Here is a 125,010-nt window from a genome sequence, read left to right as displayed (position 1 = left end):
TTAAAAGCTATCCAAGTTGGTGGCCATCACTGCCTCTTGTGGGAGCGAATTCCATAGTTGCGCTCTGTGAAGAAGTACTTTCTTTTGTTCTGAATGGTCCAACATTCCGTTTCAATGGATGTCCTTGAGTTCCAGTGTTATGAGGGAGGAGGAGCATTTCTCTATTCACATTTTCCACACTGTACATATAAACTGCTCCGCAATCAGACAGAGAATACCTGAGTAATGTAAAGACACAGAATATAAAATGTAATACAGATCATAAAACTGTATTGAACCAAGAATGAAAAGCTGCAGAAATAAAATATATTTAAATCTAATAATAATAATAATAATAATAATAATAATAATAATAATAATAATATTTTTTATTTATACCCCACCCTCCCCAGCCAAGACCGGACTCAGGGAGGCTAACACCAAATATAAGAACAATTTAATTGAAATACAGCTTAAAAAACAAGATTAAAATACATTAAAACATTAAAATGCAACCTCATTTCAGTGGAACTCAATCAAAAAAAATTTTGGGGATATAAACATCAAGTCTTCACCAAGGCTAACTATCCAGACTGGTCCTACATGGGCCAGAAAAAAGCCAGGGAAGTCCCCAAATAGGAGTTCCAACATAGAAGGAGAAAGGAAAAAAGAAAGAAAGAAAGAGGGGGAGGGAATCAAATTGATTCTAAGCCAAAGGCCAGGTCTGTCTTACAGGTTCTGCAGAAAGAAATCAGATCCTGCAGAGCCCTGGTCTCATGAGGCAGAGTGTTCTACCAGGATGGAGACAGTGTTGAAAAGGCCATGGCTCTGGTTGAGGCTAATCTGACATCCTTAGGGCTGGGACCTTTAGGGTGTTGCTGTTTATGGACCTTAATGTCCTCCGTGGAGAGGCGGTCCCGTAGGTATGAGGGTCCTAAGCCATGAAGGGCTTTAAAGGTCAAAACCAGCACCTTAAATCTGACCTTGTACTCCACCGGGAGCCAGTGCAGCTGGAAAAGCACTAGGTGAATATGCTCCCATGGCAGAGACCCCGTGAGGAGACTTGCTGCAGCATTCTGCACCCGCTGGAGTTTCTGGGACAGCTTCAAGGGCAGTCCCGGGTAGAGCGAATTACAATAGTCAAGCCTGGAGGTGACCGTCGCATGGATCACTGTGGCCAGGTTGGGGCGGGAAACGTAAGGGACCAACTGCTTGATGCAGCGAAGGTGGAAAAATGTCACCTTGGCTGTTGCTGTAACCTGCGCCTCCATGGAAAGGGAGGCATCAAGGATTACACCCAAACTCTTAACAGAAGGCACTGGCACTAATTGGGCCCCCGCAAGAGAAGGGAGTTAGTCCCTCATCCCCATGCCATCCCGACCCAGCCAGAGGACCTCTGTCTTCGAATGATTTAGTTTCAATCGGTTCCCACGAAACCATCCAGTCACAGCTTCCAAGCATCTGGTCAGTGTGTTCGGGGCCGAGTCAGTGTGGCCATCCATCAGCAGATAGAGCTGAGTGTCATCAGCATATTGATGACAACCCAGCCCAAAGCTCTGGACAATCTGGGCAAGGAGGCGCATAAAGATGTTAAAAAGCATCGGGGAGAGGATTGCGCCCTGCGGCACACCACACACCAAGGAGTGGAACGACGACATCTCTCTCTGTCCCCGACCGGAGATAAAGGAGCACAGCCATTTTCGGGCTATGCCTTGTATCCCCACGTCGGCGAGGCGGTGGTCCAGAAGATCATGATCAACCATGTCAAAGGCTGCTGACAAATCTAAGAGAATCAGCAGTCCCAACCCGCCTCGATCCAGTTGTCTACAGAGATCATCTGTTAGGGCGACCAGAGCTGCCTTGGTCCCAAAACCAGGACAGAACCCGGACTGAAATGGATCTAAAGCCAATGTTTCCTCCAGAAACCTACCAAACTGTTCAGCAACCGCTCTCTCAATTACCTTACCCAGATCTGGAAGATTTGAAACTGGGAGGTAATTGGATAGATCTAAAGGATCTAGTGAAGTTTTCTTTAAGAGCGGACACACCACTGCTTCCTTCAGCTCCCATAGGAATAAACAAGGAATATTCGGTGTTATGTTGGAGGGGATGCCAGGAAACAGGGAATTATATTCACATGTGGTGGGGGTGTAAATATGTTCAATTTTTCTGGCAAAGGGTGTTTAAGGAGATAACAGAAATCACTGAGTTAAAGCTGACCGAAAGTTCAGAGGTAGCATTATTATCAATTTACGATGTGGTGGAAGGTTCACAAACTATGAAGGACTTGTTCACAAATTTATTGACAGCTGCACAAATTATGATAGCTAGGAAGTGGAAGGGGCAAGCAGAATATAAAATGGAAGAATGGTATAAAGAGGTGTGGGATATAGCTATTAGTGATAAATTAACACGTGCCATTAAGGTAAGACAGGGAATACGCAGAAGAAATGATTTTGAGGAGATATGGAAGGTGTTTAAAGAATATGTACTGTTAAAATGGAAAGGAGTCAAACCAACTCAAGAGGGGGTGAAATTTTGGGAGGCTGGATAGTTACAATGGAATGGTCTCGGTGGTGGGGTGCACATTTTTATTCTTACTTATTTATTATTATTACTTTGTCAAAATAAAAAATAAAAGGGGGGGGGAGACTTGCAAGAAAAGCTATCAACTGATGTCGAAAACATAACAGCTCTGGGGTTTCCTTCACCAGAATTCCAGAGAACTGTTGCCACAGCATCTTGGGTCTGAACTGCTTGCTTCATATTCAGTTTGATCCCAGTACGTCCACTTCTCCTCCTTGTTGCTGATGTCCCTATTTGCTCTCATGATTACCTTTCTCCCTCTAAGCAATGGTGAGGATTGGGCTCAGAGGGAGGGGAACAGTGGCTTCTTGCAGAGGCCACCAATGGGCACAAGGAGAAGATAAGCCCACTGAGAAAGTCTTGCTCAGGGAGACCCTTTCAGAACATGTTACCACCTTGACAGCATCCAGAGCCTATGGCCTTGTCCACACCCATAGCACTTCACAAATATTGGTAGGACCCTCTCTGCCAACATAGTTTGGAGGGTCCGAGGTTTTCAGAGGGCCATAAACTGTGACACACCCCAATGATGTCATGGGAAACACAACGGAGCCTAGAGGATGTGGATTCAGAATATGTCCTCTTTATATAAGAACAACAACAATATTTATTTAAGCAGAAACATTTCTCTAGAACCAGGCCTTTTAACATTCTATGGCCTTTTAAAAGCTGCTTGCAGGAGGGGGTCTATTGGTTTGTTTTATTATGTATTTTGTGTTCTCATTTTGTATGTTTACATTGTGAACTGCCAGGAGATCTTTCGATGAAGGGTGAGATCCAAATTTAATTATAATTTTATTCATTAGGCTCAATGTTTTTAGAGGGAATATGAAAGTAGGGTGGAGCTTTTCAGTTCCTTTCACAGCATGAAGCGAATAAATTTGTTAGACCACCAGACAGCCTTACGGAGAGCCCAAAGCATACTTCATATTGTTTCAGAGAGCCAAGGAAGGGCATGCCTGATGAATATCTATTAGGGTGTGCCTGTACTTCTTTGGTTCTCATTCAAAGAGCAGCAGTTTCATTTGCCACCATGAGAAGTGAATTGTAGGCAAGTGTATTTGCATGCCACCACGCCTATACAATGACTAGGGAACCTGTTTGTCAGTACTGTTTGGCCAAAAGGCACTGCGTTGTGCAAGAAAGAAAATAATATCGTTGGGATGTTTACTGAGACTCATGTTATTTGTGGGAGATGCTGTCTTCAGATCAGGATTGCGTGTGACGAATCCCCCAGGTTCATATGGACAAGGGGGCCTTTCTGGCTGACTCATTCACTTTGATCTTATTGTGTGGCTAAAAATAGCCACAGTCATTTGATCCTCACATTTGGGATCCTATTTTGCTGCAAAATGAAATAATTACGGCGGCAAGATTTAATCAAGATAATTAGTAGATCAACTAAAGCGTATAATCACAGATTGAGAATTTCCCCCAGTTAATTGACACAGCTGAGGTTGATGGGCACACAATGGTGAAGGCTCCACTGATATGTCACCGTATTCCCCTTTGTTGTGACAAATAGGGTAATGCAGAAATTGAAAGATGCTTTCTTTGCCTTCCATTCCTATCCAAAGCTAGCAGATGCTTCGTATTTCAAGATGAAGCCATAGCAGTTCATATCTGAAGCTGGCAATATTTTGTTGTTGTTGTTGTTTAGTCATTTAGTCGTGTCCGACTCTTCGTGACTCCATGGACCAGAGCACGCCAGGCACTCCTGTCTTCCACTGCCTCCCGCAGTTTGGTCAAACTCATGCTGGTAGCTTCAAGAACACTGTCCAACCATCTCATCCTCTTTCATCCCCTTCTCCTTGTGCCCTCCATCTTTCCCAACATCAGGGTCTTTTCCAGGGAGTCTTCTCTTCTCATGAGGTGGCCAAAGTATTGGAGCCTCAGCTTCACAATCTGTCCTTCCAGTGAGCACTCAGGGCTGATTTCCTTAAGAATGGATAGGTTTGATCTTCTTGCAGTCCATGGGACTCTCAAGAGTCTCCTCCAACACCATAATTCAATATTTACTGGTAGATGAAACCAATGTCCACAAGTCTTCCACAATACAGGGTCCTGTTCTCTTCCTGTCCTACTAGCACCTAGAGCAGTTTTCTATCTCCCAACCTGTACGGTTGCCATTTTCTACCTCAGCTCTGCACCTGGTCCAGGGCCCGATCAAGACATTTTGCTGCCTGAGACATTGTAAACTTAGGGCATTTTCGCTTACACAGCTTATACAGCAGTACCTTCGTTAATTGTCTTCTAACTTGTGGAAACCTAAATTGACCAGCATGCTCATTTGCTTTGCAAATGCCTCTTCCTCTTTTTGCATTAACAATGGTTGGGCTTGACAAATAGGAGGGAGAGAAGCTCAAGAACTATTTAAGCCTCACGTGGCTTAACATAAAATCACAAAACCTTCATTATTTGGCTGCAAGCAAGGACACATCAGTCTCCCTGCAATCCCCCCTCCTTGTGTGACCTCATGACGCCTCCCCAGTGATACAAAGCGTGAGAACAGGCGGCCTGAGAGCCCACTGTGCCATTTTCCCATCTCCCCCCCCCCACATGCAATCTAATCTTATCCATCTCACCTGGGTCATCATCTTTTAGGGCAATTACTCTTTACCCAGAAAATCATGAGCTCAAGGTTTTCAAAACATTGGAAAATTTCAGTTCTTCTCTCCCATGTGGACAATAACAGCATCCCTGATTTAAGGGAGGGAAGAGAAACAAGGCTCAGAGTTCAAAAGCTGCACCAATATAATACAGAGTTTTATCCTTCTTGTTATGATAAATACTAGTTCATCCTTCACCAGCCTGGTACCCACTAAATGTTTTGGATTACAACTTGCAATAGAATGGGAAATACAGGTGTTTATTGAACACTGGGGATTACGTGCATTGGAGTTGTACTGTTTCTATTGCTGGTCCTCCAGACTATCATGGAGAAGTGGATAGAGCTGTCAAAACATCTAGCTTACAGAAGCATATAATTGTAAAGGGACCCTGGGGGTCGTCTAGTCCAACACCCTGCAATGCAGAAATCTAAACTAAAGCATCTCTTTAAAGAACCTCTCATGGCATCTCTATTGTCCCAACTTGATTCCACCAGTAAATTGCTGTACGGTGGGAAGCATTCCTGACAGCAGCCCACCTGCCCACATTAAAGTCCACACAGACAACTCACTTGTTTGGGGGGCTTTTTTTTTGTTTGTGTTTTGGAGAAAGTAGACAGAGGGAACTTTTTCTCCCGCTCTTTTTTATAATTTTCTGATTTTGCAATTTACAAACAATTGTCAAACAACCAAAACAAAAAATGGTCAACTTGTTTGGGTAAAAGGATGATGATTGGTTGAGCAATTATTTACTGCAGTGTGATATCTGTATGCAATTTCCCCAGGTTTTTCCAGCTCCTGCCCTGCACAACCTGAAAGTATGGCCAGATCATTCATAAATTGCGAATGGAACAAAGCAGCTGCTCATCATATTCTGATACAGTGGAGCAAAGTGACCTTTGGATATTTATACACTCTTCCTTGTTAATGTGTCTCGTGGCGAAAGCTGCCGCAGCAAAGCACTACCTCCTGCAAACCAAGCAAATGAGGCATGCATGCCTCACAGATTCCTGTAGCCGAATTCCTGCAGTGACCCTCTATTGCACACTTACCCTTCGTTGGCTTTGCTAGTGAGCAGAGGAATAGACACACTTACCTGTTCACAGAGTCCCCTCTTCAACCCTCTGCCTTAGAACAGGGGTGGGAACCAGTGGCTCTTCAGATGTTGTTGTATTCCAACTCCTGTCAGCCCCAGCCAGTATGGCCAATGGTCAGGAATGATGGAAATTGCACTCTGGCACCATGTGGACGACCATAGGTTTCACAAGTTGTGACATCTCCTCATCCTTCAAACCCTGCATGAACTAAAAATGTCAGTTCGCCCTTTCCCTTCTGTATTCTCCATTGCTAATTACCCCGATAGCAAATGTAGGTAAATGTGTTTTGAGTGCCTGCTATTCTGTCATAAATACAAGCAGATCCACCTCAAGAGTAAACATTCTTAAGAAAGTGCATGCATTTAAAGAAAGTTCCTTTGGAAGCTGCTGAAGGTCAGGCTATATTGCAGATTAAATAAACACAGCATAAACCACGAGCAGAGAAGTGCCTTCAGCAACGTGTAACGCAGTGGGGGCTCAAGCAATAATCCTTGAAGTGAGAATGCCAACACACACAAGTGTTTCTATTTTCATCTTTGAAATCCTGAAGGGCAGATGTTAATACATCCATGCTGAGCATATAATAATGTACCAGAACCCTTTTTGCGGGGGGGGGGGGTGTGGAAAGAGAGGAACCATCAGCAAGCAGACCTTTGCACCTTGAGTGTTCCTCAACCTCAAGATGGGCAGTTCAAAATAAAGTCCATCTTTCACACAAATTATCACATTTCATCTCTCTTTTGTTCTGGCATTCTAAATGTGACACTCCTTTGGATCAGAGGGTGGGAGGGGGGGCTCCATGCGGAAGACCATTTGTCCTTTATGAAGGGTCTTCCCACCTACAAATGTAGTGACAGACAGTGAAGTCGGGTCACATTTTGGAAGTGGAGAAAATGTTTTCCTGGGACTGGTGGTGAAAAATACTGTTCCAGAATTAACATTCACCAAAATTCAGCACTACAGTAATTCATCTGTCGATCAAAGGGTTTCCCCCCTCTCCCCCTAGGAACTAATCCTGAAGGGGCATCCAGTAGATAGCTAACGGTTCTCACCATAGAACTGCTGAAAGGGGCTACACCACAAAGAGGGAGTACAGACGGATTTAATGCATTCTTATTGTTTTAACTTTGCATTTACAGTGGTACCTCGGGTTAAGAACTTAATTCGTTCTAGAGGTCCGTCCTTAACCTGAAACTGTTCTTAACCTGAGGTACCACTTTAGCTAATGCGGCCTCCCGCTGCTGCTGTGCCACCACCCCGCAATTTCTGTTCTCATCCTGAGGTAAAGTTCTTTACCCGAGGTACTACTTCCAGGTTAGCGGAGTCTGTAACCTGAAGCGTCTATAACCTGAAATGTTTGTAACCCGAGGTACCACTGTATTATTTCTCTTTTGGCATACCACCACAATATTTCTAAACGGTGGGCAGTTTATAAATCCCATAAGTAAATAATGGAGGAACACATTAGGGTGTTGCCAGTGCACAAGCCAAGGGGCAGAGAGGGAGGGAGGGAGGGAGGAAGGGATAGCATGAGACCCTCCTCTAGAGGCTCTGAGAATACACTGGCAGCCGCACACATACCTAATGAGCCAACAGGTGCATGAGATGTTCACTACAACTCTGTCTACCAGGGTGTGGGCCAAGGGAGCCAGAGCTGACAGGAATTGTTCTCCTGGCATGCTGGCTGTGAAAGGGACAGGCTGCACCTGCGGCTTCAGGTCACTGGTAGCCTCATTCTCCCAAGCCCCTTCTTCCTTTCATGGGCATGTCCTGGCCTGCCAGCCTCATTGTGCCACACATTTGCCTCGGCCGAGAAGCACGTCAGCCAGTTAACGGCTGGGTGCCATGGATGTTGTTTATATTTGTTTACCTCTCTGGCCTCCCAAAGGTGCGCGGAAGGAAGGAGGCGAAGTAATTAAGGAGCCGGGCTCCCTGGGGCAGGTCACTCTGCAGGACGTGCTTCTTGACTGCCGCCAAGCAGGCCAGCAGAGCGCAGTGACGTGGCAGAACCTCACCTGGCTGGCTGTCTCTCAGCCCACCTTGGTTTTACCCCTACGCTCAGCAGTTGATGCAGGGCGCATTTGAGTCACATTTGCCCTTCACTTGTTAAATCCACTTGTTAAATAGGTACCGCTCCGGTGGGAAGGTAAACGTTTCCGTGCGCTGCTCTGGTTTTGCCAGAAATAGCTTAGTCATGCTGGCCACATGACCCGGAAAAACTGTCTGCGGACAAAGGTTGGCTCCCTTGGCCAGTAAAGCGAGATGAGCACCACAACCACAGAGTCGTTTGCAACTGGATTTAACTGTCAGGGGTCCTTTACCTTTACGGCTGCTGGAGTTTTTTAACATGTTAAGATATATGCCAAATAATAGCTTGTTTTGTCACAATGCATCCCAGGCCTAAAACTGCAAGTCATCTATTAAACTGAAGATGGAGCGCACACATGCATGGGTAGGGTTACCAACTTTTAAATTGCCCTTCCCTTGCCTTTAACAGCAGCTTGCTGTATAGATATCAGCAGGGGGGGGTGCTTATCTCTGTATAATGTTGTGAAAAGTGCCACCTGCTGATTTCTGCAGTTAAAGCTGTTAAGCACCAGAGAACAGGCCAGTATGATCAGTTGGCAACCTTACAGATAGCTTCAAAATCTCTGGGCCCTCTTTCCAGCTGTAAATATGCATGCTGATCCAGGGCAGTGGAAAACAAAATCAAACGGTCCCACAGCTGCTTTGGAGAAAATACTTTGACCTGAAACACTGCTCTCTACAGGGACAAAAAAAAAAAAAAAGAAAAAAAAAAGCCTAGCACACAAGCATTGGCACAGTGTGTTCTCTGCAAATCCCCTGGGTTGGAAACTCCCTATCTGGAGACAGTGCTCTGAGCTAATGATGTTGAGATTGGGTTGAGCACACACGCTTGCCACAGCAGATGGTGTTCTTTTTTGTGCTAGGCTCTGTAAACTGCAGATCTGAAGCACACTTGAACCTAAGCTGCAGGTTAGCAGCTTTGATTTGAAGGGCCAAAGTAACATGAAATGTCACCAGCCTGGGGCACCTGTGCAGGCCACTGTAAGCATTCAGGCATACATTTATAATAATAATATAATAATAATAATTTATTATTTATACCCCGCCCATCTGGCTGGGCCTCCCCAGCCACTGTGGGCGGCTTCCATAAAAACCAAAAATACAGTAAAATATCACAGATTAAAAACTTCCCTGAACAGGGCTGCCTTAAGATGTCTTCTGAATGTCAGGTAGTTGTTTATCGCTTTGACATCTGCTGGAAGGGCGTTCCACAGGGCGGGCGCCACTACCGAGAAGGCCCTCTGCCTGGTTCCCTGTAGCTTTGCTTCTCGCAATGAGGGAACCGCCAGAAGGCCCTCGGCGCTGGACCTCAGCGTCCGGGCAGAATGATGGGGGTGGAGACGCTCCTTCAGGTATACTGGACCGAGGCCGTTTAGGGCTTTAAAGGTCAGCACCAACACTTTGAATTGTGCTCGGAAACGTACTGGGAGCCAATGTAGGTCTTTCAAGACCGGTGTTATATGGTCTCGGCGGCCGCCCCCAGTCACCAGTCTAGCTGCCGCATTCTGGATTAGTTGTAGTTTCCGAGTCACCTTCAAAGGTAGCCCCACGTAGAGTGCATTGCAGTAGTCCAAGCGGGAGATAACCAGAGCATGCACCACTCTGGCGAGACAGTCCGCGGGCAGGTAGGGTCTCAGCCTACGTACCAGATGGAGCTGGTAAACAGCTGCCCTGGACACAGATTTGACCTGTGCCTCCATGGACAGCTGTGAGTCCAAAATGACTCCCAGGCTGCACACCTGGGCCTTCAGGGGCACAGTTACCCCATTCAGGACCAGGGAATCCTCCACACCTGCCCGCCTCCTGTCCCCCAAAAACAGTACTTCTGTCTTGTCAGGATTCAACCTCAATCTGTTAGCCGCCATCCATCCTCCAACCGCCTCCAGGCACTCACACAGGACCTTCACCGCCTTCACTGGTTCTGATTTAAAAGAGAGGTAGATTATCACGCATACATACCTGAATTTTAAAGTAATCAGGTTGGGGTTTCTCATTTGGGCTGCTATTATGATTTCGGGACAAGTGACAGACTGTGTAAGGTCATGGGTTGTCCTTGAATTTGTATGAAGTGGGGATGGAATGCAATTGAAAGCAAACAGACAGGTAGGTGTGCATGTGGAAAATCAGGAACTTCCATTGTTCCCTTGAGAGCCTGCAACAGAACTAATATTATGTGGGAACTGGGAACTGGGAAAGTATCCCTCTTTTTAGGAGGATTTTGTTAATGTCATCCAACAGCGGAGGAATAGACATAAAGAGTGAAGAGGACAAGACTGATTTACTGTCACAGCCTGATCTAGGATTTAATGCATGACAGTGTTCTGGAAAAGAAGCCAGCTGTGAGCTGATAGCCTCTGGATGCAGGAAACCTCCATCTGGTTCCTAGCTCTGCCAACTCAGTCTCTATGCACCACCAGAGGAAAATACCTTAGCCCTTTTATTCCCAAATGGCATTCTAGGACCATCTAGGCTTTCTTTACTGAAGTTCTCTTGCGTAGCCAAGGGCAGTGCTAACTTTTGTGAGCAGCAAGACACCTCTAGAAGTTCAATCCATTCAAATACAAAGCACTAGACACTTGCAAACTGTCCACCCAGATTGATCCTGTGACAATGGCAAATAAAAACACACCCCGTTTAAGTGGGTGAAATTCATGGCATGTGATAGGCACAGTTACCTGCTAATGACTGCAAAGCAAACCTCTTTAAAAGCACAGAAGCTGACCCCCCAAGTGCTGGCAACTCAATATGGACGTACAGTGGTACCTCACAAGACGAATGCCTCGCAAGACGAAAAACTCGCAAGACGAAAGAGTTTTTGGTTTTTTTAGTTGCTTCACAAGACGAATTTCCCAATGGGCTTACTTCGCAAGACGAAAACGTCTTGCAAGTTTGTTTCCTTTTTCTTAAAACCGCTAATACCCAGGGTGCATTGCTTCGCAAGACGAAAAATTTGCAAGACGAAAAAACTCGCAGAACGAATTAATTTCGTCTTGCGAGGCACCACTGTATTGCCTTCAAGCCTGTGAGAGATCTCTCCTGTTTGTGGCACACCAAGCTAGATTATCATTGGCTGTATTCCGTATTCTGATACTCTAATAGTATTAGAATACTATTTAACAAGTGAAGGGCTATTTTTGCACTTTCATGTGCTTTTGAACTGCTAGGTTGGCAGGAGAAAGGACCGAGCAACGGGAGCTCACCCCATCGCGAGGATTCGAACCGCTGACCTTCCGATCTGCAAGCCCAAGGCTCAGTGGTTTAGACCTTAAGCAATGATAATAAAACAGAAAACCCAAGTAGATCCTTCCTAGATCCACTCTCCAGCTATGACAACAATATGAATGGCCTGGGGAACTCATGAGATCTTTTCCAGTGCTGGGTCTTTTTTAGAAGTGGTAGGATAATAAACATGATTCAGTGATAGATTATTTTCAAATCAGACACCAAAACATGTCACTGAGGCTGCAACACTGCACACACTTGCCTGGGAGCAAACCTACTGAACTCTTAGGACCTGTACTTCTGAGTAGACACACTTAGGATTGCACTGTCTGTCTCTTGCGCTAATTGTGTCACTCGCAAATGTTGTGAGATGATACAACACCGAAAATAAGTCAAATATATGCTGTATCCGAGGCAAGCCATATTGTTGCTTTACAGACCCAGTTTCATTTTGTAGATGCATGCTGTTCTATATCAAGTCAGATCATTGGTCCATCTAGCCCAGTAGATGAACTGGCAGCAGTTCTCCGGGGTTCCAGACAGATGTCTTCCTCAGTCCTATCTGGAGATGCCAGGGATTGAAGCTGGAACCCAGTGCATGCAAGGCATGGGCTCTACCACTGAGCTATGGGCTAGAGTCAACTAATGAGTCCCACTAGCAGAAGCCAATGCAAGGACTTCTCCTAGTGCAATGGGGCTTTCCCATCTCTTCTCCCACCCCTGCACCTCCCTATTGGTTCAGTGTATGGGTCAAGGAAACCCCCAGAACACAGCACGTGAGTAGACGGGAGATCATTCTGCTTGCAAGCTGAAATCCTTATGCTGGTGGAACAATTTCCTTAGCGCTAGGTTGAATTCCTTCCATAGCCACCTCCCCTAAGTTAAGATGTAAAACACAAGCTTGCAGTACATTATCTTGCAGGTGTACTAGTTGGGGAGTTCTGCCTGCAGCAATCTGTTGAGCACACATTTAGTGGCTTGAGTTCGCTTCTGCGTAATGTGTGAAATGGACTTCAGCTTCATATACGAGAGCAATTCTTCTTAACTAGTAAATCCTATGGCAGTTGCGGGCAGGCAGGCTGGGCTAGAATGCCCCACAAACCAAAATTGGTTGAGGAACAAAACTGAACAATGAAGCTATTAAGCTTCAACATTTCCCATTTGATCCTGGATTAGAACTGTAGCCCAAGACACTTGCTGCTTTTTTTAAGAGCCTAAAATTTAGACTATCCAACTGATGAGAACAAGCACGAGAACTCCCAAAAAGAACAAAGGGGAAGAAGAAGAAAAGAGCCCATTCCCACGAAATCTCTGGCTTCATTTTGCCAAGCAAAGGGGCATTTGAACAACATATCTGAATTTCTGGATTCTTCTCTGCACTGGAAGCTGGATTCCTCAACTTTGGACACTTCTTCATTATTATGCACCATGTGTGCAGCCCTTCTGCTCCCCTGCACCATTCCTTATTTTTTCCCACCCTAGTGAGTAATGTTAGAAGGGGACGAATTTTCAGGATGAGGAAAAAAAATGTAAAGGGGGGGGGTAGGGGTTGGGGAACCATCAGCTGTGACCTGCTCAGAAGGCAAGGCGTCAAATCCTCCTGAAGGAAACAAAAGCTGGGCAGATTAGCATTTCCAAACTGAGCAAAGACTGGGCCCCATTGCAGAGCTGTTTATTCTAGGCGTTGATTTTCAATATTTAGAATGATTAGCAAGTGAAAGCAGGTTGTTGCCAAGATGGCTCTGTGCCAACCCCTGTACTCAATGGAAGAGAAAGGGCAACAAATAAAAGGATGGCAAGAACCAGAGAGGGGGAAAAGAGGAGGGCTTATGTGTATATTTTTCCTCTGAAGGGGAGAGCAGTTTGAGGTGTTGGTGTTTGCCCAATGAGAAAGGAAGATAGTTTGCAGGACAGCTGGGGGAATATGGTAAACAAGCAACAGAAAAGTAATAATCATGCTGATCCAAATGACGGGCCATTGTATTATGTTGAACCTTTGCTCCTCAATAGTCCTCTGCACAGTCATTATTTTCCCAAGAAGGAGCCAACCTCTGAAATGCTGTAGATTTGTTGCTGGCTCCAGAAACAGCTACACAGCACTTGGATGGAACGAAATGAATCTTATAAAGGGAGCTATGAATTGGGGGGCCAGAGGGTTGTTCCTAATGCATGCAACTCATACATGTTCAGATTTAAACCTCTTGTCACAGCTGCAGCAAGCTTTTATTTACGGTCATATTCAGATTTCTTACATCATTAAGATCAATCAGTTTTGACTCTACAAATGCACTCTACCTCATGGATTGGGAACCTGTAGTCCTTCAGATGTTGTTGATGCCAGTTCCTACCATCCCTGACAACTGGTCAAGCTGAGAGTTGGAACCCAACAACCAAGGGCGTACCTAGGGGTTGGTCAGATTGGTACCTGCAAAGGGCGCAGGTCCAGGTGTATGTGTGCAAAAATCACTCTGGCTTGGAGTGCCTAGGAGCACACCAGCACACTCCCTGAACCGCTCCTCCACTGCACTGGACAGCCAGGTGAGGCATGCAGGCTCCTCTGGGCACCTTGGCAGAGGTGATGTGGGCCATTGCAGCAACCCTGCAGGGCCCCTCCCCAGTCATCCAAGTTCCCATTGGGGCTCCAAGGGCACATGGGTTGGCATGTGTGTGTGCCAGTACAGTTCCTTGCCAAGGGTGCAAGGAAGCCTTGGAACACCTCTGCCAACAACCTCTGGAGAGGCTCCCTCTCCATCCCTGATCTATCTTCTCCCCAGCTCACCATATAGACTGCATCCCAGTTCAGGTTTAGCTAATCCTCTGGCCCAGGCCCCTCCACAGATTTCCACTTACCAGCTAACTCAATTCTTTCAGCTATAATTAAGCCAGGTGGTTGTTTGAAAGTGAATCAACCACACCCCACTAAGCATATGCACATCCAGATGAGGACCAGGAATGGCCAAGTTTATCCTTGTGTGATTCCATAAGCCTCAGTAATGCCACAGAATCCTGGAACTACATCTGGAGGAGTCCTGAACTATACAGACCAACCTCTTCGGGTTTCAGCCATTGCTAGAGCCAGTGTGCTGTAGTGGTTAAGAGTGATAAGACTCGTAATCTGGGGAACCGGGTTCGCATCTCCGCTCCTCCACATGCAGCTGCTGGGTGACCTTGGGCCAGTCACACTTCTTTGAAGTCTCTCAGCCCCACTCACCTCACAGAGTGTTTGTTGGGGAGGAAGGGAAAGGAGATTGTTAGCCGCTTTGAGACTCCTTAGGGTAGTGATAAAGCGGGATATCAAATCCAAACTCTTCTTCTTCTAGTTGCTTAGGCAATGCCACCAGCCTGCTGAAAGCTGTGAATGGGCACCACTCCTGTGATGGTAGCAGTGAAACGACGGAGAGCACTCAGGTGCTACAGCAGTCTTCTGCAAGCTGGTGGTGCCCTCTAGATGTTTGGGACTACAGCCATTCTGGCTAGGGTTGACAGGAGTCATAGCCCAAAACATTTGGATGGCAGCACCAAGTTGGCAAAGCTGTGCTACAATACTAAGAATAAAGAGAGACACCCTTCCTGGCTAACAGAGGACAGGATCTCACTAGTGCATTAGTTGTCAACCGGGGCACCCTTGAGAGACTTGAGGAACATTCAGGGGAGCCCTCAGGGGGACATAGTTTCATTAACTTGCAACCCATATCTTCCTGCATTATCTTTCTCTCTGAGGAACTTTCAGGGGAGCCGGTGAGGGTACAACGGTGCAGGGCGAGGGAATCGCCACTTATGCGCTGGCCAGGAGTGATGGCGCCTTGGCCCACCAGGAGCAATATGGCTGCCAGCCATGTAGAGAGCTACAGAGAGGCGAGAGAGTCCTGCCCAGGTAAGGGGGCGAGCAGTACAGAAGGGTGGGGAAGACCTGATGCCAGCCGGGCCCAGGGAACTTCTCCACAATCATTGCCAGCGTTTGGCTTCCTGGGAGCTGGCTCACTTGGAGAACTCTGGTGTTGCAATTCCTGCATTGCCGGGGGTTGGCCTAGATGGCCCTTAGGGTCCCTTCCAACTTTACAGCTCTGTGATTCTTGTTTTTATGGAATCAAAGTGGCAGGTGCAGGCAGGGCCGTCTTAAGCATATCCGGCGCCGTGGTGCAAAATGGCCCACCCCCCATTTCCCAGAGTTGTTGACCTTTTTTAGTAAAGGTTCCCCAGAGTTGCTGTTACACATTATCTCTAACAAGCCCTTAGAACAAAATAAAATGAAAAGGCAGAAGAAAATTTAATAAAGTCCTCGATTCCAAAGCAATAGGACCTTAAAACCCGCCCCCGTCTTTATAGGACTTTTTGTTGGTGTTTGTTTTTAACCACTAACTGCATGGAGAGCATGCTCTCGAGTCCATCCTTACCTCCGAACTGAGTCTTAATGATAATGCGCCCCCCCCCAGCTTTCCCCTCCCACTGCCCCAAATCTGAATGAATCCCTCCTCCAGCTTTTTCCTCGACGGAAGTGTCGGAGGGTGATGTTCTTGGCCCCTCTCCCCATCCTCCCTGCCCCCTGTGCTGGGTAGCTTGAGGCTCACTTGCCACGCAGGGCGGGCAGGCGGGAGAAGGTCGCTGTGTAGCTTTGCGTGCCACTGCCACTGCCTCCTCTCCCAGGCAGGAAGTGAGAGAGTGTGGCTGGCTGTAGGAAGAGCCACTGCCACCGCCACCCAGCATGCCATCGCAGCTATTCCTGGTTGGTCTTGGACTCCTGCTGCTGGGCACCCCTGATGGGTGGGCGCCATGGCGCAGGGCGCCACTAATCCTAATGGGTACGACAACCCTGGACGCAGGGGTGTGAGAGGGGAATGTGTCCTTCACCCCATAGGGCAGCCCAGCCATTTTAAGTGTCTTGGCCAGGTGTTCTGGAGGTGGGAATTGATTGTGTGCACACCAGAACAAAACATTCTCATTTGCTGTTGGGGAAAAGGCAATTTCTGCTAGCCCAGGCCCGTGGGAAAGATGCTCAGGCCCTCTACCAACAAGAGGCCTGCCTAATCCGAAGAAGCCTGCAACTAACCCATTGTCTAGAAGGGTTGAGCTCGCCTCAACTGGGGGCTGGGGAGCAAATTGCTCTAACCCGAATCAGCTGCATGACTGTGGAAGAAAAAGAAGCAGCAAGCAGGGTCGATGGCCATTGCACAGTTTGCGTTGCACAATTCTTGTTTGATCTGCCAAACTGCAATGCATTTGCTGTGCTCGCACACACAGGGAAGAAAAAACCCTTCCTTTCTGCCCCGCTTTGGAGAATAGCCCTCAACGCTTTTTGTGAAACTGACTGGCTTAAACAAACAAATAAGATTCCACCACGTTCCCCCCTCCACACACAAAAACCCCTGGCAAGCTCCGCTCGCTCCTCCCCACCCTGGCCTCGCTTGTGGTTTTGCAGTTAGGGAGGGAAGCGCGCCACTTCCCCCGGGAACGGAGCGAGGCCTTGAGGTGCCTGGGTGGGGAAGAGTCCTGCCCACAAGCTTTGGTGTTGGAAAACTCCTGCTTTTACCAGGCAAGCCCGGGCAGGCCGAGCAGCGAAAGGGCCGTGACCTGCCTTTCTCGGTGTTTCTCCCCCCCCCCCTTCTTTTTTCTCTCCCTGAGTACACATAGTGCTTTGTAAGAGGCGCTGTAGTCTCCCCCTAAGCTCACGTTGGAGGGCAAAGTTGACAACCCAGGGGGAGAAAGTTTTATTGTCTCGCATTCTTTGCGCTCAATCTCCTCCTTGTTGGCTGCTGGAAAGCGTCAAGCTCTGAGGGAATCGAAGTTTAAAAATAATAAGGAAAAGAAGAAGGAAAAGGGGAAAAAAAACCCAAGACCCCCGCCTTCTGTACCCCCCTCCACCTCTCGCCCTGGTTACGCCACCGTTGTTCCCATCTACTCTCCCCGCTACCCCCGTTACAAACGCATCTTGTGGGCTGCTGTTGCAGCACACAAATGTTTGAAAGGGTGGACCCGACCCAACCCCTCACTGGTGGGGTGGAAAACCACTCAGAAATTTGTTTCGTTTTTAAAACTGGACAAAAGGTGGTGGTTTCTCTCTCTCCACCTCCCACCCCTTTCCTCCAAAGCCTCGTATGACGATGCGGCTTTTATTTCGCTCTCCCTCCTGGGGTCTGGCTGACACTTTGCCGCTGCAAGAATCGTAGGGGGGGTGGGTGGGTTTTTTTTTCCATCCGCTTCCACGTTTCCCTTTTATATTTTAAAGGGTTTCCATTTTGCAGGGGTGGGGGAGAAGCCGAAGAGAGTGGGCTGGAGGCGGGGGGGGGGTATCTTGCTTTTTTTTAAAAAAGGCGCTGCTTGGCACAGCTGTTTTTGACAACTGCCCGGGCTAAACAACAGGTAACTTGGGAGGCCTGCTGTCCCCCTGACAGACGGATTTGTACTTACTTAAAAGCCGTGGGGGTTGAGCTGGAGCAGCATTGCAGCTGTGGGGAGGTGGTTGACCCGCCGTCAGCCCCACTTTCCCTCCCCATTTAAACCTTCCGAAGCTCCTGGTGGCCCCATGGGAGCCAAAATCATACAGGTACCTGGATTTTCCCAACCCCAGCAACTTCAAGGTGATGGAGGGGGTTTTAAATAGTGAAAACAGAAGGTGGGGGGAGAAGGATGACCACACACAAACACAAGGCAATCACAGGTTTCTCTCTTGTAACTGGGTAGTTTGGGCTGCGTACAACAAGGAGAGTTGAAATGTCCTATTGTCGGGGAATTGATGTCCTTTCTACCTCAGTTGATGCCTTTTCTGCATCAGTAGATTTGCTATGGAGCCCCCTGCACAATGTCACACGTGGCCTCTTGGATGCTGGCAAGTAAGATACCCCAGCTGTGGTACATAATAGGAAATAAAACGAAAGGGATCTGAGCATCTCAGAATTCACTCAACGGTAGTGTGGTCCACCATTATTATTATTATTATTTTAATGATAGTTTGGAAGACTTTTGTTGCAATGCCTCATGGATACCAGTCTCATCTGGTGGGAGTGGGAATATTAAGAGTTGGAAGGGAGAGAAGTTGGGGGTACAGGCAGGTGGCAGGTAAATGGGTGAGGAGGGAGGAGATGCAGGGCCCTTTGCTCATGTACAACAGGAGTGGGGAACCCATTGGACTCCAGCTCCCATCATTCCCAGACAACATGGCTAATAGGATGGTGCAGAGATGGTGGGAACTGTAGTCCAGCAACGTCTGGAGGGCCACAAAAAGTTCGGCTAGATAGAGAGGTCAGATTGTTAGGAGTTGAGGCAGGCTGAATCCCTGTGCCCCCTTTTTAATTCTTGGATTATCTGAGCTAGCTTCCTGGTGAGGTGTTGGGACATTAAGCGGAACGAAGGAAGGGGCTCTGTGCGAGATGCCACACCTCCATGTAATAATGATTTTAAAGGTTTTGTGCTTCTCACTAGCTGCCAGTTTCCACTTTCCCTATGGCTGTACCAAAGGTGAAGGTTTCCTGAACCAATGCAACTTCTCTAACATATTCCCTAGAATATGAGACTGCTGAAACTTCCTTTTCAAAAAATACATGGATGCCTCCTATTTTGAAGCTGCCATACCCCAATGAAGCATGGCGACCCCTAAGCTCATAATTTTGACCTGGTCCCACCCTAAAACAACCCATTCACCGCATGGCTTGACCAGTGCGTGGCTGGCATTCTTTCCTGTACTGTTCCTCAAGTGCCTTTGTGCCACTCAAAGGTCATTAGTTCACCCTCCCTAACCTTTCATGTTTCCTTCCCCTCTCCTCTTTGCCTCCAACATCTTCACAGAAGCAATTGCTTCTGATCATAATTAGCCTCAAGTGGATTCATCTATTACTGTCTCCTTTGTGTGTGCTTCACTCCCGTGCTTTTCTCAGGGTACCTGGGCCATCTCTTCTCCACACCAGAGCTTTCTAGCTTGGAGTGAGCACAAGATAGTTTCCACTACAGAAATGGACTGAATTTTCTTCATTTCATCAAGTCCCACCCCCACGAGAAGGGGTGGGGATATTTTTCCAAATTAAAGGCCACATTTCCTTCTGTGCAGCCTTCCAGGAGCCACAGGCCAATGAGGTACCTGGCCAGAGGTAAAAGTGAGCAAAGGAACTAAATCTCGCCTCTGTACCATAAACTGCTTTCTACACACACACACACACACACACACACACACACACACACACACACACACTCTATCCTCATCCAGAGGGCATTAGCAGAGCTCAAGGACACATTCCAAAGCAGGGCAGTTGAGGGGGGTGGCTGAGAAGGGGGGTGCAGCTTGGGGAGAGGGGTGTGGAGGGCCACAGTCAGTCCCCAGGCCTGAGGTTCTCTACCCCTGCTCTAGAGTGTGAAGTGCTACCTCGGTCCCTTCTTTGTTCTGTCTGAAAAGAAAAGGATACTAATACACGATACTAATGTACCTTTTCAGCTATGCTAAATGTCTATATCTTGAACCAGTCCCATTTTGCAGGTAAACCTTTATTTGGAACCCCACGGTGCAAAAAGAAGGGGGGATGACTAAGAGCAGGAGCAAAGCACTTCTCTCTCTCTCTCTCTCTCTCTCTCTCTCTAACACACACATAAACACACACCCATGCTCTCCTATCCTCCTGAGTGTCTTTTCCTTGTCTTCACCCTGAGAGATCGCTCACTTGGTAGAGCATGAGACTGTTGGTCTCAGGGTTGTGAGTTCGAGCCCCACGTTGGGTAAAAGATTCTTGCATTGCAGGGAGTTGGACTAGATGGCCCTTGTGGTCCCTTCCAACTCTACACTTCTATGATTCCCAAAGCTGCTTTTTGTCCTGGGCTTGTTAAAGGGTCCGTCAGAGTATGTAACATGCTTCTGCCCGTGATATCTAATGTGATGCTAAAATATAGGGAGCAGCTCATCCTTACCAAAGCAGAGTTTCCAGGCAGCTGGTGGTGCCTGCAAATCCCACTTATAGTAGGGTCCTCTTGAGTTCAAGCTGGGCTGCCAAGGGAAAAAGAATCATTGGCTTTCCTGCTGTCAAAGTGACACCAGGTGATCAACAGGTGGTGGCTCCATCCGCCTGTTGAAGTGAACTTCAGGGGATGGGAAAATTCACCCTTGCCCTGAATCATTGAGGTCCAAAATGCTGCTCACTCCCTGTTTTTGGTCTTGCCTTCGGGTTGCCTAGTACGCCTGGGTCGCTCCTCTGCACTACTGTAGCTCTCTGTCCTTTTGCTGTCAGCTGCTTGTGGAATTACAGCTAAGGCTCCACAAAGGAAGTAGACATTGCAGAGGAGGTTGCCTTGCTGGGAGGATGTGCAGGGAAAGATAAGAAATGAGGTGCTGAGCATCATGTCTCCCTAGTAGAATTCTCACTGGTTATATAACATGGTTCAGGAAAGCCCTTTCCATAATCCCAGGTCTGGTTGCATTATGCATCATTGGTGCATCAAAATGTGAGTGGGAACTGCCCAAAGCCATTTCAGTCCCCAAAGTAGGCCTAAACTAGCTTGAAATGAATCCAGATGATCTGGGGAAGTGTCTGTAGCAAGCTCTGGCCATGTTTTATTGGCTGAATTTCAGTTTTTACAGTCTGGAGATGCAAATAATTGTGCTACAATTGTGCTAACTACTATAAAGTTGGCTTGACCTTTGTCTTTCATGGTTAATACAGTGGTACCTCAGGTTACAGACGCTTCAGCTTACAGACACTTCAGCTTACAGACTCCACTAACCCAGAAATAGTACCTCGGGTTAAGAACTTTGCTTCAGGATGAGACCAGAAATCGTGCTACAGCAGCACAGCAGCAGCGGGAGGCCCCGTTAGCTAAAGTGGTACCTCAGGTTAAGAACAGTTTCAGGTTAAGAACGGACCTCCAGAATGAATTAAGTTCTTAACCTGAGGTACCACTGTACTATATTAAGCTGAATAGGATCTGGAGCCATGGGGTGGGCAATGCCACTTTACAAGAGAGGGAAGTCTTGAAAGAGCCAGCTTTAAGGATTCACCCGGAAACTTCTTAGCACTATGTTGAATTATACCCAGTCCATCAGTAGTGCTAGAAAGCCCCAGTGTGGAAGCAGCCCATTTTCTCTGTTGCGGTTTCTATTAAAGCACTCGTGGAATTAACGTTTTGCATTGCTACAGAGAATTTATTTTTCAGAGCTTCTTGGCTGGAAGTTTAGCAAGTTTGACCATAACAGAGGCTTGGAAATAGTTTGTAGTGTGTGCATTTTGATAGCTCCCACCTTGTTTGTATAGCACAGCCTTTGCCAACCTTGTGGCTTCCAGATGTTTTTGGGCTACAACGCACATCAGCCATAGCCAGGAGCTGCTCAGAGCAGTGGTCTAAAACATCTGGAGGGCAGAAGCCAGATGCAGCAAATGAGTTTTGTGAGTAACTTTGTGTCATGTTCCTCCACCTAGATCCTGTGCAAGCAACAGGCGGGCCCAATGCTCCCAGTTTGACATAAGGGGGGGGAGCATAATTTGATTTTTATCTCTGGTAGGTTCACCAGGAGGCAAATTGGATTCCATTCTCTCACAACTTGCCCTTTTGTGCGCAGATGAGTAGTTGGTTCCGCCAGACACATTTGCCTTTCTTGTTAGAACTTCCATCTGCTGATTCTCCTCTAGACTTTGCTATGTTTTCTGAAGCCATTGATCTCTAGAATTACACTGTGCTCCTGAAGCTTCCTGTATAGAGACTGGGACCAGGCTTTCAGCAGTAGGCTGCCCAGAAATTCAAGCCAACTTCCATAGACCTAAACTGATCTGTACCTCTTGAGAAAAGCTTGAACAAATTTACTATTCTAAACGTGCAAGATGAACACGAATTTAAATACCTCCTGATACTGGTCATCCTGATACTGGTCATAGACTGCAATAAAGCAACTTTACTCATTAGGAGAACACTGAAATTAGATTTGCAGCAGTATTAGGTTTTTTTAAAAATAAGTTGAAGTAAAGTCACTGACTGCAACCAGAACCCATTGAAATCAAGGACAAAAATCTCATTGATTTGAATGCTGAATATTACATTTAGGTTGTGAATCTGAGAGTACATATTTACATATTTAGGTTTTTTCAAATATATATCTGTGCTTCAAATGCCAAATCCCAAAATACAAAGAGACATAACAAAAATCCATTGGATTTCTATTTAGTCCTATTGATTTTGGTGGAAGAGAGTTAAAGCGCAAACTTAATTCTTTCACTGAACAATAGGATTTTAAAATGCTGAACTCTGTATGCCTCGTGTCCATTGAAACGTGAATTCCAAATCTGAGTGCACTGAATTAAAGTTCCAAATTTTAAATTCAGCAAATCATTCCGTTTTTCCTCAATTACCGGTATTTGTTTCAAAACTGATGCTGAGCACCTGGTCCATTTTGCATGTAAGTCCCCATTCCTTTTAGTTCTGAAATATATACTCTTCCATAATTTAAAATAAGGGCTTTTCTTTTCCAGTAGTTACCCAAACTAATTTTTATTTTTCAATAAACAAGCAATAAGGAGAGAGAGAGAGAGAGAGACATGTACACATATCTACGGACATGATTAAGGTTTCTAATATTGTTTCCAACAGCAACAGTTCCTAGCTTGCTATTTTTCATTAATCTAAACACACTCCAAAGAAAATCTAGTATTTTAACTCACTGTAAATTAATAACATTTCCAACAGCAAAGGAGTGGATTAGAATCTGAATTGCTCATATTTCAGTTCCATGTCAGTGGTTCCCCTCTTCCCCCATTATATTTAGGTGATCCATATGGTTCCCAGATACAGTACTCTTCTACACTCCCACTACAAATCAAATAGAGGGCTGAATCCTGCTCAGCTCCAGGAAGCTCTGTTGATTTTTATTAGCAATATTAATACCAGCTGGTCCCAGAATATGAACATACTTTGCCTTCCATTACTTTGCTTTTTCAGGTACTCATATGCCTGTGACTTTTCCAGGTGTGTGTGTGTGTGTGTGTACCTCCAGAGTAGTCTTCTTACATTGACCTTTGGAGGCAATATATTTTAGACTAGAGATGGCCAGTTTGGGGGGCCATGTGCTTTATCACCCAAGTAATGAAGACTAGGCAGGTGGTGGCAGTTCATCTGTGAATGTCACAAGGCAGAACATTTTTACAACCCAGGAGGCGTGGCTCTGTTACCCTTTAGGAGTCTAGTACTTGGCAGGATGTAAGCTGTCCATGCTTGGGGGCAGTTTATTTTATCTGGGAATTTATGTCCTACATTCCTGCAGACGCTTCAAGGAATAAATGGTGTCTATCCCCATCCCAAATATGGGACTACCTTGGTGCTGCCCAGAACTCATAAACTCTTGATTACACAAAAAAATTGTATCAGAGGTTGGATGTGTAGTCCACAGGTTGCCCTTTCTAGACTGTGTGCACTCTGCATATCCCAAGATAAAAAAAATAAATTTGGGTCAAGTGCTTGGAAAATATAATGTGCAGCCGATGTGTATAGAAAGTGTGCAGCAACTCAGAACCAAATGCACATTTACTGCACATAAAAACAACCCAGGCCATTTGGAATGGCCTTCAGTCTTCTGCCTAAAGAGAGATTTAATGGCCTACCTTTGAGGGATGGTGTGAGGATGATTGCAAAGCACACTGAATACTAAAAATGCTAGGAAATAACAATGCTTCATTGCCGCATCTCTCCTTGCACACTAATGTGAGCACAGGACTAATATTGGGGGCAGAAAGCAAAGAGCTGTGCTTGGATTCTCTGCGGATTCATCTGTGTCCATGATGCGGGTTATGTTTTTTTTTAACTGTGAACAAAGAGAACGTAGCATGGGAAGCAGCCATCTCTAGGTGTCAAATTATTGTCCCTGGAAGTCTAGCTCTTTTGTTAAAATAAACTGGTGGGCGGGCAGAATACTCTGATGTGAACAGATGCGGTTCTAAAGAGGCATTTATCGCAGTTCATCATATTTGTCACACAGAAACAGAAAGCCTGCACTTTTCTCCCCAGGTTGTAGCCTTTCCCCACTTAAAAATCATTGGGGCAGACTGATTAAGGGGATGGAAACATTAACATTTCAAAACATAATGCACGTGGGTGTACATTATTCAGGAAGGTGCAGAGAAGTAAAGAAAAAAAGGATTGACGTTTGCTTGATGAACGTTCTGTTTGTTTCTGCGTCTGCTAAATGCAGACAGTAGAGCTTTACCATTCCAGAAAGGTAAATACCTATAAAATATCATGTTCCAGACAAGACTGCCAGGTTCCCAGGGGGAATCTCCATAACTATTGGGAATATGCAGAGTTTACTTGAATGCACATAAAGCTTAAGATGACTATTGGGTTAACATTAGCTGTGGGCTAAACACCTAGCTGGGTGGCAACTTCAGTTCTAGGATGGAAGCTAAATAAGAAGGCAGGGGGAAGCTTTCATTTGCAGTTTCTACCGCATATACAGCCTTTGGCCTGTAACCATCCACTTAAGGCTATGGGCACACGTACAGTTTGAAATACACAGGGCTTGTTATTCCATAGAGTGCTTTTGTACATAGCACTTTGCCATTGTACATAGCTTTGCACAGCAACGTTGCCTAAAGCGGGAGTTAGTCTCTGTGCTATCTGTACATACAGGTAGGAGGTTTAAGAAGCAGTGAACAGCGATGTTCTCTACTCCCCTCCATTCATGTAGTCTAGTCACACCCCCTAAGCGCTGGAATAAATGGTGCAACACCTCACCGCACTTGCACATGTGTAGTTCCTTCCTCACCTTGAAAAAAATGTGCATTTTTTAAATATGCAGCAGGATGTTGTCGGTATGTACGGCACCTCAAAAGTGCACTTTCATCCAGCACTGAATACAAATTATCACACAGTGTGTACCTACCATGAGTCTAGAGCCACTGATTAACATGCCCATTCGGAGTTTTGTTTTAAACTTTCTCTGGCTAGAGACTCAAATATACGGAGACATTAACTAAAGCAGAGGAATATTTTAGAAGTACCCACCCGGGATCGCTTGGCCAAAAGGAGAGGAAAATAATAGCCCTTCATTACTGATCAGTTGTGTTGGCAACTGATTTGTCAGAGTCTGTCTTTTAATCACACAGATGCCTTCATAGCTTCTGGCTAGGAAAGGGTACGGCACTTTGTTAGTTGTTCAAGACTTTAGAGGGCTTGCCTGCCATGACTTCAAATGTCTAGGCTTTACAGTATACACAGTCAAGATTGCAAAAATGTAAAGAATTTAAGATACAAAAATAAGTAAAAAGGACCGTCTAGAGAATGCCAGGCCCCCATTTGTGGATTTTTAAAAATCCTCTACTGGCAGGAATTCCCACTTGCATATTTTATTACATTTCCCCTCTGTATAACAAATGCTTGATACACTTCAATCTTAATTAACATTATTACAAACAATCCTCATTCCCCACCCCCGCTGTAAATACTCTACTGATTGTGCCCTGTAGCTAAAAATATAGGTTTTGTAATAGATATATAGATATATAGTAGGCTCTCTATTTTATAAGCCTGAAAGATCTTGCCTTGTTGATTCATTTCTGAAAATACAGATGTCGACATCTAAACTAGTCCTAGATAGACTGGTGGCTGAAATTCCTAGAATACAGATGGGAATTGTATTTGCCTGCTACTTAATTGTCCCGTTTTACCTATAAGAAATTTTCCCTGGGTAGAAACAATGCAAACACACTCACATGAAAGAGAGGGATGGAGGGAGAAGCAAATGGACAAAAGAAGGAAGAGGAAATTACAGAAATCACAGATCTAACATGTTCTTAGTAACCAGAAAAGGCCAGCTCTTCCATCCTATTCCATTATATTCAAATGTCATGCCCTCCCCTGCAAGGAAGATATGCCCTTTTCAATTCCCTCCACCCCTAAAGTAGAAAAATTCCATATTTCTTTAAAAGAACACAAAAATAAGTACTGTATTATTATTATTTTGTTGTCTTTTGGGGTACAGAGTTCCCCGTGTGTTGCTTTCAGATACATCCTGCCAAATTCTCCAGATCTTTCCCTCCCCACCCCCGACACCTCTGTGATCCACGTGGTCCCAAGAATGAAGATGTCTTGTTTGCTAGAGGATTCTACTGTTAGTGTAAAGTCCTGCAGCACTGGGCCAATCTTGTTCATACAGCAGGTCAACCTGGGATGATCTTGAGCCTTCCAGCCAGGGCTCTTGTCACTCATTAAAGACACCCAGCATTGCTCCAGTCATTCATTTCCGTCTGCAATGAAGGATCGTTGAGTTCAAAGAGCGGGTCTATGTTGACAGAACTCGAGAGGTAATCGTTTCTCCCTTCATCCCAGGGATGCTGGAGGAAAGAAGTGGCAATGAAGGTCTCGTCAAAGTCCAAGCTGTTCTGGTTGGATTCGGTTAGGATGTAATCCTGCCCGGCAGGGCACCACTCCTGTGGGCAGTCAATATGTCTTCCATGCACAGTCAAGTCTACATCCCTGGTTATTGGGCTGATAGGAGGAGTGATCTCCAGATCCTCGAAGGTGGAGAAGTCACCATTTAAGGTGGTGTCGAAGATAGCTTCCCAGTCAAAGTCACCTTTCAGAGACCCAAGCTCTGTCTGCTCTTCCTGAGTAAGCAGGGGGGAGCTGGAGAGACGGGCTGTCTTGCACATTCGCTTGGGGAGTGGCTGCTTGCGTTTATGGCTCATTTTCCCATCTGCCGGGTTCCAGTTCTGGTCGCCGGTGGCTTCTTCAAACTCTTTGAGCAGCTGCTGAGACTCCATGTTGATTTTCAGGATGCTGTTGTTTTTCCAAGATGCCACCGCCTGGTGAGCCAATGAACTGGAGCCAGCATCCTGCTGGAGTCTTCCGGTGAAAGCTGGGTGGATTTGCACGGGGGGCATCCTGCGCTTCTTGAACGCTCCGTTCATCAGCCTGTCTGCATACTGGGGGTCGATCTTCCAGAATCCACCTTTCCCTGGTTCGTCCTTCTCTCGTGGCACCTTGATGAAGCACTTGTTCAAGGACAGGTTGTGCCTAATGGAGTTCTGAAACCAGAATTAAACAAAATGGAGTTTTAATATAAGTAACTGCAAACATAAACCCACATTGAAGTGAATACAATGAAGGCGGCTGAATCAGCTGTAAGTGTGAAGGTCTTTTCAGCAAGATAGAAGGCTGAAGTGGCTTGCCACAGTGAAACTGAATCTGGAATAGAATGATGCTTAAATGAGCCACATGGCCAGGCATATTTCTACCGATAAATGTCCATCCTCGTTCCTATACAACTTTGAAATATATGGATTCATGCCTCAACTCCCATCACGATATTTTAACCATCATGATCAACCAAGAACGTCAGATCATGTCACATTAAATTCATACAAGAGCGACATGAACCAGAATATTTACTGGAAGTATTTTGTACGAACCTTCATTTGAGATGGCCTATGGATGCCAATGGCAAGTGTGGGGAGATGAGGGGTGTTAGTACCCTGTCTGCTTTTTCTAGTGCATGCATTGCATAGTGTTAGGGCACATTCAACACACATAACTTCCCAGAAAGAATCCTGGGAACTGCAGTTAAGGGTGCTGGGAATTGTAGCTCTGTAAGGGGGAAACTACAGTTCCTGGGACTTTTGGGGAAGCCGTGTGTTGGATGTACTTTAAATGTAGGGTATGGATCTGCCCTTAGTTTCAAGGTTTGATTCTGTTAAAATGTTCTAAGTTGCCCTGAGCTTTCAGGGAAAGATCTTATGCCATGTGTGTCTATATTACAAGTTTGAACGACTTTCAAAGTACACCCTGGCTTTCAAATTGCTGTTCTGTGCAGAAGTCTCTAATAAATAATTCTCAGCACTCTTGCAAAGCTACCATTTCCAAGGTGTTGTCAAGGAAGTCAAGAAGAGAGCTAAATGAGATTAAATCTGTTTAAATCTGTACTTAAAACTTTTCATAAATAATAATACTTAAAACGTAAAAAGGGTCTTGCATCTCCCTCATAGTACACAGACACTTGTTCTCTTATTGACACACCTTTTCTAGTCTGCTGCCCTCCTTCCGTCACTCCTTTAAATAACAAACATGCCAGCAGAAGTGGAGCCAAGACTGAGCCACCGAGAAACTAGAGTAATTAGGGGGAATCCCAAAATTTACAGAAGTACAAAACATCCTTAAAAACAACTGATGTGGTTAAAAAAGAGAGATGATACTCAGTAACCACAAAAAAATAGTTTCAGCTGGAAAAGAAAACCAGAAAACCATGGTGGAGTAGCCTGAAGACAGATATGGATGGATATACAAGATCCAGTCCAGTGCTGGCACGAGAGAAAAAATATGGATGGTGGAAGAGAAAGTGCAAAGAGAGTTTTGATGGAGGCATATGTGGAAGATTAAGAGGAAAATTGACCTCTGGAAATAAGGCACCTCAACAATCTCTGCAGGTGGAGGGCAAAGAAAGAGAAGTAATTTTTAAGCAACCACATGCCCAGCCTTGCTGTCCTTTAGTGATGCTTAAGGAAAGACATTTATATTCCCCCAAGCTCCAGCTCATTCAGAATTACTGGAGGGGGAGAACACCTTAATATAAGAAAAAGCTAATGCAGATGCCCTCCATTTATCCTGAGTGTCAGTCATCATAAGATCAAGTGTCTCCTTTAATATGCCAACAACAACAACAACACCCTGCCCATCTGGCTGGGTTTCCCCAGCCCCAGTTACAATGAATAGTTTCTTTCAATATTAGGTCTGAACCAGAACAGACTATAATGCAGTGAAATCGTGTAGTAGAAATAGCGCCTTTCCCGCTTCCATGGTGCTAGAAGAGACAGTTTCTGTTTCACTGGTTTTGGTCAGAAGTGTTCACAGCAACTTTCTGAACAGTGAGATGAAGATCACCATCTCACACCCTCAAAATCAGAGGAGAACAGACCTCCTCCCTCAATGTTCAGGAGACCAGAAAGGTAAGCCAGACATTTTATGACCCTCATAGTTGGGTTGTTTTTTAAAACCCATGCTAGCCAGAAAACTGATTTTGGCCTGGCTGATGTGTCACTTTAAAAACCTAGAGTTTAAAAATGAACATGCAAGGTACTTGAGGCACTGTTAACATCTCAGCTGCTTTGCTCTTCCTCTGTTCATGCCAGGCTGCTAGGATTATGTCTAAACCTGGGCTCATTTTTTTCTCTCCCTCCAAACAAACCATAAACTGTAAATTACCCAAGTTTGTTCTTGGCTTCTGGCTTCTGGCTTGCTTGCACAAAACAAGCAGTGAGCTCAGGTTCTTAAGTGTCACTAATCCAAACCATGGTTTCATTCCTGGCAGGAGTAGGGGAGGAATGAAGCAGTGGCGGTTTTTGCTCTGTGCACCAGCACACTGCAGGTTCGCCTTTTAAAGCACAGCTAAGCTTCAAATGATGTGTGAACCAACATGTATGATGCTCAAGGATTATCCCATAAACCACAGCTACCATGGTACACTATGGTGCTAAATATGACGACACTGTGAAAGAACCACTTCATTTGACAGAAATGGAAAAGGGGACACAACATAACTCCTCCCCCTTGCTCTGCACAATCACTGGCCTCCTTGGTATGGATTGCTTATATTTATACACACCCATGTGAGAAACACATTTGCGCACCCATGGAACATCCTTTGGTTGGAATGGACTTCATATGAAATCACCCTCTAAATCATCATAAAAAGGAAAAGAAAAATCAGAAAAGCTCTAGAAAAAAATAGCAACAAAGAGATAAATAAAAAGAAGGGGCATTTACTGTTCCCATAGAGCTACTCCTCAGAAGAATGAATGTGCGTGTCTGGAGTGATGTGCACAATCAGAAAGGAAACTCTGTTATTGGGTAAATAACACCCTCTTATAGAGCACAAAGCCAGGAGGGTGTTAAGAGATTGGATATGGTAAAGGATTGTGTGCAAGAGTTTTTCATTCTTTTTTTTTTCTTTTTAAAAAAATGTTGCCTGGATATCTTTATGCTTATTCATCCATAATCCGTATTGCCAAAGAGCAAAAGCAAGGCTTGAATGCCTGGAGGGCTAAATAATAATAAGAAGCTATTCCTCTAGGCTGAAACTCCCTGGGCATCTTGGCTCCTTTCCAAAGCACACAGCTCCCACAGGAATCTCTCCCCATCCCCCCACCCCCCTGCTTATGGGTGGCATGACATTTTGACTTTGTGTCTGCACTTACAGGAACTGGGGTTGACGAGGCGGGTGAGAACATGGGCACGATGGGAGAAAGGGGAAAGAAAGAAAGAAAGAAAGAAAGAAAGAAAGAAAGAAAGAAAGAAAGAAAGAAAGAAAGAAATTCCTGTGAACGCGCTGGTCTCCGATGAGTCAGAATTTACTGTTTAATGAAATTTTACAAGGGTCAGAGAATAACCCTCTCCCCTGCTAGAGTCAGTTTAAATCTGCTGGGCTTGCCTACAAGCTGATTATTACCCAGCTAGTTAGCATATTTATCATTCTTCCCTGCAAGGATCCATCAAACCACCTGCATCACGACAAAGAGGGAGTGAATACTGGGGTTTTGTTTTTTTTAAAGGGGGAAAGAAAGAACAGGAAAGTTTGCATCAACCACATCAATATGCAAGGGTTTTTCTTTCTTTCTGTTTGTACTTATTAATGCCCATGTTGTTGTTAATTCTGTAAAACATAAAATGTCCCAATCTCATAGGAAACCTAATGGATTTAGTTTTGGTCAATACCTTTATTAGGATTTAGGACCACTAGAATGTCAGAAAATAGTGAGCAAGCTTTTGAGTTCTCCAGAAGTCTTCATCAGGCTAGATGTTACTACTTGTTTTATGCATTGTGACCATGGTAGGAATCAGAAACATCCACTACACTGAGCAGCGTTATTGTGGTGACTGCAAGCAATAGTGTTTTGGCACATCAAGAGACCTGGTTGTGATACAGTCTAGTAGGAGGATTGGAAACAAGCTTAGCAGTGTGTAGTGGCAGCCTTTTGACAGGTGATGGAATGACAATAACACTGTACTATGTTATGTCATCACCACCATATCCAAACACCTAGAATCTAACTCATTCACTAATCACTTAGGATGGAGAGGAAACTCTTTGTTTCACCTTAAGCAGGGGTGCCAACTTCAATAAAATACTGGAGGGCCCAGATAAGCCCCACCCCTCGTAATTGATCACATGACACGGTGCACGCACACCATTTGAATGGCAATGCCCATCAACTTAGTGGGGGGATGGTCCCCTCAATTTTGGGTGTGTGTGAATTCCCTTCAACCCCTAGGAGTTAGCTCTTATGATCTTAAGAACGATGTGGCAAGGAACATCTCAAGAGGGTTTCCCTCAAGGATTCAACACTAAAACTACCCATGAATATCAAACTGTCACATCAATTGTCAGAAATGAATGACATGTACTCATCATTTTCCTTTGACTGAGATGATGATGCTTGTTATTATTTTTAGAAAACAGTGCTTCGAGAGCAGAAGGGAAAGTCCAAGGTATAGAATTAAGAGTGGATGCTTGAAATATGCTGACTTTTGGGTCTCCGTCTATTGGTGTGGGGCTACAGATTCACTGCTTGCCAGGACTATTTGAAGGACATAAAAAAATTACAAGCCATATAGGTGCAACAGTAATAGAGTCCAGTAAGTACCTTATAAAGACCTGGTGAACAAATTTTATTTGGATTTTCTGAAAGGCAAAACTTTCCCTCTTTTTTCCTACCCAAACTTTTACTTGTCCAGCCTAATATTTTTAAACCTCAAAGAGCCAAAGACACAAATGAGTCTACCACGTATCACAGACATTGAGAATTGAAGGAGATGGTGCTCAAGGACATTCTTCCTTACACTGTGGTGCTTGCTAGGGGAGGGAGAGAGCCTCAACATGCAATATTTCAATATTGTTGTTAACATGGTAACAAAAGTGAATTTATTCTCATTACAGGCCACAGCCTTCATTGCAGGCTGATGTCTTATGTCCAAGGCTGTTCAGCTGGTGGTCATGAGACTTTGGCTCTTCATATGCTGTTATTGGATTTCAACTCTCATTACCCTCAGCCAGCATGGCCACTGATCAAGGATGATGAGAATTGTAGTCTAGCAACATCTTGCAGGTTACTTACACCTCTCCAAGAGGATAGTGAAAAGTTATAATATTTCTGTCTTTGACCATTTGAGGCACTGTACACTTCTGATCCAATATCCCAGCCATTCTGCACTTAGATGCACCTCTTTCCTAATAACCTCTCTCAAATCTTTATTTTGCCTTCTTTCAAATGCTTCTCCACAGTCAATATTGGAAAGCATCAGGTCACGTGGAAAAGACACATCAATTTCTTTGGTTTCCTCCTCAATGGATCAAAGGGTGGGATTGGGGGGAAAGAAATTTATACCCCTGACTTTTTCTCCTCTTTCTCCCTAGAAGTGTGTGAAGCAGTTGCTTGTTTTAAATGCTCTCCAGGCATGACGCAAATCGGCCAAGTATCTCCTACTTGTGTGACCAACTAAATTTTGGATACGAGAAGTTAAGCTTCCAGATATTGAATATGGAATATAGTTCCATATTAAAAGAGCTGGTTTCCAAAGCCCTCCTAACAAGATTGTTCCCACTGAAATCTGGGGGGAAAACAGACATTTCAGGGTGGAGCATTAAGACTTACAGCAAAGTGCAAGGCTTCTTCTTGGGTATATTCAAAATAAAATTTATTTTTAAAAAAACAGGTATCCTGAGAGCATTTGTTGTGGCTATTTTTTCTACCTCGTTGTAACCAGAAATATAAACACTTGTGGGGAATAATCACATGTTATCTGCAATGAAGGATGGACTGGGGTTGACTGCCCCCTTCCCTCTCTAAATGGTTCCCCTGCCTCCCAGTTGTGCATTTAATTGACTCCAAATGCCCATTTATGACTGATTGGATTAGCAGCATTAAGCATCCAATGAAAGACTGGAGGAGAATCACCTCTAGGCAACGCAACCCGCCTCTTGGCTCCTACTCTTGCCATCTTTATTTTTCTTTCGCCCTCCACCTGTTTCCTTCTCTCTTCCCCTTCACTGCCCCTCTGTTGTTTTTCTGTACTTTCTATGGCACTTCCTTTACGCTTGTTGGAGCCTCAAAAAAAAAAAAAAAAAAAAAAAGGAGGAAAAAAAGGACATTCTCTCAATCATCCACAGTATTTGTTAGATAATTGCTACCTTCAAAAGGAGAAAATGCCTGTTTACATTGCTCTGCTTTCTCATTTACCACAACCTCTGTGTGCTACTAAGTGCTTATTCCAGGCAAAACACCTTGATAGGAAACATACCAAGCAACAGTAATTGCACTCTAGGGAGAAGGAAGCACAGAAAGGAGCTGCAGCATGAATACTACAAACACTTGGTCGCTTTCTATTGTCATAGGAGGTTGACAGGAGATCTGTTCCTCATCTTGTGGCAAGAGGGTCTTACAGCCACCTGACCACAGACATAGCTGGTTCTCCTGTAACGTGGCACAGCTGACAGTGATGGAACCTTACATTATGTATGTATGATGAAAGATGATCCAGGAAAAAGGGTGCTAGTGTCTAAATTTGCACACCCACCATACATTTAAAGCACATCACCACCACCACCCCTTATAATCTTGGGAACTGCAGTTTGTTATAGCTGCTGGGGATTGCAGTTCTGTTGGGGTAAGCTACAGTTCCCAGGATTTATTTGGGGTGTAAATGCTTTGAATGTGCTCAATAGGTATGGTGTGGGTCCAGCCCCGGGTTGCAAACCTAACTCTACTTAGCTGGGAGTAAGTCCCATCAAGTAAGTCCCTGGTGTGCTCTGGTCCAGGGCGTCATGAAGAGTCGGACATGACTAAATGACTAAACAACAACAAGTCCCATCAAATTCTATATGGACATGATTAGGACTGTGTTGTGTGTTAAGAATGTAGGGAGCTGTTTGCTGCTCTAAGCATGGCCATTTTTAAGGATTCTGGTCAAGTAGTTTAGATTTCCTTCATCAGCATATTAGGTGTACACAACACTTGCCTCACATGGAAATCATGAGAATTTAAATAGTGGTGAAACAGTTTCACTGTCACATAATGCAAGTCACAGAAGCATCAAGGCTGATTTGGGAGGATGGCTGGTCATGAACTGCAGTGGATAGCCAACAGAAAACATGGAGACAGTAGCAAGTGCGCTATAACCTCACCCACATGACTGGGTAGCCAAAATGCAGAGAGGTATGGGCTGTCCCATCCTAGGCACCTACCTGCCATGTGGGGTCTGCATGGCGGAAATAGCAGAAATTATCTGTAATCCATTTATAGATGTCTGAGAGGGTGATTTTGGTTTTCTTGCTTGCTTCCATCGCCATGCAGATGAGCGTGGCATAGGAGTAAGGAGGCTTTACATGGGGATTAGTCTTGTAATCTATGTCTTCCAATGGCTGGCCTTGCAGGTGTGCAGTCCTGGATGTGGAAGAGGAGATTGGCTTGCCAGGGGTATGGGGCATCCCCATGCAAGCCGGGTCACCAGCTAGAGGGGAACATGGTGCAGCAGAGCCAGGGATCTTGTGATAGCCGTGAGGATCTGTGCTGCAAGGGGAAGAGCTTGCCTTGCCCATGTTGGCGTTGATGATGGAGAATTCTTGAAGCCACTGTAGGCTGGTCAAGCTGTCGTCCAGGTTGCTTGAATCCGCCATGCTGCTTTCCTGGCCTTTCTCTTCTTCAGACTGCACGTTCAGCCAGCTGTCAGTCATGTCAGGGGAAGCCAAAACAGGCAAGTCCAACATTCAGGAATTGTGGGAGAGCAGGAAGGGGGAAGAAGGGGGAAGGGCAGGGGGGGGTGACAATCCTGCAACAATAACACGAAGAAGTTCAAAGCCCCTAACAAATAGGCGGCTCACAAACAAACACTTGAGCAGGTTGTTTTCTAGCCAGACACTCTAAAAGCACTGGAGCCAAATATACCCTTGAGGTAATCCCAGAGAATTGAGCCATCCCTGGGTGTAGGATCCCCTTCTCAAACCAGCCTACTTAACTAGCCTGCTTTATGCAGACCACAGCCTAAGATGGGTGGAATTCACCCAAATGCCCCTTTTTTTCTTTGGTGGCAAGATTTTTCACAAAACTGCCAAGAATCTAAGTAGCATTTGTTCCTATTGAAACACTTAAAACCCAGCTTAAAACAAGCAACTGAAATGAACATGATAGTATCTCCTTCTAGGTAAATAACAATTTCTTCAGCTTCATAAATGCTTCAGCTTACAAACCTGACAGTCCCTAACCCTTTTACAGATTCCATCTTAGTGATTTGAAGTAGCCTCTGTTTTAAATCTATCATTGATTCCTCACTCAATGCACAAAACCCATCAGTTTTTGTTTTTGTTTTCTTCAACATTAGAGGTATGAATACTGCCATAAAAATGGTTAAGATGGTGGGAGTTTCATGCCATTCCATAATGCCTAGAATTTCCAAGGCTATCTTGGGGATAAAAGTGATTCAATTTTTTAAAAAAAGGAAAATCTACCTCCAGCAACACAATCCATAAGTTGAAGCACTTTCATTAAGGCAAGTGGCACCCCAGTGCCAAACACAGTATGTGATGTATATCCCATTGATTTCAATGGAACCTACCTTCAGGTAATGGGCTTAGGGTTGCAAATTGCTCCCATTGATTCGGCAGGGAGCTAAATCGGTTTAAACCTGACTTCTTCGGCTCAGCTGGTTCATAGAGCAGAGGGTAAAATCACACCTAGGCTGCTCAAAGCTGTAATCCTGTACCCAGAGAGCAAGCCCCATTGACCTCAGTGGGGCTTAATGCCCAGTATATTATGCATAGGACTGGGCTGCTTTGAAATCCTATGAATCTTGTATGCCACATATGTAAGCATAACAAGAGGGCGTTTAGGTTGGAGAAACAGAAGAAGAGTGGCTGAGTACCTGTATTTAAGCTTTACTCCCCCTGAACTAGTACATGAAGATTCATGCCAACCATCTTCACATGAAAAACACAGAATTCAACCAAGCCCCCAAATGTATTATACAGAAGGCTCTTACCATGGATTATTTCTTCCCCTTTTAAATGAAAGTGTTGTTACATTTGCGTTGATGGATTCATGAGAGGGTCCCTCCGCATTCACGTCTGGCCAGAACCATAAAATAAAAAAAATGTGTGCTGGGGGGATTCCAGCCTCCCCAGGATAACGTGGGGGAGAAATAAAGCTGGCCTGCCCTCCCCGCCTTGTTAAGAAACAAATAATTCCGTTTATCTTACCTGTTCCTACGAAGGAATCCCACTACCGCCAAGTGTTTACTACTAAGCGCCGAATATTCAGTGGGGTGAAGTGTGTGGCGGTGGGGGCCGGGTAGGGAAATAGGGTAGATTTCTACTGCTCTCCCGTTGGATGAATTATTACGCCCCTCGCTGCCAGAGCCCTTTTATTCCGGAGCCGCTGTGATTTGTAAGCAACAGAATGACTGTCAATAAGTAGCTGCTCCGAAAGGCTTCTCTGGATGCTATGGAGACGCTCCGCCCCTATAAACAGCTTCTGCCCCTCTCATTGGTCCTCGGATCTCCATGGAGAGCGCAATCACTTGACAGGGTTTCTCTCTCTGCGGTTCTGCTACTTTGCACAAACTTTGTTTTGCCCCCCCATCCATCTCTCTCCCCTCCACATCGCGCCCCCCCTCCCACCTGCTTCATTTGCCACCAGTTAATTTTTAGTCACGGATCCTGGCTGCCGTGGTGGGGAAAGAGAAGCTTATGAAACCTTTAAAATGCTTTTAAATATCTGACGAAGCGCGATCGCACGCATTTATTTTTTTTAAAATAAAAAATAAACGACCCGGCGAGGGGGTGGGGGGGGTTTCTTTTCAAAAGCGCGTGCTTGTGTGTGCGCGCACCCCCCGTCGGCTGCTTTGCTTGTAAGGGTGGCTCGGTTGGTATGTGGCCACTGCGCACACAGAGGGGTGGGGGGTGGGCGCTTGGGAATTATTTGCTGTGAGTTTCATTAAGACAAATTAAAGTCCACTTGAAACAGCTCCCAGATGCCCATTATTCTTCGGGATACTAAAGGAAAGCTGGAGGTGTAGAGAGAAAGAGAGAGAGAGAGAGATCCCCTCTGCCAAGAACAAACAACCCAGCAACCAGAAAGATTCCAGGCCTTGGAAAGAAAGGGAACGATTTCAACCGCCTGCTCCTTCCTTTCACTGGGGCAATTTCCCCCCTCATCTCTTTAGCTTGGCATTGCTTTTGTCCACTCTGATCAGCAGGGCAGGGCAGTTGCTGACTCCCCCCCCCCTTCAACCCCCCAATCGACCAGGCATTACTTCTGCTTTGAAGTTATATTTGAGAGAAAACGATGAAGAGTCATTGCTTGCAGTTGGAGGGGTGCGGAGGAGGAGAGGGCATTCATGTGCAAAGGTCTTGGCTCTCCTTGAACCTTGGCCATGGCTGAATTAATAGTTAGCCTTTCATGATGCTAAGAAATTCCGGGGGCCAAATTGACCCCATGTGCAGTTTGGGCCCAGAGAAGGCAGCCGGCACGGCTTTTCCCCTCTGCTTACCTGCTTCAGTTCTGAGAAGTTTACCTTCTCCCCTTGACCTTTGTGTAACCCGAAGTAATTAGATGAAAGGGGATAGGGGGGGAAATATTGTGTGTGTAGGAGAACTGCAGACCCTGCATCAAAAAGGTTGCTGGATGTGCCCCCCTCTTTAATTAAGAGGCTACAGCCGCAGCCCTATATAATAGGATGCCCCCTCCCTTCTTTCAGAAAAAAGGGATGGTTGAAATGGATATTAGGTATTTATTACATGTTCATGCTGTTCTTCCTCCAAAGAGTCCATGTCTCTTTATTCTTACAAGCCTGTGAGGTAGGCAAGGCTGAGAAGTACTAATGAGCTCAAGGGGAGCTTTATGGCTGAAGTGCCATTTTACCATTCTGCCTACAATTCTCTCTCTCTCTCTCTCTCTCTCTCTCTCTCTCTCTCTCTCACACACACACACACACACACACACACACACACACACTGAAATCAAGTACATTTCCCACATGGAAATCTGTCTTAGAAATGGAAGGTGATCCTACCTCGTCCAGGTCAGCTGATGCTCTGAGGTGTGTTTTATTCTGGAGAGCTTCAGCAGAGTTTTGCTGGGCAGAGTTGAACTGTGGTGACATCAACACACCTGGCTAGTAGTGTCCAAATATTTCTGTTAATCAGTCACTTCCCCTACAGTCTTTGAAAAATTAAAACAGGCTGCAGTAAGGTATGGGCAGGCAGGGGAGAAATGGACAGAAACCCTCCCCACGTCAAAAGGACAGCAGAGATGTGGAACAGTTCTCAAAACCTTGTTTTGATTTTGCCCACAGGCCACCAAGACAAATGAGTCTTCTACCATGGCTGCTTTCAACTGAACCAGAGTGGTGGACTGGCTAGTCTCAGACTACGACTGGGTAGATCTTGGATTGGCCAGTCAGTATCCGTTAGCCTAAACTACCTCACAGGGTTGTCATGTGGATTAAATGAAGCCGTGTGCTTGTGTGGAAATCAAGTACACTGCCTTGGGCTCCTTGGAGGAAAAGCAGGATACAAATGTTATGAGACCAGTATCACTCCTACACACATAAAGCCAATCTCTTGCCCTTAAAGATCTTTTCTCTCTCTCTCTCTCATATTGTTTATCTGACATTTACATTCCATTGCCCTCACAAAAGCATCAGACAATGCCCCGCTAAGACAGTTTACCCACTTTGGAAGCAGGCCCAGCGCCAACGGCAGAGGTTGCAACATACCAGTTGCTCACTCACAAAGAGCGGCGCACATCTTGAGTTAAAGGGTGCTCTCTGCCGTTTACACTTCTGCTCTGCCAATCTCAGAATGGAAATTATATTGGCACAGTTCCTCCTCTAATGATTTTAAAGCACATTGTCTCCAGTGCACCACCCATTACGGACTGTCTCCAATCCCTGAGTTATCAACCGCCCTGTTAAATGTTCAGGCAGTTAGCGTTACCGCTGTGAAACCGAAACACACACACATTAGCCCCCCCCCACTCTTCCTGGCAACTAGTTAATAGGGCACAGTTCTATTTGCTGGCAAAGTTAGAATTGCATGGTGAGCATTAATTTTCGGTAGCAAATAAAAAGCTGGTATATGGGAGAATGTGGAAGGGTAAAGGACAGTTGCAATCTGAAAGGACAAACTTAGTTCTAATTCACAGTGAAGTTAATTTAACAATCTGTAAGAATAAATAATTGTTGCATCCATGTAGCTTGTTTTTGTAGAACAAAAACTGTCCTGTTTCATCATGACTATGCTTGTTTATAAAGGCAAGGGGTACAGAAGATGCTAGAAGTTGTCTTCCTTGAGCCCTTGAACCACTATTCAGGGGTTAGGGTCCGGCAGGTGTGACTCATGAGGTAAAAAAACCCAGCAACCCCAAACCTTCCTTTTCCTTTGCTATATCGGGGGATTTTAGGAGGTAGGAAAGTAACAGGGGCACCTTTTTTTCTTTCTTGCCCTCCAGAACCTCTCTGTCCCCCAGTCTGTATAGTAACACAATGATTAGCGTCCTGCCTAAACTTGAGCCCTAGAATCCACCATCCCAATATTTTGCCAGCAGTGAGATACTATACATTTTGGAAACATTAAAAGCGTTTGCTATTTTTTAAGGAAAAGTTTTGATAAAGAAATAGGGGAGATGTTCATCACCCTACAAGAGAGCTACCCCAACAGTCACGGTTCTTGCAGGGACAGGTGGCGCTCCAATTCTACAACTGAAACCCGTATTTAACTCACAAAATCCAACTTGCAAAATCACAAGACTGAAATTCAACATTCTGCAATATTTGGATGTGTAGTAACGGACGTTCTGGTAGTACAGTTCAAATTTGGGTGGTAGAGATGTTCTGCTAGTCAGACCTTGTTTGTGACCAGACTATAATTTAGTACTGGCAGATCTCTCCCACCCATTTCTTCTCAAAAAGCTTCTCATTCATGTAATTTCTACCTCTTGTGTAATTGCAAATCCCTTTCTCTGGGGCAATAAGAGAGTGTTTGGCTCTTGCATGCCATCTTCTGATTTCAAAGACTCACTACACCTCCCATATAACTCACTGTGGCCCTAGGCTGTTGTTTTAAGTGACGCAAATAATCGTTCCAGCTTCCATAGATCTGTTACTCAGTTCCAGGCACATCAATAAAAAGATGAATCCTGACATTTTGAAAATGGCTTTTGTGTTGCTGAGATGTAGCTGTCATAAGAGGAAGCAGATAGGACAATATGTCCTAAGGAATGTTAGAACACCCCCCCCCCCTCCTCAAAATTCATTTTTAAACAAATGAGCCTCTTTATATTGACAGGCAAGCAGCAGCATGCCCCTATGACTTAAACCGCTGCCCATAATAGCGTGGTGGTAACACATCTTTTACCTCAGACAATGACACACACAAACAGCTGTCCATCCCTTGTAAACAGCTTTATTCACTCTTTTAAAGAGTCATGCAGTCATAAATACATATTGCATTGCTGCCACTGAGGTGCACACAAGCGTGTCTAGAAGGTTCCATAGTCCTATGTTGTGGCATGTGCACCCATTAAGAACAGTCTGACTGTACTCCTGCATGGGGCACAACTTGCTTCCCTGCTGCACGTGCCTGCTTCACAGTAACAAATTCAGATGGACACCATCTTGCACCTGCAATTTCTGTTGCCTTTGACTTCCCCCCACCCCTGTAAAGGGGGGAACGAACAAAAAGAAAATACATTTCTCCTCAGTAACCCCACCCCACCCCACATTCCATCCACGTTGCCACTATTACAATTTTCTGAGAAATCTCTGGAACATAAACAAGAGTTTGCTTCAGAGGGGTATGTGAGGGAACTGAGGAAAAACACACAACCATGCTGTCTATGCCAGTCCTATTTTTCTTGTTATTGCTTTTCCCAGTCTTCAGGTCTTGCTTCATACAGCGTTTTGAATGCTGAGGTAAATCTTGAGAAAATGCACTTTATCCTACAACAGGCTTATTGGTGGAGCAGTGGGAGGAGAGCTTGATTAATTTAACTAAAACAAGCATTTCTGGTGTTCACCAGCCCCACTATCCCTTGTGAAGACTCCCAAGACCACACAACCATTTTCCCAAGACTCCCATACTGAAAGCTCCTCCATGTGGGTAATTAGCAGGTTAAAGGCTGTATCCAAGGTCTCCGGTTGTAGAGTTTTGTCATGACCACCAGTCAATTACAGTAAAGGCCAGAGCCACGTGACAGGCATTTCACAGTGGAAGGTGTGTATATTTACCCCTTTGTCTCTTGTAAACAGATTATACAGAAAAACCTGACTGACCAGCTGGGGTAGGGTGGACAAAATAACTATGTGCACACTTGGGACGCAATACCTCTTTGTTGTTTCTAAAGACACAACTGATGTTCTCCAGAAAAACTGAAAAGTGTCCAGCATTCTTCTCATTCCCCTCCTTCAAGGAGAAACAAAAAGTAGACAGGGAAATGGAATATTGAAGGGTGTGTTGCTGGTGAAGACAATGCAACACAAATGTTTTCTTGCTTGACCATACACAGGAAGATGCAACAGAAAGGCCTGAGACAAAGTCTTTGTCTTTGATGATGGGGGCCGGTTAACACAAAGCTAAAGATGTAACCTGCTCTCCTCCTTCTGGAGGATCAAAGGAGTCTGCCCAGAAAGACTTGTGAAGCCATCTTTGTGCTACACCATTAATTTTGTTCTACAGTAGGAAAGAGCTAAAGGAATGAGAGTGGTAGGAGGCGAGAGTAGTCAAGCCCAGCTCAAAAAACCCACCACCAATCTAACCTTACCTGACCAAGAGAAGGCTTCACTCATCCCCACTCCATCCCCCAGTTGCAATTGCTCAAATGCCACTTTATGTTCATTCCTTTTTTCTTTTTTTTTTTGCCAGGGTGTACTAGAAATCACACCCTCAATTCAAGAACAGCAAAACTTCCAATGGTTTTAGTGCAAATATTCTCAAACAGCAGGTTCTAAAACGACTGTGTTGGTGATTCACCAGACTGCTGGCAACTAGCCTCTGCACAGTAGGGGGAGGCTTGACAATGCAGCACAAGGAAGGATGAGAATTTCGACTCAACAGGTGGGTCCCAACCAAAGACCAAATTCGACTGCTGGGATGGACAGCTTGTTAAAATGACTGGGGAACTGCTGGCTTCAGCAGGACTTGTGTACACTCATCACCAAGGAAACCAAGACCATTAACAGTGAACAAATGCATAGCTAATGATGCCTTTAAAAGGCCTTTATCACATAGGGGGAAGACTGCACTTTTAAGTAATGCCATGCATGAAGTTTAAGGGACAGTCTGCCTTAATAATATCACTTTACAAGTGCACTTACTAACGCTCCTCTAACTTGGTGCCAGTTAATCTTTTCCCAACCACAAGTCCACATGCCTAACTTCACCTGTTCTGTCACCTCTCATGGGATCCAAAATTAGCAGAAACAGCCACTAGGGCAGTGTTGTATTTTCACATAATGAATCTCTTTTGTCATTTTCTCTTGACTGGCTGTCTGCTTACCATTTCTCTCCCCCATTCTAAGATACAGCTGCTAGATGTTCCATATTTTAAGGGGGGGGGGGAAACCCTTTGTACTAGATCTTGCCACTTCTATGCAGCACAGAATTCAGCCCAGATCTTGAAGAATAATGGATACTACATATCCCCCATATTGATTGCTTAGTTGTGACCTGGAATCATTATCCAGGCAGCTCAAAAGACTTCAGGGTGAGTGTAGAATGGGTGAAGGAACTATAATCTCATTTTTCTGCTATCAGGTTTGCTGCATGTATTAGGTGGCATCAAATACATGTCTTCCACACTGCGTGGATGTGATAGGGAGCTGTGCCAATGCATTCGTTTGCAAGTATGAATTTGTCCTCTGTGTACATTACATTTTTACAGGTACACATTCTACATGCACCTGTCAAGAATTATAAATAGGTGAAGCAGCATTAATTCCTTGATTTTTTTTAAAAAAGGGAAATGGGTGTTATGGCAATTACCAAACAATTATTCGGTTACACCATAAAGACAAAGATCAGCAGAGAATAGGGAATGCTGAGTTGACAAGATAATAACAGGAGACAAAGCATCAAAGTTTATGGAGGCAACCATCATCTGAACCCAACTGAAGCCATTCAGCCAGTCCTACTGTGTGTTCGTTTTAACACAGAATGATTACAAGGGCAAGGTGGATTCTTGGCTACCATGTGTGGTGTTTAAAACAATGTCACATCATCTGCAGGGTTTGACAGGGGTAATGCCCACAGCTTTGCTGCTTTAAGTGTTTTAGGGAAACATGTTCAGTGCTGTGATTTTCCTCTCCACACAATGCAACATCATCGAGGGCACAGAAGTCCCAGCATGCATTGCAAATCTTCATCGTACTCCAGGTTGATGCTGCTGGCAGAAAAGTGGCGCCTCAGGGTCTGGCTGTGATTCAGAAGATTGTCAGCTGACGCCTGGATACCTATGAGAAGAAAAGTAATGGATAATACTATTGGCGAGAGCTTAGCGGGATAATAGGAAGCAGAATACCAGCGCCAAAGAATGGAAAAACAAGAGGTTTGTGCTTTAAAATTTAGGCAAGTAATAGATGTAGTGGTCTACAGACTCTGGCAAGAGTACTGAAAGACTGGTTCTTCATAACGGTCAATAACTAGGGGTGGCAGTTTTTACAGAACTCATTTTAGGTCTTCATCGAGCCCTGGGTTCATTCTGTAACACTGACATTTGTTACAAGGTATATCTGAATTTCGGTAAAACTAATTTTTATTTTATTTTTTAAAAACATTTACCTTTTCCTACCTGCACTTAAAATATATTAATGGAGGTTTGTCATAATTTCTTCTACCACTTTAACCATCCATTTAAAGAAAAGGAAACTTATCATGCTCTTAGGTCCTCCAGGTGATCATGAAAAATTGGACAAGCCAGCCAACATAACTAGCTGTTTGTAGTATCTTCACTGCAGGTTTGACAGGTTACCCATACAAGTGTGAATATGGAAGCTGCTGTGGTTTCAAACAAAATGAAAGTTTCTCCAAGTACACAAAGCATGCCCACAAATGTCTTCCATATAAGCACAGGCAGATGGTGTCTGGAAGTATCTTAGGTCCCTTCCTAAACTTAGCAGCCTCACACTGTGAGAATATCTTCAAATGGTTGCTGGATTTAGTAAAAGGAATTGCCCGTGAGGCTCTTCATTCTAAGAACATTCTGATACCTTCCATTCCGTAAGAACAGCCCTATTGGCCCAGGCCTGTGTTCTGTGATCACAGACGGACAGACTTAGGAAGGTGATAACATAACAGGACCATTTTAACAGAGTGCTGTACATCATTCCCTATAACTCTAACTTATCTTAGTTTAGCTATAGCCCAAGTATGAAAATAGCCGCCCTGGGCACAGCGCAGCTATTTATATTCTCATCTTTGATGCAGTGAATAAAAAGTAGACATTTTAATTATTTGGCATCTATGGAGCCTACAGCCAAGAAATGCCATAAGTTATAAGCTGGGATTTTCATTTACTACAGGAAGCAACTAAGTACATCTTTCATGTGCTTTAATTTGACCCCAAGGCATTATATTTGTACTAAACAAAAAAAAGAAAGAAAACCACTTGCCAGCCTACAGCATAGTTATATGCTAAATGAGGCAATTAACTCCTGCAAAACAGCTCTAAATCTCATACACTTTGCAGGGATTTCATTAGGAAATCATTGCTGCGCAGAGAGAAAGTGCAACTATTATATAGAAACCAAATATCCAGCAACGGTTATCTCCCTCCCTCCTGGACTTAATCTTTGAAGTATGAGAACTCCCCCTTCATTCGGGAATGGGCCCTTGCTGAAATGTAAAGTTAATTGTGATGTGATAGCACAAGGAATGAAAGTTCATTGTTCACAGCAACCTTTTGAATAGTCAAATTTAGTCAATTCAGCAGCGTTAGTCTTTTTGCACTCTTGCGAAGGAAACATTTTATGGGCATTTGCTAATCAAAGTGGTTGAGCGCACAAGACAAAAACAGTGAATATATTTCTGTAGTCAGATTAATAGATAGATATAACAGAGAGGGAATCTGGTTGATATTGTGCACTTGGACTTTCAAGCAGCTTTAGACAAGCTACCTCACCAAAAGCTCCCGAGTAAGCTTAGCTGTCATGGAATCAGAGAGGTCCTGTTGTGGATCAAGAAACAGGAAGTAGAGAGCAGGGATGGAGGGATGTAGAAGGTGGAATCCCCCAAGGATTGGTACTGGAACCTGTATTTTTTAGCAGCCTATCCTATGGCAAAAGAGAGTCAAGAGTTGTGGTGGGTAATAATTGCCCCAGTACATGTAAACTAAAATCCATCCCACTACACCCTTCGTAACATTTGTGGACTTAGTCCCTGAACATGAAATAGCCTGGGTAACCAGTACATGGCTAGAAACAGAAAAATGCACCCGGGCACAGTTCTATTGGTCATGAATAGATGCACATGGTTTGCCTTACAGTGTAATCTTGTGCATGTCTGCTCAAAAGTCAGTTTCACGGGGTTCAATGGCAATTACTTCTAGGTAAGCATGTGTAAGATTGCAGCCTCAGATTCTGTAGCTTGGCTTTTAAAAGTCATTTAAACCAATGAGTTAAGAAAGCCCATTATGCACTTGTGTTTTGGTTCAAGAAGTGATTAAGTATCACTTGCCCCTGCCAATATTTCATGCGCAAGAGGCAATCCTTCCTTTTTTCAAAAAAAGTGTGTAGGGGGTGGGGACTGTTTGATCAAACAAAGCCTTAGAGAGAAAGATTATACTGCAAAATGAAATCTAGGTTTATTCAGACGAAGTGAGCAGCAGAGGACTTCGCAAATCTCATACCTATTCCTCAATGCTTATGGGGCAGGATTCCGGAACTGCAGCTGTTTAGTAGGAAAGACCAGAAGCAAATGGTGAACAAGAGAAAGGACAGACAACACAAATGCAAATGCATGCAACGGAGAGAGAGAGAAAGAGAAAGAGAAAGAGAGAGAGCACAAAAAGGGACAAAACAAAAACTATCTTCTACGTTGTAATCCCTAATGCCAACCTAGCAGATTTGACATAGAAGCCTGTGTGCTGAAACTCTTAGGAATTGTGTTCCAAGTCAGTGGCAATTTCCAAGCAAGTCTTGGTTACTGTGAGTAGCCTATCACAAAGGGATGGAACCCAACCCAAGGTGTCTACAAGAAGCATGGGACAGAGCATAGGTTTAATCCAAAGGCTGTTTTATTCCACAGAAACATTTCTAAAGCAGATGGGATGGGAAGCAGGGGCCCTTGATTAATGGATGTTCAAGAGAGGGCTGGACGCTCTAGAACGGTGCTGCAGCAAGCTAATCCTTGCAGCCCAACTCAATTTGAGCTCTACCCCTGTAAAACAGCTCACATCCATCATAGATATTGTTGGTCCAGACCACAGTTTGGTGGCAAGCTAGGCCATTAAACCCGTAAAGCATGCTAAGAGGAGAGCCAACAATTCCAGAGAGATTCCCTGCCTCTTGCATGGCCAATGATGTCACAATATAACATTGTTATACATTCTATAGCACAGAATTGGCAGCAGATTGCGGGGGGGGGGGCACAATCCATCAGACATAGCCCCCAAAGGCAGACATGGGACATAGCATTTTGAATGGGCCAAGCTAACTTTTCTCTGGGCTAAATGTTAGGTGGTACGGTTGATGCATGGAAGACCTACTCTTAGCTTTCCATGAGACCCCAGCATTATTCATTTAGTAGTAAAATCTATGCCCTATGTTCAAAAGGGATTCCCAAAGCAGCTTACATTAATGTTGGGAAAACAAATTGCAAGACCAAAGTGTTGCCATCCAAGATTTAAGGTCGCTACACTTTGACTTTTGCACGGAACCTAAAAAGAAGCAAGAAGTGTAAGCTATCCTGTGCCCCACATTCTTGGACCTTCATGTTTAAACATAGGGCAGTTTCAATTAGCATTATGGATTAACACAGAAAGAAGCAACAGCTAAGATCTGTCTGGCCATAACTGGAAAGCACAGTTGTGTAGTGTAGCCTCTAGAATACACCAGATGTGCATATACCCTGTTAACAATGGCTCAGGGGTATCCATGTTAAGAGCTCAATAAACAATTCCCCCTGAGTATTCTGCTTGTAGCTGGGAGACTATCTCAGCAGAGCAAAATGCGTAGCTGGAGACACACAACAAACTATAAACATTTACCTATTACTGGGTGCCAAAGGAACACTATTTGGCCCTGTGATAGCTGCAGCACAATCCCTTGAGATGGGCCAACATGATCATTGCCAGCTAGCCATGCTCATCAAGCTGTTTGAGTGAATTACCACTTGCCCAGTTGCCAATTAAAGGCCCTGTTTGTACCATTTTTATTTTTTTTTGCTACTTGGGAAACACAAAACAGAGATTTTTGAATAACAAATAATACATGCATGGACTGGTTTGCTGCCTTCCACTTCCCATATACACATGATATTTAGAAGGGAAACATGCAACAGTATTTGACACCATTTCTGTATTTTGCTCTCTGGCATGTACACCTGAAAGAAGTGGTCTTTATTCTCTTCTGCATCTCTTATGTTGTTTTTATCAACATCTGAGAATTATTTAGTCCCACAACTGGGCCACTACATCTGGCTATTAACCACATCAGTAGGCATTCCCTTTTGCGTTTGTCCCTGCCTTCTAATTTGTTGGTTCTATCATGCGAATTAAGTGCTGACAGAGCATGTGCACAGATAGCTGTGTGTCCACTTCGTTATATATGTATTCCCCGCCCAAGAAGTGTGCAAAAGTACTTAAACAATAGTAAATTTGCTTGTGCAGTTTTTTGGTTTGTGCAAATCTTGAGTGATCTAAAGAATACATATATACATAGATGGCTAAGTCGAATAAGCCAAAATTTATAAGGGAAAAGCATCAAGACTGGTGTGTGTGAGGGCAATGTCATGTGCACTATATGCAAATCAATTGGGAACACAAACAGCTACAAACCCACATTAAAACCCAGTGCGGACAAGCCCTAAGCCAACTATTGCAGATTCAAAATTAATACTTTGCTTTTCCATCTCCCGTACTTACCTTTGTACCTATTCACTCTTTAAAAAGGGGGAGAGAACCCAGAGACTAAAAATCCTTAAAACAAAGAGACTAAGCTGGGGCGGGATTGCCCTCCTCAGATAAACTGAAGTGGAGTACCTAGAAGTGCTTTTTTGTTTTGTTTTTAGGAGTTCAAACTTTGGGGTGAAGGAAATGGAGTGTGAGGGAAACAAGAGGACAACTTCAGAAATGCACCCCTGCCATTAGATCAGCCAGGCACAGCATTACTCCAGCCATATACCAAAAAGCTCAAGGGCACAGCATCTGCGAATAGGCAACTCAAAAAGTCTCATTCCCCATTCTGCTTTACATATATAGCTTGTGCACCATGGAAGCAGGTACATGCTGCTTCCTGACTGGCTGCAAAGCAAAGCATGGGTTTGCACAATAACACACTGCAGCTAGGGGAAAAAGAGGACTTGGCTTCGTCTGTTGCATAGAGTGAAGGGTGGGGGATCTGCAAAAGATTCCTGCAAGCAGCAAAAGGTATGCAAGCCAGAGGAGGCGATGACACCTCTGGTGACTGTATAGTAATTTATTCCACAGGTCTCCTGATGCCCAGCTTCCACTCCTGCAGTTCAAGAAGCACTGCAGGCAATGCTAGGGAATACTTCCTATGTCTATGCAGATAACAGCTGGGATGTGATAAAGATGTGATCTTTCATCTAAAGCAATTCTTGAATTTAGCCAAGGTTCTGGGTTTGGAAGCTTTTCTACAACCAAGTATGCTAGGGAGTAAGTTCCACTACAACACATTTAGAGAAATATCTCATAATGCTCTCCCACTGCTGCAGTTATGTGATGAAATAAGAGACAGGAAGAATAAGAGACACTGCTACATTAAGTTGGTCGGTAGCTAACTCATTAACTACTGCCATAGTAAAAAGGTAAAAGGTAAAGGTACCCCTGCCCATCAGGGCCAGTCGTGACCGACTCTAGGGTTGCGCGCTCATCTCGCTCAAGAGGCCGGCGCTGTCCGAAGACACTTCCGGGTCACGTGGCCAACGTGACGAAGCTGCATCTGGCGAGCCACCACCAGCGCCGCACACAGAAACGCCGTTTACCTTCCCACTAGAAAGCGGTCTCTATTTATCTACTTGCACTTAGTGGTGCTTTCGAACTGCTAGGTAGGCAGGAGCTGGGACCAAACGACGGGAGCTCACCCCGCCGTGGGGATTCGAACCGCCGACCTTTCGATCGGCAGGTCCTAGGCTCTGTGGTTTAACCCACAGCGCCACCCGTGTCCCCTAACTGCCATAATATAGGCCTTTAAATATGAGAAAGTTTTGCTTTCCTAAAAGTAAAACAAACAAAAAAACCTGACATCAAATGTTATGGAGATTTATCTGCAATGATGGACTTTTTGGGGGGCGGGAAGAGGGAGGATTTGCTAAAAGTAATATTTTGCATGATAGTTCACATGCTGTCATTAATGCACACTGTTGTTCACTTTAAAAGCACAGAGATGCATTACAAAGCCTTTTTTTTTTTTACCAATTTGCACCATATTGCACAGTATATTAAGCTACTGTTTTTTTCTTTCCTTATTCAAAAACTCATTGACAAGCCTGCTATTTCACAGGGTCTAGGCAGCTTTAAATAGCTCAGCTGTGAAATATGTTGCGCAACATGTCATTCCTCCTCCCCACTTCTTGTTCTTCTGATAGAACTGCAACCACTGTTCTGATACCTGATGCTATATTTGGAACACTTATCCACTACACCAGGTATGCAGTTTTCAAGAAATTCAAGGACATTATTATATCCATACTGGTGACTTTATTGAATAAGATGGGTTGCATGTGTCAGCCTCTGTTCTCTGGTTCCTCACTGCCCAATAGCCATTTTAAGACCCCTGAAAAAAATGTTCCAGTGATTTATTTTACTGCCCTCTAATAGCTTGCTTGACTGAAGCAGGATTTCCCAGTTTAAAAGATCACAATTTGAAGGGTTATGGATACGCACTAAATTGTACTTAGCAAGGCATTTGGTTAAGATTTTGCTCGGGTCTGGGCTTATACACAGAGCCATGATTGCTTGAAGGTACCAACACTGCAAGGACATAATATGGTGCAATATTTTAACCTCGGAACTATAAATGACCTTGCATGTGGCTGTGTTCAAACAATTCCTGCCCCAGAAGAAAGATGGCATTTGCCACTATTGTTAGAGGGTCTCTTATCTGCGGGCACATATGCTTTTGCAGAGCAAAGCTTGGATTAACTGCAGAATTTCCCAAGTGAAATAAATTACACAGAGGGACAGCACAACAGAGGAAGAGAGCTAGCTTGCTAGCAGCTATGTGAGAAAGCTCTCCCTCTCCGAAGCAGTGAATTAGACCAACCAAGAAAGATTCTTTCAGGTATCTCAAGTTTACAGCCTTGAAAGCTTTAGCGAAAGGCAAAATAAGCAAGAGATGGGTTGCTATGGTGTTACAAATGACAACAAATTTACTGACATGGGAGGACGAGTCTGATGCACCTGCATTTTAAAGATTTGGGGCATAAGCCAGAAGAGGTTAGGAACACTTAAATCCTATTAAAATAAACAGAAATTAAAACACACACTAGGTAAGTGTTCCAAGTCCTCTCTGGGTGGGACACACGAATGCAATCCATCCAGGGCAGAGGTGCACAAGACCCTTATATTTCAATGAACCGGCACAGAATTGTGCCCATGGTTTCCATTCATTGGAAATAAAAACCAACAAATCTTTAATTTTCATTAATCCTGGACCAGGCAAGGCCAATTTGCTCAACTATAATGCATGATTCTATTCCCCCCTATTCAGTTTTGTCCAGACCCTTAAAGGTCAGTCAGTAAAATTTACAGCCATTTCAGCAACCCAGAGAAATGGAAAGGGTGGAAGCATGGGCTAAGAAAAGAAAAACAAGAAATTTGCTGGCGTAGAGTGAACATGAACTTTCACACTGATGAAACCCAGTGGGGCAAAAAGATCAATGAAACAGCAAAGAGACACACAAGGCATACCCGGGGTTAGTAACAAAAAGTAAGGTGGGGAATGTGATACCAGGGCTAAGCCAAGGAATTATTAAACATGTCTCAAACATGCTTTTTCGTTATGTTACTAACCAGGCTAGCTATGTGTAAAGAAAATAATTAAATCTGAAGGACTTTTACATATTGCTTAGAAATAGAATGAGATTGGGGGTGACGGCTGGATCTTATTTTAGTGCAGGAAGAAGTCCCCCAATAGAGCATCTTTTCCATGGAGTCACTAAATTAGATATCATGGAACAAGTGTGGTTCCTTCTGTACCCAACAGATCTAACCAATGCTTTGACTTCTATAAGCCTATCTAGGAGCTGACAATTTATCCTGCCACTATTAATCTTGTCAAGAAGAACTCTGCACGCTGAGTCTTGGGCTCAACTTTAAAACTTAACCCTATTTCTTATGCCAGGTGTATGTGAACATATCTAAACTGTACACCTAAAATGGCTTTCACTGCCATGGCTGAAGGATCTTGGGCGCTGGTTCTCAACAGGTGGATGAGGACACCCAGGTGGGTTACAACCCAACCCAAAGTGGGCTGCACCAGCAGTGCTGACATTTCTTTTCCCCCCTTGGCTTCAAAAAGTTTTAAAGATGAGGAAAAAATGTGGAGGCGGAGAGAGTAGGACACAGAAGGAGAAAGAAGGGGATGGAAATATTCAGTAAGAAATAAGAGTGGGCACCACGCTACACATGGAATTAAATGTGGCTCCCGTGTCTTATGGGCTAGGAACTCCGACAAAGATGTTTCCACACCCTCAGGGAGTTTTGGTTCCCAGGGGTCAGTGGAGAAAGCCATATTAAAAACTTGCCTTAAGTTAGGAAACCTAAAAAAAGATCTCTATATTGTGGTGCAACGCAGGGCTGGTCAGGGGAGGTAAGTGGGCATGGTTTAAAATATTTGGAAGATGCCATAGCTGAGCACCTGTATTTTTGCCTGTTTCAACGTGAAGTATATGTACATGCAAGTGTTACGTTCTGGCTGCTGGTGACAGGGTGGGGTGGGGGGTATGTAAGAGGCTCCCCTCCCACCTCCACACACCCACAAAAGTTCATGTTCAGCAGACTGCCACTCACCAGGTAAGCAGGCCTCAGAGCACAGCTTATTGTCCAGTGCTTTCACGCTTGCGTTGCCAATGTCATTGTTATTGTCACACTCCATACCTAGGTATGCGCCTGTCCTTTGGCCTGTAAGGGAGTTAATGTAGTTAGAGAGGGGATGGGGCTGCGCTTTGACATACGTATTCTTTCTCCTTAAAATATCGGAAGGCACAAACAGTTCGTATCAGGAGTTGGGGAAGAAAACCTCAACGGCAGCCCATGGGGGCATAGAGAGTGAACAATAAGGCATTCGACTGGGTTGCATCTGCATTAAGCCATCTTGGCAGGTTTCCTCAACCACTTCCATTTCTATTCTGGTTTCCAAGAAAAAAAAATATTGCCAGTGAAAAAGGGTACAGGCACAGGAGGATATTTAACCTTTTCTGCAAAGGCAATACATAAACAGGCACAGAAAGGAAGATCACCAGCTCATGCTTTTGCAGGTCTCTGGCTGGTGTCTGAAGCCTTGTGGAGGAAGCTATATGAATGCTTCAAAAACCAAAACGTTCCCCCAACTTGTTACCTCTCCAGCAAACGCAACACAACAGGAACCTCAGTTGGTTGCAAAAATTAAGCACTATTAATTTTGTATCGCAAATAAGCACCATTGGACATATCCTTCTCTTCGGGTAGCTCTGGGAATGGTAGTTCTTTGTGACAGGGGTGGGGAAATTGATGGCCTCCCGATGTTCCTGGACTCGCATCTCTCATAGTCCCAGACCACTGGCCATGCTGGCTGGGGCTGATGGGAGTTGGAGTTCCACAATGTCACCTGGAGCTCAATGACTTCCCGTTTCCTGTTCTGTTGAGTGAGTGCTAGGGATTTCTAAGAGAATTCCTAGCCCCTTCACAAGAACGACAGTTCCCAGGATTCCTTGAATGATGCCTTGCACTGGTATAAAACAGATACAGAAAGGTCTGTAGCACAGATTTGTTTGCTTTGACACAGCTTAATGTTGGAAAGCCAAAACTGTGATTGCCTTAGACTACCTTTTTCAGGTTTCTCCAGTAATATTCTAAGAGGTGCTCACACATAATTACTGTGGTGAGTTTTCATTTTTAACAATTGAATGAGAAGGCTAAACTGAGTCAAATGTCTGTTTAAATGGGGGCATCTTCTTTTACCTGAAGCTCTCAGGACACTGAGTGATGCATTACTTCTGAAAATGCCCCAACCTAACCAACAATGACATCTGTTTTAACAATATCTGGCTATACCCCTCTCCCTACCCTACAAAAGCCCTTAGGCTTATTCATTATTTTTCCTTGCAATATTCCAGATTAAATTTAGACTGTGTGGGTACTATTTTGTTTTTTGTTTTGTTTTTAAAAGAGACAGAAATATCTATGTGGTAAAGGAAGAAATTTACAGAACTTCCATATATTAATTCCGGAAAAGTTAATAGAAATTTTGCCATTTGGTTTTTTTAAAAAGCGAAAGACCTTGCAAGAGGAAACCTTTTCAATTGTTTTCTGGACAAGTGGTTTTGGGGGCTGGAGCAGAAGACTATGTTTAAAAAAAATCTTTCTGTAACAACTCTCTGAAGCCCTGAAAGAAAAGTATTCCACACAATAATGTGGGTTGTTCTTTACTTAATCAACCACACAGACTATCCATCCTACTCTGGACTCCCTGCTGGTTGGACGCGCAAGTGTGCAAAAACTCGCAAGTCCTAAGAACACCAGAAGAGCATTCCTGGACGTCTAAATAAGAGTGCTATTTAGAAGGCCTTCTGCTATTTCAAGCTTCAAAATAAAGTAAGTCTTTATGGTGACAGAATCCCTCAAAGCCGCTTTGGTTGACATGCTAAGAAGCAAAACTGATGCACAGCCAAGTACTCCAGCATGGCTGGTTTATGGAGTGGGCTGCTGGGCATGTGTTGAAGTATTGTGCTGCACGACTGCTGTACGAGGCAAGCATGCAACCCCACTGGAATCCCAGAAGCGCAGCTGGCACTAAAGCAGAAGCCCCAGCCATTGGAGGGGGAAAAGGGAATGGCACCTGCTGACCCACGGAAAAGCCACCAGGTTTTGGTGAACACTGCCATTATACTGCTATTTAAGAATGGGTTCTCTGCCTTGTTGGTGCTTACTGAGGGTGTGAGAAGTGTCGCGCACGGAAGAGAAAAAGATCACACGATCTGTCACCCTCCCCATCACCCAGAACCAGTGGCATGCCACAGAGTTTAACGGAGTTACAATTTGCTCCAGTTATGGGCAAACTTGGCCCAGCTCCTGCTGCAGCTTTTAAGTTAACCCTCAAATGTTAGCAAAAACACAGCATCATGAAACATTCTGCAAGCATACCAGGAGGCAGAAACCTGAGGCTAATTGGCATGTTCCATTGAAATTGCATGTTCACTATGCATATGCTTTGTGGGTGTCAACTTCCAGAATCATAACACGCATGTGGGTTTAAGTTTTGCTTTAACCTTCCAATTATTAAGCATGCGGTTGCGGCATTTTCGAGCTCGTCTCCTTGCTGCTGACCATGAGCACCTGAAACTTGCCTTTTAAAAATGAGATGCTCAGAGTTCACAAGGAAAGTCCACGAGTCAACTAAATGCTATTTTACTTGGGGGGGGGTTATGTATGGAAACACTTAAGAATGTTCATTATGAAGTTTTACAAAGCAGGTTGATTTTTAATCAGCCAAACACACCAAATAAGGAGAGGAAGCCCATTTTACCTGGCTTCTCTTCCCATCACAGTGAGAGCTTGTCGCAGCATCTTCCAAAAGTATCAAAGAGGTGTGTCGTCACCTGGGGTTATGGGAGTGTCACAGATCCCTTACTTTTGGGGGAGCAGTTTTCCATCAGGGTCCCTATGTCAGCGGCCCATGACCTAGCTTCCAAAACGTGATGATTTGTATTGACCTATGCTTTGCTGCTGCAAAGTTCTGGTGTCTATAGCCCTCTAAGTAGCTAAAGACTGAACCTAGTAGGTCATTATCTGCAACAGTGAAGATTTCCCCCCTCAGTTTTGCAATTTTGCACCAGAACATCCACTGCTATGGGCATTGCCAAAGATGCTCCAGCTATCTGAAGATTGCTCTCGGCTTCATCCTTCCCTCCCCGCTCCGTTTTCCAGAGAAGTGTTTGGAATTGCTATTGCTTTAGTAAGGGACGCTGGCATTTTGAAACTGAAGACTTTTCATTTATGTCTCTAACCTTGCAACATTTTTGTAATTTCACTTGTAAGCGACATTACTGAAACTTCTGAAAGCTGTTTTACACTACTTTGCAAAAACTAGACCTCGGAAACACATAAACCCACAATATACAGGGAAAGCCATCAAGTAGCTTTATATTACAACTCCCCCCCAACACCTCCAAACTCTTTAGACCATCCATCTGCTACTACAAGATAAACAAGGCTGAGCTTGTCCAGAAGTCCCACCCCCGCTCAGCCTTGCTTTTCCTTATCCGCCACTGTGAACACTGCCAGCTGGATGGGATGGAACATAGCCAAAAAATATGGGGAAAGGAGTAATGGTCTGTTCTCTGTTACCATCTTCTTGTGTGGGGGAGCCAGCCTCTTCCTCCATGACGTCATTCCCCTGCCACAAAAGATGACAAGGTGCAAATGTTAAAAGTGAAGGACTTGCAATACACAGAGGATGACACAAAAGCTCAGTTATCAGAGCTTGGTTCCCTCCTTAAAAGGGTGTCAAGAGAAGCATTCTCCTATATATTTTCTCCACAGAGGAAACCTGAAATTGGCTTGATCAAATGAACTCAGTCAGAGGCTCCTTGTGAAACCTAGTGCGGTGGTGCTTTGACCGATTGGAAAGCCATGGATATGAAGTTTAGTGTGCTTGTTCCTAGAACTGGAGTCCCAGTCATATGGGCGCACTAGGTTTCACAGGGAGCCTCTGGCTGAGCAGCTGCTTTGGCTGGGCAGCAGGGAATAGCAACATAGAGAATATGTTTAGCTAACAGCAATCTATGAAGACTCAGATTAGCCAGAAGAACCTGGCACCAATCCAGAGTATTTCCTCCCCCTCCCTTTTTTATAACTTTTTTTTTTTGACGTAGTAGTAATAAAAAATTAAGAATTAAAACGTGCACCCCACGCCCGAGACCATTCCATTGTAACTATCCAACCTCCAAAAATTTCAACACCTCTTGTGATGGTTTGACCCCTTTCCATTTAAACACTACAAATTCTACAAATACCTTCCACATCTCCTCAAAATTATTTCTCCTGCACATTCCCCGTTTTACCTTAATAGCACATGTTAGTAAAGGTAAAGGGACCCCTGACCATTAGGTCCAGTCGTGACCGACTCTGGGGTTGCGGCGCTCATCTCGCTTTGTTGGCCGAGGGAGCCAGCGTACAGCTTCCGGGTCATGTGGCCAGCATGACTAAGCCGCTTCTGGCGAACCAGAGCAGCACACGGAAACGCCGTTTACCTTCCCGCCGGAGTGGTACCTATTTATCTACTTGAACTTTGACGTGCTTTTGAACTGCTAGGTTGACAGGAGCTGGGACCGAGCAACGGGAGCTCACCCCATCGCGGGGATTCGAACCGCGACCTTCTGAGTCCTAGGCTCTGTGGTTTAACCCACAGTGCCACCATAATAGCACATGTTAATTTATCATTAATAGCTACATCCCACACCTCTTTATACCATTCCTCCATTTTATAGTCACCTTGCCCCTTCCACTTCCTAGCTATAATAACTTGTTCAGCTGTCAATAAATTTGTGAGCAAGTCCTTCATATCCTGTGAAACTTCCACCCCACTGTAAATTGATAATAATGCTACCTCTGGACTTTCAGTCAGCTTTAACCGAGTGATTTCTGTTATCTCCTTAAACACCCTTTGCCAAAAAAGTTGTATGTTACTTTGTGCTGAGCTACAAACTTCATCACTGAGCAGCTCTCAGCTTCCCCTTTATCAACTACACAATTTACAGCATTTTCCATCTACACAACTACACAATTTACAGCATTTTCCACCTAGAGTATTTCACTTTACTCATTGGCTCCCATCTGCCTTTCTCTCCCTAATTGATGCCTAGGTTGCCAAAGCAAAACGTTTTCACAAGAAAGCTTCAGCCACTGGCTTTTACATCCAATCATCCCTCCCCTTCAACCCCCCTGTGTTAAATAGGCTTTCAAATGTGGAACTTTACCTCTGCGTCTCGTTCCTCTGCTGACATACTGACAAAATTTTCATCTGGAGATTCAACGGGGGTTGACTAAGGGAAGAGAAAGGGAAAAGGGCAGGACTTGGACTTACTGGTGCATTTCCTGTAGAGGCAGGTTACAATCACTGGCAAATTGCATCAGTGGTATCAACCCCAACACATGTTCTGAATTTTTAAAAGTCTCGCTGGCTTCCCACCTCTTCTCAAATGAGTTTTTGCAACAAGGTACACCTGGCCAGTGCTTTTTTTTTCCTAAAAAAATGTTTAGGGGTACTCTCATTTTGACTCAAGAAAACCACCATTTTATAGTACAAATCGGGGAAAATAAATACAGTAAATGGACAAAAGTAGGAAGATTCACAAAATGTTTAGGGGTCTGCATCCCCCCCAGAAAAAAAGCACTGCACCTGGCCGCCATATTGGTCCATTTCTGCCACACCCAGGCAATGGCTGCTTAGCCACAACCTACAATGCTGTGTGTCTGCTGCCATCTTGGATGTTAAGTGTGCCATATAATCACTGGGTTCCACCCAATAGCTGAAATGGCTTGAATAACTTTTTTAAAAAAACTAGGTGGTATTCAACTAAGTTTTACCCAGAGTAGAACTTTTATTTTATTCTGTGAACTGCTCTGAAACCCCCTGGGTATAGGGCAGTATATAAAAAGAAAAGAAAAGAAAAGAAAAGAAAAGAAAAGAAAAGAAAAGAAAAGAAAAGAAAAGAAGAAGAAGAAGAAGAAGAAGAAGAAGAAGAAGAAATAATTAATGAACATGACTCAACCATGTCCATTAATTTCAATGGATCTACTCTGATTAAAACAGTTGAATATCTCTCTCGGTTTGAGAATTTTAAAAGGTCTTGCATTATATGAAGTGCTTTGCCTGCCCCAATGGTGAACACATCCCTTAGAGTAGGGATGGGGAACATGTAACTCTCCAGTTATTGTTGGACCACGACCCCCATCATCTCTGGCTACTTTCCCTCCTGGCTGGGAGTGATGAGCGTTGAAGTTCCACCACATCCAGAAGGCCACAGGTTTCCCACCCCTGCCTTAATAAGGGTGGCTGTCATCACAGAAATGAACTAGCCCGCATCGCAGTTTCTGCTGCTTGGTCATCTGAATAGGCTTGCCATACTTACATCTCCTTCTGAAGGTACCCCACTGGCAACAGCAGGCGATGGGATCATGTCCCCCTCTTCCTCAGTGCCAGGAGCTACGTAGGAGCCTGACATGGAAGACATGGTGTCAGTGCTGATCTCAGAGTGCTGGCTTTGAGAGGAAGCCATGGACATGACCGACTGGGCCAGGCTGCTGCTAACAGGATCTAAGGAAAGAGAGGAGGGCGCAGGCAAGACATTGCCAGGGAGGCTGGTTATAAAGGGACACACAATAAACTAGCTGAGATACAAGTTTAGCAAAAAAAAATTAAAAAAACAAGCTTTTTAAGAGCTTCCAAGATCCAACCAGAGCCTCAGTCCTGTGCAAGGAAAAGGTCCACTCTGCTGTGCTCTTAACTCAGTCAGTACATCACACGTTTTCCTTACTGCATCCGGCTCCTGATCACGTGTCTTTCATGAGCTGTCTCTTCTAGCTCAAATCCTACGATAATGATTAATATACACACAATAATTACCAAAATGATTATACATTCTTTATCAATCTTCTGAGAAAAATGCAGAACCTTATGCAAAGCCACAGAGACTTGTGAACTACCCAACCTAAGATGAACTTATAATGTCTGATTTCTGTTATAATGTCTCTGTGGCTGTATTTTTCTCAGAAGATTGATAAAGAATGTATAATCATTTTGGTAATTACTGTGTGTATATTAGTTGCCAACGTGTTGCATGAGTCGTATTACTTCTATCAACAGAACAGGTTGCATTTTTCTAGCAAATCCTACGATAAAGCTACTCAATGATCTGCCTGCTTTCCAACTGTATAGCAGCAGCATGGGTTAATCAACCCATTAGTTAATCAACACGATATCCATAAAAGCAAGGAGGCCAAAAGGTGGAACATCTGCAAAACCTTTTTTTTTTTATTTTAAAGCCAAGACTGTGCATCTTATGGTCTATCCCTGTGCACTGGTGTTCAGCCTATGTCCTCTGCCAAGGCGTACAAAAAGGTGGTATAGGGGAAGAAGTGTGAGATTGAGGAAAACCACTAATATGCTTGCTGAGGGGTCTTTTGAAGATGTGCCCCCAGAATCAAAGCAAGTCAGCTTTTCTTCTATACCTTCTGGAGAAGAGATGGTAGAAGAGAGAGGTGTCCCTGTACATGAAGACTGGTCTATTGCTCCTGAGGAGGATAAGGTAAGGTTTTCACTTTCTGGCGTCACACCACATTCCTGAAAAAAATGCATCAGATGTTAAGAGGGAAACATAATTTCCAGTGATGGAACTACTGCCATAAATTGTGTGCTTAGCCTTGCCATTACAGATAGGCAAACTCCCCCAAACCTGCTTCAGATTAATGGACATAAGAGTTGAGGTCTTCTGAAAACAAATGAGAAAGCTCTCAGATTATTTTACCAAGGCAATCAAAGTTCCAAAAAAATTAGCCCCTTAAAACAGGAAGTGATCTAGTTCCTTGGCAGTGCTCCAACAATCTCTGGTCAAGAAAGGCTTTGCTCAATCTCTCCTGGCCTGGCAAAGCATTTAGCAACAAGGGAAGCCAGTGATTCTTCCCTGGCTTTGGATTTCAATCTGAGCCAGAGACGAATTCCTGAGTTAGCAAAGCTCACTTCCTCTTTGAGGTGGGCTTTTCCAAGCCTCTGAAATTCTTTCCTAAACCAGGTTCAGGAGAGCTCTGCCAGCACGCTTCCTTAGCATGAGCAACAAAGACATTGGGTTTAACTCCTGGGATCTCTTGCAGGGAAACTCTTTAACCCTCCTGTTCTCAGGAAGCAGAGGTGGTTTTTTAATATAAACCCAAGACCTTTCAAACAAACAATCACCTCTTCATGAGGACGAGGAGACTTCCTCCTGGAAATCCTGATTTCAGATTCACTGCCGGTCTTCTCATCCTCTTCTTCATGTAGTACTGAGGAATTCTGGGATATTGACCTGGTGGAAAACAAACCACTTCTTTCTACTAGAAACCAAAGGGAAGGGGGAGCTCTAAAGAGCTACAAGCTGACAACAGAAGACACATCTACAAGCAGCTAGATACACCTGGAAGGCAGCAGCTACATCGAGAGACAGCAGACAGGTACCAGCAATTGTAGCTTAGCCATGGCAGTTTGGGGAACAGCCACTGCAGTGCAGGAGACATCAGCAAGCTACTTACTTGGACAGGCTCTTCTTCAGCTTGAGTCCTTGGCTGCCGCAATCCGACAAGCGGTCAAGGGGAGACAGGGTCCGGACGGGAGGCAGGTGGCCATCACTGCCATATGAGGGCAGCATGCCTGACACGTGGCTATCCCCAAGTACGTGGAGCGGTAGAGCTGCTGGGGATGGAGTGAGAGGCCCATTAAGGGCTTCCAGAAGAGAGACCACCTCATAGCCCGGAGGGATGTTCTCTGAAGACTAGAGGAACGGGGGAGATGGGTGTGAGAAGAACACTCTCCCTCTGTATCATACATAGCTTTTTACAAGAGAGCTCAGCACAGAGGAGTAAGATCCACCCCCCTCCAAAGGAATCTGACTCATACGTAAAAGGAGCAAGAGAGAGAGACAGACAGGCTGAGATCACCGATAGGAGACTTGCTTATTTCACATAAAGTTGCTGATATTTTCATGCTTTATTCTGGACCAGATCGCTTGGATTTCTTAGCCTGAAATCTTTTAGCTGGAAGAAGTTGCGACTGTGTGACTGTAAAATGGGAAGAGGAACACCCTTGGGTGCTGGAGCCGTGCAGGGCACAGAAGCCAGAGAGAGAGAGAGTGAGGAAAGGGGGGGGGACTAACACACAGGAATCATCCAACACACAACCTGCTACTATTCTAACAAACTTCCATAGTCAAGAGGATACGGGGCACACTTTTCTGTTCCAAGCTTGACATTTCAGGCCTAGTTCCCTGACGTTGCAGATATGGTGGTAAATTAGTTCTTGGCTCAGATCTCTTCGGACTGCCCACCGTGTGGAAAAAGTCACGTTGTTAAAATTATTTATCCATTGGGTGGAAGTCCACATGCACTCAAAACTAAAGTATTGAGGGAAGAAGACTAGAATTTTGCTCTTCTCCCCAGTATCTAGTTTTCTAAATGCAAAGCTGTTTAAAAAATAAACCAGCGAAAAAGGAAGAGAATTTGATATTATTACCTTCCACTTGCAGTCTGAAGAACTATTGTCTAGAAACCTTAAATCTACTCTGCATGTGGACCTAGAATGAATCCCAGCTCTCCCCTAGATAGATACCAGATCTACACTAAATTCTGGACATGCAGACTGGCAGGAGGTGAACAACTCACTCTATGTGGGTGCTGCTGGGGCAGAGTAAATTGCTGTAAGGCACAAGGGCCTCATTTGCCAAGTAAGCTTCCATATTCCTAGCTCCTCTGTCTTCAACCCATGGCTTCTGGCTCAAGGCTGATTCGCTTGATTTTGCATGGAATTTCCTGCCACGCTACCTGAATCATTGTGAGGAAGGCTAGTTGCCCATGTCATCAGCGGCACCTTTTCTTTGGACCCCCAAAGCCACTGGCTGTACAGCAGTCCCGCAACAGGCTCTGTGCATACGTTACTATAGGGAAGGTTTTTAAAGACGCCTTCTCTGTGCCCAACTCCTCTTCAGCAAACTACCGTATTTCACAGCCCGCAAGACCTGCTCAGCAAAGACAGCAGGGCAGTGTCAACACTGGGACCACCAGCACACCTATACTAACCGAGTGCTCCTCTGAGTCAGATGTCTGGGAGGCGATGATAGGGTTGAAGTTGGTTGGGGAAAGGGGTCCCAGCTTTTTTCTCATGGCTCGGATCTGTAGCAAAGCCCGAAATGCTGCAGGGCAAGAGATGAAGGGTAGGAGGAATAAAAACAGCTTCCAACAACAAATATTAAGGATGCTCACTGTCAGACAGGAACTCCTCATGCACACAATTTTGTGTGGCTTCCACAAAACACCAAAACGCAATCCCATAAATTTAATCCAGATTTACCCTTACTGGGTGAAATCTGATTTGGAAACCCCTGTTGTCAGCAGCCCATACGAGATGTTTGAATGACTCTTTGCAATAATAAGCCCCTGCTTGGAAGCTCCCTCAGGAGACAGGTGCAATATAACAACATACGCTATAATTTGCACATGGTGACAAAAAAATAAAAATAATTAAAAATAAGATACTGCATGCAAAATCAGACAGGATTTTTGTCAACAATGAAAATTGAATGTTAACTTTCCAAAGTCAGAGGATCAAATAGGATAAGCCACTGATTTTTCCAGGATATGGCTACCTCTAATTTGGACAAACATCAAGGTGTAAAGAAGCTCGCGGACTTACGCAGCCTGCAGATGGGACAGTTGTTGGCTTGGTAACGCAAGGTGTCGGCGCAGGTATTGCAGAGGCAAAGGTGGCGGCAAGGTAAGATCAAGGTGTCCCGGACGTCAGAGAGGCAGACCACACATTCTGCACTATTGTCGCTCACCTCATCTTCTGCTACCTGGAAAGGAAAGGAAAGCAAAATGCAAAACAGGTAGGTGAAATATGACGTTCAAATATTTCCTTAATGAGTTTGAATAAATGGGAATGCTGTTTTGCTGTGTTTACACAGATGTATTAGAGGTGGGGGAGAAGAGAACTATAAAAATTGAGCAGTAACTAAATGTTAAGAGGTCCTCCCCTTTTAAATTTTAAAATTTCTGCCACAGCAGCTTTCCAAGGCGAATTCTCTCGTACGAAAACAAATCCTTCTTGAGTCTGTTTCATGTGTATTTTTACATCATGTGAACTTGCCCTGCATCCTCTGCTTCAGTACTCACCTTGGAGTCCTGTGTATTATATTTGTTTTCTATCCCATAGATCTCTTGAAGGAGGTAGCTCACTCCGTCCACCTACATGGGCAGGGAAAGAGAATCAACACATAAGTAATTGGAGGTAAGTAGAGTAAAAAAGAATAGGCTCCTTCGGGAGGAGGGGGAGGACTACAGACAGCTTCTGCGAGAAACAAGACCTTCTCTAATCCAAAGATACCAGTCTGCTTCGGCCCACCTAAACACACACACACTAGCCCATATTGTGGGGAAGTAAACTCCATGCTTCTCTGCAATACTTAAATGCTATGGGTGACTATGGCATGTTGAATTTTTCAACTTTCAAATTCCCAAAAGGAGGGGTGCTAAAAAGTTGTAACATGACTTGGGAAATCAAAATATATTTTGGTTAAATTCATATAATTTAGTTTTGTTTGGTAAGTAAAATACGTGTAAAATTGCATAGAAGTTTTTTTTAAAAAAAAGATTGCCAAATACTTGTGGTTTGTCTAGTAACAAGAAGCCGAAAGCACCAGCCTGAAGATGACGAGTGAGACCTCGTCGAAACGTCGCCTAGACACCCCAACTCTTACACGGGAAGACACCCGAAGACACCAAAACCTGCATTCCTGTACCCGTGAAAATCTACGAAAGCATATATATATATATATATATATATATATATATATATATATATATATATATATATATATATAAAATTTAGCATTGCTTGACATTTTTGGAAGGTAAAATTAGAATTCTTCATTTTTTCCCCTGAAAGCTGATTGTGTGCTTCTTCATCAGACGTAGGCTTCCAAACACGTATTTTTATGACCCCCCCATGGAAGAAACTTGCAAAAATTAAGTTTCATCCCTAAAATGACATCAAACTGTTCTTTAATTTTCCCTAATCCATGGCTTCCCAATGCCTTTTATCTAAATGCTCTCAGCAATAGGCATGGATGGTTGAGACTAGACTGGGATGGAGATCCCAAACAAATCTGACCCCAACTCATATGCCCCCCCCCCAATTGGGCAATATCCAACTTAGAGGTAGCCCACTGAAATGGATGGACTTAAAATGGATCTAATATGAGTATGACTAATGTTGGCTGTCACCCAAATATACTTGTGTCTCGGGGTCTTCAGTGATTCTAGGCAGCTTTCCCAGAAAAGTGGTAACCAGGGACACACCTGAACTAAAGCAGCAGGCAGCCACCACCAAACACCAGCCACACACTCACCACTTGCTTCTGTTTGAGGGGCTTCACACAAAAGCTGCCGTCGGCATGCTGGGAGAAAAACACAAGCGATCAGATAGGGCTTTAGTCTGTCAAAAGAGGCTTCACAGAATACATTTGCGATGAAACAGAATTCGCCTACTGAAGAGCATCCGCTTTAAAAAAGAACGCGTCCGCCTTGTAGCAGAATGCCAAAGGAATGCATCTTATTCACGTTGCGCCTCGTGCTCCAGGAATCTTCTAAGAATCGCTCCCCTTTCAACTCTCCTAGCACTCTTCTTTACTATTCAAACGCTCACAAAAGATTGCTACAGTTCAAAAGCAGCCTCTAATCCTTTATATTTATTTCGCTGTGTAGTCACATAAATATTTTTTACATTCACTCAGCCTGCGTACAAGGGGTGAGTGTGTGTTAAATTTAATTAACTGAAGGAATTGGGGGGCGGGGGCTTGATTTGTTTTGGTGTAAGCGAGTTTGGGTTGGTTCCACATGCATGTCTTCTGATTATATCCCTGCTGAACATTAACGCCCCGCTTCTTTGGTGTTTGGGCATACAGCAAATAGACAGTGCTACCAATATCACTGTGTAGCAGAGCGTCAAACAAGCAGTGTGCAAAGCCTGCAACCTCAGGTGCTCAGTAGGATCACCATCCTCAGATCCCCTCCGATTCCATGAAATCCTATTATATAGAAGAGGGCCCAGAACTTCTCTTCTTCTACCAAGAAGGCCAACATTGTTCAGAGATCCTGGCTGCTTCTTGGAAGCTTGGGCAGCTCTCCAAGCCATTCCTCATGATACAAAGTCATGTAACTTGGAGAATGTGGTGGGAAGCAGAGGCTGGAGAAGTCTACAGAGCTTGCCCCTTGCCAATTTACCCAAGCGGCTCAGCAGTCTTCCTAACCCTTTGACCACGGACTTGCTTTCAGAGCAAACTCTTAAGCCACATTTGGGAGGCCAGATTTCTGGGCATAAAAGCTAGCTTGGACAAGAAGTCAAGAGAAAGACCACACTCACCTTCTCAAACGTTGCCAGGAGTACATGGCAGTGGCCCATATGCTCTGCAAGGCAACAGGCAAGAATGAGAGTGATTGACACACACATGCGGAAGCCTGTATATAGATGATAGAGGTCAGGGATGGCCTTCCATAATCAATCAATCAATCAATCAATCAATTAATATTTTATTATTTATACCCTGCCCATCTGGCTGGGTTTCCCACGGAATACACAGATACAGTTGCACTTCAGTTCTCATCACCTCCAGCCAGAAAGGCCAATGGCCAGGGGTGATGCCAGCTTCAGTTTGCCAATATATGGAGGGTGACAGGTTTGTCACACCTGGTACAGGTTTTCTGCAATTGCAGGTGTCAAAGGACGAACACAATTCAAGTTGGTAAAACCTATAAACAGATCAATTAAATGTGTACAAATAGCTCATTATAGGCAGTTTTCAGAGTGTATTTGTTTGAAAATGTCACTCAGCAGGGCATCTGATAGATAGCTGGAATGTGGTTATCTAAATAGAAGCTGGGTTGCAAAGAGTACAGTTACAGCTTGCCAGGCAAAAATCATTTGAGCATCCATGTTAACTCAGTGCCAAAATGAATCCAAACCTTAAGAGCATCGCTTACCGTCTCCCTCATCTACCACTGCAAGAACCACCATGGGGTAGACTTCACGGTCCAGATCAAAGGCCAGCTGCAAAGAACAAGAAGGAAGAAAGGAATATATACAGTGGTGAGCAAAGTGAGGAGTGGCATCGGCCCCTAATAACACCTAGAGTTGCTAAGTGCTTCTGTATCAATACTGCATTTTTAAAAGAGATGAATGGACTCAAGTTCCCTCTATACTACAATATAGTCTGCTTGCATCTTTTCTGTTTGTAAATTCCCATAGGGCAGTATCCTGCTGCATTGGTATTATCAGGATGGGTCCTTACAACGTACTAAGGACTCCTTAATTATTATGCCTCCCCTCCAGTGCTGAAAATATCCCTTAAACTCCCTTCCCACATTTGCAAACCCACTTTGCCTTACCTCCTCTTCAGTCCATTCTGAGGGATCAACAGTGTGGGAGGGGAGGCAGAACTGCTGGCACACCCCTCGCTTGTAGTGGACAGTCTCCGATTGCAAACTATTGTCTTTGGGGATGTAACTACCATGGAAAGGGAAGACAACAAAGAACGTGTGCTAATTATTCTCGAATCCCAACATGTAGCATTCCCCAAATGCACTCCAAGACGAAGATCTTCCTCCATGCAACAAACCAGCTTTATCTCTAACAGGCTCCTACTAGTTCAAAGGGATTTCAGGTCTGCATTATATTAATATCCCCCGACAGCCACTTCCTTATTATCCAGAATATCAAGCCTCCAATCAAGACTCTCTAATGGTACCCTCAAGGCCGATTTCCAGAACAACCCCAGCATGTGGAAGCCCACGCTGACATTGATCCATGGTGAGTCACTCATCTACATCCTGATAGCATCTACATAATTCAACTCAGATTGGCTTTGGTATGCCACTGCAACATTGCCTTTTCTGCAAATGCGCAGAGATGTTATCAGATGCCATATTACTCTTGATTCTGTGCATGCTGTCAAATGCTGTTCTAGGATGAATTCTCCCTTGCTACAGGCTGACACTGATTCCAAGATTCCACAGCTCAAATTGCTACACAGACCCTTGCAGGTAATCTTTCTGCCCATCCATTAACTTGTGTCTAGTTGATTTCTTCCCCCTGCACATATAGCAAGCTCAACACAAGGCCCTTACAACAGCCCAGTTGGCTTTTTGTTGCTGTTTAGGTGCTTTTAATCTATTCTGCTTCTGGGCCCAATGTGTGTGGCCATTTCTCTGGTCACCTGCCCTTGCTCTTCCAGAATGATTTACACATGTTGGCTCCCTGCCTGAACCTACAGTGATTTGCAGCCTCGTCCCTTGAGGACTCTGCCAACTTAGCTTTTCAGCAGCATACAAGAGAACTGCAAACTACATGCATTTTATACTAGTGTTTGCTCTGTCCCAGAATGGATGTTTCAATAAACGTAGCAATGTCAGGATGTTTGTGTTATCATTCACACTGCTTTGCGAATGGTCACTGCCCTTATTTTACATGTTTATGCTGTAAAGCAATTCCAGTTTCCTTATTTTCTTGTATTTTGTTTCCTTATGGCCTCACTGCTAACGTTTTCTCTCCCTTTCCACCCATATATATACAAAAACACTCATCAACTAAGGATCCGATGAAGTAAGACCCTGGCCCACAAAAGAGTACACTGTGTTAGTCTTAAGGTGCCACTCAAAATACCCAGAGTTCTATGAATTCTAAAGCAGGTGTTTTTTTAAACTGCTCTGCATTCTAGCCATTGGCAAATTGATTCATTTTGCACTATGTGCAGCTGCTTCCCAGCAGTTCATGCTTCTGAATACCAGTTGCTAGAAACCAAAGGAAGGGAAGAGTGCTTGGGTCCTGCTTGAGAGTTTTCCACAGGCATCTGGTTGAACACTGTGAGCACAGGATGCTGGACTAGACAGGGCATTGGCCTGATCCAGCAGCCTCTTCTTATGTTTAAGCATACATCTAACACCAAGTTGGGGCTGGGAGAAATGGTGCAGGCTTCCCAACTGTACGGAAAGCCCATGTGCTTTTCTATGCACACGTGAATAGGCTCTCCTTTGCGCTGAACATATGGATGCTATTGGCAGAGCCTGGAGGTGCAGTCCACCTCCTCCCTCCATTCACTGGTGGTGCAAAAAAATTCAGACACCCTGTCTGAGTGTGCAAGAAAAATTTAAGAAATGCTATTATTAAGCCGTCTGATTCTGTGGGAAGCAAACACTCCCCAACCCAACTTTCGGTATATTTACCTCACTACTCCATTCTGGAATTCTTCAGTAGCCTGGTAATAAATTGTTATAGCCACCCGGGCATCAGTGTCGAATGTGAATTCCACATTGTAATGGACTTTGGCTTTGCTGACTTCTTCCCCTGGAGTCTTCACTTCCTCCGCACACCTGGTAGATAAAGACGCAGGCAAAGAAATTAGTCTAGCTCTAGACCAGGCATAGGCAAACTCAGCCCTCCAGGTGTTTTTGGGACTACAACTCCCATCATCCCTGACCACTGGTCCTGTTAGCTAGGGATGATGGGAGTTGTAGTCCCAAAACACCTGGAAGGCCGAGTTTGCCTATTCCTGCTCTAGACCTTGCAACAAACAGAAAGGACGCAACTCAAAATGCCCAAGAAGTGATTTGACCTCTCTTCTGCTAAAACAGGTGTAGCCCTCCAGATGTTGTTGGAATACAATACCCGTCAGCCCCAGCAGGCATGGCCAGCATTCAAGGACGGTGAGTCCAACAACAAGTGCATGGTGCTACATTGGCTACCACTATGCTAAAGTAAACATTAAGAAAGTAAATGGCTTGTGCTGCATGCACACCTGCAACAGATCTTTAAAAACATTTAACCCCTGGAGGCAACTGTATGCATGCAGCCCATCTAGCATTGACACAAACTCCAGGTCCTCAGTTAGTTAACCCTGAAGCATCCCATTTGCTAAGCCTGGCCAGACGTCTGCACCCACCTGCCACAGTAAGACAACAGAATGTGATGCCATCCCCTTCTTCCTTCCAGACACCCATTTCATCCCTGCTACATCAAGTGTGTCGAAACAAACCTCTACCCAAAGCTGATACTTCTGGCCACACCCCTCTGGGGCAAGGGGCTAAGCTGGACCCTGAAGGTAACCATTTTGGAAATGAAATCCTGTGTTTCTCTTGGGTTTTGGTGCCCCGTGCTATGTTTGCAGAGTCAGTAAGTGTGGCAAGAGAAACCCAGTGTTCCTGCTGTTTTATTATTATTATTTTGTTTAAAACGGATTACTATGGTGTGAGTCAATATTATTGGAAATGAAGTTGCTGGGTGTGTGAAATTGATTGTAGCAAGCAGTGCAATGAGTTAAAAAGGTGGGTGGGAGTCAGATAAAGAACTGAGAGTTTCAGCTGTGGGTAGAAGTACAGCATCATCAAGATGCCAGGACTACCATGTTGAGAAACGACAGAGGGGTCACGTCCGTGCCAAACATTTAAAGCACTCTTATACCACTTTAACAGTTATGGCTTCCTACATATGCACCTCAAAGACACATAGGAACTGTAGTTTGTTAAGGGTGCTGACCTGACAATTCCCCTCAACCACAAACCACAGTTCCCAGGATTCTCTATGACTGTTAAAGTGGTATCAAGTGCTTTAAATATATACAGTGGTACCTCGGGTTACATACGCTTCAGGTTACAGACTCTGCTAACCCAGAAATAGTACCTCGGGCTAAGAACTTTGCTTCAGGATGAGAAGAGAAATCGTGCGGTGGTGGTGCAGCAGCAGTGGAAGGCCCCATTAGCTAAAGTGGTGCTTCAGGTTAAGAACAGTTTCAGGTTAAGAACAGACCTCCAGAATGAATTAAGTACGTAACCAGAGGTACCACTGTAGTACGGATGTGGCTCCTGAGTACTAGTCTCTCAGACATCAGGCCTAACCAGGCCCTACATGGTTACCAGATCTACCAGAAATGACAGACCAATTCTGTGGTGCTAAATTATGTATCCTTGTTTATGTATTTGGGGTATTTACTTCACACCCACCCACTGTCGGGGACGGAACCCCCTCTGGACACCCATGCACACAGCCACTGGCAGCAGTGGGGGGGGGAAGGGCTACAAAAAGGCTCCCCCCCTTTCTTTCCACTGCCTTTTCTGCATGCCTGACTTCCCAGGCCTTGGCAACATCCCTCTGAAAATAACTGAAAACACAAATGCAAATTGAATCCAGAATGCAAGTAAGGAAGGGGCAATCTCAGTAACCAAATTCACGGCATGTTAAACTGGTAGAGAACATCCCTTCACCCAGGCCTGTTTCATTACTGCCGCTATACTGCCCACAGTCTTTGCTAGGTCAGTCCCTCTCCACACACACACACACACACACACACACACACACACACACACACACAGCAACCCCTCAGGTCCTGAGCTCTAAACTGCTGGATTTTATTTGGCTCTGATTTTAGCCCAGCAACAGGAGTGAATTCAACTCCTAATCCTGTTGTCACCTGCAGTGACCCTGAAAGCCAAGTGGAGAAGATAGAGATATAAAGGCACAAACAGCCTGTCTCGTTGTCTTACAGGGCATCTGTGTAACTCCTCCTCCAAAACAGCCAGATAATCTCTGCACTAATCTTGAGGAGCTACAAACGGATCTCCCCTGCTGTACTGCAGCTGATGGGATTGCTTCCAGCAGACCATTATCAAAACGGAGCAAACAGACTTACCTAAATTCAAGCATTGCTTTTTGAAGTCAAGTTCAAATGGGGGGGGGAGGAGCAAAACAATGCATGACACTCTCATCTGTGGATGGCATGTGTGTTCTGAGCAGCTGAGTTTGCCCAAGTATGCGGGAGGCTGGGGGAAGGATGATCCTTTCATGTTTAATGAGCAGCAAAGACCTGAGCATTTAAAAGCACTGACCGAAACTGGGAAAAGGACCAAGCCTCTGTTTCTTCAATTGAAGGGAAACCAGCTCATTTACACACATATGCAGCATTCATAACTGGCACACCATGCATGCATTCTGCCACTTAAACGCAATAATTTTGTGCCCGGGAAATTAAGAAAAACCAGCTCTCAGGCACCTAACAGAGGGCACCCTTTGTCAGAATGAATAGCTGCAAAGGCACACAGAACTCACTGTGTATAACACCCCATCTATCCTATTAGACAAGTGCTCATGGTCCAGGAATATATTTGAAAACACTGCAGAGATATTTTTCATTTAGGAAGGCCAAGGTATGTCTGGCACCTTAAAAAAATCATTTATGGCTGAAGATGCTTTTACAGAGTTATCTGATGAACTGGGGAAGGGAAGGGGAATAGCTCATAGGCAGAACATACATGCTCTCCATGCAGAAGATCCCAGATTAATTTCATCACATAGCCACTCAAAATGATTTCTGCTAGCAAGGCTGAAAAAGACCCAATCCTTGCAGAATCTTTGGGCTCACCAAGGTTGACAGCAGCTGCCTAGTTTACACATCACATTAAACCATAGTTTAAAACAACGGGCAGCGTGTTAATGCACACTGCTCAAAAGTTCCCAGGTTGCTCCTTCCCCACTTCTGCCTGGGACATGACAGGAGGGAAAGAAACCAGAGGTTGGCTTCACGTTAGATGCAAACCAGAGCTCATTGTTTGTCCCCACAACCAAAGGAATTGGGATTGGGAAGTTATAAGGTCAGCTCCTTGAGTTAAACCAGTTTAAAATAAATTATGGTTTAACAGCAGAGTGCTACAAACCCCTGTTGTGAAGCAACAGTGACTTACTTGACTAGGCGCAATGTGTCCTTTCGGACGTTTATCAGGCTTCGCAGTGTCTTCACTGGCTCCTGGGGCGGTGGGGCAGCATACGGAAACTAGACAGAGAGGAAAGAAAGAGAATTTGACATTTTAAGATGTCACTCGGTCTCTAAGGCCCCATCTGCTGTGACTGGCACAAGCCTAACCTTCTATGTTCACTCAGTACAGTACTGCATGGGCAATAGGATCCTGACAGACACGCTGCTTGCCCTTGAAAATGAAGGGAAGCAGAGACTTTTATAAGAATCACTAGAAACAATCACTAGAAACAAGCCGGATCCATTTTGAATCATGACAACTCAAAGAGTCCCACAACTGGAAATGCAATGGAACTTACCGTACATATCTAAGACATTAACATTCTTATAACACTTGGGCGGGGGGGGGGGAGCCACATGCTCTAAATGTATGGCATGGATGAGACCCCAGACTGGTACAGCTGTGGTTTATCCCTCCCTTGCTGGAAGAGTGGTCGCTTTGAAAGATCGGAATACAGTACATTTTTCCTCTGTGCCTGCTGAGACAGTGAAAACCTCCCAAGCAGCAGAATACATCCCATGCATGCACTATGGACACATTACAGCTGCCTTGGGAACCTTTGTTCCAAGTTATTCATTTATTTAGAGCAAGCAGGATGTTTCCATCACAGTCCTAAAACAGACAGCAACACAAGCCATTACCTGCACCGAAATTCAGTATATATACACATATACAGGTGAGAAGGTGAAAGCTGCTTTGGCACTACTTCTGCAGCCCCTTTCATGCTTTGCTTGCCTCCTCCCTGTTTTCCTGTTGCTCTCGTAGAAGTCTACCATGCCCAGTGCAGTAAACAGAGGGGATATTTTTAGCTTGCTGATGCAGCAAAATGCCGATTTAGATCAGTATCTGGAGGTGGGTGCAGAGATTATTCTCTGCCTGCCTGTCACGGAATGACTACAGATTTGCCTATTTAACCAACTGTGCTCCAGAAGCAGAAAAGGGATTATTTACGCCTGCTTGATATTAGTCAAGCAAAGCATATAAAAAAGAAGGAAGAGAAAGAGAGTTAAGCAAGACAGTTTCCCGAGAAGGAAACGAAATAAGCAGGACAGGCAGTTAGCACAGCATTGTGCAACCCATGCAGGGGGTATCAATGCTGGGAAGAAAGCAGCTAACATAGATGTACTCTTGAGTTATTAGTGTTGGGGTTTGTCCACATCAGAGCAAAATGTGGACCCTCAACCCAGCGTTGTTTGAGACCTTTCTAATTTCAAATGTGGCGGTTTTAAATCCTAATGGCTTTAGACTTTCCAAAGATTAAAAGCAAGCAAGCAAGCAAACCCACATTTCAAAGGGGAACAGTTCATGACAACACTGGGATGGGGAGGGTGTCATGTTGATGCCCCAGCATTAATGGGGACACAGGCCCGTGCAAATCCACCTTCTGCTGATGTGGACAAGCCCTTGGTTCACTGAAGCGCTCTTGACAAAGAATATTTCAACTTTAAAGAACAGGTATCAAGGCAGAATTAGGATTCATTTCAAAAGGGTTTGGTGCTATCTGAAGAAGAGCTCCGTCACACACATGGCCACTCCCAAGGGCTTATCCAGTGTTCCCTTTCCTCCGCTCTTTTTAGGCATGGTCCACGCTTTATAAAGCTCTGTGTCAGAGCAACTTTTGTTTTGCTCCAGAGCTTTCCCTGTGAAAACCCTGAATTGACATTTGCTCCGAATCAACTTTAAAGAGTGTTAAAGCGTGGACCATTGCCTGGAGAGAGCTGGGCAAAAGGGTAAGCGTGGAGAAGCCCTCAGTCTTCTGTCTGATGTGGCTCCAGTGTTGAGAATATATATATAGCGTTTCAAACCCTAGCATGTTGGAATGCTTGTAACAAATGAACTATATGCTTCATTCTTGCCTATTTTCACATTTGGTTGAGTGTTTCCTTGCCCTCTCTCTCTCTTTCCTTTGAAGAACCCCTGTTTTTCATTGTGACATTTTCCTGTTTGAACATGCACTGTGTTAACCAATTTGTCAATATTGCTAGATCTATTGATATAATTACAGTATACAACACATAATACAATAGACCCGTGGGTCCTAATTTGGATGAATGTTGCCTTTTCATACCAAGTTGATATTGTTTTGTTGTTTACTAAAGGTAATGTTGCATGTAAAAACTTTCCTTTTGTTCAGTGAAGCAGCAGACCCTGGCAGCTATGTAGACCAATCTGTCTTGTGCCTGTTTCATTAAGTACCTGCTTAATCCTGCAGAATTTCTAATCAAGAGCTGAATAATGAATTTAAATACCTTAAAAAAAAATCTGAAACATTTATACTGTGCTGTTCAAAATTGAACACTGTCTAACAGAAAATTTAAATTAACAAAATCAGATACAAATCATAGAAAAAACTGAGGATTAAAAACCAACATCAATCACGACTCAAACCCCGCTGATAAAATATCAGTGTGCACCGTACCCATTCCCTAAGTCCTCAAAAACAAAAAGATACTAACAGCCTATCAGAAAAGCCAGGTATGGGGGCAGGATCAGGCCACAGGATAAGCCTCAAGAGGGTCATTCAGACTGGATTTGTGTTTGAGGAATGAAACCTCATTGAGCTCCCATTTGGACTTGTCACAGCTGCGATATACTCATCTATAGCTTATGGATGCCACATTGCTTCACGACAAATCCTTTCCTTTTGAGTCAACAGCTTCTGGCTGACATAAGCAACTACAACACAACATAAAGAACGCCCAGAAAGAATGAACTGTTAAAAGCATTCAGCCTAGCTCTACCAGATGTGGAACACAGGCATCATGACAATCCCAATACCGTTGACACAGAAATGTAGGTTTTGTAGCCAATCAAACGATGGCAGGGTCCAGTCCCAGAAGGGCCACTGATGTCAGGCCACACAAGTTCATGTGAAAGTTTATTGGCTGGAGCCAAACAATGCTCTGCACTGCAGAACACCAACTTACCTCGTAGAGCACACAATACCAGCTCTGCTTTGTTCCAAGATGTTAGGAACACTATAAACCATAGAATAGTATACTCAGATTGCTGATATATCAACCCCCAATTCACAAAGAAAGGAAACCCAGCTGGCTGCACTGCTACACGCTGCAATGCAAACAAGGAGCCTTATGTCAAGCCTTTTGGTGCCACCAAGTGGTAATGTTTTGTTGTTACTTTAGCAGATGCACACAGGAAGAGGAAATAGGATAGGATTGTTGTTGTTTAGTCGTTTAGACCGACTCTTCGTGACCCCATGGACCAGAGCACGCCAGGCCCTCCTGTCTTCCATTGCCTCCCGCAGTTTGGTCAAACTCATGCTGGTAGCTTCGAGAACACTGTCCAACCATCTCGTCCTCTGCCATCCCCTTCTCCTTCTGTCCTCAATCTTTCCCAACATCAAGGTATTTTCCAGGGTGTCTTCTCTTCTCATGAGGTGGCCAAAGTATTGGAGCCTCAGCTTCAGGATCTGTCCTTCCAGTGAGAACTCAGGGCTGATTTCCTTAAGAATGGATAGGTTTGATCTTCTTGCAGTTCATGGAACTCTCAAGAGTCTCCTCCAGCACTGTAATTCAAAAGCATCAATTCTTCGGCGATCAGTCTTCTTTATGGTCCAGCTCTCACTTCCATACATCACTACTGGGAAAACCACAGCTTTAGCTATACCAGGGGTCTGCAACCCACGGCTCCGGAGCCGCATGTGGCTCTTTTACACCTTTGCCGCGGCTCCGGGGCGGATACTAGTGAGGGGAGGAGGCGCATTGTGCGCCCCGACACTCCCCACTGTGGCGGGCGCTGTACTGGCTGTGACGTCGCATGGGGGCAGTGCGTGCGTTAGTCACGCACCGTCCCGACGTCACCTTCCCGCCCGCTGTCAGATCGCGGCTCCGGAGATATATTTGTTTTAAATGCCACAATGGTTTTGCGGCTCCCAGTTTTTTTTCCCTTCAGAAACGGGTCCAAGTGGCTCTTTTTGTCTTAAAGGTTGCAGACCCCTGAGCTATACGGACCTTTGCCGGCAAGGTGATGTCTCTGCTTTTTAAGATGCTGTCTAGGTTTGTCATTGCTTTTCTCCCAAGAACCAGGCGTCTTTTAATTTCGTGACTGCTGTCACCGTCTGCAGTGATCATGGAGCCCAAGAAAGTAAAATCTCTCACTACCTCCATTTCTTCCCTTTCTATTTGCAGGGAGGTGACCATTATCTTAGGGTTTTTTTTATGTTGAGCTTCAGACCATATTTTGCGCTCTCCTCTTTAACCCTCATTAAGAGGTTAATTCTTCCTCACTTTCTGCCATCAAAGTTGTGTCATCTGCATATCTGAGGTTGTGGATATTTCTTCTGGCAATCTTAATTCTGGCTTGCGATTTATCCAGTCCAGCCTTTCGCATGATGAATTCTGCATATAAGTTATATAAGCAGGGAGACAATATATAGCCTTGTCGTACTCCTTTAGGATAGGGATGGGTGATGCCAATTAAAATTAGGCCAAAGAACCAAGTGCTCTCACTGCAGGCAGTGAGGAGACTTGTACCAAATCTTGTATGTGTAGACAAATAAATAGCTGAAATCTTCCCAGCTTCCTGCAGGGGAAACTTCCTCCATAAGCTGCTATACTCCTACCATCCCTAACCATGGGCCACATTGAGTTGAGAGTCCAGCCATGTCCACAGGGCCAAAGGTTCACCATCCTTATGTGTAAAAGCAATAGTTCTTCTGATACGTTTATCCAGAGAGCCAGTCATTGGCCTGGTTCTCATATAACACTAAGACAAACTAGGACTTTGCATGATTGGGCAAGCATGCTGGTGCACAGTGAGAAACTCATGGCCACTTTGCTCCTCCTCCACCGCTACCACTCTACTGGGAGCCAAAGTCATGGTTTGGGGCTTGATGATACATCCAAACCTGGGACCATGGTTTATTTCCATGGGATGCCCCAAATCTCGCATAGCTACCAAAAGTAATCTAGACTCATCTATGTCTGGAAGCACCACACAAATATGCATTCTTAAAGCCACAATGTGTGCATAAATCAATGCTAAACTAATTTAAACAAATTATTAGTGGGAATGCTGCTTAAAGAAATTAAAGCAATGAACATGGTCAATTCTGAGTTCTGCTGCAAAACAAAAATCCTTAATTTTAATAACTATATTAAATGACATCCAATGTCTATGCTGATCCTTAAAGTATAATCTGGATAGAATGGGCAAGCCCATCTAGGATTACCCAACAGGGGACTTGGCCTCACTGCAGGGAGTTTTCTAATCCTACAGCTGGATAGCTCAGTGGGTTAGAGTGTGGTGCTGATAATGCCAAGATTGCAGGTTCGATCCCTGTGTGGGACAACTGCATATTCCTGCATTGCAGGGCATTGGACTAGATGAGCCTCAGGGTCTCTTCCAACTCTACAATTCTAAGATTCTATGATTCTCACAACCTCTGTGGCATTTTGTATTTTGCCACCCCTTAACCTTCTCCCTTGACAAAACAAAATACATGTCTCCAAAAACCTGGGTTTTTTGAATAATAAAGAAATTGTGCAAAACAGGTAAATGCATGCACATTGACTTTTCTCATGGCTCTGTGGGTTCCAGATCCATCACCATCTATTTTCTAGACCATGGGGTCTAGGGTATACAAGGCAGGAAATGCATTGTTGTCGCCGATGGCACACACTATCAAGACACTTGCAGCAGATAATATTCTAAAACAGTTGAATGTCAGCAAGCACAATCTGACTTCCTAGAAATTTCGCTATAGGTGCATGCCCACGCTTAGATGGATTTCAGCCTAAGTTCTATAGTGATTCATCTATCTCTGCCTCCAGTGTGGCTGGGTGGATTCTACCTTACAATCTGCTGCGTCGGCAGAACACTGGAAAAATGCATTGATCCTCAAGTGCTGCCAAAAATAATTCAACAGCAAGGGCAAAAGGGGGGAGGATATCAAGTCACTCCTTGGCCAAATGGCTTTGACGCAAGAAAAGAAAAAAAAGGATGTGAATGCTGAATGCCGTTACCACAAATATGCACTTAGGTGCGCATAGACTCGGGAAAGAACCCTCAAACTGCTTTATTTATTCAAAGCAGTGCAGCACTGCTTCTAACCATACTACCAGGGATTTTCAAGATGTGCCAATCTGAACCGTGGCTGAGAACTCCATATATTAGTGGGATGCCTAACAGGAAACAGGGCATTGTTCGTGTATGCCCAAGGGGCTCACTATGTCCTTTGGAAACCTCTGCACTGAGTCTATTGTTCTTGGAAAAGCGCAAAAACAAATTAGCAGGTACATGGTCCAGGCATAAGCAATCTCCCTTAGGGAACTAGAATACGGACACTGTCTCTGCCTGGAGGGGAAGCAACGTTTACTGTTCTACTAGTAAACTGGATAGTGTTCTCAAGGCTACAGGCATGAGTCTGACCAAACTGCAGGAGGCAGTGGAAGACAGGAGTGCCTGGCGTGCTCTGGTCCATGGGGTCACGAAGAGTCGGACACGACTAAACGACTAAACAACAAGTGGTGGTGGGGGATGAGTGTTCAGACCCTTGGGCCCTCACTTGTGGGGTGCCTCAGGGTTCCGTCCTCTCCCCCATGCTATTTAACATCTATATGAAGCCACTGGGAGAGATCATCAGCGGGTTTGGACTGGGTGTCCATCAATATGCAGATGATACCCAGCTCTACCTCTCTTTCAAATCAGAACCAGTGAAGGCGGTGAAGGTCCTGTGTGAGTGCCTGGAGGCGGTTGGAGGATGGATGGCGGCTAATGGATTGAAGTTGAATCCTGACAAGACAGAAGTACTGTTTTTGGGGGACAGGGGGCGGGCTGGTGTGGAGGACTCCCTGGTCCTGAATAGGGTAACTGTGCCCCTGAAGGACCAGGTGCGCAGCCTGGGAGTCATTTTGGACTCACAGCTGTCCATGGAGGCGCAGGTCAATTCTGTATCCAGGACAGCTGTCTACCAACTCCACCTGGTACGCAGGCTGAGACCCTACCTGCCCGCGGACTGTCTCGCCAGAGTGGTGCATGCTCTAGTTATCTCCCGCTTGGACTACTGCAATGCACTCTACGTGGGGCTACCTTTGAAGGTGACTCGGAAACTACAACTAATCCAGAATGCGGCAGCTAGACTGGTGACTGGGGGCGGCCGCCGAGACCACATAACACCGGTCTTGAAAGACCTACATTGGCTCCCAGTACGTTTCCGAGCACAATTCAAAGTGCTGGTGTTGACCTTTAAAGCCCTAAACAGCCTCGGCCCAGTATACCTGAAGGAGCGTCTCCACCCCCATCGTTCTGCCCGGACGCTGAGGTCCAGCGCCGAGGGCCTTCTGGCGGTTCCCTCATTGCGAGAAGCAAAGCTACAGGGAACCAGGCAGAGGGCCTTCTCGGTAGTGGCGCCCGCCCATCAGATGTCAAAGCGATAAATAACTACCTGACATTTAGAAGACATCTTAAGGCAGCCCTGTTCAGGGAAGTTTTTAATCTGTGATATTTTACTGTATTTTTGGTTTCTATGGAAGCCGCCCAGAGTGGCTGGGGAAACCCAGCCAGATGGGCGGGGTACAAATAATAAATTATTATTTTTTATTATTATTATTATTATTATTATTATTATTATTATTATTATTATTATCTGCCATGTAAAGATTAAATGAAGCTGTATTGGAGATAGAAATCTGGAGGACCCCGTATGTTTGTACATTTCAGCTTCCTATAACCACACAGATACCAAACAAGTCCATTAGATTTGACTCCTGACGTCATCCACCTTCTCCAGCTGATGGCTTTGTTCCTACCACAAATAAATCCTTCAAACTCTTTTGATCAATGCCTTTAGAACAGAGCACAAAGTAGCAAAGTTTATTTTTCTTTCTGCAGTGTATAGTTTCACCTTGCATGAAACTCTGTGGTGAAACCAAACATTAGCCATTGACTCAGCCAGTAGAGCACAAGACTCTGGATCTCAGGGTCGTGGGTTTGTGCCCCACATTGGACAAAATATTCCTGCAATGCAGAGGATTGGACTAGATGGCTCTCACGGTCCCTTCCAACTCTGCAGTTCTATGATTACATCTCTAACAGACTGAATGTTCAATTATTATTGCATTCTCTCATGTTTACATGAACCACAAGAGTGCATAAAAACAGGCTTCTAAAATATATTTAGAAATGTTAATACACTCAGGATAATATTGACAGAAGTCATGTGCTAACGATTGTAGCAAGCAATTAGTGCTTTGGAATGAATTCCTAAGTAGAACAGCTGATTTCAAATCATTCTACTTTTCTTGGCAATTTAACAAATGCCAATTAATCCATCTACCCTGATTAATGGGGTTTGGTGGCTGGTGTGGCTGATATCTAGCATGTTTAATTCAACTCTACCTTTTATAAAATCGTTGGTGTCCTATAATAGGTGTTGCAAACCTTTTTGGGCCAATGGGCACATTTGGAATTTTGAGAGAGCCTGTGGGTGCCAGTCACAAAATGGCTGCTGTGGGCGTATGGCATAACACAAAATGGCTGCAATATGGACATGGGATCATGATTGCCACATCCAAAAGAGCAGAAGAGGAGATAGGAACACAAAATGGTGTAGGCATGCCTTTTCATTAGCTGCCCAATCATCTAGTCCAACCCTCTTCACCCAACATTGGACTTGAACCCACAGCCTTGAGATGAAGAGTTTCCTGTTTTTCCAACTGAGCTATTCCTTGGGATGCCCACATAACAGATGGTATCTATTTAAACATTTTAATAAATAAACAATTTGTGGGACTGGTAGGCAGAAATCGATACCAATCCACTCACATCACGAAAGATTTCCATGAGTGGATTAAAAAAGCGGACAGACAGTATGCACTTGTAACTTTAACACAGTTTATGTTGGCCCTTCCAAGCCAGAGAAAATCATTTCGAATCCAGCCCTGGGCTGTGACGAGACTAATCACTACAATGTGCTCAGCAAGCGATGCTCAGCAAGAGCGGGCTTCTTCACAGGCAAGCGAAAACATTATCTAGGCCAAATGCTTTGCTAGGAGGAAATGCCCCATTACTGAGTAAATGGGGGCCATTTAGAATACAAAACAAGGAAGTGGTGCCTGACAGAGGACAGAGGGAATAGGCATCTCTGCAGAAAAAGTGTCGCTCTCTGTCTTGACTGAGAAGCGGCGCATGTGTAGCTTCTGATGCCCCTTTCCCTGCCACAGAAAGAAGCCCTCTGTATTCCACTGGATCAGAACAATCAATGGGTCAAGCATAACGAAAAGGGAACAGGGGGAGGGGAGGAAGAAAGCATGAATAAACAGCACACAGCATGGTCAGGAAGTTAAGGGAACAAAGAATGCTATGATATTATTTGCCAGCTCCATTTCTTAATGCTCACTTGCTCCAATATGTGTCCTAAAACAGAGACACCAGCTCAATTTTCCGTTTCCCGGCCCTGAAAGTTCAGGAATGTCTCAGAACAGCAATTTTGTTTTAAATAGACGTTGCACTCTATTAGAGGGACCCTGCAGAGAAGCTGCTCTCAGTAGTTACTGGGTGGGTGGGAAGTACAATTGGATGAAGATTTCCTTTCTTTGGCTTTTTAGTTCTTTGGTAAAGCTGCAGGTAGTAACACAAGTTTTTTTAACGTGCTGCTACTTTTAGCTATGCTACTAGTCTTTCTGCTGTGAAACTACATTGAGCATTATTTTAAACAAAATGAGAAGTGAAATATAATTGCATCACAAATCAAAACTAAGTTCCACTGCAGAGGCTTCCAGGTTCAGGGTTGATGTGATTGGGGCTGAGAATACATGACAGAATTTTGAATTCCAGATAATAAGATATTACACAATACAGAACAGGTTATGTGCATAAACAATGCATAGACGCAGGAAATGTCATGGGCACAAGCACTGTAAACCTGGATCTCCAACAGAGGGGGGAAAGAACTGTCCTCTCCCTGTATAGCACTATTGGGACTGGGGTGGGCACTTAGATCAAGTAATAAATTACAGTGAACCTAGTGAATATCCCCATAGCTGGGCAGGACTCAACATAAGGCTTTTTTGGAAGCAGCTTTAGGCCAGGAATATTTGCAGATCATGTGGCTAGATGGTTAACTGGGTAGGGCAAAAGAGAGTGGGGGCAGGTGTATCAAAGCTAGTAGCAAATCAATAGCTTGCCTTCGTCTTCTTTCAGTTATTATTTAATGTACATTGTAAGAAGCAGGTTGCCTGTTTTGAAGAAGCTGAAAGTGGCAAAGCATCACATTTACATGCAAAAGCTCTATAGCCAAAAGGCAAACAAACAAACACAGGGACATTGTGAGAGAGGTAGAGAGGAAGCTGTATCTTGGAGAGCAATCCTCCAGGATGTTTACTAATGCACGTGACCAAATTGGCCCAGGGAAAATGCCTCAGACAAGGTTATAGTTCTGCTGAAAAACAAGGACAAATTGGGCTGCTTGTTCCTTGTTTTCAGCTACTTTCTCAATTTAAAGATTCAGATATTCCCCAAACGATGACCTGGAGTTTACTGGCTCAACACTACTACCTTTGAACCCCATTTGTATTTGCACCAACAGAGAAGTGTCTCCTGCTGGTGTCTTGTGCGAAGGTCTAGTGCAGGGACAGGCGACCTCCACTTCACAGACCTAATTTGCCCTAGTATGGGTTCCAGTTTTGGCCTGCAAAGCTGTTTTCCCCACACCACGCCCACCTGCCCCACACTTGATGTCTCAGACTATAGATTACAGAATTGTAATCTATGAGGATAAGCTAGTCCAACTCCCTGCAATGCAGGAATCATTCAAACCCATGGCCCTGTGATTAAGAGTCTCGTGCTCTAGTGCAGTGTTTCCCAAACGTTTTTGGGCAACGGCACACCTGTTTACCGGAAAAAAATCTCGCGGCACACCACCATTAAAGCCCCGCCCCGTGACGTCAGCGCGCAGCGTCACGCCGGGAGGGACGCACAAAAGTTAAAGTTTTTTCCCTCCCCGCGAAGCAACGAAAGAGGGCGCCTCAACTCCGGGAGGTGGGCAGGAAGCGGGGGGAGCGCCAGACGGGCTCCGCTGGGGGACTTTCGGCTGCCGGAGGCGGGGAAGGGGCGGCTGCAGCGGACCCGGAAGTGGTTGCGCCCATCGGGGGCGGTGGGAGCGCGCCGTGCGGGTTGGTGGGTGGGGGAAGGAGAGGAAGAGGAGGGGGCGGCGGCCGGAGGCTGGACGGATCCGCGCAGGGACGGCGCGCGAGCCGGGAGGAGGCGCGAAGAAGGAGGCAAGGCGAGAGCAGCGCGGCTCGGGATGCATTCGGACTGCCGGCTGCTGCGCCCGAGACGCGGGGTATGGTGAGCAGCCCGGAGCGCCCGCTCCCCCGGGGGACCCGGCCGGCGCTGGCCTCCCTCCTCCTCCTCCTGTTGCTGCTCAGGCGGGACGCGGCGGCGCAGAAAGGTGCGTGCGGGAGCCCCGCCGGGAGGGGAGGGACCAGAGCCTTCCCGCCTTTCTTGCTTGGCGCCCACCCAAAAGCCCGCCGGGTTTTCGCGCCTTCCTCCAGTAGGCCGGCCGAAGCGAGCGGCGATGGGATGTGGGAGCTCGCTCGCTCGCCGCCCCGCGTGTGCTCGCCGCCGCCGCCCCGCCTCTCGCCGCCCGACTCGCCCGTCTCCCTCCCACGGAACACAAGGCAATGTTCGGCGGCACACTAGTGTGCCGCGGAACACCGGTTGGGAAACACTGCTCTAGTGAGCTATGCCTCGTGAGGAAGTCTGTAGCCAGTCAGTCAGTCCTTGAAGGAGCTTGCAAAGAGCCCTGCATGGCAACTTGAATAGCTGGCAATAGGCAGCACTTCAAAGAGCAATGCAGGGCTCTCTGCTTCTACTCTGAAGTCTCAATGATCATAGGGGTTTCACTGACCCCATCTGATGTCCCTGTGACATCAAGTGATTGACTGGTAAATGGCCACAACCACCTGTCAAATTCACCCATGAGGAAGCAAAAAGTCCCATGGTTCAAATCTTAAAGGTAAAGGGACCCCTGACCATTAGATCCAGTCGTGGCCGACTCTGGGGTTGCGGCACTCATCTGGCTTTATTGGCCGAGGGAGCCGGCGTACAGCTTCCGGGTCATGTGGCCAGCATGACTAAGCCGCTTCTGGCAAACCAGAGCAGTGCATGGAAATGCCGTTTACCTTCCCTCCAAAGCGGTACCTATTTATCTACTTGCACTCTGACGTGCTTTCGAACTGCTAGGTTGGCAGGAGCAGGGACTGAGCAACGGGAGCTCACCCCGTCGCGGGGATTCGAACCGCCAACCTTCTGATCGGCAAGTCCTAGGCTCTGTGGTTTAACCCACAGCGTCACCCGCGTATCTCTGCCATAAACTCACAAGGTGATCTTAGGAAGGCCACTCTTTCCCAGCCTCAGTACCCCAGATGCAAGATGGAGCACAATAACACCAACTTACCTTACAGGGCTGTTATAGTATTACAATTGGATGGTGCCATGTGAAGGTCTTTGAACACATGAGTAGTTCTAAACAAACATTAAGCACAGCTAATAATAATAATTAAAAAATATTATTTATTATTATTATTATTATTATTATTATTATTATTATTATTATTAATACCTCAGGCAATCTGGCTGGGTTTCCAGTAGCAGCCACACTTAAAGTGGATGACCCCACCTCTCACACTGTAAGCAGAGTACTAATAAAGAACAGGGATTTAAATCACCCTGCTAGTCTTTGGATACCCTCCTGCAAGATGCCCTTTACTCCCCTAGGATAGGTGCACTATTTTGGAAATTCCAGCTAACTAATCTTCGTTCTCCAAAACCTGAACAAGGAAAGAACTGAGCAGCAATGAAAGTGTTCCACTGCAGCTGTGCCACCCTTACTCTAACCCCCTTCCACTCCTAGGGTAAAAGCCCTACTCATGTATTTATTCGTTACAGGGCATTCATATGCAACAACAGGAGCAAGGGCACACTTCTAGCCTTGCCTCAATGTTGTGTCCCTGTCTCTGGAGCATCTCCTCAGCTATGTGTGTCAAAGGATGGAGGCCTGACATGAGAGCCCTTTGTGCGAGTGCAGCGACAAGACAGTGCAACATCATGGACATGCCTAGAACCACAGCCCTCCTCCTACACATGAGCAACCCTACAGGCAAGTCAGGGTGTGAGCACAGCAGAAAGTTCTGTTAAACTGAAAAGCTGTTCTGCTTCGTCCATCCATCTCATAGAACACCAATTCTGGACGCTGTAGAAACACACCTCCCCATCTTATCGTTTCACACAAAGGACAATGTTCTGAATGTGACAGGGAAGAAGGATAGAAGACCCTCTGTCCATAATTAATGTCTTGCACATCCTGGAGGTCTGAAACACGGTCTGACATTTAACGCTTTGCTGAGCTAGCAGGCAATAAAGCAAGGCTGCTTCAGCCTGAGAAATAGGATCAGGGACACTTTGTGGCTGCTCTTTAGAACAAACACATCAAGACACACAGACCCAAGCGGAGGAATGAAGGGTGGGGGTGGAAAAAGAGCAAAAGCTCTGTCCAGAATACTCTGCATCAAAATGTCAGGCTTCTCTTGTAAATTGTGGAAGGGAAGCTAAGAATTAACTACTTAAGACAAAGGAGCATATACGAAATGTTGAACTGCCTGGAACCTCAAGTGTGTAAAGAACACCCTTAGGTGACGAGATATAGGCGGATCATCCAGCAACTCTAATCCATGAGAGATGCTTGTACAGTCCTCAGACACACCGTTCATAGACACACGAATCACAAAGTTAATTAAACCAAATAATGGCACTTGCTCCTCAATTATCTGTAAAAGCACTTCATGCCATATATAAACACACAAAGTCTATACACTTTTTATTATTATTTGCAATGTTTATTCAGTATTGCACACACTGGATTCCTGCAAATTCTAACATGGACTTGCTCTCTGTTTAAGAGTTGTTTGTTTAAGGAAGGGCACTCTACAGTGCTAAGAAGGACACACGTCTCCTTATCATAGGGAAAAAACACATCCTCTCAAACCCTCGCACATCAACAAGCAATCTTAGTCTTGTTCTTTTTATTTACTAAATGCGTAACTGCCCTTCATCTGTAGATCTCAGGCAGATTCGCAACAAAAACATTACAATTCAAAAGATACAAAATGCATTAACATTTCCTGCAGCCATACCATCCCTCCTACACAGTTCATACTAACTAGATATTCCACATTTGCTTTTGAACTGAGACTCAGGGGAATATTGTACAAAGGATAACATGTGGCTGAGGGATGTTTCAGACAGCCTTCTAGATAAAGCACCCAATACTGCCTCCTGGTACCCTCAGAGAAGCGCTTGATTATGTGAATCATTGCAAACCATGCATTTCTGAGCAGTCACCAATATGCATCTGGGTTGCCCATGTCACCAAATGGACAGCACTTCAGAACCAATGAACATTCACAGCTAGATTTAAGAGCTACCTAGGCATGTTAAGAACCCTACTGTGTTTTTAGGGATCTTGAATTGGATTCTGAAACAGATCTAACATAAAATGCCTTCCCATCAGACTAAGTGCAAATAACATCTTACTTATTATTATATTTATATCCCACCTTTCCTCCGAAGAGTTCAAAGTGGTGTACACAGTCCTCCCATTTTATACGTACAGCAACGCTGCAAGGTAGGTAGAGTGAGGATGCATGCAAAATGAAACAAAAACTCCTAAAAAGGAATATTTGTTCCATGTCCACTCATATCCCCCACAGCTACAAATCCAACTTTATTAAAATGGGATTTTTCCCCCTCCTTACCGCTACAGGCCTGTTCCCAAGGAAGTTGAGATCACTGTTTTCTCCAAAAAGGTAGCCCTCAGGATGTGTAGAATCAAACTTCTCACCTCCCATGATGAAGTGACTGGCAAAGTAGCTTCCTGAAAAAGAGGGAAACAAAGAGGCTGGTAAGAATTAGGAGTTCAATATACTATGAAGGAAGGGAACTACCACAGAGGTTCTAATTATCAACATGGACACAATCAGTACAATGCATCGTGGAATAACTCATGGAAATGAATGCTTCAATTTTAAAATATCAGCAAGCTCCTAGCCCTCATGGTTGTGGAGATATTTATTGGTTTCATTCAAAACTCCGAAACCAGAAGAGGTGAGTCAGTAGCAAACATTTTATTTCCCCGTCCCTCCTTACAGCCTGCTACCCCTACAAATGTACAGTATGCCTGCCTCCAAGCCATATGAAGTTTCTCTTCCAACACCCACTTTTCCTGGCAAACTGAAAAAGGAAAGGAAAAACGGGGTAGCTGGCACTTTTATAGTGCTTTTAATTGTTGTGTGTATTGAACTTCACATAAATAAGTCGACTTCCTGATTTGTAGCTCAGCCACTTAGCCACTAGGCTTAAATTTACATTATTTGTTAATAACTACATTTTATAAGTCATTGGTTGGCACACGCGCAGTTATCTATTCCACACCATATTTTTACAGTATTGCTTAACTCTGCCATCTCAGTACAGCATTTTTCACAGGTGTGCACTTAAGTCTCTCCCACAATTCTAAACCATGAATAATAATGATGCTGAGAAACAGTCCAAAGGCTATCACTTAAGGAGACTGCAACACTTGCAGGGACAACACAAGGTCTGTTGCCAGAGTAACACATACATTTCCCCGCAGTAGGGTTTAGCAGCGTTGTTCAGGTTAGCTGTACATATTCAAAAGGGAAACCTCTGTGATCGGTTTTATTCTCTCTTATAGGATTCAAAACGGACAGACCTGTGCTGAATTTATTTGACATCTCTACCAGAGATACACTCCCCCAGCCACCCAAGGAGCAAATATGTATGGGAGTACTCTTAGATACCTGGAAGTCCCAGCTGGTCTTTGGACAGTAGGTTCACCAGCTACAGCCATTCCCGTATACAAGTAGGCTTGCCATGGTAACCCATGCTCTGATAAACCTGGATTGCTATAATGCACTCTGAGTGCCTGCCATTTCAAGATGACTTAGATGCTGAAGCTAGTACCAGCTCCTAGTTTGCCAAGTGGAGCAGCTAGCTTGAGCTACATGACTCTGGTTGCGAAAGGAACCGCACCGACTGCCAATATATTTCCCGTCCAAATTCCAAGATGTCTGCAATAACTTTTAAAAGCCCTAGACAGCCTCAGACAGAGACGTTTGAAGGAGGTACCTCTTCCTCTGTTGTCTTGCCTAAGCATTAAATTCTTCTGGAGAGGCCCTTCTCTGCATCTCACCTTTGAGAGTCGTACATTACGTGCTTCTTCTTCTTTGGTGATAACTCATAGATTGTCTTCCACACACACGGTTTTAACAATGAGTCCATAAGTGACTGTGGAGGCCAATTCTGGATCCACACGTCCTTCCACAGTGGGGACATTGCTTTCCGGGTAGGAGTTGATCACGGTGTGGATTTGCCAAGCATGCCTTCCTCTTAGCACATTTCTCCCTTGCATCCTGAGTTCGAGTGTCTTCAAAGCCCGTTACACCTTTGGTAAAGGCTGTTCTCCAATTGGAGCACTCACAGGCAAGTGTTTCCCAACTGTTGGTGTTTATACTACATTTTTAAAGTTTTGCCTTGAGACAGTCTTTTACCTCTTTTGTTGACCACCAGCTTTCCATTTTTAAGTTCGGAACATTACTTGCAGGGGCATACCTAGGGGTTGGTCAGGTTGGCTCCTGCAAATGGTGCATACCCGGGATGGGGGATGCAAAATCACTCCTATCCACTGACTCAGACTGGCTAGGAACCAGCCCACCCATGTGCACACATCCCGGGCTGCTCCTCTGGGCAGCCAGTATCTCCTTGTCAAGGGTGCAAGGGATTGTGGGGCACCAATATAGCTCCTTGCCAAGGGTGCAAGGGAGCCTAGGTACACCTCAGATTATGTAGCAATGGAAGAGGAAGGGCCTTCTCTGTTGTGGCACCCTGTCTGTGGTATGACCACTCCAACTTCGGCTCTGTTCTGGTACCACGTTAGTACTTGGTTCCTCAAGCAGGTATGAACTGTTAAACTTGCAGCCTAATGTTACAGCTTTAAGATGAATATTTTATAGAACATTTTACTCGTTCTTGGTTTTGCTGATGTCGTGTCGCCTGCACAAATTGTGAACCCCGCAACATGATAGAGGGCAGGGTATATAAACAAGTTAGTAAATGCATAAATGATTCATTTCTAGAAGTTTGAAGTTTTCTACAGAGAAATATAGCCATGGAAAATTTTCCAGCCCATGTTAAAGAAAGCCTTGAGGTCATCTCCACTGAGGCACTATGTTCCATATTGAAAAAGTAGCTTATTGCATCACATCCAAAGTTAGTCACAGTCACGAGCACACCCACGGAAATCAATGGACTTAGGAATATGACAAACTCTGTGTATCACCCAGTGCATGTTTTTTTAAAAAAACAGTTTGAGGTACCACCAAAAAAAAGAACATTTGAGCAAAAATGGAAATCTTGCAATTGCTCTGAAAGCCTCCTCAGATTGTGATCGACTTCCACGGCGGTGGAATTTGAGACTACCCTGCCACATAAAAATAATAGGATATGGCAACACTTGGAAAACTCTGTCTGGAATTTAAACAAAAGGGTAACAAACTTCTCTCTTTACAGCTCACATACAGCTTCCTTCACATATCTTTTATTGACTGTTTGTTTGAACATCTTAGAATAGAGCCACTCACAGCAGGCTTGCAATGTGTGTACATACACTACCCATGCCCCCTCTAATGCACTTTTATCCCAACTACGGGATTTAGCAAAAAGGTCAAATGCACTTTTAACAATCTAGTATTACCATGCTAGTGGTAATTGATAGGCCTTTGCTTTTAAAGAAAACGAGGATAAGAGCTTTCCCTGGCAGAGGGGTTTCATTTGTTGTCCTTTCCACAACAGCTTGGTTAACCTTGAAGGTATTACACAGAGCATACCTTGCCATTACAAACTTTTACATGGCTACTCTCCTGAATCTGCAAATTATTCAAGTTTTGCCCGTCCTCTGATCCAAATGAGCAAAGCCGCATCACCGCTACTGCCATAGTAATGCTTTTATAGAACAGGCCATAGAAGTAAGAACTACACACTCATCTTTAAGGAGTATATAAACATTTCTATTTCACAAGCTATTTTCCAGTTGGATGGGTTGAGGGCCGTTATTAAAAGCCGCACGCTGCAACAGTTAATTCAAAACGTGCTCTCTTCACTCCTCTGCTGTCCTCACCTTGAGGTGAAGATTGGTGGAAGGTATACAAAAGTCAGCTGAATCATCACTCCATAGGTTACAGAAATGTGTAACGACAATTACTCTAGTGATTGCTTCTGTAGCACATTTTAATCTGGTGAGGGACATTATTTTATTTTAAAAATATTGATAGCCCACCCTTTCACCCGTAAAACTTTCAAGGTGACTTTATAGATTATTATGTTTGGCCTCGCAATGACTCTTTTTGGTGGGTTACTATAGCTTATATAAAGAAACTTCAGCTTGGGTAACAAGCCTGCACAATGAGTCAATATCACAAAGATGGATCTTAAACCAGGTCAGAGACTCTAGAAAACCAAACTTTCTTTTCAGTTCTCATAATATTTTGTACATGGCTTTGCACATATTGAACTAGTCTGATGAATGCTCTAGCTAGTATGATTTATCTTCATCTACTTCTATTTTCCAGACAGAACCTCAACATTTACAATACAGTGGTACCTCGGGTTAAGTACTTAATTAATTCCGGAGGTCCATTCTTAACCTGAAACTGTTCTTAACCTGAAGCACCACTTTAGCTAATGGGGCCTCCTGCTGCCGCCGTGCCGCCGGAGCACGATTTCTGTCCTCATCCTGAAGCAAAGTTCTTAACCCGAGGTACTATTTCTGAGTTAGAGGAGTCTGTAACCTGAAGCGTATGTAACCCGAGGTACCACTGTGTGTTTTATCCTTTTTGTGTGTATGTAAGCTGCCCGAGGTATTACCTGCTACAGAAAGGCTATATAAACATTTTTAAACAAACAAACAATCCATTTCACAGCGCTTTTCTTCTATCTGTTCACATCAACAAGGCTTCATTAGTGACAGATTCTTTGTGGGGGGCACTGATGGGGTGGGTATGTGTTTACCCCATGCAAATACATTTACACCCTGGCTAGAGACAAATTAGGAATCGTCTTGTGATAAGAAACAGCAGCATCAAGCAGTAGTATCTCACAACCAAGTACAGAATATAAATGCAATTTGGATGACGTTGCCGCGTGTAAATGTCTTTAAAACTCTACCCTGGAAACCCAGTGATTGCACAGTAAATGGAAGTGTGAACACTGTCCCTATCTTAGCAGGACTCTGCTTCAAATCTGTAGACCACCATCCACTCGACAACTGCATCCAGGCACTGGTTCAATCTATGCAGTGTCTCTCCTGACTCAGATCTGATAGCAAAGCAAAGCCTAGTGTAGTGCCTTCAGGATACTGACACTGTACCTCAAACCTGCTATTGGTTTGCTCCAAACAGATTCATATAGATGTTAAGTAGAACTGGGATAAGAATAGAGTCACGGTTAAATTGCCAAAACCTAGACGTGCAGCCCCTTAGTCGCTAAGAGATCCAGCAGCAGTAGGGTTGCACTCTGCCACCTCTCCCTTGAAGGAGGTCATTTGTGAGGGAAATCAAGGCCAATTCCATGCCAAGCCTGAATCCAGACTGAAATGGGTCCAGTTAAAACAACTGCACGTATAACAACTATTTCAAAACTAATAGAGATACCGAGCAGATAAAAATAAAATCTCCACTTAGGAGGCTTGAACTTATTTGCAATTGACCTAGTAGCTGCCATTTCATTCTGAATATTAAGTTTTACACACTCCCTTTTTGTGTGTACACTGCCTTTTCATGGTGTATGAAAGGCAGTGCAGAATGTTTTAAAAGAAATAAAAATTTAGAGGCAACAGTTCAAAATGAAACAAAGCTCTCTTTTATAAAACATCTACTGAAAAACCTGCAGCATCCCCTTGCAAACATCAATACTGTATATTTGTCAGCAAACCCCCCCCCCATACAATTGTTTCCAAACAAGAAGAACACCAGGCACCTCTACAGATGCCAAGATGCAGCTCATCATTTAGGAAGGTTCTGCAATCAATTATTGATGCCTGCTGCTTTCTGGCCCCATTTTTTCCATGTACATAATTTATAGGGAAACAAGAGTTGGGGGGGGGGAGAGAGGCAGACAGACAGACATTTGAAAGAACCCTGGAGCTCACCAAAACCAATGCAGGCACATGACAGAGGGGCAAGAGAAAAGGAATGCAGTTTGACCAGAGAGTTAATCTAGCCTTCTAATGAAACATAGAAGAAGCTGAGAGATGCAGGACCTCATTTAAAAGTGAGCATAGTTAAAACCTTTGAAAAACAGATGCAGAATCACAGCAAGCCACACATTTAGGTGACCAGATGCAATGGGAGGTCAGGATTCAGTTGTGCACAAGAAAGGTGAGCCTGGCAAGGGCTGCAGGGCTGTGCATATAAGGTTGCCATATTCCAGAAAGTGAAAATCCAGACACAAATGTTGTTGAGAGTTTTTGCCATACCTTTTTTTGCCAATTTCCACCCAGACACTGCTTCCAACTGCAGTATTCCAGGTATGTCCGGGAATTCCATGCACAACCTTAGACCTGTGCAGTGCTTATCAAAAATCCCTCCTCTTGCCCCTCTATGAGCTTCCAGTTCATCTTGTCTACACATACAGTGGTACCTCGGGTTAAGTACTTAATTCGTTCCGGAGGTCCGTACTTAACCTGAAACTGTTCTTAACCTGAAGCACCACTTTAGCTAATGGGGCCTCCCACTGCTGCTGCCGCGCTGCCAGAGCACGATTTCTGTTCTCATCCTGAAGCAAAGTTCTTAACCTGAAGCACTATTTCTGGGTTAGCGGAATCTGTAACCTGAAGCATATGTAACCTGAAGCATATGTAACCTGAGGTACCACTGTATTACCTCACCCTGCACATGTAGCTTTAGATCCTGGTCTCCAAAGAATCCATTATGAAGTGCTAAAGAGATCTTATTTGATATTTTGCAGCAAAGCAACCCATCCACAAAAAAGGTCTGTGGGAGGGAGCATAATGGCCAAGTGGCTCTGAGTTCAAGTTTGCTTTTCAGTGCTGAATATGCAAGAGAGTGTACCACACACTCCCATAACTGAGGCTAAGAGACTCAGCTGTGAAGTACGCAGTCCCCAGTCTGAGCCTCCCCTCAGCTGCCTATCTGTTATGTGAACACAACCACCAGAAGAACGAAATTCACCTATGCTCCCTGACAGCCTACAAGCTGCTTGTCGTTTCCCAGTGACAAAAACGCACAGCAACAACCAAGTGTCAGGCAGGAACAGCAGAACTACGCTTTTAGAAAACAACTGGTCAGACCCCACACAGCTGTGTGCCTTACAGATAGTGAGCCGTAGCTTTATCTTCGCAAAATTAATCTCAGGTGTCACAACTGGCTGCTTTAATTACAAAGACCTCTCCAGAGAGACTACTCTTCATTACCCTGGTGTACAGATAGTTAGTAGCAAGACAGAACCCACCAAAGTTTGCATCATCCTAGAATCAAGGTGGACAAGCCTGGAGAGAACATGGCATAGCACCTTACTATCACTTCTGTGATAAGTAAAGATATTCTACAGTCCAACCTATTGTGATTAGAGCCTAAGCTGCACATATCCACCCTTTCCCTTTCAGCATCATTCTAATTTCTCTTTTTTCTTCTTCTAATTTTTTAAAATTGATTTTCCAGATTTTTCACACAGAAAAAAGAAAAAAGCATATCAAAGAAAATAAACTAAACACATAAGAAAATTATTACTTCAAACACCTAAATCTCTTAACACTGGTAACTGACTTCCTCAAATCCCCTCTATCTGAATTTCATTATATCACCTGTATAACAGATCTCCAATTTCATATTTCTAATAATATTAACTCCTTTCATTAACTAACCTCTTCTCCTTTATTATTATTCTAATCATTAATATTTAGTACCACATATTCTTATTCTACCCCTAGGCCTATTTGTTAATTCCCAGAATTTTCTATTTATCTTACATTACAATATTTAGCTAAATATTCTTTAAATTTCTTCCAATCCTCTTGTATCTCCTCTTCCTTCTGGTTGCGGATTCTTCCAGTCAGGTCGGCCAGCTCCAAAAAGTCCAACATCTTCATCTGCCATTCTTCTATTGTTGGTATCTCTTGCGATTTCCAGTTTTTGGCTAATATCACTTCTGTGTAAGCAGTAAAGATATTCTACAGTCCAACCTGTTGTGATTAGAGCCTAAGCTGCACATATCCACCCTTTCCCTTTCAACATCACTCTACTTTCTCTGCAGCTTTGGTGGGTGGGGAATCTTGGTGTTAGGTTCACTTTGGAGGGTAAGCAGGAATCGTCCCTGTCTTGGAATTAGAGTTGGAAGGGACCACAAGGGCCATCTAGTCCAACCCCTTGCAATGCAGGAATATTTTTGCCCAACATTAAGCTTAAACTCATGACCCTGAGATCCCAGTTTTAGATGTCTTCTGAAAATTACCATTGCTTATCCAGGCCTTTGCAATACGTATTTGTTTCCTTTCAAATCAACCAGTATTTACGGAAGTTTTATTTGTGTTTTTCCTGATTCTATTGTAATCCTGTATTGCTACATACTGCTGCATTATGCCCTTATGAAAGCGCAGATTTATAAATATTTGAATAAATAAATGAACCATCACATTCTGCCAGTGCAAGGATTTCTGCTTGTGCTCTGGGACTTTCCACCCTTTGCAAAGCTGCTCCATGTTGTTGGGGGGACCTTTAGAACCAATTTAATGGAGGCACTGGGAGGAGGTTAGGGGAGAACATTCTGTTTCACAAGGATAAATCCTTGTGCTGATGGAACAAGAAGCTCAGAGCTACATTAAATTCCACCCTAAATAAATAGAAGAAGAATCCTTAAGTTTTAGTAGAGCTTTCATACTTTGGGTGCATGAGCATATTTAAAAGACTTGTCGCTTAAAACAGATCTTTCTGATTTTTGTGAGATGAGGATGAGAAAGTGTACTGCACTTTAACGGGTTCAAAATGCTCTCACTACTTCCTATATCAAACCTGCTAGTTGGAACGTGTTTACCATTGCTCCCATACAGACCAACCAGAAGTTCAATAAATACAGTGGTACCTCGGGTTACATACGCTTCAGGTTACATACGCTTCAGGTTATATACGCTTCAGGTTACACACTCCGCTAATCCAGAAATAGTGCTTCAGGTTAAGAACTTTGCTTCAGGATAAGAACAGAAACTGTGCTCTGGCGGCGTGGCAGCAGCAGCAGGAGGCCCCATTAGCTAAAGTGGTGCTTCAGGTTAAGAACAGTTTCAGGTTAAGTACGGATCTCCGGAACGAATTAAGTACTTAACCCGAGGTACCACTGTAAGGCTTAAAAATCACTTGTTACATACAAAGCTAATAAATTTCTGCTGGTTGCATGCATACTCGATCACCACAGCAACAAGCATAGCAAGTGTCCAGATTAATAACAGATGCACCTTTCCTAATGACTTGCTATATATGCAGAAAACACTCTATTCATCAAAGGTGTACAGCCACTTCATATACTTCTAAGCCCCCCACCACCTGGCAAAGCCATCCGCACACTTCATCAGGAAACCACAGATCAACCTAATGCAATATAACTGTGTCAGAAGCATAGGGGGAAAGCTGGAATCACTTGCAGATCCTATAACTCAAACAGGTGAGCCAAGAAGAAGAGTTTGGATTTGATATCCCGCCTTTCACTCCCTTTAAGGAGTCTCAAAGCGGCTAACATTCTCCTTTCCCTTCCTCCCCCACAACAAACACTCTGTGAGGTGAGTGGGGCTGAGAGACTTCAAAGAAGTGTGACTGGCCCAAGGTCACCCAGCAGCTGCATGTGGAGGAGCGGAGACACGAACCCGGTTCCCCAGATTACGTGACTACCGCTCTTAACCACTACACCACACTGGCTCTCAGCCAAGCTGCAGAATACATATCAGATCACATATATGTAGCTGACAGAACACTTAACACACATTACAAAAAAAGCATTTACTCATGTTACAGATTAGGAAAAACTGCCCTTGGGGTGGTATTTATGATTATGATTTTAGAAGCTCTTAACCTCAGTCTATAACAAAGATATCAAAACACAAGCCAGCAGATCACTCAGGGAAGTAAGCCAAGCCACAGAATACAACTGAAGCCAAAATATGCATTCTTAATGTCAAGGAATTGCACACCATCACTGACTGCTACTCAACCAAACTCAAAAACATTGCCTTGCACCCTTATACATACAGTATATTGTTAGAGGCTTGAAGGGTTGCTATGGAAAATACTGGTGGGTTACTTCCATGAATGTGATTCTGTAACCATGAGATTACAGGCACAGGTTAATTCCGGCCATCCAGATGTTTGGGACTACAATTCCCATCACTCCTAGCTAACAGGACCAGTGGTCAGGGGTGATGGGAATTGTAGTCCCAAACATCTGGAGGGCCAGAGTTTTGCCAATGCCTGGATTAGAACCTACAAGAGGAAATGTGCTGAACTGGCCAAACCAGTCTCTCTGTAAACTAATGGTCTTAGCTGGCCAGTTAAGTATTGTCATCACCATCTTCAAGAGTGAGCCATGTTGCCATAGCAACACTAAGTGGAGATGCTTCCAGGAAGAGGAGAGTGGGCCTTTTCCCACCTTACTTGGCCGGATGAGTCTTGCTCTGTGCTGAATCCAAAGCTACGGCTTTGGGGAAACCCAGAAAGCTAATGGGAGTGTTCATGTCAGAATGCTGTGAGCCCTTCCATCCTATGCTCAGGTTGTATATGTCTGTAAATTAAACTGTATATCCTAAAGATACCACAGTCACCATTCACCTTCACTCTATGGACACCAACAATATATACATATACACAGATAATGATCTACACACACACACACACACACACACACACACACACACACACACACCTTCCAGATATGGTGGCAGCTACCACCACTACTTTTAACTAACCTTCTACTTGCTTGTCAGGTAGTGGCACATTCACCATTTTAAATTGTGTGGGAGAAGTCACACATTGTTTCCAGGTCTTCTCCAAGTCCTCATTTTCCTTCACTGGCATGCATAGCTGCATTAAGCTGCCCATCGACTAAAATGGCCACTTTTAAAGCTGACTTTAAAAACCACACAATGGATTGGCACCAGACCAATGAAATGGATCCTCTATTGGGATATCTGACAACAATTTCAGCCTCCAACATGGCAACTTTTAAGGTATGTGTTTGGTAAGGGGGGGGGGGGAGATGTTAGCAACAAAAACCACCTACGCTTCAAGCCAAAATTTTTAACTTGCTGCAAACCCACCCATTTTTTAAACTAACATTTCTGAAACAATTTTATTTGCTTATACAGAGAGATCCTCCATATCAATTTTATAAGGAACAAAATTTGCATGCTTTGTAACGGCAGAAAATTCAAAGTACACTCAGCCTTCAAACCTCAGATATACAATTGTGGCTCTATAATCATCACAGTTCTTCCTCAAAGATTTTTTTAAAAATAGCACAGCAGAACAGATAAGCTGGAAAAACCTCATTCTAAAAATGAAAAGGGTATTGCTGAGACTTGTTTCTTTGTCTGGCTCGTAGTCAGTGAAGGATCTATAAAACTGACTAGATATTCACTGACTGGAGAGAGGAAATCTCTTTGAGGCATATAGCGCCTTCTACTTCACTTGCTGCATAATCATTTGGACACCAGCAACTAAACACAGATAAAGCTCTGGATCAATGTGTGCATTTGAGAGTTCCCTCCCCTCTTCAGGCTTACATAAAAGATAGAGGAAGACAATTTGCGTGCCCTAGTAGCTATACTCCGAAGCCAACATTAGCTGCCCACCCACCCATCACTGCCCATCTGTGAAAGTATGGCTGGAAGTCTTAATACATTAATCGCTGATTAAAAGCAAGGCTTTTGGTCTAATCAGATTTTGATTAGAGTAGTAAGAGATGTTTAGCATTTCTGTTTGTCACCCAACCTATGTGAAATGCCACTACTAAAACAGCATTTCCCCCCGTCTCCACTTCCAAAGGTCTTGGTCCTAAAAGACATACATATTATTTCTAATTATATTATATTATATTATATTATATTATATTATATTATATTATATTATATTATATTATATTATATTATATTATAATAGAAAGGCTTGAAGGAGAGGGAAACCTCTACCTCAAGAAATAAGAACCAAATTACAGCTGTTTAACAGACACCTGCCCCAAGAGGACTAAAACCTCATTAAAGAGAGTTAAATTATTGTAGGAAATGCAGTCCTCCTCAAGAAATCTGCAACTTCCAAGGTCACAAAGAAAATGAGGTCAAGGTTGGTTAGTTAATTAGTTAGTTAGTTACCGTATTTTTCGCCCCATAAGACGCACTTTTTTCCCTCCAAAAATGAAGGGGAAATCGGGGTGCGTCTTATGGGGCGAATGCCTGCAAGCCTCGCGCGCCCGGCAGGAGGTCCGACCGGGTGCGCGAGGCTTGGGGCGGCAGCCTGTCGCCCGAAGCACGGGGAGCCCTCTGGAGGGCTCCCCCTGCTTCGGGCGAGTGTCTGCAAGCCTCGCGCACCCGGCAGGAGGTCCCACCGGGTGCGCGAGGCTTGGGGCGGCAGCGGACTGCTTGCGCGCACCGAGAAGCTTGGGGCCAGCTGAGCTCAGCCCGCCCCAAGCTTCTCGGTGCGCGCAAGCAGTCCGCTGCCGCCCCAAGCCTCGCGCACCCGGCGGGACCTCCTGCCGGGTGCGGGAGGCTTGGGGCGGCAGCGGACTGCTTGCCGGCATGCAGAAGCTTGGGGCGTGCTGAGCTCAGCACGCCCCAAGCTTCTAGGTGCGCGCAAGCAGTCCGCTGCCGCCCCAAGCCTCGCGCACCCAGCGGGACCTCCTGCCGGGTGCGGGAGGCTTGGGGCGGCAGCGGACTGCTTGCCGGCATGCAGAAGCTTGGGGCGTGCTGAGCTCAGCACGCCCCAAGCTTCTAGGTGCGCGCAAGCAGTCCGCTGCCGCCCCAAGCCTCGCGCACCCGGCGGGACCTCCTGCCGGGTGCGGGAGGCTTGGGGCGGCAGCGGACTGCTTGCCGGCATGCAGAAGCTTGGGGCGTGCTGAGCTCAGCACGCCCCAAGCTTCTAGGTGCGCGCAAGCAGTCCGCTGCCGCCCCAAGCCTTGCGCACCCGGCGGGACCTCCTGCCGGGTGCGGGAGGCTTGGGGCGGCAGCGGACTGCTTGCCGGCATGCAGAAGCTTGGGGCGTGCTGAGCTCAGCACGCCCCAAGCTTCTAGGTGCGCGCAAGCAGTCCGCTGCCGCCCCAAGCCTTGCGCACCCGGTGGGACCTCCTGCCGGGTGCGGGAGGCTTGGGGCGGCAGCGGACTGCTTGCCGGCATGCAGAAGCTTGGGGCGTGCTGAGCTCAGCACGCCCCAAGCTTCTAGGTGCGCGCAAGCAGTCCGCTGCCGCCCCAAGCCTTGCGCACCCAGCGGGACCTCCTGCCGGGTGCGGGAGGCTTGGGGCGGCAGCGGACTGCTTGCCGGCACGCAGAAGCTTGGGGCGCGCTGACCTCAGCTTGCCCCAAGCTTCTGGATTAGCGCAGCGCACCTGGGGGGGAAATAAATTTTTTTTCCTTTATTTCCCCCCCTAAAATCTAGGTGCGTCTTATGGGCCGGTGCGTCTTATGGGGCGAAAAATACGGTAGTTAGTTTATTCAACAAGGTTTAACTACAGCTTAATCATCCATAACCTCTCTAAGCGGTTTACATGGAACATGACCAAGGTTTCTATAACGTAGATGCCAACACCTGCAAATACAAGCATGAAGCTGTCCGATGTGTGTGAGAGAAGCCAAACCCAGAGCAACCGGGGGTGAAGGAGAACTATATAAGCTTGCACACCGTTCAATCCTAATTATGCTCCGAATGCATAGCTGTCAAGCATCCCTTATTTGGAGGGACACTCCCTTATCCCAGCGCCATGTCCCGCTGCTGTCCCTTATTGATGGATGTCCCTTAAATTTCCCGGGTTTCAAAGGAAGCAGCTCGTCTCCCTCCCTGCCGGCCAGGGAGGAGGGAGGCTCCAACTGTGTTTCTTGGCTGCCCGGCCCGCCCCCCCTCCGGCCTCCTCTCACCAGCCTCAGCCCCCGGGAGCCCCTTCCCCCGGGACTGGCGGGAGCCTCGGGCCCTTCTGCCACCATCCGCCTCATGGCCGCCAAACTGAGCGTCTCTGCCTGGGGCCTCCCCTCTGCCCTTCACCGCCACTCCTGCTAGGCTGTACTGCGGCTGTGCCACCGAAGGACCCGAATGAGATGGGCAGCCTGGCACGGCCTATGAATTGCTGAGGAGCCTTGAGAGGAGAGTGAGGGCAACCATAGAGAAAGCATTTCAGAGAGAGGAGGAGGAGGCGTGGGCAGGTGTTCCAAGGGCTACAAGGGAAGGACCGCAAGCGCTTCTCCCATAGATTTGTAGTGGTAGACTAGCATAGATGGTCTGATCTGTCGGTTTACTTCGGGCGCTAGCCCCCCCTTCCTCCCGCCCCACCTGATGGAATTGAGAGCTGCAGATGGAGCACGAGAGAAAAGATACAGAACTGCAGCAGCATCTTCGTAGCTTGGACTTTGCTTTGCGCGAAAAGTGGTTGCTGCTTGTACTTATTTAATTGCAGTGTTTCATCGGCTGGTGTCTTGAACAACCTCTGGAAACGAAGGGCTGAAAACCGGCGCTGCTCTCCAAAATTATCTGGTCCCTTTTAACTTCGTATTTCAGCTGGTTGACCAAAATCCCTTATTTTGGCTGCTGGTCCTTTATTTTCAAGGCTGCTGGTCCCTTATTTTCAAATCTGTAAGTTGACAGCTATGTCCCAATGATGCTTGTTTTGTGGGTTTAACATCGTGTTGAAGGCCCAGAAGGTGGAAAGCCTCAGAAAAAAATCTCAGCTGTGCCCTGGATAGAACATCAGGCTAATTAGCTGCCTACTTTTGCCCTGGTTTATTGTTTTGTTTTGTTTTTAATTTAAGATAGAAACGTTTTATACAGATGCTTACAGAAAGGGAAGGGCTTGTGAACCGGTAAGCAGTAGGCAACATTTATCCTGGAGCCATTTGTACATCAACAAGGGAAACAGACAGCCCTTGTGCTGCTGGCAGTTCAGATAATCCACTTAAGTGAAGAAATCCTCCTTTCCCATGAGCCCCTTACTGCTCTCGACCGGTCTTACTGGATAATATCTAGAGAAGCTGAAGAAGATACGTATGATGCCACTTTGGGGGTGGGGTTAGGGGGGAAATGTCTTGTCTGTTTCTCAGTTTGGAGATTTGTTTACCTGTGCATGGAACAGAACAGTCCTGGGCAGCCAGGCCCAATGGTCCATCTAATGTGAAACCTCTGCTGGACATGATCTGGTTAACTAACCAGATTTAATGAAAAACCTGGAAGGCCTAGACAAGGTCAGCAATTTCTGCTTCAGCCGGAATTAGTTTATGATATATTGTAATAGGTGTTTTAACTAAAATATTCCTCAAGCGTTATTGTAAGGAAATTAATAGGTATTTCACAATATGCTTGAGGTTCTAATAAGCCAGGTCTCGGTTTAACACAAGCGAGTTTCCATTCATATTCATGATTTATAGCCACATAAAAGAGTACCAGATCATGCACATTCCCTTATTCTAAGGGAGAAGTGATACAGCCGTTTTACTGAAGCTAAGCCAGCCCAAGTCTGGAGCCTCACATTGGAAAGCGGGAAATGAAATGTGCTAAATAGTGTAAAGCAATGATGCACCTAATGCAGGTGTGGGAAACCGCTGGCTCTCCAGATGTTGCTGGACTACAGCTCCCACCATCCCTGGCCCATAGGCCATGCTTGCTGCCAGGCTTGATGGGAATTGTAGTTCAGCAATATCTGGCAGACCAAAGGTTCCCTACTCTTCATCTTATGTGTTCACAATACAGTGAGCATTATATTGTAATGGTTTGATTGGTAGGCATAATTCTTACTATGTATATTTTTCTATTTCGATGCATGCTTAAATGCTTTCTTTCTTTTAAACACCTCCTCTAAACCGTCTCTCCAATACTCTAGTTTACAAGTGGGTTTCTTCCCGCAAGGGCACATTTAAACATACAAAACTCCACCCAGGTCCAAACCACTAGAGCCTGAAATGGCCTAATCCAGGAAGAGTTTTACCACTTGATTATGTCAATTGTATTAAATTGGTTAGAAATAAAAAGCTGCACACAGGCTTGTGAATCATTCACGCCAAGGGGTTCCAAAATCTGGTCTGCAGGCCACATTCAGGTAGTCTGCAGTGTGTGTGTGTGTGTGTGTGTGTGTATCTGTTTGAAGATGGCACATTCATTGCATTAAATATTCATACGAGCTTTTATTGTGTTCTTTTATTATATTGCATTTCATTGTATTATAGCTTGAATTCTATGGAATTAAAATTCCAGTACAATAAACTGCAATATACAGGGCGAGTCTTTTAAAAGAGGCCCCATGGAACATGTGTACTCTGTATCCACGGGGCCTCTTTTAAAGGACTCACCCTAAATGAAGTTTAAAACCACGCAGCATCTAGCACTGCACACTACGATCGCTAAAGAAATATCATGAAATGGTCCACCTAGACCCTCAACAATTTTCAAATGGAAAAGGTTTGGGAACCACTGAAACGTTTTCAGGTTGAGGGGTTAGGCTTCCATTGAACAGTAAGTACTGTATAGCACTCAAGGCTAGATGATTATAAGGAACCTTATGGAAGGGTGTGTTTCTCTTAATCCTAACTCACGCTTTCTCCTCTGCCACACTGACACACAGAAGTGGGCAATATAATCATATTTAAACAGAGAGTCAAAGTGTCTTTTCCCACCTGAATCCTGCCATACCTTCAAACTGTTCCACCTCCTGATCAGATTATCAGTATCCCCCCTCCCTATTTTCCTGCACACGGGGCCAAAAAAGGGCTCCTACGTTTCATAAAGGAACCAGCAAGGCCAGGAGTGTGTTTGGGAATTTCCAGGAAAAAAACCGCAGCACAGGAAAATCACAGCAGGAAGCTCCATGTATCTGGAGGCTTATTTGAAGAAGTATTTAGTATGAATGGTCAATAAATCCAAGCAGCACTTCCTTTTCTCCACAGTAAACAGCTCATCTGCTGCGACAGAATAAGCCTATGCATTTACCAGAAGTAGCTGACTGCCTCCTTCCATGGGCGCCACTGCAAAATGGAGTAGGGGAAGAACGTATCTCTTGAGAAATCTATTGCATTACTATAAATTCAAGCCTGTTTACAATTTCTGAACGCATACAGCATAGGTATTCCACACAAGTCATTTTCAGTCCTGGGCTGAGATTTAATTACAGTCAAATCTACCTACCACTTTTTCTTCTCACTCGTAAAACTTCTGCCATTTTTACCCAAACCTACTCTGCAGAAAATATACAACCCTATTTCATGTTAAAAGAACTGACCAGGTATCTATAGAGCACACCATCTGTCAAGAACTACCCATATCCAAACCTCAGTCAGTGAACTGAAGCTGCAACAGAGCAGCAAGGTTGAAATCGATAGTCTTTAAAATTTCCCTCTGATCAGATTTTGTGTGGTGCTGCTAGAACTCTGCATCCTTCTTTTTTTAAAAAAAAAAAATTCAAGAAAGACCCCGCCAGTCACTTTACTACACAGGGCTGACTCGGGTCGTCAGGACTGTCCCCCTCCAACTATACAAAAAGTCTAACTTCCAAAACGTTGGCATTATGCCTATGCAACACTGCTATATACAGTTGGCACGCTAGGGCATTTTCAGGGGTGGCACCCCATATGTGGAATGCTCCCCTCCCCCTGGGTGAGCTGCTTCTGTCCCCATCATTAACATTCAGGAGGAATTTTAAAACATCTCTGTTCACCAAGGCATTTGATGGCTGAAAGACCGTATTCCTTGCAGCCTTGACATTATAAGCTGTGAGGATACGCGACAATTCTCAGATGATTTTAATCTTTTTAGATATTCCTGAAGTTCAAGTGCTTATATTTTATTTGCTGATGCATTGTTTTGCTGCTTTGTTATTTGCTACCTTTTGGAGCAAGGGCAGGAAAGAAATGTAAAATCACCACCGTCCCAGGAGTAGTTTGTGTATCTCCATTAGCCTTGCCAGCAACTATCAAAAACATGGAATAGTAGCAAGGAGACTCATATTGTGGTCGCGCAGATCCATATAGCACTCATTACAGCCAGTAATCACTTGCCACAAGATGACCATATTTTTGGCAGCATCCATGTGGTGGTTCTGACATGTGCTCTGGCCTACTTAAGGATCTTTACGGAGATTAAGTACATCTGTCTGTATTCTTGTCCAAGAAACCCCACTGTTACAATAGCTGAATGAACATCATGCAGCCATTAATAAAGAAGCATTACACTCTCTGGAACAGGCACCATAGAGCTTATTTATATCTGCTGCTGACAAGAGCCCAGGAACAAAAGGTAAACTTTAGGGGAGACTAGTTGGTGAGCTTGAACCTATCTCTACATACTTTTGATTGCAGCCATAACCTGTGAAGCCCTCCAGATACTGGACTACAATGCCCATCACCCCCAACATTTGACCACACTGGTTGGGACCAAGAGGAGTTGCTATTCAAAAATGTCTGGAGGGCACCAAGTGGGGACCCACTGCTTTTACCCCGTACTTCAATCAAAATATTTTCAGGTTTTCTCACTTATAAGAGAACTGTATGGAAAAATGCAGGGCGCATTGGGCTCAGAGTTCCTGGGTTTTAGGAAGTTTAGAAGGCTTTGCCAGGGAAACGAGCTAGTTGCTTTGATCTTGGACTAGGATAAGGCAGCTGGAATCTAGCCCTGCTTTCCCCCAGCAGTTTGTGAGCAGGTTGGACTGAGGAGTGCTGGGTGCAATGGTTTGGAGCCTTTAAAAAAAGTTACTGCTTTGGTGCATCCCAGGTCCTCTTCCATCTAGGCTGCAAGAATAAGTGAGAGGGTGGTGGCAGCAACTACCAGAGAACAGGACCCACTGACAGCACTGCAGGGCTGTTGTGTTACAGTTGGACAGGCTCTCTTGGGGGTTCCCCCACCCTTTGTCACACTCTTCTCTCCCCTGTGTGTGCCCTCCCTACGAGTATGAATGACAATGTCCACTGTTGCTCTGGCAGAGAGCACATGGTTAAGCAGGAGGCCACTGACTGAACAGAGATGCTCAATGTTCTAGTGCCGTGACAGAAAGCACTGCTGTCCAAGCAGCCAAATAAAATTATAATATTCACTAGACTCTCCTTACTCTGATGCCATCCTGTTTGCCACCCTAACAAGTGCCACCAATAAATTGCAGTCTATTTCTTCCTTTAATTTCTTCCCACTTAACATAGGTAAAGGGACCCCTGACCATTAGGTCCAGTTGTGACCGACTCTGGGGTTGCGGCGCTCATCTCGCTTTACTGGCCGAGGGAGCCGGCGTACAGCTTCCGGGTCATGTGGCCAGCATGACTAAGCCGCTTCTGGCAAACCAGAGCAGACACGGAAACACCGTTTACCTTCCTGCCAGAGCGGTACCTACCATATTTATCTACTTGCACTTTGGCGTGCTTTCGAACTGCTAGGTTGGCAGGAGCAGGAACTGAGCAACGGGAGCTCACCCCATCACAGGGATTCGAACCACCAACCTTCTGATTGGCAAGCCCTAGGCTCTGTGGTTTAACCCACTGTGCCACCAACGTCCCCCCACTTAACATAGTTGACCATATTTAGCAACAACTACTTAAAAACAGCAGTTCCCCTACAGACAGATACCGACCATTGCACCATGATAGCTAACTGAATTTTCATATTTAGAGGCAGTGTGAGCGTCATGGCAGCCTAACAGCTCCTTTAAATGAAGGGGAAACATTTCCAGTGGAAGCAAAGAGGTGACACAGGAGAGACAAGTCTCTCCTAAACGAGAAAGCACTTTGGTTGATTTACAGCAGTGGAAACAGCAAATGTGGAAAGGAGTTAAGAACCCCTCCCTCTCACCACCTAAGCTGCATCAACAGAAGTCTAGTGTCCTGATCAAGGGAAGTAACAGTACTACTCTATTCTGCCTTGGTCAGACCACACCTGGAGTACTGCATCAAGTTCTGGGCACCACAATTTAAGAAGGATATTGACAAGCTGGAATGTGTGCAGAGGAGGGCAACCAAAGATGATCAGTGGTCTGGAAACCAAGACTTAAGATGAACAGTTGAGGGATTTGAGTATGTTTCGCCTAGTATAGTAAAGAGGAAACTGTTATAAGATATGATAGCCATCTTCAAATATCTAAAGGGATGTCACATGGAGGATGGAGCAAGCTTGTTTTCTCCTGCTCTAGAAGCTAGGACCCAAACCAATGGATTCAAGTTACAAGAAAGGAGATTCTGACTAAACATCAGGAAGAACTTTCTGACAGTAGGAACTTTTCTACAGTGGAACAGACTCCCACAAGAGGTGGTGGACTCTCCTTCCTTGGAGGTTTTTAGGCAGAGGTTGAATGACCATCTGCTATGTACTATTTAGTTGAGATTCCTGCATTGCAGGGGGTTGGACTAAATGACCCTTGGTGGACACTGGGGGGTGGAGGGAGACTGTATGCCACAAAGGGGAGGGCAAAAGTAACTGTTGCCACCCTGTTCTCTTTCATTTGCATGCATGACCACCTTCTCAGCCAATCTGCACCCTTCCTTGCTGATAGATGAGATCTGGAAGATGCCCAGCTGATATACCCCAATGCTCTATCTATTCGCTTTCTCTTTTTGACACCACCACCAATCTTGGTGGATTTTGGGAAGTGCAGAGAAGTGTGCTTAGAACCCTGGGTCAGAATTGCTCAATTAAATACCGGAGGTTGCCATGTTTAAAATGTTTAAAGTAAAAAACCCAAAAAGGCATATAAGGTAAGAGTCAAGTATGAACAAAGTTTTTAACCTTAGATGCTTCTACTTCTTCCTCTTGATCTTCATTTACTAGCACAAATTACTTTATGGTACCTCACAACATTATTCTGCTCTGAGGTAAGAAATACGCAGTGCGTCCTCTTAGTTTGCCATAGCATATTTCAACAAAATGTTTCCCAGCAAAAATGAATCAATAGGGGGGGAAATGTAAGGCAAACTCCATATTTAAATATAAAACAATACTGTACTACTAATAAACAAATCCACACTTTAAGGAACACAATCAATCAATAGCTCTCTGAACGATGTACAAAAGAAGTAAAAGAACCACCAAAGCAAAACATACACAAATCAAAATAAATAGTTACAAAAATAATTTCATTATGTATCATGAAAGTATCATAAATATTACAAACGCACACGTAATCACCAAAATCATTCACATACACATTCTAAAAAACAGAACCGCCCCCAACGAGCACACTTTCCTTATACACACATCACTTCAGCCGCTCAATTCTGACCTCAATAAAACACCCAAAGGTTTAACCAACCTATAATCATGCAGAGAAAAATAGGTCCACGCAATAAAACAGAAGCAGGGAGAAAAACACCACTCATTCCCACCTGAGGCAATACAGACGCCTTCTCCCCACCTCTCACCTAGGGAGATTAAACCCTCCTCTGCCAACAAGCCCACATCCTGTGGGGAGTTAGGCACAGCCAGCCATCAGCGCACCCCATGCTCAGCACCTCACTGGCAGCGTCCCACCCTGTAGAGTAAATTAAAAACATCTTCCTTTAAAACAATGCTCCCTAAATAAACCTCACCCTTGTGGCTTCACAGTCAGACTAGACGGGAGAGGACTGTGGGTAATGGTAGGTAGCAGTCCATCCCCACTCTCCCTTTGGCACCTGAAGCATCTTACTTGATTTAGCACACAGCCTGGGCAGAGGTGAGAAACCTTTTTTAGCTTGAGGGCTGCGTTACCTAGAGGGCAGCCTTGACAGGGGTGAGGGGGGGGTGCTAGAGGAAAAAGTGGGCAGGGCCATAGGCAAAAGGAGTGGACAGGGGCCAAGGCTGAGATCTTCGCACAGTAGGCTACATTGCAGAGATGCAGAATGCAAAGGTTTCTACCTAGCTCAGTCGACAGAGCATGAGACTCTTAATTTCAAGGTCGCGGGTTCAAGCCCCATGTTGGGCAAAAGATTCCTGCATTGCAGAGGGTTGGACTAGATGACCCTTGTGGTCCTTTCCAACTCTACGATTCTGTGATACCCACCACTATCACCACAATACATACATACCTCTCCATCCTTCATCCAGACAAGCACGAGGCACTATCACAATTCAAGGGTGCCTTCCAGCATCCAAAAACATTCTAGGAGGGTGTGGATCAGGGCCAGAGAAGGATGCAGGTTGGAGGGGGTGTAGTCCCAGGAGTGTCCCAAGGGCCAGGTAAGCAGGCCTGGAGAGCCACACTCCCCTGGTGTAAAGGCTCGTGTGTTCTTGGTTGATGTGTTATTAACCTATCGCAGACACAGCTTCTGGGCAGGAACTGTGTGCAGCCTGTGTTTTATACAGCACCAAGCACACTGCTGATCTGTTCACTTGGCATGCTTATTCATGCGTCCGAATGACTCTCCCCACACCAAAGGCTCTTTCTTTCAAGAGGTAGCTGCTGCTGAAAAGCTTTCTGTTATAAAAAATAAACTAGTCACAAATAAGAAAACGACCAGCAGCCGTCAAAGAGATTGATGGCCCAAACGGAAAGGCCATTCCCACCGCACTCAGCCCATCAAGGACAAGGCATAACTCCACAGAAAGGGCACCATAGCAATGTGTGGCCATTTTTTAAAAAAAAAATTCTTAAAGGAAAGGCAGGCATCATCTGTTTATGCTTATGAATCTTTCAGAAAACACCTTCTGTCCCAATTGGTGGAAGAAAAGTTGCTAAATGCCAACAGCCAGGCAGATGTTTTAGCAAACCGAATCCAGCTGCTCTGCCTACTGAAAAAGCCAGGCATGTATTCTCAATACAGAAACCGAGTTTATAGTAACAATGACTCTGCAAAGGTCCTTGCTGGTAATCAGCAAGTAATTTGGGCAATGGAGACATCATTAAGGACCCATTTTCTTTTACCTTAACTTGATAACTAACTGCTTAACAAAATTACCACCTATTGTTAACAATCTCCACTGCCAAACAAATCATTTTCAAGCGTAAACACAACCTTACGCCCCCCTCTTTTTAAAAGGTCATAAAGTTGTGATTTGAAAATTAAATAAAACAAAGGACTTCAAACTTCTGTGTTACTCGAACGGAAGAGAAATGGTCCTGATAAACACTGAAGTGAGCAGTGGTTAAAAACCCTTCATGAAAAACCACTGTAGCTCATGGGGCCTACTGCTGCCACCGCACAATTTCTGTTCTCATCCTGAGGTAAAGTTCTTAACCTGAGGTACTACTTCCAGATTAGCGGAGTCTGTAACCCGAAGTGTTTGTAACCCAAGGTACCACTGTACTGAGTTAGCTGGACCAATGGTCTGACTCAATATAAGGCAGCTTTTGATATTTTCAGCAGCTATTAAATGACAGCTAGGATCAAGGAAACAGACAGAAAGCTCAGGTCATACAACCCAATCCTAGACATGTTGACTTGGAAGTAAATCCTGCCACAATGAATGTAGCTTACTTCCGGTTAAGTGTGCATATAAATTCAAACTAAACCTGCAATTCTGTAGAAGCTTACATGGGAGTAAGCCCTATTTAACATAGTAGGCCTCACAACACAACCCTACTATGAATGTTTACTCAAAAGTAAGTCAAGCATGTTTGTAGCACCAAGAGAAACTATTGTGAAAGCTAAGGTCACAACTTCTGTAAATATGCACTCCATATGAGGTCTTGGATGTCAACTAAACTGAGAAATGATAAATGAAAGCAACTATTACCCAGACCTTGACAAGTGAACTCAAGAAAGTAAGACAATGTGGGGCTTAAGCAAGAAGCAGTTATGATGAGGCCTCAATAGATCGCACCTTCTTTAGGCATGTCCCCTGGCCTCTGCACCAGTCCCAGCCCCCTGGTACTGTCATACACAGTCACTACTCGTTCCTAACAATATACTTAGTGCAGAGCTTCAACAAGAACTCTGGAATCACCTAGACTCCAAAGATTGCTCACTAGGGACTAGAAACAAAAGGGTTAGATAGGTGCCCTTCTGAGTATCTGAGGGCACCAAACCCCTTTTGTTTTGAATTACACTGTCCCAATGGGAGTTAAATCTTCAAAACACACAATTAAAAATAATTAATAGAAACATTACTTCAAGGGAACCTGATGTGCTACACTAATATTAGTAAAAATACACAGCTCCCTTTCTAAAAATTCCAGCAATAAATAGGCAAAGGAGCTAAAAAAGACCACACCCTTCATTTATAATTAGTAAGATATCCTGGCACCTTCATTCTAAAGCACATGTACAGTGGTACATCGGGTTAAATATTTAATTCGTTCCGGAGGTCCGTTCTTAACCTGAAACTGTTCATAACCTGAAGCACCACTTTAGCTAATGGGGCCTCCCGCTGCTGCTGTGCCGCCAGAGCACGATTTCTGTTCTCATCCTGAAGCAAAGTTCTTAACCCAAGGTACTATTTCTGGGTTAGTGGAGTCTGTAACCTGAAGCATATGTAACCTGAGGTACCACTGTATTCAGATGCAGGCCCCAATGACTGAAACTGGAGTTAATCTTAAGTAATCAAGCAAAGGCTACCCTATGCAAGTTTTACTCAAATGTTAAGTCCCACTGAGGTCCACGGGATGGGTTTCTAAGTGTGCACAGGATTGCATTCAGAATGCTGATAACTGAATAAGAAATGAAACTATCAGTTTGTGTAGTGTAGTGTCTCAATGCAACTACTACAAGTTACTAGGATGCGCAGTACAGTTTTGCTCCCATTTTTGCAAAGCATTCTCCTGTGTAATTAACTACAGTAAGGGTCCACAACCTTTTGAGGCTCACAGACTTTTTAAAAAAATATATACCCATTTAACACAAAGAAGAGCTGGTGATGCTCAGAACGCCCCTGAGCAGGCAAGGTATTTACACTCACCCCAAAACAAATGAGCTACAAGAAAGAAGGCAGCCCCCATTCAAACAGGCAAGCCCCTCCACCCAACCAAATGCAACAAAAAAGCCAACAGGAAGAGAGGGCAGAGGAGCCTTGGTGCGTACACTGGGGACCCCAGAACCAGAATGATCAGACGCAAAGAGTATACACCTTTAAAAGGCAGGATGAAGAATATTTGGCACTTACATGTTTTTCCAACTCCTGTGTGGCTAATACTACAGTGGTGCCTCGCAAGACGAAATTAATTCGTTCTGCGAGTTTTTTCATCTTGCGAATTTTTCGTCTTGCGAAGCACGGTTTCCCAGGGCACCCTGGGTATTAACGGTTTTAAGAAAAAGGAAACAAACTTGCAAGACGTTTTTGTCTTGCGAAGCGAGCCCATAGGGAAATTCGTCTTGCGAAGCAACTCAAAAAACGAAAAACTCTTTCGTCTTGCGAGGCATTCATCTTGCGAGGCACCACTGTACCTGCTCAAATCCTCTCTTATGCACAATAGCTCCTAAGTACCTTCCTTTGCACATGGCCTCCTTCCTTTAATAGCTGCCTGACAAAAAATGGAGCAGGAAAACCTTTTTTTTTTTAAAAAATGGAAATTAACCTGTCATAATTTCTGCATGTCAGACTACTGTTAAAGGCACAGGAACAGTGTCAAGAAAAAAAAGCAGCTACCCAACACATTGCATGCAAGATAAATTTTATCCTGTCTCTCCTAGCTACCATTACCTCTAGCTTCCTTTTTTTAAAAAGGGAGGAAACTTACAAGCAGACTATGAAGTTCTACACCTATATGTAGGAGAGTGAGAAAAGTACAGTAGCGTACTTTGATTTCATCCCACCTAATGCTACATGTGTGGCTTCGGTAACCCAGTATCCCTGTCCCATCAATACTGGAAAACATTCCATCATGAGCAACGGCGTAAAAACAGCAGGATAGATGGGATATTTCCAAACAGCAATTTGAATATAAACAAGCATGTGAAAATGTCAATACAGGTACCAAGTACGAAAACCACATTCCAAGGGGTGGCATAGGGCACAGATATTTTAGGGGGAATACTTTCCTCTGCTGAAAAAACTCGATTCAGGACCATAATGAGTTTTTTTGCTCAAGTAAAGGCAGATAGAACAGCTAGCCAAAAGGAATTGCAATCCTTCATTGGATTTGGGCTCGGCTTTTTTTAAAAACAACAACACCACAGAATTCTTAGTATTTTTTAAAGGTTCTTTACCAACAAGCATGATGCCATGAATGTTGCTATCTCAATTCAGATGCCACCGGGAGCGCTTTAGAGGAGGTCGACCCAGGCGAAAGAAACCCGCATTCTCGGCCGCCAAACCTTCTCGACCTACTTGCATGGGAGACCTTCTTCGACTGACACCAAAACTCTCCGAAAACTCGTTGGCTGCGCCCCCCCCCCCAAGGAGCAGCTTCAGTGCGGTAAAAGGTAAGCCCTGCTTTTCACCCCCGTCCCAGGCAGCTTGTGCAAAGCCGAAATCCAGCGACCTCCCCCCGGCTACCGCCTGGAGTTGAACTGTCCAGCCCTTGCTTCGTCACACTGCTAGTTCCCCGATCTCTTCCTCTCCTCGCCTCTCCCCGCTGCTGCTGCTCCTCCTCCCATCCCGGCTAAGCCTTACCGGATTTAGGAGGATATCTGTAGATGGAATTAGACGGGATGTCCACCTCTTCCACTCCTGCGTTCTGCCGGCTGGTTAGCGCTCCCATGCTTGAGACGTAGTACAGTATTAGAGGGCATCCGGGGAGGAGGCGGTGGGGGGTTGGGGGCTGAAGAGAGACGCCTCCCTAGCTCGCACCTTTGCACAGCGAGACGAGAGGCGCGGAAAGGCAGCAAGGAGACACGCGCGCAAGCACTCAGGTCAGCCGCTGCCTCCTGCAACTGCGCTGCTGGTCCCTCACTGGAGAAGCTGCCGCATTGACTTGCCTGCTGCTGCCCCCAGGGGGGTGGCGGTGCCTGCTGCTGCTGCTACCGAGCAGGGGACAGAAGCAGCCATTCCCCCCATCTTTTCCACCCCCATTCCCTCCTTGCCGCCCCCTCTCCTCCTCCGTCGCCCTTCCCCTCCAGCGAAAGGAGTGAATCAACCTGGGGACCGTTTAGGCGAGCTGGGCTAACGGGAATCCCTTATAGAGCAGTGCAGCTGGGATGGGGCGGGAAGAAGCCGGCGCTGCATGCATCATCATGCACATAGCTCAAGCTCTGCGAGTGCAGAAGGCAACCTCGGCAGCAGCAGCAGCATCTCATCTCTCCTCTCCCTGCAATTGCAGCAGCAGCGGCGGAGGCAGCAGCTTTGCAAAGGAGCTGGGCGCCGCCTTGACGTGAGCGGCAGCCCTGCTCTCCAGCCAATGGAGGCCGCCTGCTAAGCAGCCAGGGGCGCCTCCTCTCGCGGCCCCAGCAGCTCCCTGGCACATGGCCCGATGGAGGGAAGGGAAGGGAGGGCGAGGGCGGCGGCGGCAGCAGCAGCAGCGACCGCGGTGCTGGTGGCCGTGTGGACTCCGCCGCCGGCCAGCTGCCCAAGTTCACCTTGGTAGTAGCTGGGGGACGATTCGCTGGAATAAAAGGCGGTGCTTCCTAGAGTCACCACAGGCCGGCCTGCTGCAAGGGAAGGGAAAAGTTTCGGGAGGGTGCGAACACCCGCCTGCTTGCCTGCCTCCCATCTTTTTCTGCTTCAACTTTGCAAATTTGTTTTCCAAGATGCGCCACTCTTGCCTAGGAGCGGTGGGCCGCGAGGCTGCAGGCCCGGGTCCCTCTAGCCTACAGCTGGAGCCCATCTAGCCTTGTTTACTCTTAAAAGAAGTCCGGCGGTGGCGCTGTGAGGAAATTTACTTAAATACATACACTATTTCCGAATCATAGGCTGCCAGCTAGTTTCTGGGCCCAATTCAAGTTGTCCTCTAACATTTCCTCAATGAAAACAGCAGCGTCCTATTCTATTATTATTATTATTATTTTATACCCCACACCATAGCTGTCAACTTTCAGATTTGAAAATAAGGGATCAGCAGCCTCGAAAATAATGGATCAGCGGCCTCACCTGTCCCGGGAAGAGTCTACGGGCTATCTAATAATCCGGGAATGCAGCAGGAAATGGTGCTGGAATAAGGGAATTCCCCGCAAAAAAAGGGAAGGTTGACACCTATGCCCCACACCCAACTGACTGGGTTGCCCCAGCCATTCTGGGCAGCTTCCAGCATATATAAAAGCATAATAAAACATTAAACACTAAAAAAACTGCTGCCTTCAAATGTCTTCTAAAGGTTGTATAGTTAACTTATCTCCTTGGGTGAGGAGGCCGCATAATTCCAGACCCTCCAACATTTCTCTGGTGGAAATAGGGAGGTCCTAAGCAAAAAGCGGGGCATTCTGGGATCAAATCAGAAATCGGGATGGCTTCTGTAAATCCAGGACTGTCCCTAGGAAACTGAGACACATGGAGGGTCTGTAAAGGCCCAAATGACATTAAGCGCACCCCACACTCCACCCTATTTCTGAAAGACCATCTCCTTCCCTACAGACCCTCCCCAGTGCTAAGCTCAGCATGGGAAGAGGGGAGTTGGTAGCTCCACGTCCCTCAGAAACACCGGGGGAGGGTGGCACAGGTGAGGGCCTTTTCCGTGGCAGCCCCCTAAGTTGTGGATTTCCCTCCCCTCCCTGCCTGCTTCAGCTTTTGAAAAATGCAGAAGATGCACCTCTTTATACCTTTGACACCTGGGATGCATGTTTTTAGGGCCCCTCCCTATTCCTGTGAGTGCAATATGTTTTTAACTGCTTTTAAATTTGAGGTTTAAATCGTAACCCACCCTGGGAACTGCTGTTGAAAGCGGGGTAATAAATTGAATTATGATAATAATATGCTTACTGCAGAAGGGTAAGCTAGCCCTGCTGAATTTTGGGGACTTCCTCGTCATCCTGTTGAGGGGAAATCCTAGACTTGGTCCAATGGGGCTTGCAGTTTAAGCAAGCTTGCTTGGGATTAGGTGGTTGTTTCACCCTAAGCCGCAGAGGCCAACGCATACTCACCCAGAAAGGCACACTTTATTTCATTTGGACTTGCTTTCTAGTATGTATTCGTAAGGTAAAGGTAAAAAGTAGAGGACCCCTGGATAATTAAGTCCAGTCAAAGGTGACTATGGGGCTGCTGCGCTCATCTCGCTTTCAGGCCGAGGGAGCCGGCGTTTGTCTGCAGACAGCTTTATGGGTCATGTGGCCAGCATGACTAAACCGCTGGAGGACTATGACGAGTGCCAGAGCGCACGGAAACACCGTTTACCTTTCTGCCACAGAGGTACTTATTTATCTACTTGCCCTGCTTTGCTTTCGAACAGCTAGGTTGGCAAAAGCTGGGACAGAGCAATGGGAGCTCACCCTGAACTGCCAACTTTCTGATCAGCAAGCCTAAGAGGCTCAGTGGTTTAGACCACAGTGCCACCCACATCCTTTTATGTGTACTTAAGAGTGCGGTGTAAGGTGGCCAACATTTACCGTAATCTGGCCAGACTTTTTATCAGCAGGGTCGCAAGCCAGACTCAAGAAATGGGGACACCCTGGGATTGCTCCCTTTTCCCTTGAGTCTGCACAAAGTCAGTGTGCCCGAATCAGCACACAAATAAAAGAGCATGCCCATATCTCGATTGGGATAAGAACGTGCTGGAATTAGAAGGCTAAGATGGGCAATCAGGACTCTTCTGTTGCCTTAGAGTTGTTACCTTCTTTCAAAGAAAGGCTTCCTGTGCCTTTAAATGTATGCATGACATTCGTATACACTTTGTGTGCTTTATTTATATTACTATGTCTCAAACCATTCACCTGTTGAATTTCTGCCTGCTGTAAAGTTGCATTCGTATGACAAACACTGTATTTCATAAACCGCAGCGATAACAAACCTTTCGTGCCACCATGCTGATTCCATTATACCATGAATGGGTGCCTTTTCTGATATTGACTGATCAACAAAAGGCAACACCTGGGCTAATAATGTACTGGCAATATTTATGAAACACTATCAATTGTTTCTTAATTCACAAACAAAAGCCATATAATTCGTGCAAGATGTCACGAATGAATAGAAGTCAAATAAATATTCCATCAACAGGAATGCTTAGAATGGTGTGTAACCACAAAGAAACACTGAAGTGGAGGCAGAAAGCCTTTCCACAGTTCATATCTATATCAAGGTTTGGTTGAGAATGAACTGGAGCCGGGTGGCATCTGGTTGGCTGCTATGAGAACAGGATGCTGGACTAGATGGGCCATTGGCCTGATCCAGCAGGCTCTTGCGTTCATAACTATGGTGTTAAACAGTACATAAATTGTTAAAAGAAATGAATAAAATTTCTACCTTTGTGCCAGTTCAAACACTGTTAGCAGCCCTTCCTTAATAGCTTCTACAGTTGTGTGCCAATAAGTCCCTCCCCTGCACCACACACCATAAGAAGATTAATAAGTAACATTTTAGTCACTCTATTTAACACCCATCCTCTGGGCAACTCAGCAATGATAATCCATCAGATTTCAATGTCACCTCTGTCATTTGATAAAGAATTTGGAACTACTTGGTATGAGTATAGCTGAATACTGAAATATACTCGGGAGTCCTGTAGTGATTTCATGCTCTTTATTGCAGCTTATAAAACAGTGATTGAATTGCCCCCCCCCCCCAACCTCAGGCTTTTATATACATTATTTACACAATGAGTCCCTTCTGATTGGCTGATTCTGCTTCCCTCCTGGAGCCTGATTGGTCTTTTCCTGCAGGCCAATCAGTTGTTGCATTCTGCAATCCTACCAGCCTAATAGGCTGATTAACTTCCTCCTGGAGCCTGATTGGTCTCCTGCAAGCCAATCAGTTGTTACCTTCTAGGACCCTACTTGCCTATTGTATTAGGATCCAAGCTTAGTACATAACAAATATAAAACATTCCTGCTTTTGGAGAAGCCCAATAACCTTGAAAGGAAGGGAAAAAACTGGCAGCCTTAACTGTGCGACTTCTCTAGCCATGTCTCACAACTGCTACCCATTTAAGCTGCTGCTAACTAAACCACAAGGGACAAGACAGGACAAGCTGGGTTTGAGGTTTGTTTGTTTTTAATCTGGCCATTTAGGAAGCCTAGTAGACAGACTAGAGCAGCATAATGCCAGGAAGGGTAGATAGACTCTACTTGTCACAGCAAGTGCAGCATTCTCAGGGGTAACATCATCATAAGGTGTTCATTTTTTATTATTATACTTCAATCCTGTCCTTTGTTCAGGAAGTTCAGAGCAGTGTACGGTGGGAGCTGCTAGGTAGCAGGTCTCCCAGCCCCCTATCCTCACCCTGCTGAGACTTGCTTAGCTTTCACAATGAATCAAAGTAATTTCTCTCTGGTTGATTTTTAAGCTGATTTTTAAATCTGGAAGTAAAGCTATCCCTGAATGGAAATGATTTGTGGATACAGATTTGCTTTGCAGCTGATCTTTACTCCAAAGTAAAACCCTAGGGAAGTTTTTAATGTGTGACATTTTAATGTATTTTTAATCTTTGTTGGTAGCCGGCCAGAGTGGCTGGGGAAACCCAGCCAGATGGGTGGGGTACAAATAAATTATCATCATCATCATCATCATCATCATCATCATCATCAATGTAGCTTAACTTTAAAGGAGCAAGTGCAGTTCAGGGTGGTGACTGGATTATGTTCACACTTTAAACCAAAGGCAGAATTCAGCCATATACCTAGCACGTTCAAAGGAAAAATGGGAACAAAGAGAGATGTTTTAGCTTCTCTGATCTTTTTCTAAAAATGGAGCTAGCTGTTTCGGTTTTCACATCGTTTTGCCAGTTAGTGAGGCCTCATTGAAAGAACTACAATAGTCTCTCCCTCACCACCTTAAAATATCCGTGGAAGAAGGTTGAGCTTTTGTCATTCTTTGAAGGAATCGGTCTCTTAACAACGCTAACAGTCTTATGCAGTTCCTGAACTTTACTAGCAGGTATAATCCTACTGAAACCAATGTATATGAGATTATTTGTTTCAGACGCGAGCCTATAATAAGGTAGATCCAGGCTGCAGTTCAATATACCTGGCTGAGAGCAAGCCCCATTGACCTCAAGCCCTAGGTCTGATGTCTTCATGAAATTACTCCTCTGGCTGGCACCTTCCTCTCAAGTGGGCAAATAGGTTGGCAGCAGGTGCTTGAGAACTGCCATTTAAATTCATTACAATAACCCAGAATAATACTGCATTGGATGCACTGTGGGGAATTTTAATGGTAGCTAGACCCAACTATCCAAAGCATCAGGTTAGGAAAATAGTGGGCTCTGTCAGAGCAATGTGTTCCTGACAGCCGTCCAAGTGTGCCAAATGGTGACATTATCATTTATTTATACCTCATAGCTACTATAGTAATTTTATCAGTACGGGCCAAACAGTATTATCTTTTTTTGAGTAAAACAATTTGAACCTTTATCACCAAGGGATGGGTTGAAAAACCTCAGAACATAAATTTCTGGCAAGTTACTAAATTCTTTTTCTTTTTCAGGCTCCTGCCAAACTGTTGGAGAATTTCAAACTAATCCGCTCTTTAAAAGTAAGTGAAATTCCTTCCCTCAGTCTCTCCCCCCCCCACTAACAAAGTGGTGCAGCTGTGGAGTTTTAAATTACTACATAACAGTAACCTAAATTACTACATACTCAGTGCTTTTTTCCTATATTTAAAAAATGTTTAGCTACTCTCATTTTCCTACTCGTATTGAAATACTGCCCCTCAATGAGGCCAAACTTAGATTCACAAAATGTTTAGGGGTATACATACCCCTGTGTCTCCCCAGAAAAAAGCACTGGACATACTACAGTGTAGTTTTAAATTACTACATAACAATATGTTAATATTGTTGAAAGGAGGAAGGGGTTTGGTCCCTACTTCTAGTCTTCTACTCCTAGCCTATTCCTTCCTTGGTCCACTAGTATGAATTTATAACATAATTTTATTCTGTATTAACTGAGCCATACCGTTTTGAGAATCACACACACACACACACACACACAGAGAGAGAGAGAGAGAGAGAGAGAGAGAGAGAGAGAGAGAGAGAGAGAAACCGACAGATATTTTTTAGCCATCCCCAAGCTGTTGGAGAATTTCACTTGCACACCAGAGAATATTCAGTAATTTTTTCAATTTCACCACCCACAGTTATGATGGACAATTTGGTGGGCAAATTTTCACACAGCCTGAGGATGTATACCAATTTAAGCACTTCTGGCACTTTTTGATTTGTTGTGATATTTTAAAATGAGATTTTAGATTGTTTTCATGGTTGAGTAGGTATTATGTGTTCTCCATGTTGGAACCTGTTCTGGTTTTATTTTAATGAAGAGCAGGCAAAGAGCGGCTCAAATAAATAAACAGTCCAAAGCCATTGAGTTGACCAAACATGGGTGCATCTGAGGAATCGCCGCATGTGGTCTGAAACACCCCCTGAATTCGAAGGCTGTATGCACATTCCTGTTTACTCTGCATGCACTGTCCTCTGGTTTGGGAAACAGTGTACACATATTTGCCACAATCCATATCTATATTGTGTCCTGTCATTTTTAATGATATAGTGCATTAAAAAAATTATACGTTTCAGTTTACAACAAACACAAAGCATAAATTTAAATTATTCCACGCATCATATTTTCATCCCCCCCTTCTACCGTTTCTTATATCTATTCTACTTTTTACTGCATTTCCAAGTTAACACTATTTGTTATGTATCCCAAATAGTCATTATAAGTTTTCTGTTACTGCATGTTTTTGCTGCAATCCTGTTAATGTCTTAACTTGTTTACAATAATGTTGCAAATAACTGGTTTCCATTCTGTATTTAAAAGTTTATCGTCTTGGCTTCTTATTCTTCCAGTAAGCTTTGCCATTTCTGAGTATTCTAATGATTTCTGTTGCCATTCTTCTTTGGTCAGGACGTTTTCTTCTTTCCATCTTTGTGCAAAAATCACTTGAGCTGCAGGGGTTGCATACATAAATAAATTTTTGTATTGCTTAGGTAACTCTAGTCCCATAATTCCCAAAATCAAAACTGCATTTTGATGCATTCCCACCCCAAACTAGTTTCAATTCAGATTGAGAAAAGGTACAATCTAGCTACATTTCAAAATGGTAATGTACACACATCGTATGCCTGTATGAGGCAGTAAAGCACGTTCCAAGTAGGATCTACTATATAGTTTGGAAAGGTTTGTTTGTTCTGTCTGTTCTGTATAGGTACAGCTGCCTTTTGTGATATAATCGCTCTTCATCAACATTTGACCACCAGCCATTTTGAATCAAGATGGCAAACCAAAAGACTGGCTGTTATTTGGCATTGGTCCGGCTGTTGCTCAAGATACCATAGCCAAACTTGGCACAAAGTCTCCCAGTATGGAGGCAGCAGTCTTCATCAATGTTTGGAGGGCCCTACAACTCACAAATTACATTATCCATTTAAAAAGTACAATTTTCTCTCTCCCCCCCCTTCTATTTCCCAGGCAGCACTGGAACACTTCGCACTAGTGCTAAATGCAATTATATCCAGCAGCTCCACAAAGGTTTCTTAAACTAGCATCCAAAGCTATACAATTAATGATGCTCCCTTTAAAAAAATTTAATCTGTCTACATGGATTCAAGCACACAACAAAAGTTACTCAAACAGCTCTGGAACAAAATGGGATTCAAATGTTTGAAATATATCAAATCCTTCAGCAACCATTTTTTTCTCATTTTCCTTGCTGTGAGCGCTCAGCAAGCAACAGATGCTGCCTAAAAGAAACAGGAATTGCACATTAAAAACATTTAAGAATTTGTGTCTGTTGCATCCTGTGCTGCCAAGCTGGGAACAGATGATGCCCAAGCCTTGCAGAGTTGGCTTAAACAGAGAATCAGTTGTAATGTAGTTTAGAGACAAGCTTGTAGCACAATTTGAATATCTCAGCTATACTAGCTTGAGGCTAGAATGCTAAGCACGTTTACCTGGGAGTAATTCAGTGGGACTTGCCTCCAAGTTATAAACATGCAAAGAATGGTGCTGTAAGGTGCACTGGCAAAGCTCCCAGAAACACAAAATATTCAGCATGATATATTTTATTAGTTCAACATCTTTGATAAAGGTTAGCCATGCAAGCCTTTTGAGTTGCATAGTATTCTTTAATTGACAGTTTAAGGGTGTGTTGATGTTACCACCTAAGATTGCAGAGTTGTGTGTTTTCCAGTGCATTTCACAGCACTTACACACAAACACACACACACACACCCCAGCTCTTCACATCAGCACTGCTTCATTAGTGTGAGGTTAAATTCTGCTTGTCTTCATATCAAGGGTTGTAAAGGGGGCAGCAATCTCTCTACCCCATGCCTGCTAGATTCATACTGGGCCTTACAGCGCAGTTGTAAACACGTCTACTTGGAGTAAGTCGGGCTGAATTAATGGGGCTTACTTCCAGGTAAATGGTCTTAGGACTGCAGCCTTAGTAACACCTTTGCAGTATGTCAAAAAAGATGTAGATACTCTAATTCATTTTGCTAACAGAGGCAGTAGGATTCTAAGCAACGAAAGATCACCTAAGGAGACAAGAAAAAATTATTTTGAAGAAAACAATAAATACAACTTGGTTGGTTTTTTTAAAAGATAATCAGAAGTCGGTGCTATGAAGAAGGAAAAAACACAGGCAGGGAACAGGCTTCCTGATAATAATACCAGCTGGTCATTTTTATTCCTGCATTTATTTATTCAGGGTGCAGTCTTATACACAGTGGCCTGAGAGAGACCCCTATTGAACTCAGTGGGACTTACTTTTGAATAGACATATATAGGTTTATGCTGACAGCATTACTGATGTGTATTTCTTCCTCCCCGCCCAACCCAGCTCCTCCCTCCTCGCCAATCCTCCCCTGCAAGCCTAAATAGGAAACTCAGTGATATAAACACACACTTACTCTTTGGGCAGTGCTAAACATTCAGTGGGAAACCTGATACTGTATCTATGCAGAAAGCTCCATGGGGCTGTTTGGATATACAAAGCTTAGGGGCTGGCTGACGGCTGAGCTGCTCAGCCTCAAGGCACACGGTACTATTTCCTTGCATTTTGCAGCAGAAATGTCTGGTGAATTTTGAGCATCTCAGAACTTCCCATCCTTATATTACCCGGTGTGGAGGACTGTGCACATGGAACATCAAACAGCTTGGGGGAGAGGAAGGGCAGGGAGTTTCCCCACAAGAGAAAACAAAATTGCATCCTTTTCCAGGCAGCCTTATAAGTATTAAACGGCCGCTCAAGAGGTCGCAGCTGCTGCATTTATAGCCTAGAGTCTACTATAGTCTCAGAGTAAGGTAAAATGATGCAATGTAACTGCACACTAAAATGGCAGAAGAGAACATTTCAGTACACATGCAAACATACGGCTTTCCGACACGGCAAGGCGCACCTGTCAACATCCTCCTTCTGTGCAATTATTGTAGGTACACTGGTTCTGTTTTCTGTGGCATCCAGTGACTCCAGGTAGGGTTTAACAATGGCAGTGTTCAGTCAGTTTTCGAAACCAATTTTCTAGTTCGCATAGGGTGAAAATGTGGAAAAGTACAAGCGGTGTACTTTAGAAATAAAAAGTGGGTGTGGCCAAAAATCTAGTAATACTCTTGAGTACCTGAATCCTGTGCAGCCTTAGCCTCCAATCCCATACACATTTTCCTGGGTGTAGGTCCCACTGAGCTCAGTGGAGTTCCTTCTGAGCAGACAGGCAAGGACTGCTCTGATGGTGTGTCTCAGACTACTGCAAATCAATAGGCATCAGTGTACCTAACTGTGTAGGAGTGCAGCCTATGCAGAGATTTTCTCCTGGTAAATCTTAGTTCTTTAACTGCAGGCTGTGCCTTTCACACTCCCTCCTACCACCGCTCCCGGTTGTGCTTGCAAATTTTGCAAACTGCAATCAGAATAAATTACGCAAATCGAATACAACATTCTGCATAATTTATTCTGAAACACTGAGGTGGGCAGAATATATCTCGTCGTATCATCTGGGAACACGGCTAGTTGATAAAATCCCCAGCTAAATGCAAAATGGTGAATTGAGGGAGTAACAAAGCCAGTCACTTTGGTTAGAGTCTGTTATAACATCATGAAACAGGCTGCAGAACCCTTCTGGAGCAGGCAATAATTCAATGTTATGCTTGCAAATATCCATAAAGCGCAAGCCATTATGTACAGCGCCAGTGTTTTACGGTGCACTTGCTGTTGCTGCAGCTGCAGCAGAGTATTTTATGCTGCCATACTGCAGTGGAGTGGTGCAAAATGACAATAATACTGCAAGAGAAGATCCTACCAGGGTTTTTTTTAAAAAATGCAAAATCAGAAGCCCAATTGCTGTTTTCTCTCTTAGGTCAAACAAAGCCATAGCACAGCATAATTTTAATAGCTCTGCAATTTACAGGCCATGCACAGGATTTTGTAGACTGGATTATTTGAATTTGAAAGTAGTAAAGACGCTGGAGAAACCCAGCCATATGGGCAGGGTATAAATAATAAAATTATTTTTTAAAAAAATTATTCTGCCAGCTCCACCTCAAAATTTTCCAGAGGAAGCTAGCACCCCCAAGAAGTGGGAATTTTACAGATCACACCTACCAGGCTAAGCCTACTAGATCATCTCCATCTACCCGCAAGCCTTCCTATTAAGCAACCCCCCTGAATACCAGCTGCTGTCGATGAGATGGCTGTTGCCTTCATTATGTCCTGCCTCCAAGCTTCCCAGAAGCGTTTGACTGACCACTTTTGGAAGCAGGTGTGCTGGACTAGTTGGATACGAATGGTCTGCCCAAGACTGCAATCTGAATACAAGGGAGGAGGAAGTGACTGAGCCCCAAACACCAAATCACTCCACTGCCTTCCAGGTCACCTGTGTGATGATGCCTCTTCCTTCAAGTCCACTTTCCCCATTCATCTTTCAGCTCAACTCCTCCAATCTTCAAGCTCTGCCATGCTGTAAGCATGTGCACTTGAAAGAACCCCATATTGCTTCCCTGTTTTATCCCTGCCTCCCCTCCCTTAGTTGTTTTCCCTGCATTGGACAGGAGTCAGGGAAGAGACCTGGACTCTTCTGCTTCGCAAAGCACCTTGCCTGCAAACGATGCCACTTTTCTAACAGTAACAAGTCCGCCCCGGTAACATCCATTTTACAAAAACAAAAGACCAGGGAAGTAACTGAGTGGCACTCGGGTAACATCTGTTGGCACAGGCAAGTCAGTATCCCTTTCCGCTCACCTTGTGCCAGTGCTATCAGTCACAGAGTTTCAAGCCTCCAGGTTTA

General features: G+C 44.7%; 2 protein-coding genes and 1 long non-coding RNA gene across 9 annotated transcripts; 1 reads left to right on the top strand and 2 right to left on the bottom strand.

Annotated features, from left to right (window-relative positions):
• The first annotated feature begins 17,910 nt into the window (after positions 1–17,910).
• Positions 17,911–33,284, top strand: LOC308581984. 2 transcript variants are annotated; one of them, XR_014005431.1, is made up of 3 exons: positions 17,911–18,122; positions 31,976–32,158; positions 32,937–33,284. It is a non-coding gene; the product is annotated as an uncharacterized lncRNA (long non-coding RNA). The 2 variants fall into 2 exon arrangements; XR_014005432.1 differs by having other exon boundaries at positions 32,460–33,284.
• On the bottom strand, positions 23,017–37,857 carry FOXJ1 (forkhead box J1). Of its 2 annotated transcripts, XM_081184777.1 has the most exons (4): positions 37,826–37,857; positions 36,771–36,948; positions 34,764–35,347; positions 23,017–27,558 (listed from the first exon to the last, which is right to left on the bottom strand). In XM_081184777.1, exons 3-4 carry the CDS (start codon positions 35,283–35,285, stop codon positions 26,740–26,742), a joined length of 1,341 nt encoding a protein of 446 aa, XP_081040903.1. In that variant the 5' UTR covers positions 35,286–35,347; positions 36,771–36,948; positions 37,826–37,857; the 3' UTR covers positions 23,017–26,739. The 2 variants fall into 2 exon arrangements, with proteins under 2 accessions (XP_081040903.1, XP_081040902.1); XM_081184776.1 differs by lacking the exon at positions 37,826–37,857 and having other exon boundaries at positions 36,771–37,120.
• A 3,103-nt stretch (positions 37,858–40,960) lies between these two features.
• RNF157 (ring finger protein 157) lies at positions 40,961–114,616 on the bottom strand. 5 transcript variants are annotated; one of them, XM_081185382.1, is made up of 20 exons: positions 113,316–114,616; positions 87,318–87,436; positions 72,472–72,560; positions 68,965–69,111; positions 67,132–67,249; positions 66,727–66,793; positions 66,110–66,153; positions 65,097–65,144; positions 63,862–63,933; positions 63,383–63,542; positions 62,770–62,882; positions 61,231–61,469; positions 60,899–61,007; positions 60,178–60,289; positions 59,079–59,263; positions 57,924–57,989; positions 56,293–56,341; positions 52,759–52,869; positions 46,414–46,454; positions 43,884–44,020 (listed from the first exon to the last, which is right to left on the bottom strand). In XM_081185382.1, the coding sequence occupies exons 1-19, from the start codon at positions 113,401–113,403 to the stop codon at positions 46,414–46,416; spliced, it is 1,977 nt and encodes a 658-aa protein (XP_081041508.1). In that variant the 5' UTR covers positions 113,404–114,616; the 3' UTR covers positions 43,884–44,020. The 5 variants fall into 5 exon arrangements, with proteins under 5 accessions (XP_081041506.1, XP_081041507.1, XP_081041510.1 ...); XM_081185380.1 differs by lacking the exon at positions 46,414–46,454 and having other exon boundaries at positions 40,961–44,020; positions 113,316–114,614; XM_081185381.1 differs by lacking the exons at positions 46,414–46,454; positions 113,316–114,616 and adding an exon at positions 112,910–113,243 and having other exon boundaries at positions 40,961–44,020.
• Between the last annotated feature and the right edge of the window lie 10,394 nt (positions 114,617–125,010).

Source organism: Podarcis bocagei (genome assembly GCF_964188305.1).
Source record: "Podarcis bocagei genome assembly, chromosome: 2".
Taxonomy (NCBI): Eukaryota; Metazoa; Chordata; class Lepidosauria; order Squamata; family Lacertidae; genus Podarcis; species Podarcis bocagei.
Note: the sequence above shows the minus strand (reverse complement) of the source record. Positions and strands in the feature narration are given on the sequence as shown.

What these genes read in the sequence shown, in the direction of transcription:
- FOXJ1 (XM_081184777.1), bottom strand. Translation starts at nt 35,285, where the DNA reads ATGTTGGACTTGCCTGTTTTGGCTTCCCCTGACATGACTGACAGCTGG. An exon ending in ATGCAGACCCCACATGGCAG is followed by an intron (nt 27,559 to 34,763) that starts GTAGGTGCCTAG and finishes TTCTGGTTTCAG; the next exon opens with AACTCCATTAGGCACAACCT.
- RNF157 (XM_081185380.1), bottom strand. Translation starts at nt 113,403, where the DNA reads ATGGGAGCGCTAACCAGCCGGCAGAACGCAGGAGTGGAAGAGGTGGAC. An exon ending in ATAATACACAGGACTCCAAG is followed by an intron (nt 63,543 to 63,861) that starts GTGAGTACTGAA and finishes TTTCCTTTCCAG; the next exon opens with GTAGCAGAAGATGAGGTGAG. An exon ending in CTGACTCAGAGGAGCACTCG is followed by an intron (nt 61,470 to 62,769) that starts GTTAGTATAGGT and finishes CCGTTCCTCTAG; the next exon opens with TCTTCAGAGAACATCCCTCC.